We start from the raw sequence: 144,179 nt of genomic DNA on the forward strand, positions 1-144,179 counted from the left end.
TACCTCCCAGGTCTGTACATTCTCCACACTTTGGGTGCTGGGAAACTGACCCACAATTTTCAATAGAATAAAAAAAAATCACTGTCCTAAGAGTGCATCTCTTTGAATGTCATTTTGCCAATAAAAAATAACTACCCTAAGAGTGCATCTCTTTGAATGTCATTTTGCCAGTAAAAAAATCACTGCCCTAAGAGTACATCTCTTTGAAAGTCTTTTTGCTGACACAGGGGTAAAGCATTCTGTCAGATACCTATTGGCAAACATTTTCCATTTACTGAGGACTTAGCACAGTGCTCTCCACATAGTAAGCACTCAATATTTACTCTTGATTGAGAACTAAATGACTTTAAACCTATTTCCAAAACACAACCTTACACATTTCTCAGAAGGATTTCAGATACAATTCCAAGAGAGAGAATACCAAAACAGTCATTTTCTGCCTACCAACTCTGTTGTACTGTCAATCTCCCAAGCACTGGGTATGGTGCTCTGCACACAGTGAGCGCTCAACAAATACCATCAATTGGTTGGTTAATTTTCCAGAGGATTAGTTTTCAAACCTACAGGTTAACACCTGACTGGATCCTTCGGCTATACAGGAAACCGAAATGTAAATCTCAAGGAAATCATCTAACAGTACAAGGCCATAACCACAACGGCCACAGACCTAATGCAGCTCTTTTGAAGGGGTGAGGACTCTATTTCTCCTCAGGCTAGAGGGGTAGGCAAACTTGCTCTTTTTTTTCACCTACCTCTCGAACTGAAGTCACAAGCAGATGAAAAGTGAAGCGGGTGGGCTGCAGGGTCACGGGGTGAAAGCTAGTATCCATTTTAGGGGTGCAGTGATTCTGAAGAAGAGGAAAAGTAGACTCCATATTGCATCCTGCCCCAACCCATCAAACACCCAATCTCAGAAGGCCTCATGGATGATAAAGTGGGGAGTTTGGGCACTGCTTCGTTGTTTGGACTCTTCCCTAGATTGTTTCCTTGGACACATTCTTTGATTACAATAATAATAATGATGGCATTTATTAAGCGCTTACTATGTGCAAAGTACTGTTCTAAGCACTGGGTTATGATTAGAGGTTTTGTGTTTGTTCTCTCTCTTTCACACACACTCTATCCCCCACTCCCTCCTCTCCTTCTCTCTTTCCTTTGACATCTTTTTGCCCTTTATTTTCCATGCTTTTGTATTTCCTCTGGTCAATAAAATAAGCACTCAATAAATACAACTGAACCGAATGAATGAAAGTGACAGACCATATAGCCAATTGGTCATCTTAGATGCCTAGGATGATTCATTTGACCAAGCTGTTCTTGAGATCCATGTTGGCTCCTTCCAGATATTTCCCTCATATTTCCATCCCTGCTGGTATGGATACGGATGAGGTCTGGGGAGGTGTCTTGAAAGTAGCCACCTGCTGAACAGCAACTGCTTGAAGGATTAGACAGATCCCGAACCACTATTATTAGCACCACCACTTTTGGCAAAAATCTGCCTTGTAAAGGAACTGTCAAGGAGGTCCAGGAGGACAGACATTTAAATGACTGCCCGCCTTCAGTGTCATCCCTCATCTCCAACCATGTTTGTAAAGTAGGAAGAAGTCTGGCCTAATGGAAAGAGCACAGGCCTGGAAATCATTGGACCTGGGTTCTAACCCCAGCTTCACCACTAACCTGCTGTGTAAACTTGGGCAAGTCACTTCACTTATCGGTGCCTCAGTTCCCTCATCTGCAAAATGGGGATTCAATAGCTGTTCTCCTTTCTTCATAGAAGGTGAGCCCCCATGCGGAACCTGATTATCTTGTATCTACCCCAGTGCTTAATATAGTACTTGGCACATAGTAAGTGCTGAACAGATTATTACCATAGTTATTATCCTAACGTCCTATCAATATTAAGTTTCAATGTCTCAGAAGTCATATTTAGAAATGACCCAAACTACGCAAGAAGATCATACCAAAGTAAAAGTAACCAACAAAAATCTTGAAACAAATAATCATTTAGACACCAAAGAATGTCACTGAGTATATACATGTGAACAGACTTATTTAGAATCTTCCAACTGGTAAAAAATGGAATTCTATTACCGTATAATGCATGTTTCTTGAAGACATCACTAATTTAAGGTAGAACTGAAGATTCAGTAAGACTGCAAGAAAGCACAGATATTAGTAAATACCCTGCATATTGCTCATTAGAAAAAGCTGCAGATTTCAGTACTGTTAGTTCCTCGTCTACAAGAAACACTAGCACTCCATTTGATTGCAACCTTAATAATCTGCCAATACCTGAGGATCCCTATTCATGCTACTATACACTAGTCTTAGTCTGAATTTCGTTTGAATTTGGAAGTTAAGCAGACTAAAATGTCATTGATTAAATTCATGTGTGTAGATTTATTTTGGTTAATCCTAGGAATCTACCGGTTGACCAAAAATATAATTCTATAACCATAAAATTCATGTTTTCTTGAGATCTATGGAGTCAATAAGACTATAAGGAAGCACAGACCTTAATAAAAAGCTTTAGATATTGTCATGCTTATTAGAAAAGAAACAGATTTCAGTATTGTTAGCTCTACAGGTACAGACTAAAATAAGACTAGCTCTCCATGGTTAATTTACCACCTTATGAAACTGCCAGTACCTGAGGAAACCTGTTACACTTTAAGTACAGTGCCTCAGCACTTAATACAGTGCCTGGCATATTGTAAGCATTTAACAACTACCATGATAATTATTATTATTATTATTCATACAACTAGACACTAACCTCACTGCAGATTTCAAATGAAAAAGAAAAGTTAGAATGTGGATGGAGACCATCTTGGGAACCATTCCCTGAAGTCAGGCAATTGAACAGTATCAAAGTCACTGAAGACCCTCCTAGCATTCATTATGCTACATTTCACAAAATATGTCAGCCAAAACCATGATTAAAAAGGAGGACGCTGCCGTCACCTACCACTGATTTTTGTGGGGACGTTTCTTTCCCATAAAAAAGTAGGGCTTGTGAGTTTGTAGGCCAGACATTGTCCTAGAACATAAATTAAAAGGCTGAGTTTAGACAGGTAAATGTCTTAACTATGAAGACTATTAAAATTCCTTAGATTGTATGCCCCTAATGGAACAGGAATCATGTGTTAATTGATCATCATCTATTTACTCTAATTTAATACAGTGCTTATTGCTACAATGCATTGCTACTGATAAAAATAAGTTTATCAGTAGAGTTTATCAGGGGAGAAGCAGCGTGTCTCAGTGGAAAGAGCTCGGGCTTTGGAGTCAGAGGTCATAAGTTCAAATCCCAGCTTTGCCAATTAGCAGCTGTATGATTTTGGGCAAGTCACTTAACTTCTCTGTGCCTCAGTTACCTCATCTGGAAAATGGGGATTAAGACTGTGAGCCCCTCGTGGGACAACCTGATCACCTTGTAACCTCCCCAGTGCTTAGAACAGTGCTTTGCACATAGTAAGCACTTAATAAATGCCATTAAAAAAAGTTAAAATAAATTATCAAAATTCTCAGATTGTAAGCCCCTGTTTTTGTTTTTAATGGTAGTTGTTAAGTGCATACTATTTGCCAGGCGCTGTACTAGGCACTGGGGTACATACAAGTGATTCAGGTTGGACACAGTCCACATCCCAAATAGGGCTCACCGTTTTAATCCTCATTTTACAGATGAGATAACTGAGGCACAGATAAATTAAGCGACTCACCCAAGGTTACACAGCAGACGAGTGGTGGACCTGGGACTAGAATTCAGACCCTTCTGATTCCCAGAACTGTGTTCTATCCACAAGGCCATGCACCTTCTTAGGATAGGAATCATGCATTGACTGATCATCTTCTATTGACCTTATCACTTAATACAATGCTCTGCATATAGTCATCGCTCCAGTACTAGAAATAAAAAGAAATTAAAAAACCTTTTTTTACTAAGACTGAGTCAGGCAAATCACATGGAATCCTATGGCTGGAAGGGACAACTATAAATTATTCAGTCCATGTATCTACCTCTGTAAAGTGTTGCTCTCATATCACCTTAAGCAGATTGGCTGTGCGGCCTAGTCTTAAAGATCTATCTTAAAGAAGATGAAAATATTCCCCCTAGGAATCTCGATCTTTGACATCAGTTGAACCGAGAGGTACAAACTTGTGTAAAGTTTTTTCAGACTGTTTTTCTGGAATTCAGAGATGAAGGAATGGGAGGATCTAGGAGGCTAATAGTATGAACTGAAGAAGTGAAATGAAAGTATCCGATTTCAAACTATGAATAGCTAGTGAGAAATCAGAGCTACAGTACAGTACAATATCTGGTCCCTTACCCATCTACAAACCACAATTGCCTGGCTCATTCAGACCTAAAACCAACTACTTTTGGTGTAATTACTTAGATGTGAGTTTTTAAAATTATTTCATCCAAATTATCTCAGTCTCCAGTTCACCTGGGGAGTGTATACACACAGATGCCTGCATATTTGTGCTACTCGAGATGAGATGATTTTCACCTCCGTAGGGTGGCTGGAAATAGCAATGCTATAGCCTCATTTCCAACTACTTTGTGTCCACACTAAGACTGTCCTTTCTCATAGAAACATGGCTTGAATTTCTAACTACAAATTTTCATTTACTGGGTAAATGATTAATAATTGGTAGTAAAGTATCATTATTAAGAAAAAATATGGCTAATGCTGCAATTATTAAAAGTCCCTGAGATGTTTCATGGCAGAAAATACCGCACTTAGAAATGAGTAAAGTGTGCATATATAGTTCTGTTAAATTTGGCCTGGTCTAAACTTAGGAAGGTTTACAGTAGTGTTAAGATTAGTTCCTTCATGAAGAATAACAGTGAAGGACAATGCTTCATATTGACTTTTTAAATCAAATGTTTTCTTTCATTCCTTCCCAAATCATTTGAGGTAACTGGGAAAAAATCTCTGCTATTTTCTTCCAGTGATGGATTTCCCTTTTAAAAAAATACAGCAAGAAAGCCTACAGGTAGACTTCTGCAGTGTCAATTCAAAAGGTTTTGAAAACATACTTGTTCTTTGTTTGGGAATTAAGGATGCCACTACCTCTCTACCTCTATTATATTGTTGCTAATTGAGCAGAACAAGCATATATAATAAAGAAAGCTATGATGTTATAGGCAAAATGATGCTGGCCCAATTAAGCTGTACAACCTAAAGGTTTATACACAATAGAAAAAGACCATTATTGTTAAAAGGGAGGCAGAAACAGCCCCCCCACACACACATCTCACAGCATATATGCTAAACTATGGTCAGCTGTGCCTCTTTTTGTGGCTTTTCCTTCTATTAGCTGAGGGGAAAAATGTTTAAGACCTTCACATGAGTTCATCCAAAGCAGCCATTAAGGATTTCATACTGACCCATTGGTTTTGCAGATGGCTTCCATTCAATCACCCTGTAAATAGGGTGAATGCTCCATTAACTGTTTCACTTTGGCTTGGAAGTCCAGGAGAAGAATTCTATTTATAGTTCCCAAGACACATCAGCTATGCAAGGTGCATATAGAGAAGTAGGACACACAATTATAGATTGTGCAATAAATAGTATTTGAGCATTTACTGTATGTAGAATACTTAACACAGCACTTGGGAGAGTATAGCAGAATTAATGGACATGGTACCTGCCCTCAAGGACCTTATAATTTAGCAGGAGAAACAAACACTAAAATAACTTACAGAAAGGAGGAAAGAAAAAGAGCACATGAATTCATGTTTAAGGAATAAGGTATAAAAAAGTGTGCTCTGGGAGGAACTTGAGGAGAGATTAGAATTTACTCAGGGAAAGACTCTAGGAAATGACATGATTGTTGGAAGGCTTTGAAAATGAAGAGATTTGTGGTCTGTTGGATTACAAGTAGGAGGGAGTGCCAGCCAGAAGGAAAGATATGAGTATGGGGGTGAAGGCAGGAGAGACAAAAATGAGGCAAAGTGAGCTTGGGAGGGGAGAAGAATGTAAATTGAGGTGTAGTAGGAGAAATGAGTGGAGAAGCAGGAAGGAGAGCTTTGATCGAGTTCCTTAAAGCCAACGGTTGGCAGTCTGCTTAATGTAGAGAGGAATGGGTGACCATTGGATGATTTGGAGGAGAGGAGAGATATGGGCAGGATAATACTCAGACAAAGGATTAGTGTAGCAGAGTGAGGAGATCAGTGACAAAGTGCCTGTACCAGCATGGGGGTCATTTGGATGGGGAAAAAGGGAAGGATCCCGGAAGTGTGGAGAGTTTAAAGAAAGAGACAAGTTGAGCGTAAAACCAAAGGTGCAGGGTGGATGCTAGTTTTGTCAACTGGATTGGATCAGTTAGGTGGAGAAGAGGATGTGGGACGAAGTAGGAGAGTTCAGTTTTGGACCTATTTTCAGGTGCCGGCAAGAAGTCCAGGTAGAGATGTATTGGAGTTTGGAGGAAATGTGAGATTGCAGTGAAAGAGAGAAGCCCAAGTTAGCGAGATAGATTTGAGAGTCAGTGACGTAGTTGTGGAAGTTGCTACCATGGGAGCAGATGAGCTCCCAAGAGAGCGAGTGTAGAGTGAGAAGAAAAGGGGACCTAAAACAGAGCCTTGAAAGACTTCAACAGCTAGAAGATTGGAGGCCAAAGAAAAGCTGGCCAAAGAGTCCAGGAGAAGGGAATAGTATTCAATGTTAAAGGCGGCTGAGAGGTCGAAGACAATTAGAATATACCAGAGTCTATTCAGCTTAACAAAGATGAGGTAACCGATGACCCTGGAAAGAGGAGTCTCAATGGAGTGAAAAAAACGAAAGCCATAGTGTAGACAGTTTAGAAGAGATTTGGAGAAGAAACAGTGAAGGAAGTGGGTGAATACAACCATTTCTACCGGAATGGGAGAAGGAAGATGGTTGCCATAACTGTAGGGTGCAGATAGTGGGAGCTGTGACCATGTTTGAAAGCAGCAGAGGTTGAAGAAGCCACTTGCAATTATAAAGCAGGGTCCAAGCAGACACAGAGTTCTGACATAGATGTTCTAAATTGAAATAGTCTACGCCTTAGGAGCCACTCACTCTGCCCTGGAAAATATAGGTCAACGTCTCCACGATAGGCCTTATTTTTCCAGGTCTGCAGCTTAGTTATCAAAATGGATTTGATGCCAAAACAAACCAGTCGTAATTTCTTTGGAAAACCTGGAGAGAGAAGATAAGAATTTCCACGTTTCAAGTTATAAAATGAAAAGTCACCATGGATTTTGTTCCTTACATTTACCTGTTTAGTACTGCCAGGAAGACGTGTCATAGCCTTAAAAGCCTTAGAATGTAAGCACTTGCCTAAGCTTGCTTCAGTGCAAGAGATTTCTGGGTGACTGTTCTTGCTTGATGAACTTGATTTGTTTTTTCAATAATTCTATGGTGTCTTCATTTCCCTGCTGCTTGCTTTATGATCATGTGCCTCCACTATCAAAACAGAAGTGGCAGAAAAAGGATAAAATGACTCGTCTATTGTCTTAGGCCAGTGAAGAGTATTTTCATGACTTCAGGAGGAGACAGAGAAGGAAAAAATAAGTATCTAGGCCCTAAGAGACAGCTGCTTGACAACACAGACTTAGAACTTTCAATGAAGTCAAAAGATGCCTCCATCTTATTTCCCTTTCAATTGTGGGTGACCATTTGAAGAGGTTGGGCAAGACCAATTCTAATAGTGAATAACCTGTAGTCCCACCACCCATCTCTCCCACGACCATCCTACCCTCACACCCCATTGGAAGACTTAATGACAAACCTGTCTCCAGGATATCGGGATGGCTCATTTGTTTTCTGTCACTAACCTGAGTTTGGAAGCATTTCAGTTGTACGTAGGGGTGGAGGCTCTCACTGAAATATTTGGTAGTTCATCTGGTCATCTGGATCAATCAATCAGTTGTACTTATTACACTCTTACTGTGTGCAGAATACTGTACTAAGCACTGGAGTTCAACATCCTGATGGGAAATAAAATGTCAGTCCATAATTAAGTGAATTACTTGGTCATATTCCCATGAGAAAGAGGAAATCCTACAAGAATGCATGAAGCAGAGAACCATCATTCTGAATGTTGACAGGATTTCATTTCCTGCTTCAGAATGGTGAGCAATTCAGAAAGACCCATGGCTGGGGTATTGTGCTCTCAGATTCACTCATTGGAACAGGGTTCTAATTCTGGCTCTGCCACTTGCCTGCTATGTGACCTTGGGTAAGTCACTTAACTTTTTGGTGCCTCAGTTTCCTCATCTGTAAAATGGGTATTTAAATCCTACTCTTCCTACCTAGACTGTGAGCCACATATGGGACAGATACTGTGTCCAACCTGATTATCTTGTATCTACCCCAGTGCTTAGAACAGCGCTTGGAAGATAGTAAGCACTTAAATACCACAATTATTATTACAGGATGACATTAATGCAATATCAACACTGAGATTGATTGTGCCCCAATTTGTAAAGGATCTAGTGGCTCCATTAATAAGAAGATGCCAACTGAGGAGATGCTTTTACCCTTTTGTTCACCCACTGATAGCATTTTCCTGTTTATGGAAAGGAAGTTGCTTCTTTTCCCAAAGAAACCTTTTCACTACAAAGACTTGGCACACAGATTTATGGACAATGAAACAAAGATGTAAATAACCCTGAAAGGAATGGCTTTACAATCTGAACATTATTAATATACACGCATTATGCTGGACATTTGGATCTACTTTAGTCATCAAAATGTTGTTAGGTAGTGTATCTGTGGTACTTTGGAGAATATCTACAAGCTGCTGGGAATGGCAGAGGTCATTTCCTAACACAAACTAGAGCAAGCAGACTGCGAAAGTGCAATGGCTAAATGCAAAGTGGAGAATGCCCTCATTTCAGCCTCCTAAAACAGAATATAAGAGTTGCACACAGCTTTCTTTTGACAACTCCATTAGTGAGGGAGACAAACTCTTTATCTAGTTTCACCTACAGGCAAAAACCTATGTTCTGAGGCAACTGAAGGAAATCAGAGGGGTACCAAATTTGCTTATCACAGTAAGCTAGATGGGAACACCATTTCTCATTTAAGAAATACCAGGATGTGCAGAATTCCACTAAGGGCACATTCATTGGAAGAGTCCATAGGATGTCACCTCGGATATCACTCAGGTCAAAATATCAGCTGAGTAGTTCACTGTGATTTGGCAATGTTATTCCCTTTACCCAAATAGAGACAAAAAAGAAAGATGAACAAGAACCAGAGGCTTTTAGAAAAATAAATTAATTTTTACCTCCTTAAAAAATCCCCTTTCTGATCCACCTTGACATGCCTTTTTCAAAGTCCAATGCTGAATTATCAGGCATGGAAACTCACATGGCCTTTACCAACCTCCCCGAAAAACTGTTTCCAAACTCTTCCCAAAAAAACCTCCTTCAAACTCCAGCATCAAACAGATTACCTCCAAAGAAACATTTTTTTTTTCTTTTAAAAAAATCATTCTTTGGATTTCACACCCTTTGGGATACAAATTTTAAAACCTTAGAGAGACAACTCCTTATTGATCTAACAACAGGCCCAACCACAATTAGTCTTCTAGACTTTGCCTCTGTGTCTTTTCCCAGGGGTTATTTGAGAAGCTACACTACACATGAATAATGAACCCACGCAGGAGAAGTGCTTTAAGAACTGACTTGACAAAAGTAGAGATTCACACCCAAGTTTCTACAAGTGCCCAAGTAAGGAGAAGCAAGTTGCTCCAAAGCACACCACCAAATTTCAGAACTCCATCTTAAGTGCTCGGTAAGTAGGCTGATGGGGGATTTGTCTCCATATTCCACAGAAGTGAAAGCAAGCCACAGAAAGGAGGTCAGAGTTGGTGGACAGAGCAGATCCTGCCTGGGTCTGAGTTCCCTGCTGCACCTCAACAGAATATTTTTGAAAGTTGATCCAACCAACCTTCCAGGACCTGGAGTGCCAACTTGTCAGTTATTGCTGTGTTACACTAATGTTAGCCCCATGATTTGAGAAACAATTAAACATTAAGAAGATATAGCCAATAGTCCAGAAATTTTAGGCATTGCCATTCTTGAAGACAATCCCCTTAGGAAGACAACTTATTTCCAATCACCCTCTTAATTCAGATACCCTTCCCTGTGGGTTGAATGAAATGTGAATTGGAACTACATCTATTTAGCAAGCAGTAGGTCTAATCTTTTCCTCTTTCTCCACCCCATGTTGGCAGTCCTACCTCAGCAAGTCCCCAGAAAACTGGTCCACTAAGGTAACTCCTCTGGATAAGAAGGAGAGCATATGCACACCGGGAAAAACAAACAAACAGATAGGTGGATACTTAATGGAGATTCCCTGTGTGAACGTTCTCCACTCTCTCTAAATAATCCTGGTTGATGAGAGGAGGGAGGGGACGTGTCTAAAGGAAGGCCGTCTGGGATGGAAGGGTTTTTGTAAAAGAGGGTTTTTGGAAGCTGTGCAGAAACTTGCATTCGGATGTGAGTGCTGGGAGACAGGAGCATACACATACCACTCCTTATGAGGTAAGTGTCTCATGCATTTTTGCACGAATCCACAAATGAGGTGGTCATCATTAAATCCACCCTAATTATAAAAATCTTCACTATAATACACCAGGAAAGAGAGTGCCCTTTCAGGGCACTGTCAGGAAGACATTACAAAGTCATTTAAAAATAAATCTATTCAAAAGGTAGGACAAAGAAAACCCTCCCTGCTTTTTAAAAGAAAAGAATTCTGATATTTCAATGGCAGGAGAGGGATTTTCCTTTTATCGGGTACAAATTCCGGGAAAGGAGGAAATGACTTGTCTGTTTTGGACATTGAGGAATCTATCCATTTCACCGACGATATCTCTCATCCCAGGTGAAGCCAAGAGGATGGACTGCAACATTCTATCAGTTCGCATGGCTCTCCCCCAAATTTAGTACTGCAGACAATCACTCACAGAACAGGGATGAGAGTCAGAGAAGCTGTTTCCATAGTTAGATAAGGAGACTCCTAATGGGCCTCCTGAAAGCTGGGAGCATTTTTTTGTGTTTTGGTCCTACCTGAAATTATTAATCTGCTTGGAGCATAGCTAAAGGCATCTTCTAGTAACCTTCTCTAAAGGAAAGTGCAAAATGAACCCAAGGAAGCACACTGCAGACCTTAGATTTGTCTGCCAAGTAAGCAGTTCTGCACCTCGATTCAGAAGCAGGCAGCAAACACGGTGCATTTTCCAGACTGGAGAAGAGCCGTGAGATGGTCTGGGCAGGGAGCAATGTACATTTCTCCAGGGCTAGTGAAAGGGAAGGATTCTCTTTGATAGTACTGCAGCCATTATAGTGACCATCGCTAACATAGTGGCCCAGGTTAATTTCCACAACCATGAATGCAAGAGAAGTGCTAGAATTAGTAGGTATCAGAATATCTTTATGCTAGGAAGCAATAGGCTTAGAGTCCTTGTGATGATCTATTGAACCTTGTCCATCCTTCAATCTGGCTAGTGATTTCTTTCACTCACCCTCTTATCCAGCACCTTCAGCCAAAGGCAGTAAAGCTTTACCATCTAAGTGAATGATAAAACTGTGACTGCGGACTATAGACACAAACGCATATACATATATACACATATTTGAATATATGTGCACATATATAACAGAGTTGGGAAGTCCTTTGGTTTATGTGGCTTCGAATATTACTTCCCAAGTGCATAGATTTTCTTTGACCAATCTGCTCAGAAAACAATTCTGAAAGCAACACAAAAGGTCCTATGGCAATTGTGTTATTTCCTGTGTGGTTTTTTTTAGTATGTGAAAGCCTTTTCTCTTCAATTCTTCTAAGCATTTTTCTCTTTAAAATGCATATGTGTGTGTGTGTATATATATATATATATATATATATATATATATATATTTTTGGCTTTCTAACCTACAGGGTACATCTTTATCAGTTTCCCTCAGAGCCCCAACATCTCCTAAAATCTTGCCCTTTCTGGAGAACAAGGTTCAAAGAAAACTGGCTATTTCACTTTGTGGCCTTCCCCCCCTCCCCCCCCCTCCCTCCCCCCCCGACCCAAAATATGATGGCTCCTGGGCGTGTAATAAATAACCTCCTTCCTCTCTGCCTGCCTCTCTACGCTGCGGCCAACACAAGCCGCTGAGATCTAGGCTCTCCGTTCCCCACATCTCTGTGGAACTCTGGGAAAAATAAGAAGCCGGTCTTCACCATTCAGACCGTGGTTACGTGATCAGTGTTCTCTTGGATCTCGATGCACTCGATCTCTTCGCGTTCCTTCCTTTTGGCCCGTTTCTTTTTCTTGTGATGCTTTTTGGAGGGAGGAAAGAAAGTTAGGAACACGGGTAAGATGACAAAACAGTGCAGCAGGGTGCAGCCACCAGTGAGCAGCAAGCATTTGAACAGTGTGAAGGTCAAGTTTGAAGGCACAAAAAGGAGGGGGACCAACCCAATAAGGAAAGTAGTTATGTTCTGCAAAATGGCTGTCCCGTGCTCTTGCAGGGAGTTTTTAATACACTGAGTCCGGGTGTGCTCGGTCGCTAATACGAATGTGTAAAGCAGGGGTGCACAGTGATCCATGGCAAAATTTAAAGTGTAGATAAGGCACAAGATAGAAATGCAATCCATGTCAACCTTCCACAGCGTCATCAAGCCCAGGACTCCCAGTTCTATGGAGGTGATGCTGAGGATGAGCCAGAAGTTTCCCAGGGGATGGATCACCAGGAAAAAGGTCAACACCAACACCACCAGGACCCCAAAGCCCGAGATGAGGACTGGCATTGTGACCGATAAGCCGTATTGGTCCATGAACACAAAGGAAGGATTGAAGACAATGAACCTGATGCTCTGCAACAGGGAAAGGGGCCTTAGCTTTTCCAGCAGCTCAATGACTTCCTTCTGCTTGTTCTCGCTCGTCCTCGCTACCAGGTAGATCCGCGAGGCGATGATGTCGCTCTCGTCTCCGGCCTTAGAGAAGATGATGTCGTTGCGGAAGTGCTGGAACTCCGGTTTCTTCAAGAAGGTGTTCTGCAGCACGCCGATGAAGTCGCTTCTGTTGCTGGCGCTGATGTTGCCGGCCCTCAGGAACTGATAGAACTGCTCGATCCAGGACACCGTGTGAAACCCGCTGCAGAGTTTCTTCAGATCCTCTTGCACGGTGCCATTCCAGTACTCGAGCGGCTCATAGACGTAGAAGCCGATCACCGGGCTGTAGTTGCTGAAGTACTTTTGCTGGGCGACTGCATAGGAGACGCTTGGGGAATCGCTGGCGAGGAGGTTGATGATGTTGGCCCCGTCGCTGATCTGCAAGCACCCCATGAAGGAGAAGGAGGCATAGATGAGATAGAGGATGACCACAAAGGGCTTCACATAGATGTTGGTGATCCATTCGTTGTAGTGCTCACGGAGGAAATGCTGGATGAAATGGTTCTGGTAGGGGCTGGTCTCGTGATGGGAGGTCTGCTGACGCCCGTCACTCATCATGGCTTGGAACCAAACAGGCTTCTGGTCCAGGTACTCAGGGGAAGGAATCTTGCAGCAGAAGATGCTATGGTAACGGTTCTGCTCCAATTGGCCGGCAAAGACCAGGCAAGACCCAAAGAAGGAGAAGATGTAGAAGTAGTTCAACAGGATAGACACGCACATGTTCTGGCAGAAGACTTTGACGGCCTCGATGTTGGTGAACGGGCTGGCTCCCATGCCAAAGGTGATGAAGTACAGGCAGCTGGTCATTGTGTAAGTGACCATGACATCCGAATAGGCATCTGCCACCCTGTCCTTGAATTGCAGGTTCTCCCTGGTCCTCCGCCATCCAGACAGAAGCTCAAATATCCCTTTAGTTCCGTGACCTAAAAGCATCAATTAAAAAAAAATACAAATACCCCTTTAGTTCCGTGACCTAAAAACTTCAATAAAAACAGATACGTATATGTGAATAGATCTTCCTACTTACCAGCCCCAGAACATTCAAATGAGGTCAATCACTCAAGAGCTCTTGGCTTTTCAGTGCTTGTCGCTTTTAAATACTTAATATACAGCGACAGATTCAAGGCTACTGCAATCAGTTTCCATTCATTCATATGCATTTTTTGGAGTGCTTACTGTATGCAGTTCACTGTACTAAGTACTTGGGAGATGAGGACATCAAGGAAGGCGGTTGGGGAAACCATAGAGGGCCTGGGTTGCTGATCCAGGGCAGCACATAGCCTGGGGTTCAGAAGCTTAATCTCCATTTAACAGATAAGGCTCACAGAAGTTAAGTGACAAGCCCAAGGTCACACAGCAGACAAGTGGCAGAGTCGGGACTAGATCCCTGCTCCATCTGACTCCCAAGCTCATACTCTACCCCCCTAGTCCATGCTGCTTCTCCTCCCATCCACCTCCTTCCCCGGAATGTCTTTTCCATCACTGCGTGTAGGGAGTGGGATGCCCAGGTCACTTCTGGGCTAATCAGTCAATTCACGGTACTTACTGAGAACTTACTATAATAATAATAATAATAATGATGATGGCATTTGTTAAGCGCTTACTATGTGCCAAGCACTGTTCTAAGTGCTGGGGGGGATACAAGGTAATCAGTTTGTCCCACATGGGGCTCACAGTCTTAATCTCCATTTTACAGATGAGGTAACTGAGGCACAGAGAAGTCAAGTGACTTGCCCAAAGTCATACAGCTGACAATTGGCAGAGCTGGGATTTGAACTCATGACCTCTGACTCCAAAGCCCGGGCTCTTTCCACTGAGCCACACTGCTTCTCTATGTGCAGAACACTGTGCTAAACACTTGGGCAGGTATCAGGCAACAGTGTTGGTAGACACGTTCCCTGATGGCAAGGAGTTTACAATCTAATGCAGGGTCCTTTTCAGCAAGAAACACTAGAACTGCCTTTCCCTGAGATTTGACCAGCAGAAGACAGGGCATAAACCAGTTATTGAGGTTGGCCCATCTGATGATGCTGCATTCCTTACTTTCTTCAGAAATCTGGAAATTATAGGAACATTCTAAATGTCTTGCAACTTAATTGTTCATTTTTGAATGACTGGAGACATTGGGCCTGACCACATAGCACACCGGGACAATGAGATTTTCATCAGCAGTAACTCACTGGATTGCCAAACGCAATAAAGTACACCAGCCAACATCTAGACAAGTAGGGGTTTAGGCCTCCAATTGATACCCAAACTGCTTTTGCTATTGAGAAGCAAAGTGGAAGCAATTTTGAGCAGTCAGTTTTTGTTCTTGCTACCTCCTATATCTCTCATGCTTCTCTGAAGGAGAATTTAGAGGAGCAAGGAAAGGGTAAAGGCTGAAGCTGCCAGATCCCTTCATAACAAATAATTCTACAACTCACCTCTTTCCCTTCCATTGGAGCTGAAAGAGATGGCTCGGGAATGGACAACTTTCCAAGAGTTATCATTATCTTCAGTGTGCCTCTACTCTTCACAGCATGGAGTCAGATGGGCCTGGGTTCTAATGGTGGCTCTGCCACCTATCTTCTCTGTGACCTTGGAAAAGTCACTTTGCTACCCTGTGCCTTACTTTCCTCATCTGTAAAATGGGGATATTTGTTTTCCCTCCTCCTTTTGACTGTGAGCCCTGTGTGAGACAGGGACTGTGTCTGACCTGATTATTTTGTATCTTCCCCATTCATTATTACAGTGCTTGGCACATTGTAAGCATTTAAATACTATTATTTTTATTATTACAATTATCGTTGATAATAAAGCTGCTACCTCTTATTCTGCTGCTTCTTGTTGACCTCAAATTCTGCACTGGAATCTTCTCTGCAAATGGATTCCAATTGCTCTTAGGCTACTCTCCAAGAAGACCATTAGGAATCACATCTGACTTGAGAACAAAATGACATCACCCACAATGGAAAATGGAAAATCCACTTCCTACCATTAAGGTAATAGAATGATCTGCTGTACTTTCTGCAAATGAGAAGGGGTGAGGGCAGAACTGCAGCTTTCCATGTTTTTGTTTTCTTAATTTAACATTCATTCACGGGAATTTTCCCCATGAACAATGATCCTCTTAAGGAAAATCCCCAAGAATTACAATTAAACATGCAGAAAAAACAAAAGACAGGAGGCATGGCTAGCCCCAAGTCTGCAGTCATCTGAGGACCTAAAGAAGCATCGTGACATGAAGGCAGAGCACACATATTATTCATTCATTCATTCAATCATAATTATTGAGCGCTTACTGTGTGCAGAGCACTGTACTAAGCACTTGGGAAGTACAAGTGGGCAACATATAGAGACGGTCCCTACCCAACAACGGGCTCCCTGTCTAGAAGGGGGAGATAGACAACAAAACAAAACATGTAGACAGGTGTCAAAATCGTCAAACAGAATTATAACTATACGCACATCATTAACAAAATAACTAGAATAGCAAATATGTACAAGTAAAATAGAGTAATAATATATCTGTACAAATATATACAAGTGCTGTGGGGAGGGAAAGAGAAAAAGGGGGCTCAGTCTGGGAAGGCCTCCTGGAGGAGGTGAGCTCATCACTCGTCTCTGCCTACACCTTCCATTCAAGCTGCTGGTTTTCATCTTTAAATTTCAAAGTGATTTGGGGGACATTTTAGAGGCTCTCTCCCTCTCCTGGGTCACCACTACTGATGCTGAGAACTCCTGAAAAGTTCTCTCACTTTGTATTTCTTGAGCCAAGGGCAGAGAGCTTGCTGTCCTTAAAGGGCCAACTCCCCTGGAGCTCAAAACTCCAGTGCTTGAATGCACAGTGCATCTGGTCATGGTGCCAGCCCCATCTGTTCCATTAAGCAAATGCCTGAACAATGTGGTGAATCAACATGGTTGAGAAGTCGCAAATGAATTTAATTATTGGGTCTCTGAGGTGAATGGTGCCCAGAGAGTCAACTCACTCATTCAATCAACCTTCCCGAGGAGTTGTTTGAAATGACAGTGGATTGTGAAATAATTAGGCTGCAAAATACTTGAGGGCAGGGATTTTTTTTTATAACTCCTCCAAGCGCTGGGTCCAGAATTAGCTTTAATTCTTTTGTTCTGACGACTTGACACCTGTCCACATGTTTTGTTTTGTTGCCTGTCTCCCTTTCACATCTGACAGACCACTACACTACCTCTTCAAAGCCCTATTAAATTGCCATCTCCTCCAGGAAGCTTTTCCAAACTTATCTCTCCTCTCACCACTCGAGTACCACCAAGCCCTTGGGTGTCACAGGGTAACTCCTGGGAGAAGCAGTGTGGCCTAGTTAATTGAGCACAGGGAAGGGGGTCAGAAGGACCTCGGTTCTAATTCCAGCTCCTCCACCTCTCTTCCATGTGACCTTGGGCAAGTTGCCTTAAGTCTCTTTACCTCAGTTACCTCATCTGTAAAATGGGAATTAAGACTGTGAGCTCCAAGTGGGACAAGGACTGTGTCCAATTAGTTTGTATCTGCTCCAGTGCTTAGGACACTGCCTGGCATAGAGTAAGTGCTTAACAAATTACATTAAAAAAAAACCCCACTCTCACCCCCACACCAGTGAACATATCTTTATACTACCTAAAATGCGTCTTTCTACATTCGCTAGAAGAAAAGTGACTGCCTGTTTCTCTTACCAAGACCAGCCAACAGTAACTTTTTATCTTAATAACACACAGAAGGCATGGCTAACAGAAGCCCAAAAGTGCAATCTGTAATTGCACTTGCTTCAGAAACTTCCCTCTCTGATCTCTGCCTTGTCACATTGCCTGGTGGCACTGTTTAAAGTTGTTATTCTTTTCAGAAACAGTCTACTTGCACCAATTTGTGGAAATCATTCCTTTCTCGGCTGGTGTTGAATAGTTTGGGTTACTGCCAGCAGATTATTTGCATGAAGTCATTGATTAAATCTCAGTTCCACTCTTGTTTTTTTAATGGTATTTGTTAAGCACTTCCTATGCATCATTCATTCAGTCAGTCATATTTATTGAGCGCTTTCTGTGTGCAGAGCACTGTACTAAGTGCTTGGGAAGTACAAGTTGGCAACATATAGAGATGGTCCTACCCAACAATGGGCTCACAGTCTAGAAGGGGGAGACAGACAACAAAACAAAACATGTAGACAGGTGTCCAAATCTTCAGAATAAATAGAATTATAGCTATATGCACATCAACAAAATAAATAGAATAGTAAATATGTACAAGTAAAATAGAGTAATAAATCTGTACATATATACAAGTGCTGTGGGGAGGGGAAGGAGGTAGGGTTGGGGGGTGGGGAGGAGGAGAGGAAAAAGGGGGCTCAGTCTGGGAAGGCCTGCTGGAGGAGGGGAGCTCTCAGTAGAGTTTTGAACACCGTTCCAAGTGCTGGGTTAGGTGTAGGTCAACTAGGTTAGATACAGTCCCTGTCCCTGTGGGGCTTGTAGTCTAAGAAGGAGGGAGATTAGCTATTGAATCCCCACTCTATAATTGAGGAAACAGGCACAGAGAAATCAAGTGACTGTGTCCAACCCAATTACCTTGTAACTGCCCCAGCATTTACTACGGTGCCTGGTACAAAGTAAGAGCTTAACAAATATTATTATTGTTATTAATAATAATTATAAATCCAGAGAACAACTGGCTAATATGGATGAAAAAGACCTCAATGGCTACTATGGCAGCTACACTGGTAAACCCCTTATGGGGCCATGATGCTATGGCACTGTGCCAGTTCTAGTCTGAAGCCACTTTGGCCATGAATGGGTTTTGTCTTTTGTACACAGAATTCCTGTCTGCCCTTTACAATATGCTGCCCACCTGCCCCTTTTGGTGTCAGTTGCCCTAGTGGAAAGAGTAGTGTGACCCAAGGGAAGAAGTGTGGCCTAGTGGAATTGCATGGGCCTGGGCATCAGAAAACCTGGCTTCTATTCCCAGCCCTGCCAACTGTTTGCTGTGTGACTTTGGGCAACTTTCTTAACTTCTCTGTGCCTCAGTTTCCTCAACAGTACAATGGGGATTCAATACTTGTTCTCTGTCCTACTTAGAGGAGAACAGAGAAGCAGAATGGACTTAGGTTCTATCCTGGTTCTGCTGATAGTTTGCCATTTGACCACGGGGAAATCACTTAGCTTCTCTGTGCCTCAGTTTCCTCAATGGTAAAATGGGGATTCAATACCCATTCCCCCTCCCACTTAAATTGTAGCCCCAAGTGGGACATGGATTATGTCCTACCTGATTGATTATCTACCCCAGGTATTTAGAAAAGTGCTTGGCACATAGTAAGAGCTCAACAAATAACATTAACAACAAACAAAAACATGAGAGTCCAGGGCCGAGAGAACGAGAGTGGCACTGGGCAAATCACCAGCACTAGAATCATTCCTCTGTACAGGTTCCAGTTCCCAAATTCTTGGTGACTGGATTAAGGATCATGGAGCAATCTCAACTAATACACCCAATCCAATTATATTTTGTACTCCCTGAGGATGGGGAACATTTGTCTGACTCTTTGTGATCTTCCAAGGGAGTAATACAATGCTTCATATCAGGTAAGGTGCTCAAAAATTTGATTTAATGATGCTGTCCATTAGACTGATTGTTATCATTCTGTGAACTTGAGGCCAGCCTCCCTCAGCACAGCTTGAGAAAGCTCCCGACTGGCGATTAGCTCCTGGAAGGTCCTTGGGTCTCAGTTTACCCTTTTTAGTTTGAAGAAAGTCAACGTTTTCTTCTCCCTCAACTGATTGCATCTAGATCACACATTGGAGAGCTGCCTAAAACCTACTTAAGTGCCTCCCCATCAGAAGCTTGCTATGTTTTTACAAGCTATGGTGCTTTTTGTGACCCCAATATTAGAACAGGGATAGCTACATAGCAATCAGGCAATCAATCATATTTATTGCATGCTTATAATATGCAGAGCACTGTACTAAGCTCTTGGGAGAGAACAATATAACAATACAACAGAGTTGGTAGACCCAGTCTCTGTCTGCAAACAGCTTACAGTCTAGAGGGGATAGCAGATAAATTCCAGGGGTCAGAATCCTTCTTGATTAAAGATTCCTGGGCCAAAGAGATATTTAACTTGTAGTCTGAGGGATTTTGCCCAAGTCGGCAGGTGGGAAGTAGGAGGCCGTTGGAACTGGAAGAGACTGTATGGAAGAGAGCATGGAAGAGAGTGGGAGCAGGAACATATGGGACCAAAGGAGAACAGTTTGGCTAGAGCAAAGGGAATGAGCAGAGAACAAAGGGAGAAGATGGAGAGTTGCATTTTGGGGAGGGTGGACTGGCGGAGAGCCCGGTGGCCAATAGGAGCAAAGAGCTCCTACCACGTGACTGAGCATATGGGCGAGGGGAGATGTGTCACTGTCACATGAATAGCATGTACGAGCCATGTGCCTGGGAGGGAAGAAGTGCTGAAGTTTGGTGAATAAACTTGAACTGCAGGAGAAAAAGACAAACAAGATTTTTGGCATCAGAAGCTCCGGCCCGGCTGATTTGAAGCCCACATCGCATCTGCGGGTCTGAATTCAGCTTATGAGTTCTTAACAGCTCACAGTCCTCCCTTTCCCTACCTGAAAAGCCTGGGAAGCAGGGAGCAACTACCACTGCTCATTTAACATTCCTGCACCCCTTTAGAAATGTAAAATGCCTAATAATCAATCAGTGATAGTTATTGAGTCCTTACTATGTGCACAGCACTAAACTTAGCACTTGGGAGAGTACAAATTCAGAGCTGGTAGACATGTTCCCCGCCCACAGTGACCTTACATTCTAGACAGGGAGACAGAAACTAATCAAAATAAAATGTAGATATGTACGGCAGTGCTATGGGGCTGAGGGAAAGGGGGAGTACCAAGGGTCCCAAAGGTATTAATTTCAGTTCTACAAAAATAGCTGGTTTTGTTATTAGAAAACATAGTTGAGCATGAAAGAGGCAACACTTAGATGTAAAACCCTCATTTCTCCACCCTATTCACCTTCCTCTCTGCATCTCCTAGGGACTTGGGACTGTATTCCTTAAGCACTTTGATGCCCTACAGCAATGATGTAGAGATCGTTATCTTTGATGCTTCCTCTATTGGTAATTTATTTTAATGTTTGTCTCCCTGACTAGATTGTACGCTCCTCGGTGGCGGGGATCAGGTCGACTACCTCTGTTGTATTGTACTCTTCCAAGTGCTCAGTATCCATCGATGGTATTGACTGAGTGTTTACATGTGCAGAGGACTGTACTAAGCACTTGGGAGAGTACAGTACCATGGAGTTGGTGGATCTGTTCCCTGACCACAGTGAAAAGATCCGTTATTGTTTCCAGATACCACAATTTCCAGGTATTACTGTCCAACTACAAACTAATTGAGTCTGGTTCACTGCCTCTGTATTATCAGGGTAAACTTTTATTTCTGGTATAGACAGCTGGTACACAGTGGAGAACAAGCATGTTTCCAAAAGTCATCTATAAGACAATATGCGGGGTGGGGTCATAGAGGGACAGAGAGAAAAGGAACATAGAAATAGAAGAGAGGTTTTTTTTTAGCTTTTCTTCATGTTCCACATGAACAAAACCAAAATAACTGCTTGTACCTTTCTTGAGTCACACATATACTTTTATGGACTGATATAAAACCACCTTTACCTCCAAAAGGTCAAAATAAACCTGCTCAAAATGGGCTTTGTAAAAATAAATCTTGTCTCATCAGTTTTAAGTTTCCCTAGACTAGGGAGTACAAGAAAGTTAATGCTTGATTTTTGGAAACCTTCCAAGTGCTCAGTACAGTGCTCTGCATGCAAAAGCAGTCAATAAAGACCACTGATTGATTAATGGATAAAACATTTACACCTGGTTCTGGTGAGGGCCAGCCTGAACAGCTGCAATCCCAGAGCTCTGGAGTCTCACAGACTTGGTTGGATCCAATCCTGGAATCCTCCTGATCATGCAATGGAGTCTGCTTTTCTCCAACAAAAGGCAAAAATCCCAGTGGTATGTTGTACTCACCCAAACATTCAGTATAGTGCTTTGCACATAATAAGCGCTCAATAAATATGATTGATTGGTGAATACGGACCTCTCAGACCTCCTTCCCTAGGCAGAAGGGCAGGCAGTTAATCTGGCAGGAGGAAGGGACATTTGCCTCCAAAGTGAAAAGCGGTGAGGAGAGAGAGAAGGTTTACGAGGCAGGAAACTTCTGCCGATCTGAGCAAATCCTCAGTCCTCTGGGGGTGTTGTCAGCATTCCCATAGCATTACACCCTGGGACTTAGGGAATGGGGATCCTCAGTTGTACCAGAATCAGCTTCAGAGCTGGCCATGAGCCCCATCGGGTGAAGGTGCAGTGGCCGGAGTGATTGGGCTAGACCTCCACATCTGACTGACAGGCCACATTTCACCTGACCTTTTCTCTCACCCCTCAGAGTCAAAGCAGGCTAGAAGAGGGCTGGCAGTGATTCTGCCCCATGGGACACTCCCCCAATTCCAGACTAGACCATTGCTGGGTTGGCTGCCTCCATAAAAAAGCCATCGTGGGGCAGGAGGCCAGGGCAGGGGAAGAGGAATGAGAGGTGAGGTTTAACAGGCAGAAGTGACTGTCCTCTATCCCAGATGACTTCTAACTCTGGGCCTTCCCCAGGCAACAAGTGAAGCAGTTTGTGGGTCTAATCAGGACCATGGGTCTTGTTATTCCTTCCCCAATGTAAACACAATTTCTGTCTCCTCCTCATCTTCCTCTACCTCTTCCTCCTCCTTCTCCCCTACCTCTTCCTCATTTTCTCCTATCTCTCCTTCATTCTCCTCCTCATCTTCCAGAGTTGGTAGATATGTTCCTAGTCCACAAGAAATGAATGCTGCCTTAGATCATTGCTTGTAACCACTGTGATTCTGTTTTGGTGCCAAAACCTTAGCAGGGGATAAAGACATTCAGGCCCCCACTGATGGAGAGATACGAAATTAAACTGGGCATTTGTTTCTACTAAAGAACAGAGTAGAGGTGTCATTCATTCATTCATTCATTCAATTGTATTTATTGAGTGCTTACTGCGTGCAGAGCACTGTACTAAGTGCTTGGAAAGTACAATTCACAAGCTAGTCCCAGGAGGAGCATTCTATGTGATGGGGTAGTTTAGATCCTGACAATAATGAGAAGCAGAATGTTCCAGGACAACTGGGACAGGTTTTAGGATGAGACAAATAGGTTACTATTATTATTAATAATAATATTTGTTAAGCACTATGTGTCAAGAACGGTTCTTAGCTCTAGGGTAGATACAAGCTAACCAGATTGGACACCATCCCTGTCTCACATGGGCTTTACAGTCTTCAACTCCATTTTACAAATGAGATAACTGAGGCAGAGAGAAGTGAAGTGACTTGAACAAGGTCATACAGGAGACAAGTGGCAGAGCCAGAATTAGAACCCAGGTCCTTCTGACTCCCGGGCCCATGCTCTATCCATCAGTCCAGGCTTTGGGCTATTGGCTCAAAGATGATTTTATCTGGACTCGGTTGTGAAATCATAGCCAGGCAGGTGAGCTAAGACTGAAAAGGAAATGGAGGCAGATGTACAGGTGACTGTTGAGGACGATGATGCAATCTGTCTCATCTAATAAAAACAGGCATTTCCATGATATCAATTAGCCCCATAAGAGGAGCATCAGAATGAAACCTCTTTCCATAGAGTTCCACCAGGGAAAGAAGAAAATCACTCAGGACTAGCTCAACTTTCAGGTAGCTGTGCTGAAAGCGGCAAGGCTAGCCTGTAAAGTTGCCAAGGCAATATTAGATACTTATGACTATCATCATCGTCTTTGTTATCCACTTCATTTTAGAGAACACATCCATTCTCATTCAGCATCAGGTCTAGGCAGAGAAAGCGGGAAATAGGGAGCAGTTTGATTAAAATAAGACAACTGAAAAATAGAGGGATTAGATTCACTATACTAATAAAAGCAATGAAGTAAAACCAACATAAATGTCCTTTGATGTTTTCCTTTCTAAGGACTTTGCAAAGGTAGGGTAGCTCAGATGAATCTGGAATCCACGGTAGCCGGTTAATCTTTCTACCTCTGCTATCCTCGTGGAAAACTACTAATCATAATGAATTGTGATATTTGTTTAGCATTTATTCTGTGCCAACCACTGTACTTTAGTTTACTCTGGGATTAGATATAAATTCATCAGGTCAGACACATCCCCTCTTCTACATAGAGCTCAGAGCCTAGAGGAGCAGGATAACAGAAATTTAATCCCCTTCTTGCAGATGAAGAAACAGGCATAGAGAGGTTTTTTTATGGTATTTTTAAAGTACTTACTATGTGCCAGGGACTGTACCTAAAAGCTGGGGTAGATACAAGTTAATCAGTTTGGAAGCTGTCCATGTCCCACACAGAGTTCACTCTCTTAGTCACCATTTTACAGATGAGGTAACTGAGGCACTGGGACATTAAATGACTGCCCAAGGTCACACAGTAGACAAGTGGCAGAGCCAGAATTAGAACGCAGGTTCTCCTGACGCTCAGGCCCATGCTCTATCTACTAGGCCATGCTGCTTTCCAGTATTGTGGTCTCACTGTATTGGCATCTCATAGAAAGAAAGGACCTGGAGTATGTTTCTGCCCTGTTTAGATCCAGAAATAGCCCTGGTTCTTTGTGATATGAATCGATCTAGAAACAACACATTTAAATCACTTACGTCGACTAGTGGCAGCTACATCCAGTTTCTCTTTCTCCTCTCCTTCTTCTAGTAGCAATAATAATACTTATGGTATTTGTCAAGTACTTACTATATGACAGGCACTGTACTAAACGCTGGGATAGATACCAGATAATTGGGTTGGACACAGTCCCTGTCCCACACAGAGCTCACATGGTGCCCCCACATGTCTGCTGTGTGACCTTGGGCAAGTCACTTAACTTCTCTGAGCCTCAGTTATCTCATCTGTAGAATGGGGATTAAGACTGTGAGCCCCACGTGGGACAACATGAGCACCTTGTATCCCCCCAGCACTCAGAACAGTGCTTTGCACATAGTAAGCGCTTAACAAATGCCATTATTATTATTAAGCCCCCATTTTACAGATAAGGTAACTGAGGCCCAGGGAAGGTCACCCAGCAAGCAAGTGGCAGAGCCAGAGCTAGAACCCAGGTCCTTTTGATTCCCAGGCCCGGACTCTATCCACTAGACCACACTGTTACTCCTGTAATATTAGCATTTATTAAGTTCTTCCTGTGAGCAAAGCGCTGTACTAAAAGCTGTATTATTTTGTGCCAGCAATTTACAGCAGAATGAATCCTGTGGATTCGCATTTTCTTTCTCCCTCAGCAATGCGGCCCCACCCTCACACAGGCTTCTCTCCAACATCTCTCTCTTTTGGTTCATTTACCGCAGCCCACACAATTCTTCTCCTGCTCTCCTAGAAGTCAGAATATTTTTTAACAACTCCTCATGTCTCCTGTCCTCCCCAGGGAGCATGTCAGTGGTAGAACCTCTGTTCCCAAAGTATCCCCCGCTCCCTAAAATCTTAAATAAACTCCCTCGCATTTAGCCAGTTTTCAAGTCTCATTAATAGCTCGTTAATATGCATGAACCTAATCAGAAGCAGTAAGCCCAACAGGAAATAATTAGGCCCGTGGCACACACTACCTTGCTCTAATCGCACATGGAAAATACCTCCCTCCAAGGCATCAATTTCCGACCTGGTTAATTGTCCAATACTTGGGTATTTGACTTGCAATATTTATTCATCTCAGTATGCTCAAGGCTGGCAAAGCGGCTAGATATTGTTTACTTCCTCAGTCTCCACCTCAAACGTCTGATGGCATCTGTAGCAGATGAGAAAGCCCTCCCCGGAATAGAAAGTGCACCAGTCTGACATTCCCTTCCCCCAGCCCTCTGCAATCCTTGGGTGAAAGAGGGTGAATATATTACATGGATAGAGGAGCCCAAGTCTGGGAATTTTTTTGTGCATGTCTATGAGTGGGTGGCTGCTAAGGGGAGGTCTTTTTCATTTGCAAAAAGCTTGCATTTGCTGTAGAAACTCTTCCTACCTGCCTAATACTTCAGCTTTCTGAATCTTAGATTTCAGAGGTGACAGAGAGTATGTGTTTCTGTGCGCGTGTACCTTATGAGATCCTAAGCCATGTTGATGAAATGTATTTATTTATGTTACTACTACTAATAACAATTATGGCATTTAAGTGTTTACTATGTGTCAGCCGCTGCACTAAGTGCTAGTGTGGATAGAAGCAAATCAGGTTGGACACAGTCCTTGTCCTATATGGAACTCACAGTTTTACAGATGAGGTAACTGAGGCACAGAGAAGCAACTTGTCCAGGGTCACACGGCACACATATGGCAGAGCTAGATTTAGAACTCAGGTCCTGCGACTCCTAGGCCTGTGCTCTTTCCTTTAGGCTACTCTGCAACTTGCTGTCTCTATATGTTGCCGCCGTACTTCCCAAGCGCTTAGTACAGTGCTCTGCACACAGTAAGCGCTCAATAAATACGATTGAATGAATGAATGAGTAGGGAGATCCTACTCCCTCTCTCTTCTCCATCACCCTTGTACCCAATGCTTAGAACAGTGCTTTGCACATAGTAAGTGCTTAATACCATTATTATTATTATTATTATTGGATTTTATTCTTTATTCAACCCACCCTCAGCCCCATGGCACTTCCATACATATCTGTAATTTATTTTGATGACTGTCCCCCCCTCTAGACTGTAAGCTCCTTGTGGGCAGGGAACATGTCTACCACATGTTATGTTGTACTTTCCCAAGCACTGGTACAGTGCTCTGCACAAAGTAAGTGTTCAATAAATGTGATTATTTAATTGATTGGTTAAGATTGCCATGATGCTGCTTAGGGAGAGTAAATGATCTCTGATTACTACCACTATTCAGCACAACACTTGGCACAAGGTATGCACTTAAATACTACTATTACAATTATTATTATTATTATTATTTCCTGATTGAACAGCCAAAGACCCCACCATCCAAGCCAGTCAGTCACCCAACAGACCTAAGTTCACCTGGGCTACTGAACTTCTAATTCACCTTGCTCATCACTAAACCATGCTCCCCCTGGGCAGGGAATGTGTCTGCCAACCTTTCCTCACTATCCAAACTGCAACCTCATTAATTACTGATCATATCCTGCCTTATCAGTCTCACCATCAACCCCTTGCCCATGTCCTGCATCTGGCCTGGAATGCCCTCCCTCCTCAAATCCAACAGACATTATTCTCCCCACCTTCAAAGCCTTATTGAAGGCACATCTCCTCCAAGATGCCATCCCTGACATGCCCTCCTTTCCTCTTCTCCAACTGTCTTCTGTGTCACCCTGACTTGCTCCCTTTATTTATCCCCACTCCCAGCCCAACAGCACTCATGTACATATCTGTGATTAATTCATTAATATTCATGCCAGTCTCCCCCTCTAGACTGTAAGCATGTTGTGGGCAGAGAATGTGTCTGTTTATTGTTATATTGTACTCTTCCAAGTATTTAGTACAGTGCTCTGCACATTGTAAGTGCTCAATAAATGCAATTGATGATGCTGAGAAGTAGCATGACTTAGTGGATAGAGCACGGGTTTGGGAGTCAGGTCATGCATTCTAATCCCAGCCCGGCCACTTGTCTTCTGCATGAGCTCGGGCAAGTCATTTAACTGTTCCATGCCTCAGTTACTTCATCTGTAAAATGGGGATTAAGTCTGTGAGTCCCATGTGGGACATGGACTGTGTCCAACCTAATTAGCTTGTATCTACTCAGCACTTAGTACAGTACCTGGTACACAGAAGGAGATTAACAAATAACATAAAAAAAGAAAAAAACCAATGCTGATACTCTTTACCCTCTCTCCGATGCAGTCTGTAATTCTGTGGCAATACAGTGTGTTGAGGGCCATATATGAATTTGCTGAAATATTTCTCTTCTTCGGAGCTTAATGTTATTTAGTGGATATTGGTTAAGGAGGCCAAATACCTCTTTCATGCTAACTAGAAGCTGGGAGCATAAGTTGTCATTACTTGGTATGCCTCTGTGCTGCAGTCCTCAGTCAAAATGAAATTTCTGCGGGATGAATCCAGATAGTATTGCTTAGCAGGGAGTAAATTTCCCTGCCTCAGCACATCAGCCCAGCAATCTGGCTTCTGTGGGTGTGTGATGATTCATTAACGTCCCTTGTCTGTTTGGAACAACCGCATGGGATGTGTTATTTTCCACGGAGTTCCCTGCTGCTTCAGGGCACACAGAGAGCATACGTGGGACTTCTCAAAGAGGTGCTGAAAAGACTCTCTAACAAGGCCAACGATCTTTCTGGCTGGACAACCTGACTTCACTCCAGGCACTGAGCCGAGGCCAATATCATCCCTTTCATCTCAAGGATGGGAGTGGGTGGATTGTCTTGGGTGTTCCTTTTTGTTTTTCTTCCCCAGGTGAGGCGGGGGAGAGTAGGAAAGAAAAGAAATGATCAGTGCTGGAGAAACAGTAAATTTTTAACTTCAAAAGAGTTAGTGAGGGAGACCGGGCTGTCCTCTGGAGGCTGTATTTTTAGAAACAGCTCTCATTTTGCTGAAAAGGGAGAGATGCCCTTCTAACCTACAGTTCTATGAGGTATTCGAGTGAGGAGTAGGAATTGTTCATAAACCATAGATTTTACTTCTTTATTTTCCTCTTCTGACTACCACATGCCTCCTTAACCTGTGAAATCAGAAGTTGATGGATTTGGCTAGAAGCTATATCTCTAGTTGTTTTCAGACCTCAAAGGACAGTTTATAATTTTAATCCATGGCAAAATGTGGGGACTTACATAAAGTGGAGAGTCAGAGCACTCTACTGTTTGGGAGAGTACGATGCAACAGAGTTGGCAGATACATGTTTCCTGTCCATGAAAAGCTTACAATCTAGAGGAAACTGTCAGAAGCGTGTGGTTAATTCCCTATGGGATGGGGACCGTAGTCTGATCTGATTATCTCATATCTACCCCAGGGCTTAGAATGGTGCTTGGCACACAGTAGGTTCTTAAATACCAATTTTGTTTTTCAGCAGAACTGCCTCTGTACAGTGTTAGGCACTCATTGACTTGACTGGGAGTCTCTCCAACTAGATGGATGTGCCTCAGTCCAGTAACAAATGACTGGGGGCCAATAATCTGCAGGAAGGAATTGATTGTAGTGCTAGCGATTTGTGCTAAGCCACTTGCACTCTCACTGCATTTCATATTCGTATAGGGACAGTGGGGACACCAAGTGAATAGGAAAGCAGGGGTTCAGCACACTGCAGAATTCAGATGAACGGTGGGGTATGAGCCAATGGGATCAGCTGAACTACTAGCAAAAAGCAAAAGAAAACATCTTAGGAGGAGTCATACTGACATATTAAAAATCACAACAATATTTTCAGATAACTATCAGTTGCAGAGACCTATATGAGCCCATTGTTGTATAGGGACCGTCTCTATATGCTGCTGATTTACACTTCCCAAGCGCTTAGTACAGTGCTTTGCACACAGTAAGCACTCAAATACGATTGAATGAATGAATGAATCAACACTTTAAACCAAATTTATTTTAAAGTAATTCCTTGCACAGGGTCTGAGGAGTTTTGACAGTATAATACCCTTTCTAATCGATTCTCAGAGGTGGAGAGGAAGATGAGTCTCAAGAGGCAGAAGTGAAGGATGGAGTCAGACATGGAGCTGGATGGAGAAGGACTCAGAGATAGTACCAGTACTACTGGGAATTCTGTATTATTTGTTAAGTGTTTACTACGTGACAAGTACTACACTAAATCCTGGGGTACATTCAAGATAATCAGGTCAGATTCAGTCCCTCTCTTCCATGGGGATCTAAGTCTAAGTAGGAGGGAAAACAGGTATTGAGTCCCAATTTTACAGATGAGGAAACTGAAGCACAGAAGTGAAGTGACCTACTCAAAGTCACACAGCAGGCAACTGGCAGGGGCAGGATTAGAATCCAGGTCGTTTTTTATGGTAATGTTAAGCTTTCACCTTGTGCCAGGCACTGTTCTAAGTGCTGGGGTAGATACAAGCTAATGGGATTGGACACAGTCCAATGGAGCTCATAGTCTTAATCCCCATTTTATAGATGAAGAGAACTGAGGCACAGAGAAGTTAAGTGACTTGTCCAAACTCACACAGCAGTCAAGTGGCAGAGATGGGATTAGAACCCAGGTCCTTCTGATTCCCAGGCCCAGTTCTTCCCATTTGGCCACACTGCTTTTCAAGATGAGAAGACAGAGACTGCTGTTATGCAGCACTAAGAACATGGGCCAAAAAGCCACCTGTCTGTCAGTAAAGCATATTTATTAGCGCTTACTGTGTGCAGAGCACTGTACTAAGTGGTTGGGAGAGTGTAATATAACAGACCCATTCCCTGCCCACAGTGAGCCTGCAGTCAAGAGGGGGAGACAGACATTAATATAAATGAATACATTACAGGTATGTACATAAGTACTGTGGGATGGGGATAGGAGATGAATAAAGAGAGCAAGTCAAGGTGATGCAGAAGGGAGTGGGAGAAAGGGAAAGGAGGCCTTAATCAGGGAAGGCCTCTTGGAGGAGATATGCCTTCAGTAAGACTTTGAAGGGGGGGAGATTAATTTCTCAATGGATATGGAAAGGGAGGGCGTTCCAGGCCAGAGGCAGGACATGGGAAAATGGTCCGTGGCAAGATAGACAAGATCAAGGTACAGATCCTAAGGGAAGGCAGAACTGAGGGCTGAAACCAGTCTCCAGGGTTTACATGTTGTCTGTTCAGGATATGTTACCATTTCTGGGCTTGTTAGGTGATTGCTGAACATATTGTCTTCTATGAATGAGCATTTTGACCTGTTAGATATTTAGTTTAATAGAGGCCGTGGGGTTCCGCCACAAAGAACTCCTATTCGATTTGTGGTTCAACAATTGGAGAGTTTGGCTCGTGGTCTAAGACCTGATCCCTCTAATGCTCAGGCACTCAACCAAACTTGTGGGTCATCTCCAAGAATGCTCCTTGCCTCAAGACAGGATGGAAACTAAAGTTTGGATTACATTGTTTCTATAAAGAGCACATCCTGTAAACCACTCTTTGGAACCTGAGAAAACTGGGCTGACAGTGCAGTGAATATATTATGTAGGTCAACTACATGGCATTTTTGGTTTTCATTTGATATTTGGCTAGCAGCTTGGCTCAGTGGAAAGAGTGGGGGCTTTGGAATCAGAGGTCATGGGTTCAAATCCCGACTCCGCCAACTGTCAGCTGTGTGACTTTGGGCAAGTCACTTAACTTCTCTGTGCCTCAATTACCTCATCTGTAAAATGGGGATTAAGACTGTGAGCCCCCTGTGGGACAACCTGATCACCTTGCAACCCCCTCAGCACTTAGAACAGTGCTTTGCACACAGTAGGTGCTTAATAAATGCCATAAAAAACAACAAATGGGGCTTGTCTTTCTAAAAATGGGCAGATGACTTAAGAGCCACTGTTCTCTTCCTCTCCTTGGCTGTGTTAATTTTTCCTTTATCAATCAATCATATTTGTTGAGCACTTATTATTTGAAGAGCACTGTACTAAGCGCTTGGGAGAGTACACTATAACAGAATCAGTAGGCATGTTCCCTGCTCTTGGTCTACAATACTTGTTAATTCAAATATCTATTTATCAATAGTTTTAACAGGCTTTGGCTCAGCTCCTGTTTGTTTTGGGAAAGGAAATCTTTTAGGGGGAGACCAAAGAAAGCTGGGAACAAAGAATGAGCGGAATTCATTCCCAGGTCTAAGAAGTGCATTAAAACAATCAATTATTTTTCACGTAGCTGTTTCTTCTTACCAATTTGCAGCAATTACCCATTTTTTTTTCCTGGGGCCTCACTGCAATTCAGCATTAACCTTATCCAATAAAGACTGGTCTGCTTGAGGCGATAACTAACTTTCTTTAGCAAAAAGTCCACTTTGGTAATTTGGTGGTTAAACCTAAATGAAATGCCAAATGTATTTTATTTCCCATGTGCTCAGGTAGGAATGCATTTTGAAAGCAGCCTGAGGCTTTAGAAGGTAGGTTTTTTTTTAAAGTTGGCTTAAAACTCTTAGTTTTGCAGGGCAATTCCATTTGCAGTTGGTATTATTTCTAGAACCTTAGAATGTTAGTTCTGTTTTGGTGTGTGAATTCTACATGACGAATGAGCATTTCTCAGGATTATTGGGGAACCAAATCTGGGCCAGAGGTAAAGAAAATTATTTATGGGCTAATTGCAGGCTCCACTGTGGTAGCCTGAAATTAATAAGCTTTTTCAGACACCTGCATACTCACAGGTAGATTTCAGATCATAATTTCATAATAATGATAACTGTGGTATTTGTTAAGCACTTCCTATGAGCCAAGCTGGGCATTAAGGCCTTTTAGACTGTGAGCCCACTGTTGGGTAGGGACTGTCTCTATATGTTGCCAACTTGTACTTCCCAAGCGCTTAGTACAGTGCTCTGCACACAGTAAGCGCTCAATAAATACGATTGATTGATTGATTGATAATCAGGTCTCACGTGGGGTTCACAGTCTAAGTATGAGGGAGAGCAAGTATTTTATCCCCAGTTCTCAGATGAGGGAAAGGAAATCTTACCTGCTGCGTGACCTTGGGAAAGGAAAGTAGCAGAGCCAGGATTAGAACCCAAGTCCTCTGACTCCCAGGCCTGTGCTCTTCCCGCTAGGCCAGGCTGGTTTATTTTCCAAGAAATTGAAAATAGTTGCTTTCAAAGTTAGGTATTCAAAAATTAAGATATATCCCTGTGGTTCTGATAGTCAGAAAATCATTCCAAATACCCCAGCTCTCTTACAAATCCTGTGTCAGTAGCACTCCTTAGCATTTACAAGAGGCTACTGTATTTTCAACATGCCTTTTTATCTAAATGAAAAGGCAATCTGCCACCCCCCTGCCGCTCTGCAGAGGGATTCAATAATCTTCTCGTGGTCACATCTCACCAAGTAATGGACCAAATTCTAACTCTTACCGGTCCACAGGTCTATAATCAGTACAGAAAATTATTTTGATAAGAGAATGCAGCGAAAGTGGAATCAACTGGAACAGAGCTCTTTTGACAATCTTGCACATCTCTTCAGGTTATGAGTTTTACAGGATACCTTTTGAAATAATGCACATTTAATGTCCCAGTCTTATTGCTGGAATTTACAGAAAGATGGGCCTCTGGGGGACTGAAGTAGGGAAAGACCAACTTTTCCATCTTTCATCCCCTAATTGTAATAGATTCCTAGGGCTCTGTTCTACGTGTTCTACTCTCTTCACTTACACATTCCCTCGGAGAATCCAGATACTCACTTGGCTTTCACTCTTTCACCAGAGAATCCCGAACTTTCACCTGATCTGCAATCTCTCCTTTCCTCGTGCCTTCAGATCAACTCCACAATGGTGCCCATCCTCCAAAAACTCAACATTTCTAAAGTTGAACTTCCCATTTTCCCTCCCATACTCATTCCTCATTCATCCCCTCTCTCCTCGGCCCTATAGCACTTATGTACAAATCTGTTATTTATTTGTATTAATGTTTGTCTCCCTTTCTGGACTGTAAACTCACTATGGGCAGGGAATGAGTCTAACAACTGTTATACTGTACTCTCTTGAGAAGCAGAACAGGGCATAGTGGATAGAGCAAGGGCCTCTGAATCAGAAGACAATGGGTTCTAATCCCAGCTCCACCACTTGTCTGCTGTGTGAACTTGGGCAAGTCACTTCACTTCTCTGGGCCTCAGTTACCTCATCTCTAAAATGGGGTTTTAGATCATGAGCCCCAAGTGGGACAGGGACTATGTGCAACCCGATTTGCTAGTATCCACGCCAGCGCTTAGTACAGTGCCTGGCACATAGTGAGGGCTTTACAAACACCACGATTATTATTATTAGCACAGTACAGTGCTCTGCACACAGTAAGCACTCAAATACGATGGGTTGATTGACTAGGTGGACATGTAGGAATGAATTTAGGGGAGAGATGAAAAGTCAGACAGGGCGGCTCACTAAATAAATCATTGGCATTTATCAAGTGCATCATGTTTGCAAACGACTGTACTGAGCATTTGGGAGAGTACAATAAAGCAAATAAATATGATCCCTACCCTCACTGAGCTTACATTCTTGGGGGACAGTTAGCAACTGGAGGGTAAACCCTTGGATTATGGAAAGATGTTTCTGAATTTCTGTTCAGAGTTCCCCAGGCTCTGTTTTTTTCAAGTGAGCAGTATGGAGAATTCTCTGATCTTAACTGTAGGCAGGCTTGGATCTGGAAATCAAAGATAATGAAGAATGTTATGGACAGGGAACTGTCTGCTAATTCTGTTATATTGTACTCTCCCAAGTGCTTAGTGCAGTGCTCTGCATATAGTAAATGTTCAATAAATACAATTGATTGATGATGGAGAAGGAGAAGAGGAGGAAAAGAAGGAGGGAAAAACACCAAACTGAGATAGGTGCCTGGAGGAAGGAGTCTAGCATTTGTCTCAGAGGTCAATTAGGGCTTGACTCTAAGTGAGGTTCACATTTGTGGCCTAAACACTCAGTCTAATGCCCCACAGCCCAGCCTGAAAATATATATGGTGGCAGCTTTATTAGATGCCAGCCTCAGGGACTGAGAGGTGCTAGTTAGGCAAAAATGTTGATTACCTCAGTGCTTTCCAGAAGGGGATTTTAAATAATCCCACAAGCCATTTTAGAAAAGGCTCTCTTGGAAGGCCCAATGGTACCACCCTGCTCTGGAAGAGAGGAGAGAATTGTTTGCTAATCACACTAACAGAAGTGCAAATCCCGCTAGAAGTGAAGGTTTATGCTCAAGAACAGACATTAATGAGACGGAATGGAAGCTTTGGCTAATAACATTAGCAGAAAGTTTCAACCAATAACCTGAGGGAACTGTATACCCATGGGGAAAGCCATGGAACTGTAAGCTTCAAGAGAAATCCCTGGGTCGGCAATGCCCTTCTGTGAGAGTATCTTACAAGCCACTCAATAGATCTTTCCAGTTTGTAAAGTGCAAGATAGCAAAGATTTTACTCGATATATGATATATAAGTGAGTGTTGCGTACACCCTATGTGGCCTAGTTGAAAAAGCACGGGCCTGACAGCCAGAAGGTCATGGCCCTGTCACTTGTCTGCTTTGTGACCTTGGCAAGTCACTTCACTTCTCTGGGACTCAGATACCTCATCTGTAAAATGGGAATTAAGACTGTGAGCCCCATGTAGGACAGGGACCGTGTCCAACCTCATTAGCTCGTATCTACCACAGTAAGTGCCTAACATGCAACAGTTATTATTTATTAATAGTAAAATGATTAATTTCTCATCTTCCCAACTGCTACTCTGACTTCCAAGCACTTAGTACAGTACTCTGCACAGAGTAACGCTCAATAAGTAGCACTGATTGACAGACCCTATCTGTAATCATAGCTTCAGTCTCTGCCCTGGTTACAGCTGCCGGTGACCAAGAGCCAGAGAGCCTGGGGCTCTCTGGGGCTGAGCGATCGCTTTTACTTGGCGGGGCTGGGGGTGGGGGAGACGTTCCATTCCCTGCTGGCCTAAAGGGCCGCTACTGTTGTTGCAGAAAAAGCGTTCTTACTGAAATGACCATATTTTGACTTTTCCTTATACTGCAGCTGAGTTCTACTCCATTCTCCTTCCAAATCTACCTCTAGAGCATTGAAGTACAATTCTGCATTTCCTTTGGCCTCCAGGACATCTCCACTAGCACCTCCAAAACTGAACTATTTGCCTTCCCTTCTAAACTGTCGTCCTCCTGACTTTCCCATCACCATCCTCTGTAGCCCTGAAGCCTTAATCACCTTACTCCTTCCTACCTCACCTTGTGACTCCTAATGATAGCATTTATTAAGCACTTACTATGTGCAAAGCACTGTTCTAAGTGGGGAGGTTACAAGGTGATCAGGTTGTCCCAGAGGGGGCTCACAGTCCTAATCTCCATTTTACAGATGAGGTAACTGAGGCACAGAGAAGTGAAGTGACTTGCCCAAAGTCACACAGCTGACAATTGGAGGAGATGGGATTTGAACCCATGACCTCTGACTTCAAAGCCTGTGCTCTTTCCACTGAGCCACGCTTATCTTCCCACTGCAGGTGTCCAAACAATTCACACTGTTTGAGACTCGTGTTTAACAGATTTTTCTGCCCTTCAGGACAGTGTGTGCCCAACTTTTAAGCTTTCAACTTGGCATGGAACTGGATGCCCTGGCACAGTTGTGGCAAGAACAATCCCCCAAGCTCTATTTGGAAATCAACCAGAAGATTGGTTCTTAAGATGCCTTATTTGTTTTAAGGGCACAAAATATACATAACCATTCTTTGGGAATCGAAGGTGTTATACTGCCAATGTTGAAATACTACCCAAGTTATATTGTACTCTCCTAAGTGCTTAGTTCAGTGCACTGCACACAGGAAGTGCTCAATAAATATGAATAATTGATGCATGCATGTCTCCAAAGAAACCAATGCAAAACTGGTGATCCAAGGATCCTTCCTTCCTGGACACATGTAAACTACTGCCTTTTTACAGCACCAGGTCCTGTTTACAATTCTGCTATTCTCTCCCTATTTAGACTTGAAGGCTCATAGGAGAACTAGAGGACATTTATGAAAAGGTTTGGGGCAGGTCCATCAGTGACTGAACCAATGATACTTAGAGTACTCTGGGGTTTTAAAAAAATAAAGCTTATGTAATGAAGACTTCACTGTTCTGTTGGAAATTCAGCATCTCAGCAGCTCCAGGAAACTTAAACACATTGTCACTTTTGATAAGCTATCAAGGAATTCTCTGGGCCTTACTTTAGAGGAAACCTGAAGTAAAATATGCTCAAAAGATGCTGAAACCCATTTTCAAATTTACATTCGAATGCATATTTTCAAAGCTCTGCTGGGATAGAATGAGTTAGCATTCTCGCGTACCACAGGCTGGATATAGGAAATATTTCTGCTTTCAGTTTATCTTGAGTTGTATAATAATGATGGTGGCACATTACTATGTCCCAAACACTGTGCTAAGCACTGAGGTAGATACAATATAATCAGAGAGGATCAAAGACTGTTTCTGACATGATCCTTGTGGTTTAAGAGGAAAGGAGAGTACGTATTTTACATCCTTTTTACATTTAAGGAAATTGAGACACAGAGAATTGACTTACCCAAGGTCAATTCTCCAGTAGGGCATGCTGGCACACTTGTCCAGGATTATTTTTTTCCTGCTCTGCCTTTCAGATTTGGGGACTGAGAATGAACTCATTTGGAGCAGGGAATGCATTTGTTTACTGTGGTACTGAACTCTCCCAAGCGCTTAGTACAGCACTTTGCACACAGTAAGCACTAAATATGATTGAATGAATACCAACCCAATAAAAAAAGCTATGGAAATCCACCTAGGCGTCTCATTTTCTCACAGACACTACAAAAATATCACTGTCTATAGACACCTGCCTGCCATCTCTCAGTTTTTTCTGGAATTTAAGAGATTGAGGCTAAACCACATTTGTTCGTTTTGCCTGAATTTCCAGAATTACATGAATCTTTCCTCCTTCCCACCCTCCCTCAGCTTGGTTTGGTTGCTCCAGTCTGGATACACCAGACTTAAATGTTCTCCAGGATCAGTAGAAATAGAAAGTGACTCACATAGATAGGAAACTGAAGAGTTGAGTGGTCTATCTTTTTTATTATGGTATTTGTTAAGTGCTTACTATGTGCCAGGCACTGTACTAAGCACTGAGGTAGATGCAAGTTACTCAGGTCCATGTTCCACATGGGGCTCACAGTCTTAATTCTCATTTTGCAGTTAAGGTAACTGAAGCAGAGAGAAGTGAAGTGACTTGCCCAGGGTCATACAGCAGACACGTAGCAGAGTCGGAATTAGAACCCAAGTCCCTCTGACTCCTAGGCCTGTGCTCTGTCCACTAGGCCATGCTGCTTCTGCCATGATCTGTTTGTTCATTCAATTGTATTTATTGAGTGCTTACTATGTGCAGAGCACTGTATTAAGCACTTGGGACAGAACAATGTAACAATAAACAACCATGTTCCCTACCCACAATGAGCTCTATTCTGACTATTCCCTTAAGCATAGCCTTAGGAGAGTTATTAAAATACTCTTTGCCTCAGTCTCCCCCTTAAATGGAGTTAAATTACCCCAAGGAGCTACCATGAAAAGCGAGGGAAAGACTTTGAAAAGTCTTTGAAAGGGGATCATATCAATGCTTAGTTTGAGTTCGATCTCTTACCAACCAATCTTCCTCTTTAGAGAGTGCTGCACTTTCTGGAAGAACATTTGTAGGTTGGATGCTAAAACAAAATATTTCAACTAGGAGATGAAAGGCTTGGAATGAAATGCATAAACAAAAAGAGTAAACTGATATGGCTGCTTCAATGGGAAAAAACCCAGGTAATTGTATAATCATTAATTTTTGATTGCAGAACAATGAAATGCCCATATAATTCAGTGCTAAAGTGCCATTTGCTTCTATGCATATTCAGTATGTACAATGGGAAGAAGAAAAATATTTTCATTTCCATTTGCTTTGCTTTCTTTTGGGAATAAGTAGGCTTTTTCCCCCAGCTTGCAAGCTGATTAAGAGATTATTCATATTCTAATATTGAAAATAGTTGGGATGATGAGGAGGGTGATGATGACAAAGATACATTATCTATCATTAAGGAGGGTTTTTATGGTATTTTTTAAGGGCTTACTATGTGCCAGGGACTGTACTAAGCGCTGGGGCAGATCCAACATTATTGGGTTGGACACAGTCCCAACCCACATAGGGTTCTCAGTCTTAATCCTCATGTTAAAGAAGATGTAACTGAGGCACAGAGAAGTTAAGTGATTTGCACAAGGTCATACAGCAGACAAGTGGCAGAGCCAGAATTAGAACCCAGGTCCTCTGATTCCTAGGCCTGTTCTCTTTCCACTATGCCCTGCTGCCTCTATGGAATTCAAATGGTATCCAAGGAATGGAGTCACTCTTTCTTCCACTGTTGTCAGAGGAAGACAGAGGGCAGGAGATATTCTCTCCTTTTTGATAAAGAGATTAAGATCCAGGGAGGTAGAATGACAAAGAGGCTAAATGAAGGGATCAGGAATAGAATCCATTTCTACCTCCACTGCCCAAACTCTAAGCCATATGTTGGCCTTCATCAGCAGGATTAAAATAATGGTCTCCTCCCTATTATTATTATTATTATGGTATTTGTTAAGCGCTTATTATGTGGCAGGCACTGTATTAAGTGCTGGGGTGGATATAAGCAAATCAGGTTGGACACAGTCCCTGTCTCATGTGGGGCTCATAGTATCAATCCCCATTTTACTGATGAGGTAAATGAGGCTCAGAGATGTGAAGCAACTTGCCCAGGGTCACAAAGCAGACAAGCAGCAGAGACAGGATTAGAACCCATGACCTTCTGACACCCAGGCCCGTGCTCTATCCACAATACCATGCTGCTTCCCTAGTCTCCCATACCCAGCTCTGCACCCTTACAATCAATTCAACGCCTATCTCTCCAACATCCACTCATTGCTTGGTGTTCTCTTAGGCTTGGTGTTCTCTAAACAGGACAATGCTGTTTTCTGAGGGTAATAACCAGAACTTGCCACGCCTTGTCTCTTGGTCAACAATTTATCCATCTATGGTGTTTGAGGGCTTACTGGGTGCAGATCACTGTACCCGAGCACACTACAATACAGTTGATAGACATGATCACTCTCTTGAGGAGTTTAGTCCAGTGGTGGTAATTGTTAAGCACTTCATATATGCCAAATCCAGTACTAAACGCTGGGGTAGATATAAAATCATCAGGTTGGACTCAGTCGCTGTTTCACAAGGGAGGGAGAAAAGGTAATGACTTCCCACTTTACAGATAAGGAAACTGAGGGACATAGACTTTGTTCAAGGTCACCACAGCAGGCAAGTGGCAGTCAGAATTAGAACCAAGGCCCTTTGATGCCCAGGCCCAGGCTCTTCCTGCCTCCTAAGGAACCTGAGGAATCAATCAAGCAATTGCATTTACTAAGCACTTACTGTGTGCAGAGCACTGTATTAAGCACTTGGGAAAGTACAATATAACAGAGTTGGTAGACATGTTCCCTGTCCACAGTGAGCTTACAGTCTAAGGGGATTTGGGAGCCACATTCTAGTCAAGGCTAATCTTTTTTCCTGAATGATCTCCATCATCTAGGAGAAAGGCAGAGAATTCCCTGGGCTTTTTTTTTTTAATGGTATTTGTTAAGCACTTACAGTGTACCGGGCACTGTAATAACAATGATGGCATTTATTAAGCGCTTACTATGTGCAAAGCACTGTTCTTGGCACTGGGGTAGATACAAAGTAATCAAGTTGTCCCATGTGGGGCTCACAGACTTAATCCCCATTTTACAGATGAGGTAACTGAGGCACAGAGAAGTTAAGTGATTTACCAAAAGTCACACAGAAGACAAGTGGAAGAGCCGGAATTAGAACCTAGGTCTTTTGACTCCAAGGCCCATGCTCTTTCCACCAAGCCACACTGCTCTGTACTAAGTCCTGGAGTAGTTACAAGTTTGTCAGCTTGGACATTATCTGTGTCCCACACTGGGGCTCGCAGTCTTAATCCCCACTTTATAGATGAGGAGACTGAGGCACAGAGAAGTTAGGTGTTTTACCAAAAGTCACACAGCAGATAAGTGGGCGACCCGGAAATAGAACCTAGGTCTTCTGATTCCCAGACCCGTGATCTTTCCACCAAGCCACACTGCTCTCACTCTGAGTCTATACAGTCTAAATCCACTGGTACCATTCTGAAGGTAGAAGTGGGTTTGAGGACTGTCCTAACTTTATTAAGCACTAATCCATCGATGGTATTAATTAGGGGATTTACTATACATAGAAAACTGTACTAAGCGCTTGGGAGAGCACAATTCAACAGAATTAGCAGACATATTTCCATTAATCCATTTCTCCTTCCCCTTCTCTCTCCCTGCTGCCACTTTAATGGCCGGCTCTAGTCGGAGAGAAAGAAAGCAAAACTATTCGAATAAATTTAAATGGGGGTGGAAGTTCTTCATTTGGGCCATGCAGAAGTTCTGGTCTTCCAACTGTCTGTGCCACACCAGCAAAAAGGGAACAAACTGTTTCCCTCCAGCAGAGGGAGATAAATCTCCAGGTAACTAAGACAGCTTCTGCTTTACCGAGCCAAATTCTAAGTGTTGTTTATTCATCTTAATAACCTATTTATTAACCGTTTTCTGTATGCCAAGCCATGGCCTCATCCTCTTCTGGATACTGCAAGCTTTAGCCCTGAAACTCTCCGGGAAGGCATAAATCAGAAGGTAAACCTTCGATCGGCTGCTAACTTCATCTGGCATAAGAGTTGCTGCCGAATATGTCTTGTCCTTAGTGTTTCAGCAATGACAGTTGAGGACTTCATGTGCCATGAACATGCTCTCTGTTTCTGCAGAGAGGTGGGACTTGTGCTAGTCAAATATTTGCCAACTGTGAGTCTCCATCTGATGGATATGTCCAGGTAAATGGGACCAGGCAGGGAAGTTAGATACAATTCCTCCCATCTGGAGACTAATAATAATAGTAAACAGTAATAATAAAAATAAAATAATTGTGGAATTTGATAGGCACTTACTACGTGCCAAGCTCTGTGCAAAGTGCTTGGATGGATACAAGATGATCAAACAGGGCACAATCCCTTTCCCACTTGGAGTTCACAGTCTAAGGGGGACTGAGAATGGAAAATTCCCATTTTCAGATGAGGAAATCAAGGCACAAGGAAGTGACTTTCCCAGGTTTATCCACTAGGGAAGTGGCATAGTCAGGATAAGAACCCAGGTCCCCTGACACCCAGGATTTTTCCACTAGACCATTCTACTTCAGGGAGCTTCCAGTTCTACTCATCTATTTCAGTTTGTCCTCAGAGATTTTCACCTCAGCCTCACCTCCCATCAATCTTTCCTGAATTTCCCAGAGAACCACCCTCTGATTGTGATTGGGATTTTTACCTCAGCCTAACAGTCTTGAAAGTCAGGACACTGGCTTACAAACTTGCACCCATTATAGGATTCAGCAACAGTTAGTTGCCCAATGGGCCTTCCGCTGGCCACATCAACCTGGAGTGGGTGCCAACTGGATACCGCTTGTGGCCTTCAATGACAGATTCTAGTGCCACTTCCATACCCCACCCCCACATCTGACCTCATCTCAGCCCACCCCTGTTCCTGCTGGGGTCGGGGGGAGCACACAGAGAAGCAGCGTGGCTCAGTGGAAAGAGAACGGGCTTTGGAGTCAGAGGTCATGGGTTCAAGTCCCAGCTCTGCCAACTGTCAGCTATGTGACTTTGGGCAAGTCACTTCACTTCTCTGTGCCTCAGTTACTTCATCTGTAAAATGGGGATGAAGACTGTGAGCCTCCCGGGGACAACTTCCCCAGCGCTTAGAACAGTGTTTTGCACATAGTAAGTGCTTAATAAATGCCATCATTATTATTATTGTTACCCATTTTGATTGAGGTCCATCCCCAGGGCAACCCCCACCCCCACCCCCACCAGCAAACCCAGTCCTCCCACCTGGATATATTCTGAATCCAAATCTCTGTTCAGAATCCACCACTGTAACTCCCATTAAGATGCAATTTATGCTCACCTGCCAACCTACCTCTTAATAGCCTCTCTGGTTGTTTACAGTCCCCAGGCTAATTCACAGGCTAGTTCTAAATTTTTATTTCCTTCCTCAGGTTAACTGAATCAGTCACACTCAGGAATCCAATGGAAAACCAATTCCCCTGCCCCCTCCTCTCAGTGTACTTTCAAATTGCACTGGGAAAGGTTTTAATGGCAGGTCTAAGTCAGAAGACAACCTACAAGAACGGACTTTTCCAAATGAAGGAAGGAACGAGAATCAGCTTTTGGGTAACTTGTATTATTTATATATCTGTAACAAATGGGATCAGGCAACATCACCTGAAACCCTCTGTGGCTTCTGTCTTCCTGCCACTTTTAATGTATGGCAGCTAAAATGCTGACTTACTACCCTCTCTGTCACAATAAGTAGATAATGTAGACATAAGTCAACATAAGTAGATACTGTGCCTTAGAACTTCTCAAACTGGGAGAAAAGTAAGGGAGAAAATTAAGCCATTAAAGTCATGACCTTTCCCATTGTTTGGTGTGAACATTACCCCGTTTCTAATTCTCATCTCTGTACTCTTTCCCAGTAGTAATAATAATAATAATAATAATGATGGTATTTGTTAAGCACTTACTATGTGCAAAGCATTGTTCTAAGCGCTGGGGTGTATACAAGGTGAGCAGGTTGTCCCACATGGGGCTCACAGTCTTAATCCCCATTTTACAGATGAGGGAACTGAGGCCCAGAGAAGTTAAGTGATTTGCCCAAAGTCACACAGCTGACAATTGGCAGAGCCGGAATTTGAACCCATGACCTCTGACTCCAAAGCCCATGCTCTTTCCACTGAGCCACGCTGCTTCTGAGTACAGTGCCCTACATACTGTAAGTGTTCAATAAATTTCACTGATTGGCTGATACTGCTCCCACTTTGAGCTGGTTTAGTTAGGAATCAGTCACCATTAGCATTTATGAATTGCTAAACGGGTGCAAACTGGATTTCATCTCAGTCTCATTAGCTTCCTACAATTTGTGGATCCTTTCACTTGCTGAACATCTGTCCCTTGTTCCTTCCTGTCTGTGAATCAAATGGAATGCTTACTGTGTGCACAGCATTGTACTGAGCACTTGGGAGAATACAATAGAGTCGGTAGACACAGTCCCCACCCACAACGAGCTTACAGTGTAGAGGAGAATCACAGTTTTTTATTGAAAATGCGACTAGAGAAATGTGGGGCAATCTTGGTTCTACAACTTGTCTCCTGTGTAACTTTGGGCAAGTCACTTCACTTCGTTGTGTCTCAGTTACTTCTTGTTTAAACTGGGGGCTGTTCTCCAGAGAGGGAGAAATGGCTTCACTGAATCTGTACTTTTGGTTCAATTTCCTCCTCTCTTTCATGGGGTGGAGTGGGGAGGGAAATTAATTGATTATGGAGGCTGCTTAATTTGGCCTGAACGTAGATAATTTTTTTATGGTTTTTGTTAAGCATTTATTATGTGCCAAGCATTGTATACTATGCACCATGGTAGGTACAAGATAATCAGGTTGGGCATAGTCCCTGCCCCACATTGGGCTCACAGTCTTAATCTCCATTTTACAGATGAGGGAACAGAGGCACAGAGAAGTTAAGTGACTTGTCCGAGGTCACACAGCAGAGAAGTGGTGGAGTCAGGATTAGAACCCAAGTCCCTCTGACTCCCAGACACATGCTCTATTTGCTAGGCCACATTGCTTGCCCAAGGTCACACAGCAGACAAGGGCAGGAGCTGGGATAAGAACCCTAGCCCTCTGTCATCATCATCATCAATTGTATTTATTGAGCGCTTACTATGTGCAGAGCACTGTACTAAGTGCTTGGGAAGTACAAATTGACTGTCCCAGGCCTATGCTCTTTCCACTAGGCCATACTGCTTCTCTCCCCTCTGAACTGGAATCTCCTCATGGTCAGGGAGCATGTCTATCAACTCTACTGTCTTATATTCTCCCGAGCGCTTAGTACTTTATTCATTCAATTGTATTTATTGAGCACTTATCCCATGCAAAGCACTGTACTGAGTGCTTGGGAGAGTACAGTATAACAATAAGCAAGCACACTCCCTGCCCACAGTGAGTTCATAGTCTAGAGGGGGGAGGCAGACATTAATATAAATAACAGATCTATAATTTACAAATAGGAATTTAGTACATTGCTCTCCACACAGAAAGCATTCAAATAATATCACTGATTGATTAGTTGATTCCTGTATATATATGTATATATGTTTGTACATATTTATTACTCTATTTATTTATTTTATTTGTGCATATCTATTCTATTTATTTTATTTTGTTAGTATGTTTGGTTTTGTTCTCTGTCTCCCCCTTTTAGACTGTGAGCCCACTGTTGGGTAGGGACTGTCCCTATATGTTGCCAACTTGTACTTCCCAAGCGCTTAGGACAGTGCTCTGCACACAGTAAGCGCTCAATAAATATGATTGATTGATGGATTGATTCTCCAAGATAACCTGACCCTCCTAAGTTGCTCCAGAGCCTGTGGTAACACAGCCCTGCGGTGGGAGGGGAAGGAGTGGAAAAAAGCCTGACCAATGAAATGAGGCATGAGGGAGAAAGCCGGGTGCTGAGAGTAACAGAAACTGACTAAAGACCATCAGGTGCCTTATCAGAACCAGATAGGGCACAGGATAACTGAAAATTGGAAGGTCTGGCCCACCCTAATCTCTATTTGTGTCAAACCCTGATTGTGCAGACCTGGTCAGATGAATCAATCAATCATCATTGTTATTTCTAAAGCCCTGACTGCACTTAAGGCATTGGGAGAGTACAATGGAGTAATTCACGCTATCCCTGCCTTGAAAAAGGCAAGCACTAAAATAAATTACAGGTAGGGAAGGAAAGTGAGTATAAAGACATGTGCATAATGGCAGTGGGAGCTGGGAAAAGGTTGAATACCTAGTTGTTTAAGGGTTACAGACAAGCGCAGGGAGGTGGAATAGGGAGGGTAAATAGGAAGGGGTGAAGAGAGATTAGTCAGGGAAGGTTTCTTGGAGAACCAGTTTTAGTAGGGCTTAGTGGATAAATTAGGTGTTGACTTTTCCTACCTCTGCATTAACAGCAGGAGAGAAGTAGCATGGCCTAGTGGATAGAGCACTGGCCTGGGATTCGAAAGGACCTGGATTCCAATCCCAGCTCCACCTCTGGTCTCCTGTATGACCTTGGGTAAGTCATTTCACTTCTCTGTGCCTCAGTTAACTCATCTGCAAAATGAAGATTAAAACTGTGAGCCCCATGTGGGATAATGGACTGCAACCAACCTGATTAGTTTGTATCTACCCTGGCACTTAGTACAGTGCCTGGCACATAGTAAGTGTTTAATACAAAAAAAAAAAGAAAAAAAATAACAGCCCTGTTCTTACAATCTTCCCACAGCAGTCATTAGATGTGGATGATTCATTTGATAAGCCCAAGACACTTTGGTCTCTTGCTGTATTCACTGTGGAAGAAAGTCACAAGTCTTTCACCAGTGGGGTCCCCCAAACTTTCCTGTTGCATCTTTCATACTAGTTTAAGACCAATACCTATCCTTTTATACTAATCCCCCTCCAGTGACATTCCACTTAACATACAGAGGACAAGAACGAAGCCAAGCTAGGAAAAGATTCAGCAACACTATGATTCTGGGATTTCCAGCCTATTTCTTCCCAGTGCCTACATTTCCAAATTAAACTTCATAAAATAGAATAGAATAAAATAAAATAGAAAAGAGAGATTGAATGAGTGCCATATATTTACTCCTCTGATAGGAATTCCCTGATGACACCCGGTTGAATATTTCTGAAAGTGCAGAACATAAGTCATTGGCCTTTCTAGGTCAATTTCTTACATTCCAGCCTAAAATTAAAGCCATCAATACTTTCCGCTCCAACTTTCAATTGGCTTTAATGGGTAGATGAGGAAATAAAACCTCCTTTTCCTAACCTCCTCCCTCTGCAGGAATGGTCATATTAGAAACAAAGCTCAGAGAAAATGAATAAAGCTTTGGCAGAGCAGCAAATTCAAGACCTATTTCTTTCACTGCTATGCATGGAACGGGTAAACAACTAGGAAATTTCCCATTTCATAGTCCTTCTTATTGATTAAAATGAGATTGATTGAGCATCTTCCCAGCCAGGGAGCTCTGATCATTCCAGCCTGAATCCATGAAGCATAGCAAGAGGTCGTTTTAGCAAGGAGGAGGACATCACGACATCTCTATTTGGATGTCCTGCTGACACCTCAGGAAATCTTTCCATGATTCTCCAACTTGCCTGCTTTGTGACTTTGGGCAAGTCCATTTCTTCTCAGTGCCTTTGTTTCCTCATCTGTAAAATGGGGATAAAATACCCGTTCTCCCTCTATCTTAGACTGTAAGCTCTTTTGTGGACCACGGAGTATAACTAACTGGATTGGGCAAAGGAAAGTCACCAAAGTATCTCTCTCTCCAGCACTCCTCTTTCTCCTTCTCATTTTATTTTTCTTCTCTCTGCTCAACTTCGTTTTCCCCCTCTGTTTTCCTTCCTCGGTAGGTCAATCACACTCAGTTCTAATCCCAGCTCTGCCATTTGCCTGCTGTATGACCTTGGACAAGTCACTTAGATTTTCTGTGCCTTAGTTTTCACATCTTAGTTAAGCGCTTAGTACAGTGCTCTGCACACAGTAAGCGCTCAATAAATACGATTGATTGATTGATCTTAAAATGTGGATTGACTATCTACTTTCCCTTCTAAACAGGCTGTGAGCCCATGTAGGACAAGGAACTATGTCCAATCTAATCAATTTATATCCCAGCACTGCATACAGTGTTTGGCACATAGAAAGTGCTTAACAAATACTGTAATAATAGTAATAATAATAATAATGATTAGTATTATTAATCACTGGCACATAGAAAGTGCTTAACAAATATAATAATAATAATAATTATTATTATTATTCTCTGGCCGTGATTTCAAGCTCCATTTGACTGAGTACATTTCTCTCTGTTTGGGATTCTCTGGTTGTCTAGTTCCTAAAAATCCTTTTGAAAAGTCCAACTTCTTGTCCCATGATTTTGCCCACTTCTTGAGAGGGCCCCCAAATGAAAAGTGGTCTTTTCACTACTACAGATATGAACCCCAATTCACCCATCCCTAAAACTCTGTTCCAAGACAGCCCAAGCACGTAAAGCCCCACCTTCTCTAACCCCAAATTCAGCCCTAGAATCTGCTGGCATCCTGAGACTCTTCCCAGCCTGTTTGGCACTGCAGCCTTGCCACTCCTGCTCACACCAGGAAATCTGTTTTGGGGTGGACTTCCTGGAAGCAGATCACTCTCTTCCCTGGAACGGCTGAAACCCACACCATAGACCAAAAGCTGCTAATTCCAAAAGCAAGCTTTACTATTCTCGGAGCCATTCATCTTTAGACTTTCCAGACTCTTCACTCTCTCTCCACATTTTATCTTTACAAAATGAAAAACTGGTTTTTTTTTTCCTGCCCAAGGGAAAATCAGGAACTTTTCTTTTTTACCTTTACTGTTTTGGCTTGAGGGCTTAGTACAGTGCCTGGCACATAGTAAGTGCTTAACAAATACCATTATTATTAATCTTAAAACTTTTCACATGGTCTCCTCAGAGTTTCAGCCACAAATCCAGTGCAAAAGTCCCTGGTAATATGGAAAAAGTTTACTCCAAGGTTGCTCTATCTGCATGGAATGCTAACAGCCTGTGATTGCCCTCAAAGCTAACAGAGTGACTTGAAAATCTAACTATAACGTTTACCATTTTCAGTGAATATTCATTCCACTGTGCATATATACCACCCATGGCTCTTTTATATATATTGGTTTATTCATTCACTCTCTTTATCCATTTTTTCATTCTGCAATTACCTGATATATCTACACCTTTACTCTCACAGTATAGCTTTATCAATCTACACACTCCTATTATTTATTCATTTTTCCACTATGCTAAGTCTTGGTCAATATCCATGATTTTCCTCCATCTCCACTGTATGTATGCAATGTGTGTCTAGTGGCCTCCTCTCATCAGTTTGTAAACTCCTTGTAAAATGGGGATTGAGACTGTGAGCCCCAAGTGGGACAGGGACTGTGCCCAACCTGATTTGCTTATACCCACCCCAGGGCTTAGTACAGTGCGTGGCACATAGTAAGCACTTTAGAAATACCACAATTATTATTATCATCACCATTATTAAGGATTGTGTCATTTTCTGCTGTTGTAAACATCTAAGCACCAGGAATCACATCTATTAACTATCGTACTGTACTTCCCAGCGCATTCACTTTGTTCCTTTAATGCCAACACATTAACTGTACCTCGATTTTATCAATCTTTCCACTACCTACGCCCTATCTCTGGCCTGGAACTCCCTTCCCTCTTCATACATGACAGAGCGTCACTCTCCCCACCTTCAAAGCCTTATTAATCAATCCATCAATGGTATTTATTGAGTGCTTATTATGGGCACTACACTGAAGTAAATGCTTGGGAGACTACAACACAACAGAATTAGCAGACGTGTTCCCTGCCCATAATAAGCTTGCAGTTACATCACCTCCAAGAAGCCTTCTCCAACTAAGCCCTCTTTTCCCCTACTCCCTCTCCCTTCTGTATCTCCCTTGCAATTATATTTGTACCCTTTATTCACCCCACCTTCAGGCCCCTGGCACTAATGTACATATCCATAATTTATTTTATTGTCTGACTCCCCATCTAGACTGCACGTTCTCTGTGGGCAGGGAGAGTGTCGACCAACTCTGTTATATTGTCCTCTCCCAGGTGCTTACTACCATGCCCTGCACACAGAGAGCACTCAGTAAATACCACGGATTAAGCACCTAGGTGTTGCTCCATAAACGCTGATGAATGGAAAATCATTCTCCTTGAATAAGCCCAGTCGAAATCAGAGGTCAGTGAGTGATCTGGAGTTTGCTCTACTTTCCAATCAAACGATTGGATTTTTTTTAATGGTATTTGTTAAGCACTTATTCTGTCCCAGGCTCTGTTCTAAGTGCTGGGGTAGATACAAAGTAGTCAGGTTGGACACAGTCCTTCTCCTCCACGGGGCTCACAGTCTTAATCTCCATTTTACACATGAGGTAACTGAGGCACAGAGAAGTGAAATGATTTGCTTAAGGTCATACAAACGGCAAGTGGTGGAGATGGAATTTGAACCCAGGTCCTTCTGATTCTCAGGCCCGTGCTCTATGCATTAGGCCATGCTGCTATTTATTCACTCATTCAATCATGTTTATTGAATGCTTACTGTGTGCTTATTGTGTGCAGAGCCTGGTACTAATAGCTTGAGAAAGTAAGCTCCTTATGGGCAGGGAATGTATCTGTTATATTTGTACTCTCCCAAGCACTTAGTAGAGTGCTCTGCACACACTAAGTGCTCAATAAATACAATTGACTGATAAAGGTGGTGCACATATTCCCTGCCCACCTGACTTATTTGTGCTTAGTGGCATCTCATTGTAGGGATAGCATAAATTCTATACGTGTGTTGAGATGCTACCTAACAGAGACTCAAAAATACCAATTATTTTGAAATTTGAACCCTACTCTGAAAGCATTATGCAAGGCAGAGCAAAGAAAATGTAGGCTCAGCAATTTGGCTGGCTTTTAAAGAGTACATCTCTTATGTGAATTGCAAATCTCCTCCCTATTTGACTGACTGCCTGCTCTGGGGATAATCCAGTCTCTTGGGCTGCCCAAGAAACATCAAAGAAAGTCAAAGGTTGCCTTCCTGACTCCCACTGCAGATTTGGGAAAATCACAACCCAGGGACCAAAAAATGCTTCAACAACCCAACTTGCCTTTCCATTTCCATCAGTCACAGTTGATCTAGAGGCACATCAAGATGTAAACAGATGGCTCAGTGCCAAAGCCAAGATCAATTATCTAAGGACAAGAGATGGGATGTAGACAGTATCCTGATACCGGCAGCCAGAGTTAAAATTAGATGAAAATGCTGAAACAGGAGAAAAGAACAAAGCCCTGGGGTTTAAAGACAGAAAGAGGGCAATAAAGCCAAACCCTTAATGAGTCACTATCAAGCTTCCAAATTCATTTCTTATATAAAAATTCACCATCAGTTCACAAAGATTAGAGCAAAAGAAGCCATGGATAACTTGGCCATATTTTCAATCTTTTGAAGCTTTGTGACTTAGGTATGAGAATTTGAGGCTCAAATGGACACCACAGAGAATAGGCTCTTCTTCGTTGCCCTTGAAAAGTGATGATGATAATAATAGTAACAATAATAATTATCGTCTTTGTTAAGTGCTTCATATGTGCTAGGCACTGTTCTAAGTGCTGGGATAGGTACAAGATAACGAGGTAGGACTCAGTCCCTGTCCCACATAAGGATCACAATCTAAGGTGGGAGGGAGAACACAAATTTAAACTCTATTGTAATAATAATAATAATAATGATGGTTTTTGTTAAGTGTTTACTATGTGCCAAGCACTGTTCTAAGCACTGGGTTAGATACAGGGTTATCAGATTGTCCTACGTGGGGCTCAAAGTCTTAATCCCCAGTTTACAGACAAGGGAACTGAGGCACAGAGATGTGAAGTGACTTGCCAAAAGTCACACAGCTGACAAGTGGCGGAGCCGGGATTAGAACCCACAACCACTGACTCCCAAGCCCGTGTTCTTTCCACTGGGGAATTGAGGCACAGAGAAGTGGAGTGACTTGCCTAAGATCACAAAGCAGGCAAATGGAAAAATCTGCATTAGAACCCAGATCCTCTGTCTCCCAGGCCCATTCTCTTTCCACTGTCACACTACTTCTCAAATACAAAATACAAAATAAAACGCTTCAGGGTAAATGGCAGAAATGTTTCCTCTTCCATAAATCTTCTGGGTTACCCAAAGTTCATTGTTGTTGCCTTTGCCTTGTGGGTGTGGCACCACAATTGACTGTAAGCTCCTGGTGGGCAGGGAATGTGTCTCTTTATTGTTATATTGTACGCTCCCAAGCGTTTACTACAGTGTTCTGCACACTGTAAGCACTCAATAAATACAAATGAATGAATTGGCTTCCGTGGGTGGGTGGAACCAGCAAGCAAGTGGAGCCTAGTGTATAGAGCAAGACCTGGGAGTTATAAGGACCTGAGTTCTAATCCTGGCTCCACCATTTGTCTTCTGCGTGACCCTTGGCAAGTCACTTCAGTTCAGCTGTAAAATGGGGATTAAGACCATAAGCCCCACACAGGACACAGTATGTGTCCCACCTGATTAGCTTGCATTTGCCTAGCACTTAGCACAGTGCCTGGCACATAGTAAGCATTTAACAGATACCATAAAATAATGTGATATTGGTTCATGGGACAGTTTGGTGCAGGTGAGAAACTCAAGTGCGTGACTCAGTGGAAAGAGCCCGGGCTTGGGAGTCAGAGGTCCTGGGTTCTAATCCAGGCTCCGCCACTTGTCAGCTGTGTGACTTTGGGCAAGTCACTTCACTTCTCTGGGCCTCAGTTCCCTTACCTGTAAAATGGGGATTAAGACTGTGAGCCCCACATGGGACAACATAATTACCTTGTATCCCTCCCAGCACTTAGGACAGGGCTTGGCACATATTAAGCACTTAACAAATACCATCATTTTATTGAGTGTCCTTGGTGATCTTTAATGAACAAGGGAAAAAGCAAAAGTGAAAAATCAACAAGGTGAGTCACGCCAGGACTGAATGAGAACCTGCTTGGAAAACAAGGAAACAATTCCAACTGTAAACCCATGGTAGGCAGGGAATGTGTTTACTATATTGTTATATTATACTCTTCCAAGCACTTTGTACAGAGCTCTGCACATAGTAAGCACTCAGAAAATACAAAGGATTGATTGATAACTCCTTTCTCCTCTGCATCAGTCTTCCCTAACCCCAACACTAAAACATCACCATCTCTACAACCTTCCTTCCCCCATCTCCAAAGTACTCCTATTCTCCTCTTGTTTCCTCACCCTCACCACTCCACCATCAATATCATCATCATCATCATGAGTATTTAGGGACATCTACTGTACTGAACACTGGGGTTGATACAAGCTAATCAGGTTAGATAGCATCCCTGTCCCACATGGAGCTCACAGTCTTGATCCACATTTTCCAGATGACATAAATGAGGCCTAGACAATTTTAGGGACTTATCCAAGGTCATGCAGCAGACAAGTGGCAAAGCTGGGATTTGAACCCAAGTCTTCCTGACTCCCAGGCCTGTAATCTATCCATTAGGCCACACTGCTTCTTTTCTCTAACCATTGGCCCTCTGACTAGCTCCAGGCGACTCCTTCCTTATTTCAAGATTATGAACCTGAGACAACACAGAGCAGCTACTGAGGAACCTGCAAGCCTGCTTCCCTCAGTATCTTGGTGGATCATTCATTCATTCAATCGTATTTATTGAGCGCTTACTGTGTGCAGAGCACTGTACTAAGCACTTGGGAAGTACAAGTTGGCAACATATAGAGACGGTCCCTACCCAATAGTGGGCTCACAGTCTGGCCCTGATCATCTGATCATGATCTAATGGAGCATCCTAAGATGTAGCTGTAGATCTGTCTTTCCACTGGTCACATCTCAATCTCTCCAGGCTCAATTTTCTTATTTGAAAAATGAGGATTTTAACACATGGCGAAGATTTAGGGGTTTAATGAAATATGTCAAGTGCTCTGAGTTTCGTGAAAACAACAGACCATATGAATCCAATATACAATTATCATCAGAGTTATGAGAAACATGTGCAATTTCTGAGAGAGGATTTCAGACCAGATTTCACATCCACACATGCCAAGGTACTATTTGTGATGGAGACGTACCATAAGACACGTAACCATAAAACGTGCAGTAAGACGTGTACAATCAGATGACAATGGGGGAAAGATGAAAACCTGTATCTGATCCAAAGTACTTTGCCATGAGAAATCTCTCCACTGGGAAAAGATGTGAGAACCACAGTAATCACTTCAAGGAAAAGCATTCTCCATTTAAATGACTGAGTTAAACAAGACATCATCTAAGGTATTTTGGCACCTTCTTAGCCTTAGCTTCATTGCAAGCTTTTATGAACTTCCAGTGGACACTATTAACCTCACTTGAAAGCCTAATATTTCTCCGTGTCACATTTTAGAGAACATATCACATCGCAATACTTGGGAACCTTTCCTCCTGGCTAACCCATGAAATGTTGCTCAAATTCATATTTGCTCTTCTGTTACTGAAAAACGAAGAGACTCGCCCAATGTTCGGGTTCCCTCATAGAGCTCATGGTCTTAATTCTCATTTTACAGATGACGTGACTGAGGCAGAGAGAAGTGAAAGGACTTGCCCAAGCTCACGCAGCAGACAACTGGCAGAGGTGGGATTAGAACCCAGGTCCTCTGACTCCCAGACCTTAGCTTTTTCCACTAGGCCATGCTGCTTCTGAGTATTAAACCCAGACCCATTTTGGATAGGGAAGTTTCTGTACAACAAAGGAAGACTCTTATTGGAAAATGTAGTTTCTGGGTATTGAAACCAGAGCCTCATTGGAGTTACACTGGAATACAGTACTAAAGATTTTCACGGCTCACTTCTATAGCATCAACTGGGAGCAGGCAGGAGACAAGAGGGTGATTTTTGCTGCTGTTGGCTGCAAGTAGTGTTTAATCAATTCAGATTTCCAATTTTTTTCAAAGCAACATTCCTGTTGGAACAAGAAATCCTTACACAACCTCCAATGCAACCGTCCAATGGGATGCATTTGCAGGATTGTGAGACATTGAGCATGATCAGGAAAGATAGCAAGATTGGGTCAATGAAGATGATCCCAGGATAAAGACAATTTGAGGGACTTTTTCCCCTTTACAACCCTAACTTTCTCTTCAGGAGCCTCCTCACTTACCTCCCTGTCTCCAGAATCTCCCTTCCCCAGTCCCCACTTCACTCTGCTGTCTAGATCATTTTTCTAAAAATCATTCTAGGCACATCTTCCCTTACCTCAGATGCTTCTGAATGTTGCTCACCCAATTCCACATGAATCAGAAACTCCTCACCACTGGTTTTAGGGCATTCAATCGGCTCTCTCCCACTGCAACCCAGACCACACAGTTCACTTCTCCAACAACCTACTTACTCTATCATCTCCTTCTCCATCAAATTCTTGATCACCCTGTCCTTCCTTCTTGAAACTCTCTTCCCCTTCATATCCGCCAGACCACCACTCTCCCCATCTTCAAAGCCCTACAAAAAGTATTTCTCCTCCAGAAAGCCTTCTCTGACTAACCTCTTGTCCCTGCACCCTGCTCTCCCACCCTTCTGCATCATCGATGAGAAGCATCATGGTGTAGTAGATAGAGTATGGGCCTGGGAATCATAAGATCACAGGTTCTAATCCCAACTCTGCCATTTGTCTGCTGTGTGATCTTGGGCAAGTCACTTCACTGTGCCTCAGTTACCTCATCTGTATAATGGGGATTGAGACTGTGAGCCCCAGCTGGGACGGGGACTGTGTCCAACCCGATTTGCTTGTATCCACCTCAGCCTTTACTACAGTTACTGATACATAGTAAGTGCTTAACACTACAATTATTATTATTACTTGGATCCATATGCCCTACTTGGAATACTCACCCCAGCTTTTATGGACACATCCTTATACTCAATTGCTTCCCGTATAGGTGATTTATTTTTAACATCTGTCTTCCCCATTAGATTGCAAACACTTTGAGAGTAAGGGTCATGCCTATCAACTTTATTATACCTTCCCAAGCACTTAGTACAGGGCTCTGCATCCAACAGGCATGCAAGGAATATCAGTGATTGTATTCCTCTTAGGAGAGTACAATATAATAAAGTGAAGTGACTTGCCAAAGGTCACAGAGCAAGCAATTGGCAGAGCCAGGATTAGAACCCAGGTCCTTCTGCATCCCAGGCCTGTGTTTCTATCCACTAGGCCACCCTGGAAGATTTGTTTGCTGTGTACACTCAAAGTGCCTCCAAAGAAACGGACAAATGATCCAATTTCTAATAGTTCCTGGATCTGCATTTGTTGGGGGTGTTTTATATAGAGCAAACTACTCCAAATTTTAGATCCAAATTCCATATTAACAGGCTTTTCTCACTTTTTCATCCCTACAGTTTCTATAATATGTTCACATTTCTCCATGAAAGGGAAATTGTTTTCAGTTGTTCCAGGAATGAGTGTTTTGGGGCGGAATTATCTTCTGAAGTGCTGGGCATTTTGCCATTTCTATTGGGTTCTGGATTTTTTTGGTGGTTTTCGAGCCAAGATCCAGGCAGTCACTTGAGTTTTGAAAGCTAGAATTGAATTAAGAGTTATTACTCCAACTTATTTTGCTGTTGCTGGGGCACAGGAAACTGAGATGGCAATTGAGAAATTTGATGGGTTTGATGGAGAGTGTAAGTTTGGAGAAAGGCTTTGGTCAATTTTGCTTCCTGCTTCAACAAAACATTGCTTCTTCAATTAGTGGTATTTGTTGAACACTTACATTGTGCCTGGCATTGTTCTAAGTGCTGGGGTAGATACAAAGTATTTAGAATAGACAGGTTAGTCCATTTACCACATGTGGTTCACAGTCTTAAACCCTGTTTTACATATGAGGTAACTGAGGCACAATAAGTGACTTGCCCAAGATCACACAGCTGACAAGTGATGGAGCTGGGATTAAAACCCAGTTCCTTCTGACTCCCAGCCCCGTGCTCTATCCATTAGGCCATACTGCTTTATTGAGTGCTTTCTTTATGCAGAGCACTGGGCTAAGGGCTTGGGAGAGTACTATATAACTTGTAGAAACAATCCCTGTTCTCAAGGAGCTTACATGTGTGGGACAACACAAATGTTTCACAAATTAAGATCTTACTGCCATTCTCTCTGTCAGAATGTTTTACCTCTCTCCCTCCAACATGGACTGTGAGCCCCTTATGGATCAGGGACTGTGTCCAATCTGATTACCTTACATCTACCCCAGTAGTTAGAACTGTGCCTGACACATAGCAATCAATCAACGGCATTTATTGAGTGCATACTGTGTGCAGAACACCCTGTTTTGAAAAGTACAATGGAGTTGGTAGATATGATCCCTGCCCACAAAGAGCTTACATTCTTCAGCAGGAGGCAGACATTAAAATAAATGAAGAATAGGGGGAAAAAGTGCAATATAACGATATTATCGTAAGTCCCGTGAGAATGGCTTGAGTATTAGAGTACTTAAAGGGTACACAGAGGTGTGGGTGGGTTTGGGGGAGGGCAGGGTTTGGGTGGGAAGATGAGGAGTTCTGTTTTGGACATTTTAAGTATGAGGAGTCAGAAGGACATCCAAATGCAGATGTCCCAAAGGCAGGAGGAAATGTGAGACAGCAGAGAAGGAGGGAGGTCAGGGGGAGAGGAAGATTTGAGAATCACCCATGTAAAGTTGAAGCCATAGAGGTAAATGAGTTCTCCAAGGCTGTGGGTGTTGATGGAGAATAGAAAGGGTCCCAGAACTGAGCTTTGAGGGACCCCCACAATTAGAGAGTGGGAGGGAGAGGAGGAGCATGACAAAGAGATTAAGAAGCACTTGTCAGTGAGATAAGAGGAGGATCAAGAGAGAACAGTGTCAGTGAAATCAAAGCCCACCAGGTTGAAGGCAACAGAAAGATCCAGGAAGATTAGGATGGAGAAGAGACCATTGGATTTTGAAAGAAGGGGGTCCCTGGCCTCAGAACGAGTTATTTCTATTGAGTGAATCAATCAATGGTATTTTTTGAGCATTTACTATGTGCAGAGCACTGTACTAAGCACTTGGGAGAGTACAACAGAATTAGCAGACATGTTCCCCACCCATAATGAGCTTACAGTCTAAAGGGGAGTAAAGAGAGTGGAAATCAGATTGCAGAGGTTTGAGGAGAGAGAGTTGGAGAAGAAGAAGTGGATAAAGCAAACATATAAAAGGAGTTTGGAGAGGAATGGTATTAGGGAGATACAGTGATAGGTAGAGAGAAGGGGTTTTTTTCAGGATAGGGGATAAAGGGACATGTTTGAAAGCTGTGGGGAAGAAGCCATTGGAAAATGAATGGCTGAAATGGCAGTCAGGGAGGGAAGAAGGGGGAGCCAATGATTTTGAAAGGTGAGAAAGGATGGCGTCAGAAGCATGGGTGGAGTGGGTAGAATTTGAGAGGAGATGGGAGCTCTCTACTTGAGATACTGCTGGGAAAAATTATAGTGCCGAAGAGCAGCGCAGGAGGAGGGAGAGATTGAAGAAGAGCGGGGGACATTTCAGAACTAGCATGCCTGATGGTTTCAATTTTATTAAAGTAAGTGGCCAAGTTATTAAGAGCAAGAGATAGGGGTGTGGAGGGAAAAGGGAAAGGAGAAGAGAGTTAGAAGTCTGAAACAGCTGGCAATCATTCATTCATTCATTCAATCATATTTACTGAGCGCTTACTGTGTGCAGAGCACTGTACTAAGTGCTTGGGAAGTACAAGTTGGCAACATATAAAGATGGTCCCTACCCAACAATGGGCTCACAGTCTAGAAGGTGATAATTTTGGTATTTGTTAAGCACTTATTATGTGCAAAGCACTGTTCTATGCGCTGGGGAGGATACAAGGTGATTAGGTTGTCCCATGTGAGGTTCACAATCTTAATCCCCATTTTAAAGATGAGGTAACTGAGGCACAGAGAAGTTAAGTGACTTGCCTAAAGTCACACAGCTGACAAGCAGTGGAGCCAGGATTTGAACCCATGCCCTCTGACTCCCAAGTTCGTGCTCTTTCCATGGAGCCAGTGGGCATGAGAATCTATAAGGATGGAAAAGTATTGTTGCTGGGAGGAGGAGAGGGCAGAATCAGAGGAGGTGAAGATGAATTTATGAAGGATGAGGTAAGACTGGTGTCTGAATTTCCCCCAGAAGTGCTCCGCAGTTCTTATGAAGGAATGTTATGTATGTAGGATGCTAATCATGAAGATAGATGTTAGGGGAGCCACCAACCTCTGCAGTTCTTATGAAGGAATGTTATGTATGTAGGATGCTAATCATGAAGATAGATGTTAGGGGAGCCACCAACCTCTATACCCACAAGAATACTCCATTGTCCCTGCTGTGGACAGAATACTGGGCCAGATGGATCATTAGTCTGACTCAGTGTGGCCTTGCTTCCATCCTTATGCTCTATGTCCTAGCACATGGTGGACTCCCAAGTATTCTCACAACAATTCTCCTTTTAAGCTCCCAGTCCAAGAGGACAAATCCAGGTAGAAATGATAATTAGGAGTCCACTGGTGTAGAACAGGGAATAGAAAGAAAGGAAAATAATTTTTTCCAAGGATGATGACACTTAAGAGGTTGGCAGGGAGCAGTCCTTTACACAAGCCTGTCGCCAATCCAGTCCTACAATTCCTACCCGTGATGACCACCAACAATGAAGAAATAGCTGACATGAGGAGGCAGCTGAACAGAATGACAGTTTTTTTCAGTGCTGGGGGAACACTGCTAGAGTCTCATCGTACTTGGGTGTATTAAGCTTGATGTTCCTCTATGAGTAAACAAATTTTCCCATTTCTTTTCTTGAAAGCCCTATTGATTTTCAGACTATCATCCCAGCCAATAATAATACTAAGAAATTATGACAAAAAAGTTTTCAGAAGTTATATAAACTTTGGTGGATGGAGTCTGTAAACATCACTCTTTTATGGATTAAAACATAGAGGAAGGGAAAGTCCATAAAATACAAATGAAAAATGATGGTTGGAATTCAGTAATTCTCCAGGGAACCTTCTGAGGATCTATGAATGCAAACAGGAAAATAAAGAGCCCCGTAATTCATGGACAAAATGTCAGCAGTAAAGGCATAAAATCATTTGAAAAAGCCCACAGAAAATAGTCTTTAAAGTGAGACAATTAGAAGACACTTTAAGGTCTAACGAAATCAGAGAATTGTGTAATGCCAACAGATTCTTTGACTGCCTTGCATCCGTACCTGTAGATGTCCTCAAAAGTCTGTTCTAGGTCCCCTTCTCTACTTTCTCTCTACTGGCTTATCAATCTCTAGCTCGTTGCTAGGTAAGCTTATCCGATCCCAGGTCTTCATCTATAGCATCTCAAATTCCCAAATCTGCTTCCCTAGGCAGGATCTCTTTCCTTCTCTGTGATCTCACACATTCTCTAGGCTCCACAACATCCCTACCTGGATGTCCCACTTCAAGTTTAATCTGTCCAAAACTGAACTCATCGTCCTCCAATTCTTCTCCCTCTCTAAATTTCCCACCACAACTGACAATGCCACTACCCTCTTTATCCATGAAGCTACAACTCTGGCATTATCCTTCAGTCGTCCCTCTGTTTCAACCCCCAGGCTGAGTCTGTAGCCAAATACTTTTAGTTTTGCATCCACAAAAGTACAAGGTTCTGCCCTTGCCCTCTCCATCCAAATGCCTATGATACATTGGTCTACTGCATCAGCTGCTTCCAGTCCGTAACTTCCACTTTGCTATTTGGACCATGTTTTTAAAATACTGGTATGCATACAGCACCCCAGTCCTAATAAGCTTCTAATGCTTTCTCCTTGCTCTCTATATTTCTTCGGACAAACCCCTAGCTACTGGTTTCAAGACACTCAACAAGCTATCTCTCTTCCCTTTAACCACTCTTCAATTCCACTTATACCTCAGCATGTACTTTGTTCCTCTCAATGAACCTACTCACTATTCATTCAATCATATTAATTGGGTGTTTACTGTGTGCAAAGCACTATACTAAGCACTATGCCTCATTACCTACCAGTCTCTTACCCAAACTCTTTGTCTTGCCTGGAACTCTCCCCACCCTTTCACATGCAGCAAATGAGTGCTCTCCCCAACTTCAAAACCATCCTGGAGGGTTCCCAAATTAATTTCTACTTTCCCTAGATTATTTTTCATGGCACTTGTTAAATAATAATAATAATAATGGCATTTATTAAGCACCTACTATGTGCAAAGCACTGTTCTAAGTGCTGGGGAGGTTACAAGGTGATCAGGTTGTCCCACGGGGGCTCACAGTCTTAATCTCCATTTTACAGATGAGGTAACTGAGGCACAGTGAAGTGAAGTGACTTGCTCAATGTCACACAACAGACAAGTGGCAGAGCAAGGATTATAACAGTAAGTGCTCAATAAATGATTGAATTAATAAGTGACTGAAGTGGGGAGAGACTGAGGTTGGGAGGTCAGCAAGGAGGCTGATTCAGTAGTCAAGGTGGGATAGCGTGTCAATCACTGTTCTAAGCACTTGAGTAGGTACAGGATAACCAGGTGGGGTACAGTCTCTGTCCCACATAGTGCTTAGTACAGTGCTCTGCATACAGTAAGTGTTCAATAAATACAATTGAATGAAAATGGGGCTCACGGTCTAAGCAACTGTACTCTCCAATGCACTTAGTACAGTGCTCTGCTTTAGTAAGCACACAATAGGATTGATTGATGGAAATAATATTTTGTAATTCTAATTTTAGATCCAGGAAGATCATGGGACAAAGGCAGCATTAGAAAAGGTAATACCGTTTAAATATTTAGTCAATGAGAACAACTTGTGCAGCAAAATCACAAGGCTCTAAGTATGCTGAACACATTTAATCCCATTTCTTGACCCAAATACAATATAAGACATTGACTGGAATGCAGCAGGTGTGATATTTAAGCAAAGAGTGTTGCTTCCTTCTTCCCATTTGAAGTGTCTCATGCTAAGATAGAAATGAGAGGCTTTCTAAAAATACAGTGTTCTGTAAGTTCAGGTAGGTGGGTTAGTGTAACAGTTGGGGAACTACAATGTAGCTTTCCCAGAGAACAAAGTTTTTCAAGAACACAACTCCCACATTACAGAATTCCCTGTACTATATATATAAAAGTATACAGTTTAGCTATATATGTCCCTGCCTCTATAGCTTCTTTCCCTCCCTCTCTCTCTTCATATATATACACAAACACACACACACACATATATATTCATCCCCATATATATATATATATACACATATATATATATATATCATCAAGCCATATATATATGGCATGTATATATGTATACATATGGCATACACACACACATATATATGGCATACATATGGCAAATGCATATATGTATATATCTGAGCCTCAGCTATATATATTATATATATATATATATATATATATATATATATATATATATATAATTCATTGTCCCTCAGTTCATAGGCAGAAATCAGACCACTGAACCAAACTTTTTGGTGCTCTCATTACATTTTCATTTTTCAAAAACGAATCAAAAGACCATCCAATAGAAAATTAATATCATGCATACTTGCCAACATGAATTTTCTTGCGGAATCAAGGCTGGCTGGAGAAGCGTATGCAAATGACAACCAATTTAGTAAAAGGTGGAGATGGAAAAGGGTGGAGCTCAATCTAATTTGATTTTCCAGTTTTATTGATAATTTAGAAGAAGTAGAGCCCACCACCTACATGCGCAGATGTTTCCAGAAGAACTGGCGCCGAGAGTGGCTCAGTGGAAAGAGCCCGGGCTTGGGAGTCAGAGGTTGTGGGTTCTAATCCCGGCTCCACCACATATCTGCTGTGTGACCTTGGGCAAGTCACTTGACTTCTCTGAGCCTCAGTTACCTCATCTATAAAATGGGGATGAAGACTGTGAGCCCCACTTGGGACAACCTGATCACCTTGTATCCCCCCCCCCCCCCAAGCACTTAGAACAGTGCTTCACACATAGTAAGCGCTTAACAAATGCCATCATCATCATCATCCTGAGTAGAAAGGGGGAAAAAAAAAACAGGCTGAGGGGATGTGTGTCAACCATGAAAACTGGAGGAAAGTAAGGAAATTCTGAAACCCAGATAGTCAGTGAGAGGGAAATACTTGGACAGCAGCTGTGCTGTAGAAGACCAAGGGGGAGAGTGGATGGAAAATTAGATCTGAGCTTGCAGCAGGAGGGGCCAGGAAGGAGAACCAGTTTATTTTGGACTGCTAAGCGGGAGGCATCCTAGAGAGCACAGACTAGGAAGGGAAGGAGGTTCCTTTCTCCTGAGCACTGCGAAGAGCACCCGGAGATCTGGATAGGCTGACACCTCCATAAAGCCCCACTGGCCCCATGGAGGGGGTAGTTCAACCTAAAGATTTTTTTTTGGTATTTGTTAAGTGCTTACTATGTGTTAGCACTCTACTAAGTCCTGGCGTAGACAGAGAAGCAGTGTGGCCAAGTAGATAGAACACATACCTGGGAGTCAGAAGGACCTATCCTGGCTCTGCCCTTTGGCTGCTTTTTGACTTTGGGCAGCTCTCTGCACTTCTCTGTCTCAGTTATTTCATCTATAAAATGGAGATTGGGACTGTGAGCTCCACATGAGACAGGGACTGTATCCAACCCGATTTGCTTGCATCCACCTCAGCGTGTAGTACAGTGCCTGGCATAGTAAGTGCTTAACATATACCATTATTGTTGTTATTATTATCCACCCCAATGCTTCGTAAAGTGCTCAGCACATAGTAGGCACTTAACAAATACCACTCAAAAAGGCTAATCAGGTTGGATACAGTCCCTGTCCCACAGGGGCTCACATTCTTAATTCCCATTTTACAGATGAGGTACCTGAGGCCCAGAGAAATGAAGTGACTTGCCCAAGGTCACATAGCAGACAAGTGGTGGAACCAGAGTTAGAACCCAGGTCCTCTGACTCCCAGGCCTGTGCGGAATCCACTAGGCCATGCTACTTTTCAGCTAAAGGGGGATTACTGGGGACAGCATAAGATATGTCAGCTCCAGGTGATTGACATGTCCTTTCCTCTATAGACTGTAAGCTCCTTGTGGATTGGGATCATGTGTCTGGTTGTTGGTATATTGTACTCTCCCAAGCGCTTAGTCCAGTGCTTTGCACACAGTAAGAGCTCAATATGATTGAATGAATGAATGCTTACCAATTACATTTTCTTATAATAACAACAACAACTGCGGTATTTGTTAAGTGCTTACTATGTGCCAGGCACTGAACTAATTGCCAGGGTGGATACAAGCAAATTGGTTTGGACACAATCCCTGTCCCACGTGGGGCTCACAGTCTCAATCTCCACTGTACAGATGAGGTAGCTGAGGCACAGAGAAGTGAAGTAACTTACTCAAGACCACAAGAAGACAATTGGCTGAGCCTGGATTAGAACCCATGACCTTCCAACTCCAAGGCCCATGTTCTTATCCACTATGCCATGCTTTTACTCCCCAAAAAACCCAGTGCGGTGCTCTGCACACAATAAATACTCAATAAATATGACTGGTTGATTGATTCACAGGTATCTTGGTTCCTGGGGAAGACTAATCTCCCACATGTAGCCAAAAACTCAGGTTAGGGATTCAGGGAAAAGCTGAGTGGTGAGAGTGAGAGAGAACAATACTGACTAAAGCCTAGATCGCAGTAAGCCAAAGGGGGAAAGCCCCAGAGAAGATGAGCTCTCCTCTGGGCGGAAGCCAGGAGGAGAAATCTCTAATGAGCTGAAGGGGTAATGAGCCAATTACGGGAATAGTCAAGAATGGGAGAGGAGACAACATGAATACATAGGTCAGCTCATCTTCTGGGGACTCCTTTAAATGGGAGAAATGGAAGCTACTTCTCAGATATCATTTAATAAAAATAATAACAGTAATAATTATTGTACTTGTTAAGCACTTACTATGTGCCAAGCACTGCTCTAAGCGCTGGGGTAGGGGGTAGATACAAGTTAATAAGTTTGGACCCAGTCCCTATCCCCCATGGGGGTCACACTCAATCCCCATTTTAGAGATGAAGTAACTGAGGCCCAGAGAAGTAAAGTGAGTTGACCAAAGTCACACAGATACGTGGAGGAGCTGGTATTAGAACCCAGGTCCTTCTGTCTCATGGGCCCATGCTCTAGAACAAATGAGTGCTACATTGAGGGTTACGAAAAACTAGGCAGCAAACAATTCTGCACACAATGATTCCTCCAACTTTAAGAATCTGCAAGTCCTTTCTGTTCTTTTCAGGATTCCTCTTAACAGCATTAACACAGTCATTTAAGTCTCTCTTCCCCCTACACCCCAGTTTTCATGTTCTTTTTACTCTCAAGCCAAACTACTCACTGTACCTTGTTCTGGTCTTTCGCCACTGACCCCTTCTCATCCTCTACTCCACCTGTCTGGAACTCCATCCCCTTGATTTCCAGCAAAACACTATCCTCCTTGTCTTCAAAGCTCCCCTGAAATCACCACTTCCAGGAAGCCTTCCCTGACTAGTTTTTATCTTTGCATATTCCCCCATGGTTGTGACCAACACTTCTGTGTTACCTCTATATTCATTCAATGGTATTTATTGAGCACTTACTGTGGGCAGAGCACTGTACTAAGCGCTTGGGAACCACAAGACTATACCCCCTCTAGCACTCACAAGCATATCTCTGCTGCTTTGCTCTACCAGTAATTTATTTCATTGTCCATCTCCCCTGATGTACTGTGAGCGCCTCGAGGGCTGGGATTGTATCTACTATGTCTACCGTACTCTCACAAACACTTAGTTTAGTTCTCTGCACATATGAGGTGGGCAATAAATACTTCCGATTGAGTCAACATTCCTTCTATCCAATTAACGCTCTTGACCATCTTCCCCTTTAAAATCGTGATCATCAGGACTGAACAGACTCTCATTAACTCTCCCACGTTCACACCTCATCTCCCCTCTCCAAAACAAACAGATTTTTCAGTTTTCCCTTTCAATCCCTGTCTTGACAATTCACCAGGGGAAGGAGAAGGAGGATGAAGCCACGGATACAGTCCATTATTTCAGAAATGAAAGATAATGCAGATAAAACCTCTGCTGAAAATGAATGAAATGAATCAATATCCTTAGTGAATGTATTTATCAAGCCTGATTATCCCAGTGCCTAGTTCATTCTGGGATCATTTAGTCAAATATATTTTGTCCAGTGGGTGAGCAGCACTAAAGTTGATGTAAACAGGCATTAGTAAGGGAGTAAAATGGGAGTCAGGAGGACCTGGGTTCTAATCTGGCTCCACCACTTGTCTGCTGTATGACCTTGGGCAAGTCACTTAATTTCTCTGTTCCTGAGTTAGGTAATCTGTAAAATGAGGATTAAAGCTGTGGGCCCCATGTGGGGACATGGACCGTGTCCAGGCTGACTAGTTTGTTTCTACCCTGACATTTAAAAAAAGTGCCTAGCACATAGTAAGCATTTAACAAATATCATAAAAAAGTCCTTTCCCTTAGAGATATGCAGTCTACCACAAGTTGGAGTAAGTTACATCCATGGGCAGGGAGTACTGGAGTTGGGCTTATTGAATGTCCCTGAGGAAAGGCTTAAAAAATTATTCCATTTTTCTTTCCCATAAATATGGGTTGCAGATATATGACAGAATAAGAAACCTCCAATACATTAACTTTACATTGAAATGGACTTGAAAAACCCAATGCTGAAGCCAAAAGCTCCTCTGAGTGTGTTCAGAACTTCACAATTATTTACTGTTTAGTCACGGGGTTTCTGCCTCAGCCATACTGAATACATCCCTTGAGCTGGGGGTGAATGCCTGGGATGTAGATGGTTCTATAGAGTATGATTAAGTTGCCATCTTCACAGGGATTTCTTTTTTCTGGTTAGGTTTTTTGTCTACAGCCTGCCCAGTCAGACGTACTTTTTGACCATTTACTTGATGCAGAGTTCTGTACTAAGCACTTGGGAGAATGCAGTACAATAAACAGACACATTCCCTGCTCACAAATAATTTACAATCTGGTGGAGGGGAGACAAGACATTATCTGTAGCCAACTACCACAGCCAAACACCTTTTTTTTTTTTGAAATGATATTTGTTAAGCATTTCTATGTTCCAGACACTGTAGTAAGTACTGGGGTAGATACAAGCTAATCAAGTTGGACACAGTCTGTGTCCCACACGGGGCTCATAGTCTTAATCCCCATTTTCCAGGTGCGGTAACTGAGGCTCAGAGAAGTGAAGGGATTTGCCCAAGGTCATATAGCAGAAAGTGGTGGAGTTGGAATTAAATCCCAGGTCCTTCTGACTCCCAGCCCCAGGCCCTAACCACTAGGCATGTTGTTTCTCCCCTCCCAAGGTAGTCTTTAAGAGTCAGTCTGTCAGTCAATCATATTTATTGGGCACTTATGGTGTGCAGACCACTGGACTAAGCCCTTGGGAGAGTACGATATAACAATGCAATAGTCACATTCCCTGCCCACAGTGAGCTAACAGGGGGAAACAGACATTAACGTAAATCAGTAAATTGCAGAGATGTACATAAGTGCTGTGGGGCTGGGGCAGGGAATGAATAAACAGAGCAACTCAGGGTGAGTCACCACCTGAACTCCAAAGTTTAGCCTGACTTCATTTCAGTCACCACCGTACCACCACTTCAAATTTTCTCCCGCAACAGGCAAGAGGAAACAAGATGGGGACACCGAGGAACACCCCCATTCTTAGAAAACCCGTTACTGAAATGCTCTGGACAGTTTTCTCTCTCTAAGGTATCTTGTTCCTACCATAAACCTGGGTCTTTGTCCTTCTTAATCTCAAAACAGCCTGATTAGAAAATCGCCACCTTTAATATTAATGTATATAGTACATATAAGTAACTAAGTCCTCCTGGATTCTCTCTGCTCTCTTTGTACTCTATCATCAGATCACACTTCATTTCACAAGCTTTACTCTTCACTCATGCCAAGCTGACTTTCTTATTCTACTTCACTCTTGACATTCCAGGCTCTGGCTGAGTACCTGCTCAAGGTTTTCCTCATCCCTCTTCCCTACTCGAATCTGCTTCCAAGCAGCTGTAGGAGTAACGCTATGTGTTGAGCACCTATTAGATGAAATGCATGGTATTAAGAATTTGGGAAAGTACAAAGCAGCAGCAGTGTGGCTCAGTGGAAAGAGCACGGGCTTTGGAGTCAGAGGTCATGGGTTCAAGTCCCTGCTCTGCCAACTGTCAGCTGTGCGACTTGGAGCAAGTCACTTAACTTCTCTGTGCCTCACTTACCTCATCTGTAAAATGGGGATTAAAATTGTGAGAGCCTCCCGTGGGACAACCTGATCACCTCGTAACCTCCCCAGCGCTTAGAACAGTGCTTGGCACATAGCAAGCGCTTGACAAATACCAACATTATTATTATTATTACAAAAAAAATACAAGACACATTCCTTTCCCACTAGGTTGCTGACTCACTAATGTGGTGGGGAGACCCAGATAGAAGAATCTTTACTAATAGTAGGCTCAGAACAAATAACTGAATGTACAATTAAATCTTCATATGCAAATAAATGCTAGGGATGGGTCTAAATGAATACGCAAGGGGGTTAAAGAGGACTTTTGGACTGATTCGACAATCAGGAAAGACTTGTGGGAGGACTGGGATTTTTGGATGGCTTTTGGGGGAGGGGGAAATTGTGGTGGTGTTTGATTTGGGGAAGGGGGAGAATTCCAAGATGTAGGAACAACACAAATCAGGGGCCAAGGCAGAAGAGTGGAGTGCAACTCCTGAAAACCCACCTCTTTAAGAGTCATTTCTATCCAAACACACCACTGTCAGGAATTATTCCTCATCCAAACCCACTTCCTTCAGAAGTTATTTTCACCTAAATTCACCTTTTCCAGGTGTTAAGTCCAACCTCTCCTGATCAATTTGTGTTCCAATACCACCCCCACCACCAGCACTTAGGTATATATCAATGTTTGTAGTACATTCCTGAATTTTTCCATTACCCTTGATTTTGCCAACTATATCCATATTCTTCCACCTGTTCTGATTGATATCGGTCTCCCCACTACATTGTAAGCTTCTCCAGGGAAGGGAAGCAGTATGAACTAGTGAAAAGCTGGGTGACCTTGGGAAAATCACTTAACTTCTCTGTATTTCATTTTTCCTCATCTGTAAAATAAGGATTCAATACCTGTTATCCCTCCTATTTAGACTATGAGGCCTATGTCAGACAGGAACTGTGTCTGACACGGTAATGTTGTCAGTCAGTGAGTCAATTGTATTTATTGAGCACTTACTATGTGCAGAACACTGTACTTAGCACTTGGAATAGTACAACCATAGACATTCCCTGCCCACAAGATAACAGTTTCACTTTGTACAGTGCTTGGATTCCACAAGTATAGTTTTTTTTATTATCGTTTCATCATTTATTGTAATCTCCCAGATATCTAGTACATTGCTGCACAAATAATTACGTGCTCAATAAAACTATTGGAGCAAGGATTACCCCACAGGAAATGTTTTCAACAAAGTAACTGCCTTAGGTTCTTCTCAAATTGTTTTTCAGATTGCTTTTTGGCATCAAGGCTAAATATACATGCTTGAAAAACAAATGTAATTAAAATAGTAAATGTGGTACCTGTGAAGCACTTATTTGGGGCCAAGCACTGTACTAAGCACTGAGGTAGATTCAAGATAATCAGACTGGACACTGTCCCAGTCCCACATGGTACTCAAAGTCAAATAGGGAGGAAGAGCAGGTATTCAGTCCTCTTTTTACAGATGAAGAAATGGAGGCACTGAGAAGTAGATTGATTTATCCAAAGTTACACATCAGACAAGAGGTGGGGCTGGAATTAAAATCCAGGTGCCCTGACTCCCCAATCCATCCTCTTTCCACTGACATCCCTCATCCCATTTGTATCAAGCTTATCGGAACATTCCCAACACAACTTCTAATGAAGCCCTACCTTTAAAATATGTGAAGCTGAAGTTAAACCCTTATGGAAGTTTTTTTTATCACATTGTGGCACTCATTCTCTTCCTCGCCCAGTGCTGTCGTCCATAGGCTATTTTTTAAGTAGTCCTGTGACAGGAATATATTGTTCTATTACCCAAGAACACAAACACTCTCCTGTTAATCAACACATTTAAGGGTGATTATGACATATTGCTTTTGCAGATGGCTCACGCATCAAAGCTATGAATCTGGAGGGGCTTCCACTCCTCAAGAAATGGAAGCTACTGCCACTTCTTTACAGTGCTCGTATCATTATCATCAGTGGTATTTACTGAGAGCTTACTAATAGCATTTATAATAATAATAATTGTGGTATTTGTTCATTTGCTTACTATGTGCCAGGCTCTTTTCTAAAGGCAGGAGGAGATACAAGGTAATCAGGTTGGACACATGCCCTGTCTCACAGTCTTAATCTTAGTCAGGATTATAAGTGAGGCACAGAGAAGTGATTTGCCCAAGGTCACATAGCAGACAAGTGGAAGAACATGGACTAGAACCCAGGACCTTCTGTCCCAGGCCCATGCTCTATCCACTAGGCTATGCTACTTCTCTATTGTTGTCCAACCCAATTGCCTTGTATCTACCGCAATGGTTAGTGCAGTGCTTGGCACATAGTAAGCACTTAAATACCACAATTATTACATTATTATGTGCAGACTACTGTACTAAATGCTTTGAAGAGTATACAGTATAACAGAGTTGGTACACGCATTCCCTGACCACAACAAGGTCACAGTCTCTCCCACCCATTTGGGTGGTGTATTCTCCCCAGCTCTTAGTATAGTGCTCTGCACACAGTAAGCACTCAGTAAATACCAGTGATTGAAAGGCGATAGCCATCATAGCATTTTACCCAGCAGGAAGCCTTAGAAAATAATTGGGGACCCCATTGTTTTTTAAGTTGTCCTGACAACATGATGTATGATTCAGAAGATGCTTTGTGAGGGATTCTCCCTAATTCCACCATGCACAGTATTTGGTATGGAAAGGACACTCATCGGAGCATTAGCAATGCTCCACAATTCTGGGTAGGCTCAAAGGCTTATGAAAATTCTTCATGGACCTTAAGTAGACACAGTGCAATCTTGCTTGGTTTGAAATACAACAGAAACTGTACTAAATAAAGCAACCTGGAAGTGGATGAATTGGATTTAAACAAAACCATTAAAATGTCCACTAGGTGCAGCTATTTCATTATATAATGGCATTGATGTGGAAAAATAAAAATATACATGGTTATGTGGTAGAGAGGACCCAAATTTGGATCAAAACTAAAGAGAAAAAGAAGAAAGGGCAATACAGCTTGAATACAAGCAGTATTACACTGTAAAAAGTGTGGATAGACAACTAGCCATGGCAAAGAAGCCCTTATTGGGGAAAAATATGTTAATCTTGTGAGAGAGAGAATCACTTAGTACTGCTTTGTTTTATCTAAAAGAATAAAAAGAAGCAAAAAGAATTAGCTTGCAAAAATCAATGGAAGAAAGCAGTAGCACACAACAACTTAAAGCGGACAAGAAGGCAACATTAGAGTTTACATAGGCATCTATCTTGGGAATATACGTATATTCAATTGTACACCCAATTATTTATTCTGATCACTATCACTCAATGGTATTTACTGACCACTTATTGTGCACAGAACACTGCACTAAGTACTTGGGAGAGTACGCTACAATTCACCCATTCAATCGTATTTATTGAGCATTTACTGTGTGCAGACCACTGTACTAGTTGCTTGGAAGAGTACAAAATAACAGTAAACACACATTCCCTGCTCTCAACAAGCTTGCAGTCTAGAGGGGTGTTGGTAGACATGATCCCTGCTCACAAGGACTTTACAGTCTAGAAGCGGAAAAAGGGGAGACAGACATTAAAATAAATTACAGATATATACATATCATGTTCAGATCCAAGTGCAGAGGCAACACAGAAGGGGGTGTTATAATTTTTATATCCATCTCCCCTGTTGGAAAACAAGCTCCTTAAGGCCATGGGGCACATTTCTCCCACTGATTATTAGTACATTCATTCAATCATATTTATTGAGCACTTACTAGGTGCTGAGCACCATACTATGTGCTTGGAAAGTACAATTCTTCAACAAATAGAGACAACCCCTACCCAACAACAGGCTCACAGTCTAGAAGCGGGGAGACAGGCAACAAAACAAGTAGACAGGCATCAATATAGAGTTATAGATGTATACACATCATTAATAAAATAAATAGAATTATAAATATGTACATATATACACAAATACTGTGGGGTGGGGAGGGGGAGCTTAATAAATACAGCTACTACTGCTTTTACTACTGATAATTCTACTGCTACTAGTTAACGCTGCTTCTCCTACCGCTCCTAGTTAATGCTACAACTATTAATGTTACTACTACGGATGCTACAATTCCTAGTGCTACTGCTACCAGTTAATACTGAGTACTACAGCTATTAGCAATGCCTCTACTACTGATGTTACTACTCCTGGTGCTCCTGCTACTATTAATAATGCTACTATTATTACTAATGCCACTATTACTATTCATTCATTCAATTTTGTTTATTGAGCACATACCATGCGCAGAGCACTGTAATAATAATTATGGAATTTGTTAAGTGCTTACTATGTGCCAAGCACTGGGGTAGATACAGGGTAATCAAATTGTCCCACGTGGGGCTCACACTTTTAACCCCCCATTTTACAGATGAGGTAACTGAGGCACAGAGAAGTTATGTGACTTGCCCAAGGTCACACAGCAGACAAGTGGCAGAGCCAGGATTAGAACCCACGTTCTCTGACTCCCAAGCCCGTGCTCTTTCCACTAAGCCATGCTTCTTCTGTACTAGGCGCTTGGGAGAATACAGCAATGAACAGCTACATTCCATGCCCACAGTGAGGTTACAGTCTAGAGGGGAATTCTGCTACTACTAGTCATGCTGCTATTAGTACTATTACTACAACGCCAAATACCAAATGAATGGAAACAGTCCAGAGGTAGCATAAAATGAGATCAAGGTTCAGGAAATAGCCTTTTCTTGGCCAGATTCACTTAGGAGCCACCACTTCGGCAAACAGAGTTCATCAGCAGTCATTATTTGGGTGAAAAGGTGAAAATAGGCTTTTGACAAATTTGGAAATCAAACCAATAAGAAGAGAGATATTTCGTGGAGACAGGATGCTGTGAAAAACAAAAGCTACAGTATGATAGATGTTTTCATGATTTGTTCAAAAGAAGGATGAGCTAGTCTGATTGTCAGATTTTGAGAGGAAATGGGGAGGCACTGAGGTTGTGTGAGGCTACACAAAAAGGCAAAGATCCATTGCAAGATCCCTGAGGATAGGGATCATGTCTGCCTACTCTACTGAACTCCCCCAAGACCCTAATACAGTGCTCTGCACACAGTGAGCACTCAACACTGCTGACTGATCGACTGAAGAATCACAAACCTGAAAGAGTTTGCCCCCGTCCCCCGCCACCTGCACACAGTATTGCTATGCGCATAGTAAGCCATGAGCAAAATTAATAATAAATAAATCACTCGTAGGGGAAACAACGAGAAGGGGCAAGCGGAAGAGTTTGGTCCCTATCAGACACACACCTGCTGCATTGCCTGACATATTGTAAGTGATGAACAAATAGCATTAAAATAAATAATAAATAAATCTCTTGCAGGGGAAAGAACAAGAAGGAGCAAGTGCAGGAGTTTGCCACCCACCCCACCCTCCCACACACATGCACCCCCATGTCGAACCAAGGGCCAGGAAAGGCCTTATTTACCCATTGCGAAGAAGGGGACTCCCAGCAGGGTGGAGTTGTACTTGCCATCGGTGATGAAGAATATACCTGCAGCCGTGACGCTGGCGATGCAGACGGTGAGCACGCCCAGGATGCCCAGGAAGGGCTTGCTGCGCAGACAGTCCTTCATGGAGCTGGACAAGGTGGCCGTGGCCAGGATCAGCACCAGGCTGACCAGGATGGGGCTGCGGGCCAGGAGGCTGGTCTTGTGGAAGTCCCTCCAGAGGCTGAAGGAGGCCAGAGAGTAGAGCTGCAAGGCTCTCTGCTCCTGCCCCAGCCTCGCCATGAGCTTGCAGAACTCGCCCTCCCACTTCTCGCTGATGCGGTCCTGGGAGGCCGAGCCGTGCGTCTGGAGGTAGTACGTGATCTGCACGGCTCGGGCCGACTTGACCCGCTGGTCCTTGCTGTTAGGCGCTTCGAGGACGCCGCCGAGCTGGTGGCCGATAAAGCTGCTCCTCCCGTCCTGGGGGGAGAGACAAGGAGGAGGGCATCAGGATGGGGTGAGCGGCCCACAAGGGAGAGCCAAGTCTGCTTGGGCTAATAGGTGGGAGGCCACGGCAAAGATGACAAAGATGGTCAACTAGGAGGCCACTTGGAATGACTTTGGTCTCACGGAAGCGCTATGCAACGTGGTCAGTGCCACGCCAGGTACGGGGAGGTGGAAAATTTTCCCTCACACATGCAGGTTGCTTATTACAGTGCTCTGCACACAGTAAGCACTCAATAAATATGACTGACTGACTGAATGATGCCCCTAGCCCCAGTGAGATCATCCTGTCCTGGCAGCCGGCTGGTAAGCTCTTGGAGCTATGCTCCTTGCATTCTCCCTCTTGTCTGGTATCATCATCAACAATAATAAAAAATAATAATAATTATGGTATTTGCTACATGCCTACTATGTGCCCAGGTACTGTACTAAGCACTGGAGCAAATAGATTAATTCATTCATTCAATAGTATTTATTGAGTGCTTACTGTGTGCAGAGCACTGTACTAAGCGCTTGGGAAGTACAAGTCGGCAACATCTAGAGACGGTCCCTACCCACCAATGGGCTCACAGTCTAGAAGGGGGAGACAGACAATAAAGCAAAACATGTACATGATGATGGGGTTGGACAAAGTCCCTGTCCCACAAAGGGCTCAGGGTCTTAATCCTCATTTTACAGATGAGAGAATGGAGGCACAGAAACGGGCAAGTCAGGAAGCTGGGATTAGAATCCATGACTTTCTGACTCCCGGGCCCCTGCTCTATCCACTAGGCCATGCTGCTTCTACAATGGTATGTACTAAGCACTTGAGAGAGTACAATGCCACAGCATGGGTAGGGCACATTCCCTGCCCACAGTCTGATATTAGCCTAATAGGAAAGATTATGAGATCCAATAGAGAAGCAGCATGGCCTAGTGGAAAGAGCACAGGCTTGGGAGTCAAAGGACATGGGTTCTGATCCTGGCTCTGCCACAGCTCTGCTGTGTGACCTTGGGCAAGTCATTTCACTTTTCTAGGCCTCAGTTACCTCATCTGTAAAATGGAGATTAAGACTGGGAGCCCCTTGTGGGACAGGGACTGTATCCAACCTGATTGCCTTGTATTCAATCGCATTTATTGAGGGCTTATAGTGTGCAGAGCATCTGCCTCAGTGCTTAGAACAATGCTTGGCACATAGTAAACTCTTAACAAATACCACTATTATTATTATTACTAACATTCCCCAAACCATACTGGAATTATTTCCTGAATTGTCCAAGGGCTGGGCACACAAGCATAGTAAATACATAAGGGCCCTTCCCTTAACACAGTCAAGCTGTTACTGCAGAGATAGAAACAGAGGAGTGGAGACAGTAGAAAGCCACCATTCTTGAAGATAAATTACATGGCCATAAAAGAGACCTTAGGAGGGCTGTTAAATGGTCCCATTCCCTGGGATTGCCTCTTCATATAACAATGAGAATCTGGCTCAAATCATTACCTGCCCCTGAAATCTGAGCATGCTGCTTTATCATCAGAGAGAAACTTGAAGAGCCCCCAAAGCTCTTGCCCATCTTTCCCAACAGGATTAGAATAAACCATGTCAGGACTCAGAGAGTCCTTCCGGAAACCAGAAGTCTAGGTCGGAGTCTGACTTCAGACGCTAACCTGCTGTGTGCCCAAAATTAAGTCATGTAATGAGAAGCAGCTTGACCTAATGGTCGGGCCTGAGAGACAGAGAAACCGGTATGAATCCTGGCTCTGCTACTTGCCATTGAGTGAGTGACCTTGGGCAGGTCACTTCACTTCCCTGTGCCTCAGTTACCTCATCCGTAAATTAGGGATTAAGACTTTGAGCCCCGTGTCAGACAGGGACTGTGTCTAATTTGATTAGTTTGCATCTACCCCAGTGCTTAGCACAGTGCCTGGCACATAGTAAGCACTTAAATACCATTAAAAAAATGTACTGGACCTGATATCCTGAGGGAGCTGCCTAAAAGAAATCCCATGGGAGGAAAAATAATCCACAGACTACAATCAGGAGAGAGATTAGGAGGGCACTGGGACATATTATTGTATCCGGAGTTGATTCGTTCATTTCATTCAATCACATTTATTTAGAACTTACTGTGTGCAGTGCACTATACTAAGTGCTTGGGAGAGTACAATATAACAGATATGTATCCTGTCCACAGTGAGTTTATAGTCTAGAGTGAGAGACCGGTTAACCATTTTCCAGATGCTGTTCATTCATTTAGGTTATTAATATTGCTATTTTGAAAGTGGCTCTTTAATGCTGATTTAAACCTTTGGGCACCAAGGGAAAAAGATCCTAAAAGACTGAACTCCTTTATTTAGCAATGCTTCCATCACCAGCATTCATTTTAGTCAAAGATTTCTGAGGGACTTTTAGCGGATGAATAATCTGAAGATTAATGAGTCCCTTAGGAGTCATCTGGCAGATCATAATGGATCAAAGGGAATATTGAGGTTATACCTGGCCAAAAAGCATACTTTTTCAAAGTAGCCTAAATATAGCTTTTTAAATAACACATCCTCAGTGGATTTTATTAATTCCCCTTTCTTGAGGTTGCCAGATTTTATTTAGAAAATCACAAATTTAAAAAAATGTTTCATTGTCTCCCTTCACTATGTTTAAATGAAGAGAACAGACAGGATGAAATGGATTAAAAGTCTCTGGGAACCTCGGATGGCAGTCAGAAAGTACTAAAAGACTGAAATATTTTTTGGTAATTAATCCCCAAACATGACTTCTAGGAATGGAGAGAGGCAGTGTGGTTTAGTGGATAGAACCAAGATAGGATTGGGAATCAATGTACCTTCATTCTTGTCTCAGCTGAACCACAGACCTGCTTCCTGGGTAAGTTGCTTGACCTCTTTGAGTCTGTTTCCTCATCTGTAAAATTAACCCTAACTCTACAGAGAAATGAATCTTAATCCTTGCCCTGACTCTAATTCAAAGGACTGCATTCAATCTGATATCTTTGCAACTAATCTGGTGCTTAGCACATAGTAAACACAAACTTAAAATAAAAGAAGAGGTTTAGAGGCCAACGTTTTGGAAAGAATACTGCCTCAGTGGGGCAAATCCCCTGGAGGACTTCCTCAGACCTGGAAATTGCTGGCCGTTCATGTAAATTGGGAATAGTTTATCTCCTTCATTCTTGATCCCAAAGAAATTGGACCACCAGAAACCCACTCAGTTGAATCCAGGTCAGAATCACTGCCCCTTACTCAGTTCATCCACTTGTCTAATATTCTACAGTCAGGTTTTCAACAACTAATAAAATAATAACTGTGGTATTTGCTAAGCGCCTAGTTTGCACCAGACACTGTTTCAAGTGCTGGGGTGGTTACAAACAGGGCTTTACACAGTCCCTGTCCCACATGGGGCTCCCAGTCTTAAATCTTCATATAAGGGAGCTGAAGCCTAGATAAGTGAAGTGATTTATCCAAGGTCACACAGCAGACAAGTGGCAGAGCCAGGATTAGAACCCAGGTCCTTCTGGCTCCCAGGACTATGTTCTACCCACTGAGCCATGCTGCTTCTCTTACAGAGATGGATTTATAAAAATAAGTGGTCCCCGAAATGCCCAATTACCTGCAAAAATGTGCCTGCCTGGGAAATCCTCAGCTTATAGCACACTTGAATTTCTTAGACCTTCTGCCCTCTCCCTAACACATCTTTTGAAAGCCTCCATAGCCCATTGGACCTCTAGAGAAGGTCATGAACATATTTGTCATTTTTTTTAACCTGACCCTTTCTGCATGCAAAATCTTCACTTGTACCCACCAACAGGGCTGAGTTAAGTCTTCTTTGGCCCCCTCCTCTGCTGCTATAGCTCCCCTGAATCATGGCAAATTAATCAATCAGTGGTATTTATTGAGTGCTTACCATATACAGACCAGAGTCTGCAACAGGTCACTGTTAGATGGGGCTGTTGATCGATGATAGCATCCCTTGAAGAGTATGGATGGCTCCTCTAGGATGGCAACATGCCCTGAACCCTTTCTCCATCCCTATCTTTATTTTTTCATGGTATTTGTTAAGCACTTAGTTATGCACCAGACACTGTTCTAAGTGCTGGGGTGGGTATAAGCAAATCAGGTTATACTCGGTCCCTGCCCCATATGAGGCTCACAGTCTTAATCTCCATTTTACAGATGAGGGAACTGAGGCACAGAGAAGTGAAGTGACTTGCCCGAGGTCACACAGCAGACAAGTGGCAGAGCCAGAATTAGAACCCATGCCTTCTGACTCCCAGGCTTGCGGTCTATCAACTAAGCCACACTGCTTCTCACTGTCTTCCATTTGTAGTAATGCCACATTCATCTACTCCTAACCACAATCTCCTGTTACCATTCCTTTACATGTGACTGGGATAAAATAAATTATTTGCATCCATGAGACCACATTCAGAGCTCATCCTCAAGTACCAATTCACTCCTACCCCCAAAGCAACATGGCTTAATGGCAAGAGACCAGGCTTGGGAGTCAGAGGACAGGGGTTCTAATCCTGGCTCCCCCACTTGTATGCTGTGTGGCCTTGGGCAAGCCACTTAACTTCTCCGTGCCTCAGTTACCTCATCTGTAAAATGAGGACTAAGACTGTGAGCCCCAAGTGGGACAACCTGATTACCTTGTAACTACCCTTGCACTTAGAATAGTGCTTGGCACATAGTAAGTGCTTAACAAATACCATAAAAAAATGGAAAGAAACTGATCTTAGTAAACCTCTTCTAAAGTCACCTCCTAATATCCTTTAGGTTCACAGAGTAGTTTTAGGTGTTAGAACAGATTTGACCTTAAGATTTTTTTCATCACCTTGAGAAGCCAAAGTCCTAGGACTCACAGAAATCCTAACTGATCCCCAGTCAGGCCCAGATTACTCCAGGGGCTTAAAGGCCTGAATAATAATAGTTATAATAACAACAATGATAACTGTGGTATTTGTTCTAAGGCACTCTTCTAAGCACTGGGGTAGATACAAGATAATCGGGTTGGACACAGTCCCTGTCCCACATAAGGCTCACAATCTTAATCTCCGATTTACAGATAACAGACACAGGGAATTGAAGTGATTTGACCAAGGTCACACAGCAGACAAGTGGCAAAGCTGGGATCAGAACCCAGGTCCTTCTGACTTCCAGGCCTGTGCTCCTAATCCCTAGGCCACACTGTTTCTCAAGAGGAAATTTGATATTCAGTGGTAAAAATCAAAGGACAGAGGGGAACCAGAGTGCTGAGTGGTGTGGGCTTCCTATTCACGTCAGAGGGAATTGTGCAGTGAAAGGTCCCCAGGTACTGTTTTGAAATAATAGGGCAAGTGTCATATTTACTCCGTATATTTGCCGTGTTGACATTCAAGTGTTTTCTATCACTGCAGGATGGTTCAGCAGCACAGATCCCGCCTAAGACAATGGATTGTTATTCACATTCCATCGATTTCCCCTGAAGCATACACTGCAAGGTTATTGGAAATTCTGAGACTCTTAGCTGCCTTTTTAGCAGAAAAGCAGCAGTGTGGCTCAATGGAAAGAGCATGGGCTTTGGAGTCAGAGGTCATGGGTTCGAATCCCGGCTCCACCACATGTCTGCTGTGTGACCTTGGGCAAGTCACTTAACTTCTCGGAGCCTCAGTTACCTCATCTGTAAAATGGAATGAAGACTGTGAGCCCCACTTGGGGCAACCTGATCACTTTGTATCCCCCCCAGCGCTTAGAACAATGCTTTGCACATAGTAAGCGCTTAGCAAATGCCATCATTATTCAGCACTTAGAGCAGTGCTTCACACATAGTAAGCGCTTAATAAATGCCATTATTATTATTATTATTAAAAGAAATCTGTCCAAAGAAACATACAAGCAGGAGGATTTTAAAGAGGAATACAAGTAGAACAATCCAATCAATCAATCATATTTATTGAGTGCTGTGTGCCGAGCACTGCATTGGTTGTGGGTGGGGAACCTGTCTACCAACTGTTATAGCGTACTCTCCCAAGTGCCTGGTACGGTGCTCTGCACACAGTAAGTGCTCAATAAATATGATTGACTGATTGATAAGTGCTCGGGAGAGTACATTATAACAGAGTTGGTAGACACATTCCCTGCCCACAACAAGCTTATAGTCTAGAAGGAACAATGATAGAAATTTCTCGATTCAGCACATTTTTATCTCTTCTTCTTATGGTATCCATTAAGTGACTACTATGTGCCAGGCACTGTACTAAGCGTTGGGGTAGATATAAGCTAACATGTCCCACAAGGGGTTCACAGTCTAAATCCACATTTTCCAGATGAGGAAAAGGAGGCATAGAAAAGTGAAGTGATTGCCCAAGGACAAACAACAGGCAAGTGGCGGACCCAGGAGTAAAATCCAAGTCCTCAGACTCTTAAGCCTGTGTTTTTTCCACTAGACTGGGCTGCTTCTCAACCACTGACAACCCTCCGGCCCAAAGAGTCCATCAAGATTAGTTTCCAAATAAGAGCTCTCCTTTCTCTCCTAACTCTGTTCCAGGATCAAATCCCGGACCAGAACATTCTGCATGGTCTTCTCGAATGTGAGTCCTGAAAGAAGGCTCAGGCAGATGCAAACTCCACCTTCTCACCTCAAGTGAATTCATTTCATTTAGATCTGCACGTTGAAATGTCATCTTAACACAATGCATAACGGCAGCATTGGATTTTCAGCATTTTCTTGCCTTTTTCCCTCGTGTCGCCTCTCGATCGAGTTTCTCAAGTACATATTTTATATTGAATGGAAAATTTAGCTTCTTTGCTGCACCTCTCATCCAGATGTCTTTCTACATAGATTCCGTACTGGACCACATTTAGGACCATATAAGAGCATCAATCAGATGTTGATTATGAAGGGTTCACTATTGATAATGATGGTGCTATTAGGCTCCTAAATTTAATCTTACAGAATATTCTAAATGGAAATCTTCCAGGTACATCTGGAGAGAAGATCAATATGAGTCTGGTAGAAGAGGGACAATGAACATGAAGAGGGATGTACTACAAAGTAAAGAGATTTCAATCTCAGCAATTGTTTCAGTACCACATCAACTCAATAAATTCCTTAAAGAAAATATGATTCACTGTCAGGCAGTGTGGTGTAGTAGAAGAGCACTGCACCCGAAGTCGAGAGACCTGGGTTCGAGTCCAAACTCTGACACCAGACTGCTGTACAACCAGGGGCAAGTCACTCTCCTTCTCTGTACCTCAGTTTGCTCATCGGCAAAATGGGGATAAAATACTTTCCTTTCTGCCTCCCTCACAGGGCAAAAATGAAATAAGAACTGTGAGACCTCTTTGGAAATAAGAGCGCGATACAAAAACTAAGGTATTATTTGTAATCTGTCATAGAAGCAGAGTTTGTAATCAGCAAAATGGATACATAAAACAAGAGAGAACAGAATGGGCAGAGAAGGATAGATTCCTATCCAGGGTGCATGTGTAAAATGAAAAGACGGTACAGGTCCATCTGTCCTTTCCAAACCGCAGGTGTGAAGAACTGGACTTTTTGGATGTGCTCATTCCTTCCCACAGGTGACGATATTTGTGGTTTTTCCTCATAGTCAAGTTCCTTCTGAATCTTTTGCTCATATACCAGCATCCTATTAGGACTAACATCCCATTGGACAGAGTAAGTTTGAAGTGTCAGTGGGACATCTAAGTAGAAATGTCCTGAAGGCAGGAGGAAATGGAAGACTAAAGAGGTAGAGAGAGATCAGGGCTGGAGATGTAGATCTGGGAATCATCCAAATAAAGATGGTAGTTGAAGCCATGGGAGCAAATGAGTTCTCTAAGGGACAACAGAAGTCCTCATCTTCCCACCTAAATCATTTCTTCCCCTGAACTTCCCAACAATGACTTTCATCCCACTGAAGGCAGCTGAGAGGTTACGGAGAATCAGGATGGAGTAGAGGCCACTGGATTTGGCAAGAAGGAGATCATTTGTGATCTTTGAGAGGGCAGTTTCTGTGGAATGAAGGGAATGAAATGGAAGCAATATTTCTCAGAACTATCTAACCTTGGCTTCACTCTCACTGTGAACCTCTCCTGTTTCTCCTCCTGTCTCTCTCACCACACCTTCTCTATCTCTTTTGCTGGCTCCACTTCCACCTCCCACCCTCTATCTCTGGGAGTCCCTCGAGGTTCCATTCTGGAATCTCTTCTATTCCCCATCTACACCCACTCTCTTGGAGAACTCATTTACTTTATGCAGATGACTCCCAAATCTACCTCTCCAGCCCAGATCTCTATCCTTATCAATCAAGCAATCATATTTATTGAGCACGTACTATGTGCAGAGCACTGTACTAACACATTCCCTGCCCACAACGAGTTTACAATATTCAGGGTGAACTTACAGTTTAGAGGATGTCCCAACACCTCAAATTTAACATGTCCAAAACCGAACTTCTATCTTCCCACCCAAACCCTGTCCTCTGTCTTCCCCATCACTGTAGGTGGCATCACCAACCCTCCCTGTCTCACAAATCTGTAACCTTGGTATGATCTTAGATTCATCTCTTTCATTTATCCCACATATTCAGTGTCACCAAGTCTTGTTCATTTTACCTAAAGACATCTTTAAAATCCGCCCTTTCACTTCCATACAAACTGCTACTATGCTGAGCAAAGCACTTATATCTCAACTCGACAGATGCTTCGGCCTCCTCTCTGACCTCCCAGCCTCTTGTCTCTCCTGACTTCAGTCCTTACTTCACTCTGCCACCCAAATCATTTTTTAAAAAGGTTCAGTTCTCCCCACTCCCCGAAGACTCTTCAATGGTTGCCCATCTATTTCCACATCGAACGGAAACTCCTTATCGTCAGTTTTAAGGCACTCAGTCAGCTTTCCCCCTACCTTATCTCGTGGATCTCTTCCTACAAGGTAGCCCACAGATTTCACTCCCTTAATGGCAACCTACTCACTGTAACTCCATCTCATCAATGTCATCATGGCCTTCTTGCCCATGACCTCTCTCTGATATGGAACTCCTTCTCCTGCATCTGAGAGACCAAGGCTCTTGCCACCTTCAAAGCCATCCTAAAATCACATCTTCTCCACAAGGCCTTCCCTGACAAAGTCCTCATTTTCCTTACTACTTCTCCTTTCAGTATCACCAGTATACTCCATGCTGCTTCTCTATGGTATTGTGCTGTTCCAAATGCTTGGTTCAGTGTGCTCTGCACACAGTAAGAGCTCAGTTAATACCATTGACTGACTGAGTTCCTTGTTAGCTTCCACAGTTGGATAAGCATGGGAAAATCTCCTTCCTGACAAAAAGGACAACGGCATAGGATGAACCTCAAGTAGCTGTAGCAGTGACATTTCCAAAAGAATTATAAAATGGGGGCTATTGGAGACCAGTCTGGAGTTCTAAAAAGAAACTTTGAAATAAAGAAATCTTAAAGAAGTAGCAATGTCGGGACCAGTGAGAAAGATTAACTGCAAAGGAAACCAAAGGCAACATTTAGAAATCTAGAAATGTTAAATTTGAGTGGGAAATAAAAGGATGTGACCATCCATAAAAAACTAAGAGTGAAGGGCAGGAGAAGTACTGAAAGATCCTGTCCAGTAAAAGATTGTAGGATTTAAAAAAATTCAAAAACATCCGATATTGGATTACCAAATAGCCTAGGATATTTTGAAGTTATGGGTCAGGGAGCCGGCTGACTCATAGATGGGTTTTTTTTAACATGATGAGAAATAAATCCTGGTACTTTGAACACCAAGTACCATGAGCATCAGTTCAAGCTTGGTATGGGCATTAACACTGTAGGGGAAAGCAGGAAGGTGTAATTGTTAAGTGGGTCATCAAAGGATAGGTATAAAGAAATTACAAGGGCAATGGGAATGTGGCAGAGAATTCACTGAAAATGAGGAAATATTTTATATTTTAAAACATATAAAATCAAAGTTTTGTTTAAAACAATGTTAGATGATTCTTGGAAAAACAAAATAAAGAACTTCAATTCACTGAGAGGGCAAACCATTTCCTTTTGATCTTGTTTCAGATCACTGCAATTTCAACAACTCAATCCTTTCCTGCAACATCAATCAATAGTATTTATTGAGCACTTACTGTATGCAGAGCACTGAACTAAGCATTTGGGAGAGTACAATACAGAGTCAGTAGACACATTCCTTGCCCACAATAAGCTTACAATCTAGAGGGGGAGACACATAATCAAAGTAAATTTTGGATATCCTAAAAAGAGTGTTGCTCACGTTTATTCATGCATTTTTAGAGCAGTGCCCAGGGAAGTCTGGGCTTTTGGGGGCTAGAAGGGACAGGGAGAAGTTATAGTGGACAGCTCCATGCATCTTTGGTTTATTCCCTAATGATGTTAATTCGGAGCCTATTTACTCCGGTATGCCATTCCCAGTCACTCTCTATGAAATTAGCCAATTTTACTGTTGAGGGATTGGGATTTCGAGATGACAAAACTTGGTCTACTTAAAAAGCATTATGGAGGAAACTATCATTAGAATGCTGGGCTCCTGAACTTTGAGTTCTGCCAGGCTTAAAGGAACAAGCACAGTTAAACTGGTGGAGAGGATAAGCTGTGTCTGAGAGGTTATGGAAACTGTTTCGAAGTCTCAGCAGTGGCTACAGAAGAAGGCTTCTGATAGATGCTTTCTAGGAATGAATTATTAGCTTAATGTATTTACAATGCCCTAAAAATCAATCATTTAGAACAAGAGATGGTGGTTGCTTTTAGCCTATCTGAGCAGTTGGCAATTGAGGGATTGTGTGAGACTCTAGCCAAGAAACATCAGGGTTGGGAACGAGGGAGAAACCTCAGTTATTTGGAATGGTTTTACTACCTTCTACTCCACTCCATCAATGGCACAGAATAATGGGTTTTTTTGCTACTTCCTGAGGAAAGCAGCATGGCTTAGTGGAAAGAGCATGGGCCTAGGAGCCAGAGAACCTCAGTTTCAATCCTGGCTTGAAACTTCTAACCTGCTGTTTAGTTCTGGACAAGAAGCTTAATCTTCCCCATCTGTAAAATGGGGTCTCAATACCTATTCTGCCTGTGACTGTGAGCCCAAAGAGGGACAGAGACTGTGTCTGACCTCATTATCTTGTATCTACCCCAGTGTTTAGTACAGTACTTGGCACATAGTAAGCATCTAAATATCACAGTAATTATTATGATTATTACTAATCAGCATGTAGAAGCAGCGTGGCTCAGTGGAAGGAGCATGGGCTTGGGAGTCAGAGGTCGTGGGTTCTAATCCCAGTTCCACCACTTATCAGCTATGTGACTTTGGGCAAGTCATTTAACTTCTCTGTGCCTCAGTTACCTCATCTGGAAAATGGGGATTAAGACTGTGAACCCCATATTGGACAACATGATTGCCTTATATCTATCCAGCACTTAGAACAGTGCTTGGCACATAATAAGCGCTTAAATACCAAAATTATTATTATTATTATTTCCTGCTGTGCTACTGTTTGAGCCCTATTTACTGCATGTCTCTGTCTGCCTTTCCACCCAATGAGGATCCTATTTCATTTGCGCTACTGGCCACATTTCTTATCACACCTGAAAAGGTCATGGAATGAGGAAGGGATGGAAGAGTTGGGTGTCCCATAGGGCAGGAGTAGACATTTAACAGCCATGGGGTAAGAGGTAGACGATCAAACCAGCCTTTTCATCAGGTAAGGCAGAGCAGAAAATGGGGGACCCTGAGGAAACTGGGAGACTGGCATCGGAGGAAAAATGCCAAATGGGTAGAGAATGGCCTGAATTACTCTCCCCCTCAAACTCCTTTCAAAGCTTTATTGAAGGAACATCTCCTCTAAAAGGCCCTTTCTGATTAAGCCCTCCTTTCTTCTTCTCCCACTCCCTTCTGCACTGCCCTGACTTGCTCCCTTTACTCATCCCCCCTCTCAGCCCCACAGCACTTATGTACATATCTGTAATTTATTTATTTATATTAATGCCATCTCCCCACCCAAGACTGTGGTAAGCTCACTGTAGGCAGGGAATATGTCTGTTCACTGTTATAGTGTACTCTCCCAAGTGCTTAGTACAGTGGTCTACACACAGTAAGCACTCAATAAATATGATTGAATGAATGAAAGAAGAGCCAAGGAAGCAGAGAAAGACCACAAAGAGGCACAAATGGTTAATGAAATCAGCAGTTCCTGCACAATTTCTGAGAATTAGCACCAAACCATTTCTGTTCAGCTGTAATGGACCAGAACTAGGTCCCTGAAGCTAAGGATGTAATTCAGTGTGGTGCTAGTATGTATTAGTAAACTCAGCCTGCTTAGCAACACTGATTTGAATAACTCAGAAAAAATCCTGAAAAGTGAAGGTTGAAGGGAAATACACATTTTTCTGATTTAAAAATCAAATGACTAGGTCATGGGCCCAGATAATATTATTACATGCAACCAGCTCAGCAATCCAAATCTGACCATCAAACTAACCATTTGAATAAACCCTTTGGAATGAAGTTTGCCTTTGAATGGGAAAGCTAAGTTTCATCACAAAATTAGAACACAATGGCTGTGGATTAGTCATTCCTAATCAAAGCAGGTTCCTTTTTCAACAATACTCTTAAAGCACAGGAAAGACATGGATTAAATAGACGCTTTGAATGAGTGATTGGAGGGTGAAGTGAGGAGAAGCAGCAGCCTATTGGAGAGAATATGGTCCCAGGAGCCAGAGAACCTGGGTTCTAATCCAAGCCCTGCCACCTGCCTGTCTTGGGCAAGGCACTTAACTTCTCAGTGCCTCAGTTACCTCATCTGTAAAATGTGGATTAAGATTGCGAGCCCCATGTGGGACAAAGACTGTGTCCAACCCGACTTGTCCACCCCAGCACTTAGTTCAGTTCCTAGCACATAAGCGCTTAACAAATACAACAATTACAATCATCATAGAAAGGGTGGGGCACAACTAGCAAATCCCCTAATGTGGAGAACCAAACTCCAGCCACTTCCACAAGCCATCATTTCTGCCTGACTGACACAGAATCCATTGAAGGGAAGTATTCAGGAGGGGAGTGGAAGTTGCGAATCTCAGTGGAATGGCATCTGAGAGGCAGGTGGTTGGGGTGGGGGGAAAGGGGGAAATCAGCGTGGCTCAGTGGAAAGAGCCTAAGCTTTGGAGTCAGAGGTCATGGGTTCAAATTCCGGCTCTACCAAGTGTCAGCTGTGTGACTTTGGGCAAGTCACTTAACTTCTCTGTGCCTCAGTTACCTCATCTGTAAAATGGGGATGAAGACTGTGAGCACTCCATGGGACAACCTGATCACCTTGTAACCTCCCCAGCGCTTAGAACAATGCTTTGCACATAGTAAGTGCTTAATAAATGCCATAAAAAATCCCCTAAACAACAGTATTTAAAGACCACTTACTTCAAGCAGAACACTGTATTAAGCACTTGGGCGAGTATGATAAACTTAATAGACCAGATCCCTGCATTCAAGGATCTTACAACTTCTCTTGATAAAACTGTAAGATCCTTGAAAGCAGGGAACATGTCTATTAACTCTATCAAGGGAGTCAGACACTGAAATAGATTCAACGTAGAGGAAACAAGTGGGTATTAAGAGATGTACAGGAATGCTGTGGGGGAAAGGCATGGTGTGTGAATACCTAGGTGCTTAGTGAGAACTCCAGGGCACACATGACCCTATAGAGAGGGAAACAGGGAGGGGATGTGGGTGATTACTCAGAAGAGAGTTATATTGATGGCAATAATAGTAATAATGATGGCATTTATGGCTTACTGTGTGCAAAGCACTGTTCTAAGCACTGGGAAGTTTACAAGGTGATCAGGTTGTTCCATGGGGGGCTCACAGTCTTAATCCCCATTTTACAGATGAGGTCACTGAGGCCCAGAGAAGTTACACAGCTGACAACTGGCAAAGCCGGAATTTGAATCCATGACCTATGACTCCAAAGCCCATGCTCTTTCCACTGAGCCACGCTGCTTCTTAATAAATGGTATTTATTAAGCACTTACTATGTACCAAGCAATGTTCAATGTTTGGGTTGAGGATAGGTTATTTTGAGCACTTGAAACATAGGTGATAGGAAATTGTTGACAATTTACCAGTGCCAAATTTAGTCACACTTCTGATCCATGGAATCACTATCCTCCCCTGGACATTAAGGATGGACAGATCACAAGGTAGGAGGAATTTCCATTTTTTCAATTTCACAAGCGAGACGGCAGAGGCACAGAGGGATGAAATGACAGATGGGTATTGTGAGAAATTAAAATTTAGGATTACAGAGTCCAATTATTTCCTGGGCCAAGACAGCCATACTGCTCCTCAAGTTGTGGATGCTATAAAGGTGGTTTGCTCTTGACAAAAGTCATCTCCTTGTCCCTTGTCATATATTTTACGTGCTGATGTGGCTCTCGATAATAATAATAATAATGGCATTTGTTAAGCGCTTACTAATTGCCAGGGACTATATTAAGCGCTGGGTTGGATACAAACAAATCAGGTTGGACACAGTCCTGCCCCACGTGGGCCTCACAGCCTTTATCCCCATTTTATAGATGAAGAAGCTGAGGCACAGAGAAGTGAAGTGACTCGCCCAAGGTCACACAGCAAACAAGTGACAGAGGCAGGATGAGAATCCAAAACCTCTGACTCCCAGGCCTGGGGCCTTTCCACTAGATCATGCTGCTTCTCAAGCATAATACTTCTGAAACAACATACTGTACACTTCTCAGATCTGTCCGTAGAATCTGTTCAAGACATGATTGCTACTGACAACAAGCTTTCCAAAACAAACACATGGGAAGTCAATGAAAATCCCTCCTTCACCTTCTAAGCACTTCTCTGTCCAGCAGATAAAGCATCTTTCTGAAGCAAAATGATCTTTATGTTCTAGTTACAATTATTCAAGATACTGCAAAAGGTTTGGTAAAATTAATGGTGGCAACATCAAGATTCACTCGCAAAGCATCCCGTCTTGCCTTTCAAGGTGATCTTTTCTGTCGCAAAGTGTTGTGTGATAGTACTGGATACTGTTAATCAGGTCTTCATTCTTCCCCAAAGAGAGTACGTTTCCAAAAGCAGTGAGATGACTTAGAAACTGTGTATCATTACACTTCAGAATTTGCCCTGTTCTTGGGCAAAGCTGTTCCTTTGGTTATTTCTTAGTAATACCTGGTGTATGGTCAGTTAATAATGTTCTTCACTTGGAAAACTCGTTGTGGGCAGGAAATGTGTCCATTATATTGTTATACTGGACTCTTCTAAGCACTTAGTACAGTGCTCTACACACAGGAAACACTCAATAAAAATGACTGACTGAAAAGGAAAACAGAAAAACCCCAAGGCTACTTCTCATCTGGAAGTGATATTATTTTTGAATTTTTCAATACTTCCTCACTTTGGGCCTCTCTCTCACTTGCTGTTCTTGGACTGCTAAGGGAGGTAGCAGTGTAGACTGCAAGCTCGTTGTGGGCAGGGAATATAACTAAGGATATATTGTAGTCTCTGAAGCACTTAGCACAGTGCTCTGCACACGGTAAAGCACTCAAATATCAGTGATGATGAGTCATGCCTTTTGTCTCATCTCGGAACACCCAACACAACCACATCATCTTGAGTGATGGAGAACATCTCTGCATCTTCCTTTTCCCTATCCTGCCTATGTCCTCCTCTGCCATGCTGGGCAACCTCAGTCTAGAATCTAGACTCCTGGTTGGTCAGCGGTGAGAGACCAGGACATCTGAGGCATAAACTGACACTTATGAAGACTTGTGGACCAACAAGAAGACATGTAAAGAAGGCATACGCCAAGGGCATACTGTCTTCATTCACCAAGCTTAATCTGTCACGCCAAATTGTGACAAAGAATTAAAAAAACAAGACTTGGAACGCAAGGCCATGAAGTGCCAGGTGGCATCTGCTAGACTTCTTTTAACTTTTTTCTTGAAATTCAGATGAAATTTGCCCCTTTGCAAATTTGATCTGTTACTGAGCACCACGTCATAGGAAGGCTTGATGATTATTTGGTTCATTTAATCAAAGGTGCCTGACAAAATGAATTGTTCAGATCCTGAGGGTATTTTTTCAGTTTCACGCAGACACAAAGAGCCAATCTACATGACTTTTTCATAACCACACGGCGAAAGAGATGGCAAGTTTTAAAGAAATACAGAGTTGCTGAGTTAACAGCCCATCCTTCTCAAAACATCTTAGAATGTTGCCCAGCTGCAGGACTAAGCAGCATCATAAAAAAAGATACATTTTGGTATTATACTTGATTAATTTATCTCATATAATGTCCAGAAGGTCACGCCAGAAACATGATAAAGATATTTCACTGTGAGAACAATCCAACAAGAGCAAATAAACATAATTTGCCAGAATGCGTGATTTCCCTACATGTTTTGGCTAGGATGTGGCTAAATAGGGTCCATTTGTTCATGAACATGAGCCTGTTTGGATATAGAACACCACGACAGTGTTGGAAGAGATAGCTTGTCCCTGTATGTTTGTGGAGAGGTAGCAGTGCTACAGAGGGAGTTTTCTCTATGTTGTAATCTCACAAGCCATTATACAGTGCTCTGCACTCCGTAAGTGTTCAATAAATACCACTAATCCAGAGTTATGCAAGAACCAAAGCCCAGTGTTTTAGGAGAACTGGGTGTACTATTAGCTAAGCATCACTGCCCTCCATGGCAGGACAGCGTCCAATGATGTAGATCTACAATGTTGGTTGGGGCCAATCACCAAATTAATTCAGAAGCTCCGCCTGATTTACCCACTGCTCCTTTGGTTTAAAATGCAAGTTGAATGCCCCTCCTCACACATCTCCATCTAATAATAATAGTAATAATGATGGTATTTATTAAGCACTTACTATGTGCCAGGCACTGTACTAAGCACTGGGGCGATACAAGATAATCAGGTTGAACATGGTCCCTGTCCCATGTGGGGCTCACAGTCTCAGCCCCCATATTCCAGATGAGGGAACTGAGGCCCAGAGAAGTCAAGCGATTTGCCCAAGGTCACACAGTAGACAAGTGGCAGAGCTGGGATTAGAACCCATGTCCTTCTGACTCCCACGCCCATGGCCTAGCTACTGCACCATGCATCTGGAATAACTCATTTCCCTCCAATCATGAAAACAGATTTGTTGTCTCAGGGTACTACTCAAAAATGTGGGGCACCCCTCACTCTTCAGCTGAGAGGGTAAACTCGAGATTGCAAGCTACTTGTAGGCAGGTGTCATGTTAACCAACTCTTTGGTAATGTACTCTCCCAAGTGCTTAGCAGAGTGCTCTGCACATGGTAAGCATTCAATAAATACTATTGGAGGGTTGACTGACACCTTTGCTAATCACCACCTCCATGCACACACAAAATGTGGATAGATCAGTGAAAATCAGCTGCCTGGTGGGTGTAAAACCAGACCGCTGGCCACTTAGTGATTTCTGGGCTAGTCTGGAGCAAGATGTGCAGGATCAGAGTACTTGGGAAACTGAAATGTAATTTAGTCTCTTCCATATGTTGAACTCATTCATATTTCATCTAAATAGGTCTGCCACCCCTCTTGTCTATGTTTAAGTTATGGCCACCACCCTTTCTCACACAGAAATAAGGCTGGAAATGCTATCAAAGGAGAAAATTGCTCTTTTTCTTTTTCACTTCCCCCTTCTGTCTTTCCTCATTATGTTCCAACCAGTCTTTCTTCCTTGCCACAGTCCTCCTCCCTCAGCTACTCTGTCTCTTTCAGCCAGCAACATTCTAGTCCCTGAAATAAAGTTAAATTCCATTCAACAATATTTACTGAATGCAGAAGAATATACTAGGCACTTTGGATAGTATAACGGAAGTAAGAGACAGGCTTTTGCCCTCAAAGTGCTTTCAATTTAATGGGAGAAGACAAGCACCCAGTGGGAACACTAGGGAAAATATAAATGATGGATAGCAGGAATATGGATAAAAGAATACATGAATAAATGTATAAACAAGTAAGGACATAGACATTTATGTAAGTGCTGAGGTCAGGGATAGGGTCTAGCATTTCTATGGTACTCTCCTAAGCACTTAGCTTAATGCTCAGCCCATAGTAGGTATTCAATATTTACTACTGACCTAGAAAAGCCTCCTGAAAGAGATTGCTTTTCAGGTGGTCACTGAAGGAGGGAAGTATATGGTCTTGCAGATTTCAGGGAACAGGGAGTTTCTAGGTGGAGGCGGTATTTGGGAGAGGAGAGGCAGGAGGAATGGATGAGAGAGGGGAAAGTTGAGGGCAAGATACGGTATGTAGGTTTATTTTGATGGTGTTACAAATATTCCTTGGCTTTCCCCCTCCATTAGAGTGTAAGCTCCCTATGGGCAGTGAATAGATCACTTTGCTATTCTGAACTTCCAAAGGACTTAATCCTGTACCCTACTGCACCAAATGGGTGCTCAATAAATGCAACTGCACCTTATAATGCCACTGATATTTCATGGCCTAGCAGCATGGCCTGGTGAAGAGAGAATGGGCCTGCGAGTCAGAAGGACATGGGTTCTAATCCCACCTCTGCCACTTGTCTGCTGTGTGACCTTGGATAAGTCACTTAACTTCCCTCTGCCTCAGTTACCTCATTTGTAAAATAGGGATTAAGGCTGTGAGCACCATGTGGGGCAGGGACTGTGTCCAATCTGATTTGCTTGTATCCACCCCCACACTTAGTGCAGTGCCTGGCACATAGTAAGTGCTTAATACCACAATTATTATTATTATTATCATTATTATTCTTTTGGGAGAGGACACATTAGGAAATAGGGATTGGGAAAGAGGTGGAAGGCCCACTGTACTAACTGGATTATAAGTGGCACCACTCAGATCAAATGGGCCAGCCACCAGATGGTGGCAACAATTGGCGTGGGCATCCTGGGATACACTGCTAGAGGTATTTCCAGATGGGCTGGCAGAGATGAAGCAGTGTGGGTGTTTGCAAATTTGGACAATTCGGGTTGGAGATACTTGGCTATGCCGTTGGAAGCCCTCTAGCTCAGAGATGGTTACAGTCCAGCAGGGTTTGGGTTGAAGCATCAGGTTCTGAACATTACCATATCCCAGGAGCCTCTGTGCCATGAACTGTCCTTGCTTAAGACCTTTAGCTTGGGTTGGGAAGGGGTCTGTTATATTGTTATATCATACTCTCCCAAGTGCTTAATACAGTGCTGTGCACCCAGTAAGTGCTCAATAAATGCAACCGACTGACTGACCAGTATTAAGCCTGGAAACGTGGCCAAAGAACTTAACGTAGGTTTCCTAAGTAATGCCCATGTTACAGGACAACTTTGGCTATTACTCAACTGCAGGAAATAGAAGAGTCTGGGAAGAAGGAAATAGAATCAGCCGTTTCCTTTCTCAAGTCCCCAGAATGCAATCTGCAACCACCAAGAGAGATGATTAACAGAGAAGCAGCATGGCCCAGTGGAAAGAGCTGGGTTCCAATCTAAACTCATTTGTTAGCTGTGTGACTTAAGGCAAATCACTTAACTACTCTATGCTTTGGTTTCCATCTTTGTATAATGGGAATTTGATACGTTTGTGTCTGTTTATTGTTATAGTGTACTCTCCCAAGAGCTTGGTATGGTGCTTTGCATACAGTAAACACTCAATAAATACAATTGAATGAATGAATGAAGTGCTTTCCCTCTTACTTATACTGTGAGATGCTTTTGGGTCAAGGGTGATGTGGAATCTGCTTATCTAGCACTTATTACAGGGCTTGGCAAATAATAAGCTCATTAGAAGCACTATTATTTTATTATGATCATTATTCTGATGCCCGGAGTGTTGATGACACTTAAGCATCTCCCTAAAGGAGGCAACCTAACCTTCAAGAAGGTTCTACCAGTAAACTGTTGTGAGAGTGCTCATATAGAGCACTTGGTGAGCAGGGATCAGTCAATCAATGATATTGAGCTAGCACCCATTGAGCAGAGAACACTATATTCACCACTTGGGAGAGTACAAAAGAATTGGAAGACACAAGAAGCTTGTAGTGCAGAGGGACAGAACTTTTAGTGTAGAGGGGATGTTTATATATGTGCTGAAGGTGGGTGAAAATCAAATGCTTTGGAAGAGATGTCGCTCTCCTAGGTTGGAGCTTTGTAGAAGACATCAGAGGGTTTTCTCAGAAATGGAGACAGCCTCGGAAGGTAACAGACACAGTGAACCAGACCTGGGTCCTAAAATGTAGTGGTTTTATCTCAAATCCCCACATTATGGGAAACTCATGCTGAAACAATGGTGCTAATGTTGGGTAAATAGAAGCAGTGGTCTAGTAGAAAGAGCATGACATTGGGAGTTAGAGGACCCTGGTTCTGATCCTAGTTCTGCCAAATGTCCTCCCTCCAACTTAGACTTAGCCCCATGCAGGGCAGGGACTGTCTCTGACCTAATTTGTTTGGATCTACCCCAGTGCCTAGAACAGTGTTTCATACATAGTAAGCACTTAAATACCATTTTAAAAAAGTCATTTTTCCTACTCCCATGATGCTCTGTACTCAATAATAATGATAATCTAACCTTATAGTCCTGTACCCCAGTGCTCAGTACAGTGCCGGGCATGTAGAACATTCTTAATCATTACTACTGTAAAATAAACTGCTTCACAGGCTTCCTGAGTTTTCATCACTGCCCACAGAGTGCAAGAGATTTCAACATCGGTAGTGTCCTCTTCAGAAGCAAATCTATTGTAATGATTGAGTGCTTTCTATGTGTTGAGCAGTGTATACTAAGTCCTTGAGAGAGTACAATATAGCAGAGTTGGTAGACACATTCCCGGTCCACAGGGAGCTTTCAGTACAGAGGAGGAGCAAAGAGGAATTAGATATTTGTACACACCTCCTTCAGACAACTCTGCCACTGCCGAATTCAATCAAATCACTTCTCTCCTTCCACCCTCCCCTACCCTCCCAGGTTGCCGGGCATGGGATTCCTAGGGACCCTTGCCCACTGACCATTGCTCAATACCTATCTAAGCCAATAGAGAAATCAATCCAGAACAAGTCCCAAAGCAGCCCATTTCTGAGCATGTTAGTTGTCTTGGGCAGTGGGGAAGAACTGAGACTGCTTTGTCCTCCACCCTGTGTCTCTGTCCCAGATGCTTATGTGTATGTATGTGTTCTTCCGATTGGAATGGATTTCCAAATCACCATCAACTAAATCAGCAACAGTACAGCTCTCGCCTTCATTACCATTTTCTGATTCTAATTATCCTGCATCTCCCACAGTGCTAGACACTCCAGGCATTAGAGCTGATAGGCAGCATTTTCCAGTTTTCAAAATTCAGAATGGAGATGAGATTTCTAGGTGTTATTTCCCACTATTTTTTTTCTTCCCTTTGCCTCAATATTGGGTCTCAAAAAAGCCACTTAACCTCTCTGAACTTTGGTTCCCTCCTTTGTAAAATGATTGGAAGGCTGCCTTACCCATTTGGGAGCTGCAAGAGTGGAATTACCCTGGGAAAGCACTGAATTAGATTTTTTGACTATTATTGTTGTTTCTTAAATTTAAATATATGTCTTCTTTTCACTGTAGGTGAAAAATAACACCACAATCAGGGTGCAAACTTCACTCTAGACCTTAAAAAAGACTCACCGGATACATCACATTGGAATTCCTGGCATGTCTGGCTCCAAAGGGGATGCTATTAGAAGCTCATCACATGGAACATCACAACCTCTATTCATAACTCTCTAGTTTCATCTGATCAAAAAAAGGTGTATTGTTTAATCCAAATGCAGAAGAGATGGTTTGCCTTCACCAAACCCTTGATCGAAAACTCAGACTGAACCTGAAAATGATGCTCGAGTCTCTAAATGGCTTTAAGGAATATGGAAGGGGGAAAAACAGTTGCTGAAAATGGATTTCCACCTTCTGAAATTCTTTTCCTCTCCTGATCTAACACCTTTCCAGGGCTCAAACCAAAAACTTTCTTGGCTTCCTCCTCAGAAGGGTTTAATGGTGAAGTTCTAGCTGTCATCTTTTCCATCTTAATTTTAATTTTTGTATTTATGGTCTGAGGTGATGTGAAGAAGGAAGCAATTGAAAATACCAGAAAAGACAGGCCCGGCCAAAATGCCACGAGGAAAGTTCCATGAGATTTCCAATTAAAAAAGGCGACAATTATCTATCTTCCCTCAGTGGGACAACTTTGAGTGAGTCTTTTTCTAAATGTTAAGATATACATTTGACCTATTTCTTTTGCCCATCAGATCCCCCTTGACAGTGTGAAAGAGCAAACCAAAGACATACAACCTTTTCCTCTTGGAGAATCATTATTCAGATGCTCTTTGTTCCCTGGGCCAAAACAGAAGAATCTTTTCCCTCAAAACATATCTGCCTCTTGATGCAACAATTTTTGGTTAGAAACAGTCAGAAATAGGATTCTGCTTTCCCCTTTAATGAGGAAGTAGAAAACATTCTCATCCATATTAATGGGTAAAGTTTGACATGCTGAAGATGCAGGTTTTAGGAATTATGAGGGCTAAATCATCAATCTCATTTGTGTGCTTTCCAAATGACAAAAGTCTTCAAAATTCTGTTAGGACCTTATTGATTGCAATAGGTGCTGGGTTTTGCTATAATGGATCATAAGACACAGTGTCTGCAATTTTAAGTAAGCTTTGCTAACAAAGTGTGCACTCTAATGAATTCACATCTTCCCTTAAAAATATTCTACAAATCCTCAATTATTCACAGTGCATACTGATCAAACACAAGTGTACCTGTTTCATATTTCCAATGCATTACATTACTTCTGCTCATGTCCTTAAGTAGTTTATTCTACCCTTCCTGTTTGCATGTACCCACTTCAGTTCACAATACTGCAACTGCTTGGGTATCCTACAATCAACCATTTTTTTCTCACATGCTTCACCTAATTTAAAGAGCCAGTGAGGCAGAGCCTTAAAATATTCAGACAGCCAGAACTGTTGGGAGACCACTGAAGCAGACAGACCAGCCAGGTGGCCAGAAATTGAGAAAGAGGCTGCTCTCTTTGAGCAAAGATTTCATAAAGATCAAGATGCCAAAAACAAAACTCGAATACAGAGATAGGTCCTATATGGGACAAACCCATTAATGCATCAAAGTACTATCTTGAACATACAAACACTATGGAAAGGAAGGAGTGTGAGATATGCATGAATTTCTCACATTTGCAGGGATATGATGTTACCATCAGTAACATCTTTGAAAACTGAAATATATATATATATACACACACACACACGTGTGCACACAGTCATCAGAAGACATACAATAATAATAATAATGATTGTGATTTTTTTTTTAGCACTTACTAGACACCAAGTACTGAACTAAATGCTGGAAGAAACAGAAGATAATCAGGTCAGACAAGGTCTTTGTCACACAGGGTACTCATAGACAGGAAGGAGAGCAGGTATTTTATCCCCATTTTACAGATGAGGACACCAAGGCACCGAGAATGTAAGTGAGTTTCCCAAGGTCACATAGCAAGCAAGTGGTAGAGCTGGGCCCAGACCTTGAGTCCTCTGACTCCCAGTGCATGGTACTTTCTGTCCCCTTGGACCAGTCTTCTTAAAATAATTTGTGTGTATCTATGTGTATGTGTGCTTATACCACACTGCTTCCTACCTCTACTCTTCCCTTTACCATCTCTACTACTGAGATGGTGTTGAGTCATCACCACCAAATGAGTTTAGGAAGTTATCATTCATCTCTACCTCGGGCCAGACTGTATCTAAATAATCCATGACATATGGGCCACATACCCCATTCAAAAAAAAAATCTCTACAGAAGGAGACTCTGTACAATGCTGTTCATGTTATTAACTTTATGATCAGATCGTTTCTCCCTAAAATCTAACCTAAATCTCATTCCTTCTACCTCCTTTATCTATATTCAGTGGACTGGACTATAGATAGCAGCAAGGGACACCTGAGTACTAATACAAAAAGTGAAGAGAAGGAAGTTGCAGCTGTTGTGAAATAGAAGTTCATCCGTACCAAGAAATTCTTTCCTTTTGGTCATACAGCGAGCACAGAATATGGAGAAAATAATTACACAAATGGGAGAAATCAGTGATTTTTTTGAGCACTTACTGTGAGCAGAGCACCATACACTTGAGAAAGCTGTTTATGCTCACTTGTGACAGTTTTTTTTTCTTTAAGATTTCAGCTTTATTTCTAAAGTCCTAAATCCACAACTGGCTAAATTCTTTAGAGAATTCCTCTCTGTACACCTGCATGCCCTCTGCAATTTCTCCTATGTAAATCACTAAATTAGAGCTGGCATCTTGGACAACATTAACAGATATTATTGAGCTCTTGGGTGTTCCCCTTATCTTTAAATCTTTCAATCAATAGTATTTATCAAATACTTTGTGTAGAGCACTATACTAAGTTCTTGGGAGAATACAATGCATTATCCTTGTCATCAAGGAGCTCACAATCCAATGGGGAGAGCCGTAATAAAACAAATTACAGACAAGGGAAGGAACCCAGTATAATGATATGACCATATGTGTTGTGAAGGTTGAGATGTGGAGTTGTGGTTTTTTGTTTTTTTTTTAATAAGGTATTTGTTAAGTGCTTTCTATGTACCAGGCACTGTTCTAAGCCATGGGGTAGATACTAGGTAATTTGGTTGGATACAGTCCCTGACCCACATGGGGCTCACAATCTTAATCCCCATTTTACAGATGAGGTTATTGAAGCCCAGAGAAGTGAATTAACTTGCCCAAGGTCACAGACCCAACAAGCAGTGGAAGCAGGTAAGAATCCAGATCCTTCCGACTCCCACCTAATTGCTCCCCAAATTGTTTGGAGGAAAAGCATAAAGACCTAGGAAACACCCCATGAACAATGCAGCGAAGACAGTCATGCCATCGTATTTTTTTAAATTCACTCAATCATATTTATTGAGCACTTACTGTGTGCAGAGCACTCTACTAAGCACTTAGTCTCTGAAGAGGCTAGCTGATTTAGCTTTCCCTGCAGACTCCCTGGTAACCATGTTCCTCTGGGCTAGCAAAATGGGAAGAAATCAAGCAGGCAAATGACAAATTGCCTTTGCAGCTTCTCCTGCAGGGGCCTAAGCCCAGTGATTTTATAGGTTGTTCGTGGCGTTAACATCAGTGACTAGGTTTGGCAACATTACCTTGTGATTTACTGCATTTAGCCTCAGAGGCCTCAGGTCCTTCATCTCCCCCCAACCAAAATAAAAATAAAAAATAATTTAACATACTGAAAGCACCAGTGGTGTCCTGTCCCAGACAAAGATCCTACTCTGCCCAAGCAGCCTTACAATTTAAAAGGGTTTAGCATCTAAAAGGCAGAATTCGCAAGCCATGAGGGAAATCAATGCAGTTTTCTCTCCCTTGATGCTGAAGAAGGGACAGTGAACATTGATTGGACAACCTGAAGGTCTCTGGGTGATCTCAGGGAGGTGTCCAGTATGGGCTGTCCCCGACCTGATTATCCTGTATCTACTCTGGTGCGCAGTACTCTGGTTGGCACATTGTAAGGGCTTAACAAATAGCAGAGTTATTAAATAGACTTAAAAGAGAAAGCATTTGCCATCTTTTTTGAGCAAATCATGGCTAGTGGCTGGAGCACAGACCTGGGAATCAGAGGACCAGGTTTCTAAATCCAGCTCCAGCTTCACCATTTTGCCTGTTTTGTGACTTTGGGCAAGTCACCTAATTGCTCTCTGCCTCAGTTTCCCCTCATCTGTAAAATGAGCATTCAATATCTGCTCTCCCTCCTAATTAGACCATGAGCACTATTTAGAACAGGGACTGTGAATGGCCTGATGATCTTGTATTTACCCCAGGACTTAGTACAGTGCTTGGCACATAGTAGGTGACTAACAAACACCACATAATAGTTAAAGAACGGTTTTGATTAGGTAGGAAGAAATAGTTACTGAGAGCAAGAGCTAATTCCCACTGGAATGGATTCCAGAGGGTGGGAATGAACTACCCCAAGGCTTATCAACCTGGGATCAATCATACTTACTGAATGCTTACTATGTGCAGAGCACTGTACTAAGTACCTGGAAGAGTACCCTATAATAGAGTTGGTAGACACATTACCTGCCCAATCATTCGTACTTATTCATTCAATTGTATTTATTGAGTGCTTACTGTGTGCAGAGCACTGTACTAAGCACTTGGGAGAGTAGCATTACCTGGTGGATAGAGCACAGGCCTGGGAGTCAGGTGGTCATGAGTTCTAATTCTGGCTCCACCACTTGTCTGCCGTGTGAGCTTGGGCAACTCACTTCATTTCTCTCTGCCTCAGTTACCTCATCTGTAAAATTAGGATCGAGACTGTGGGACAGAAACTGAGTCCAACTTGATGATCTTGTAACTACCCCAGCGCTTATTACTGCGCCTGGCACATAGTAAGTGTTTAACAAATTCCATAATCATTATTATTATTACAATGCAACAGAGTAGGTAGACATGTTCCCTGCCCACAGTGAGCTTACATTCTAGGGCAGAAAAGATGGTAGGGTTTTTTTCTCAAAAAAATGACCAGATGGCCCATCGAGATTCCCTTTAGCCCTATGATTTTATGTACTACAAAATGTCACATGGGGCAAATTATTCCAGAAATAGGGCATTGAAGAGCTTCCAGCTGTATATGGTGGGAGAGACCACTGGAACCCAGGAACCCAAGATGAGTGAAAAGAGCAGATTCTCTCTGCTAAGTAAACTTGGGCAAGTCACTCAACTTCTTTGTGCTTGAGTTACCTCATCTGTAAAATGTGGCTAAAGAGTGTAAGCCCCACGTGGGACAGGGACTGTGTCCAATCGGATTGCTTCATATCTACCCCAGTGCTTGAAACAGTGCCTGGAACATAGTAAGCACTTAACAAATACCCTTAAGAAAACAGATTTGGCAAGAGCTCCAAGCACCAAGAATACTATCAACAAAGATAGTGAAAATCTTCCGCAAGAGAACTTGCTTAAAAGCATTTTTAAGTCATGTACCTAGGGCTAATGGGATTAAAGAGTTTCGACAAGAAGTTTGAAGTTTAGAAAATATTTCCCAGGAAGATTCAATAGGCTAAGAGGATGGTCTTCAGAAAGAGAGATGGATGTTCATAGCCTGCATGTAACTGTGACTGAAAAGTGCTCGAGAACATTCCTCCATGAGTTCTTGGATGGGAATGGATTTGATGCTACGGTAAGTGTTCTTCCATTTTCAGTCTCAAGTTTTCCGAAAGATCCATTATGGAATTGGTCCTTATGCAGCAAAATTTAAGAACAAAGCATCATGGGTTTTGGACAGATGTCCTATTTCTTTGGAGAACTGCAGTGACAACAGGCTGGTACTCATCATCTAGGGCCACCTAAGGAAGTCTACTTGGGGACTTTCATGAAGACCATCCATTAGGGACTCAAACACTGGGATCTGCCCCTTGTCTTTCTTCCCCGAGGACAACTTGGGGAAACATGGAAGAAGGTAGCATATCCACAGAGGCAAGAGGATCTCTGCACTCTGAGAGGCCTAGAATAGCCCATGGTAACCTGAGGTACCCACCCGAGCCTACATACAGCTCAGGGGGCAGAAGAGGATAGCAATGAGCACGAATGATCAGAACGCTTGCACCTTCATTTAGCCACACTGTTGAGTGAGAGTCTTTGTAGTAGCTCAGGGCTTTTCCAGAGCAGTCTGAAGTCTGATACAATAAAGCAGGGAAGAGAATCTCTCAGAGGAAATGAGACGTTAACTTCAATAGTGAGACTACAGCATCAAGATCCTGCAGGACAGGGTTGATTCCAGAGATAGTGGGGTCTTTCTCTCTCCCCCACTCTACCTCTCCATCCCCACTCTCTCTCTCACACTCACTCTTGAAAAGCATCCTGGCATAGTGAATAGATCATGAGCCTGGGAGTTAAAAGGTCATGGCTTCTAATCCCAGATTCACCACTTGCCTGCTGTGTGGCCTTGGGCAAGTCACTTCACTTCTTTTTGCCTCAGTGACCTCATCTGTAAAATGGGGATTAAGACTGTGAGCTCCACGTGGGACATGGACTGTGTTCAACCTGACTCTTTGTAAAAATAATAATGGGATTTGTTAAGCCCTTACTATCTGCCAGGCACTGTACTATCAACCCCCAGTGCTTAGTACAGTGTTTGGCACAGAGTAAGCATTTAATAAATACCATTAAAAAGACATCAATGTTAGGTAGATAAACCTAAGTTCTAAGGACAGTTTTGGGATGGTTGTGACCTGTGTAAGTAAGCTTAATCTGACCTGTGTAAGTAAGCTTAATCAGAATTTCCTGGAGGAGGTGCATTTAAAGGTGAGCTGTGAGGATGGTGAGAGCTATGGCTTGGCAGATTTGAAGAGGATGGGAATCCAGAAAGAAAAAAAGGTACAAGTGATGGGTCAGAGGTGGGAAAGTCAAGAATGAGACACGGTAAGAAAGTGTACTTGGGGAAGGGGAGAGAGAGAGGAGAGAGAGGAGAGAGAGGAGAGAGGGAGAGAGGGAGAGAGGGGGAGAGAGAGAGAGAGGGGGGGAGAGAGAGAGAGAGAGGGGGAGAGAGAGAGAGAGAGAGAGAGAGAGAGCGAGAGAGAGAGAGAGAGAGAGAGAGAGAGAGAGAAAAGAGTCCCTGTCCCACCCGCGGCTCACAGTCTCAATCCCTATTTTACAGAGAAGTGAACTGAGGCCCAGAGAAGTGAAGTGACTTGTCCAAAGTCACACAGCAGACAAGTGGCATAGCTGGGATCAGAACTCATGACCTTCTGACTCCCAAGCCCATGCTCTACCCACTTGTACTTCCCAAGCGCTTAGTACAGTGCTCTGCACACAGTAAGCGCTCAATAAATATGATTGATTGAATGAATGAATGAATAGGTGACACTGGTTCACCCTGAAGGTGAGAAGCAAAGCAAGATTGCAGAGGGGTAGAAAAGTCAAGGCTAGAGAGAAAGATTTGGGACACAGAGGTGGTACCTCAAGTTGTGGAGGTGGAAGTGTTCAATTAATGGTATTTATTGAGCAGTTATATGTGATCAGTGAGGGACTTGGCACAAAGTTAGAAGACCTAGAAGGGATGCTTCGAGGATAAGAGCTTTTAGGGGCAGGAGTGAGGAGAGAAGCCAGAAAAAGAGACTGAGAAACAGTGACTGGAGAGGTCAGAGAAAAATCCAGAACACAGTGCCAGTAAAACCAAGATCAGATAGTGTTTCCAGGAAGAAGAAGTGGTTCCCAAATTCAAAGATTCTTCAATTTGGAAAAGGTGAGATCATTGCTGACCTGGCAGAGTGTGATACTAATACAGTAAAAGGGGTGGAAACCAGATTATAAGTGGGTGAAGAAGGGAGTAAGAGGCAACTAAAGACCCCAGCCAATTTGAGGGGTTTAGACCAGAATAAGAGCAGAGAATTAGGGGAATAGTTGAAGAATGCAGGCATAATAATTTTTAATAGGTAGGAGAAGTGTTCCAATAGGCTAGCATACACAATTTTAAGTCCAAAGGGCAAAAAAAGTAGAATATATAAAAGTATTGAGGTAGTAGTGAGGGCATGAGCTGGGGAGAACAACATTTAATTGGGGAAAGTTTCCTGAAGGAGGTGGGATTTCAGAAGCACTTTAAAACTGTGTTGGTGGGTGTGAGGTGGGGTGATGCAGGAGATCTGCAAAGTTGAGAAGTGAGAGGAAGTGGGCGGCTGGATGGTCACGAACAGACCCCAAGCATCCTGAAGTCCATCAGGATCGGTGTAGAAGAGAATGCGAGAAAGAAGGAGAGTGTCCAAGTTTCTGAGAAAAGTCCAAGAGGAGCTTGAGGGGTGGGGGCGGCTGCGGAGGGCTGACAGAACTAGTTGTGGGAGAGACAGATGGTGTGGGCTTTAATCCCAGGGGTATGGGGTAAAACATGTTTAGAAACTATATAAGGAAAAGGCTGCCCTCCAAATTGTTTTCTTCAGTGAGGTTCACTAAAGGCCACGAGAGTCTATAGAGAAGTGTAGGCTGCTTGTCAATTTCTGACAGCAGCAGTGGAAATTCCCTCTCTTAGATAATAATAATAATGGCATTTATTAAGAGCTTACTATGTGCAAAGCACTGTTCTAAGTGCTGGGGAGGTTATAAGGTGATCAGGTTGTCCAACGGGGGGCTCACAGTCTTAATCCCCATTTTACAGATGAGGTAACTGAAGCCCAGAGAAGTTAAGTGACTTGCTCAAAGTCACACAGCTGACTGGCGGAGCGGGATTTGAACCCATGACCTCTGACTCCAAAGCCTGTGCTCTTTCCACTGAGCCACGCTGCTTCTCTTATCTCCTGACCCTTGGTTTTGTATTTTAGTGTCTATGTCCCCACTAGATTATAAACTCCTCAAAAGCAGGAATCATTTCTACTTATTCTACTGTGCTCTTCCAAGCACTTGCTGATTGATATCAAGCCCTCCAAAGGGATTGTGGATCTCACATTGACCTTTTCAGCCACTGGATCACAGGTGAACTTCACCCCTAATATGCTTCTCTTCTCTCTGGGAAGTGAAATGTAATGATTATGAGATGTTTGGCACATTGACCGAGCAGAAGTTGAATATTGCTATTTAGCTTTTCAGCACAGTCAGTTAATTTTTGTATTGTATTCTTACAAGTGTTCAGTATAGTGTTATGCAACAGTGAATGCTCAATAAATATGACTGAATGAATGACAGTAGGGGTCTGGTCCACAAGGTTAATCTAAGCTTCTACCTTCATTGATCAAACCCCAAACCCCAGATTAATGATGAAGGTCCGATCCCCCCAGAGGCAGATCCTGAGTGCACTGAAGCAGTTATCTACAGAGTGGATGATCTATGGGGAAAATGACCATATTTTCTAGAACTCAGATTGGGATGAGGAGACAGTAGGTGGGGATACATCCAGAGAGAGAGAGGGTTCAATACTCCAAGGATATAAGGGAAAAGAGATGTCATAAAGAAAATACAAGTCAGATGCCCACCAAGAAATATTCTATAAATCTGTGGCAGGAGAAAGTAAGAGAAACTAAGGCTTACTGAAGCTACTATAACCACTGGTGGCTTCCCCAAATTTCCACTATGGCTGTCCATCAAAAAGCCAGTAGTGTCTGGCGGAGACCGCTGTACCTCAATGAGAAGCTGTGTGGCCAGTGGGCAGAGCTTGGGCTTCAGAAGGATTTGGGTTCTGCTGTGTGACCTTGGTCAGGTCACTTAGCTTCTCTGTGCCTCAGTTCCCTCATCCGTAAAATGGGGATTGAGACCGTGAGCCCCATGTGGGACAGGGTCTGTGTCCAGCACAAGTGGCTGGTATCTAACCCAGCACTTAGTACAGTGCTTAGCACAGAGTAAGCGCTTAACAAATAGCACAATTATTATTATTAGTGTCCGGTGTGGTTTACAGATGGAACAAGGAGCTCACCATGAAGGATTGGCAAATACTGAGATGATCACGGGCAGCACTGGCTGCTGAGATGCTTGGGGTGTGGCCACCTTGGGGTGTGGCCAACCTCTCACAACTGTATCCCCAACATTTCCTTGTTAGTTCCTGATGGACAGCACGAAATCTGAGAAAAGTCAAGGAAAGCTAGAACTGGAAGACCTATGGTGGACTGAGCTCAATACGTTAGGCTTTTGCTTTTCATTTTATTTTCACGGCCTTATTAGGTGCTTGCTAGGTGCCAGGCACTGAACAGTGCTTGGCACACAGAAAGCGCTTAACAAATACCATCATTATTATTACTAAACACCGGGATAGATGCATGGTAATCAGGTTGGGCACAGTCCCTGTCCCACATGAGGCTCATAGTCTTACTCCCATTTTACAGATGAGGTAACTGAGGCACAGAGAAGTGCTCTATCCACTAGGCCACGTTCATCCTTGGCCTCGATCTGATATGTGGCTGGAAAGAAAATCAGGCTAGAGTAAGCATAAATTTTTATGGTCTTCATTAGGTGGTTACTATGTGCTTGATACTATACTAAACACTGGGATAGATAGGAAATAATTGGTTTGGAAATTGTCCCTGTCCCACAGATGAAGTAACAAGCACATAGTAGTCAAGAGACTTGCCCAAGGACACATAGCAGACAAATGGCACATTTCCATATCCTCCGTATCCCAGGACAGTACTCTTTCCACTAGGCAATACTACTTCTCTACTTTATGGTCCCCTTCCAATGGAGTTGGAAGATTATCAGGATATCTAAAAATGCTATAGAGAAAAATGAGAGAGGGCTTTTTGTGAGTTGATTTTCCAGATATACTTTCTAAATTGATCAAATTCATCAAGTAATTGCTCGTTTCCCCATTATGATGCCAATAGAGATGCATCTTTGAAGACTAAGCAAATTTGCTTTGTTCTCCCCCTACACCATAATGCTGCAATTTCTCTATTTCTGCGGGTGGGCTCTTTCTAGGTCACTTGTTTAAAAACAACATAGAGGTGGATTAATATATCAAATCTGTAATCAAACAGTGGTATTTATCTGGTGCTTACTCTATGCTGAGCACTGTACTATTTGGGAGAGTACAATACAATAGAGTAAGGGGCCTCTGAGGAGCTTATAATACAGTAACGTTTCCCTTAAAAGAAAATCAGAGCTCATCATTCTGTTCTTTTAGTGGTTGATGATCCCATTGCCTTCAAATATTTTCATTTCCTCATCATCAATCGTATTTATTGAGCGCTTACTGTGTGCAGAGCACTGTACTAAGCGCTTGGGAAGTACAAGGTGGCAACATATAGAGACAGTCCCAATTTGACTTGGTTTTATCAGTCTTCTCATTTCCAGAAAATTATGGAGAATTTTGAAAGTGTGTTGAGAATAAGGGTAGGACCTCCATATTGATCAATATTGGGGAGATAGATTGATATGTTTGCTTTATGGTACTTCTTGAGTGCTTACTATGTGCTAAACATGGTTCTAAGCACTGGGGTAGCTACAAGTCAATTAGGTTGGATTCAGTCCCTGCTCTGCATGGGGCTCACAATCATAAGTAGGAGGGATAACAGGTATTGAATCCCCATTTTCATAGTTGAGGAAACTGAGGCACAGAGAATTTACATGATTTGACCACGGTCACAAAGCAAGCAACTGGCCGAGCCAGGATTAGAACCCAGGTTCTCTGCTTCCCAGGCCCGTGCTCCTTCCACTAGGCCACTTTCTAATTGCTTGAGGACACCCAACCTATAAATGACTCCAGTTCGCTGAAGCTGAATGTTTGAACCCAGACCCTTAGACTATTTCCAAGGTCCACATTTTTCATTATTAGGTTTTTTTTCCCCAAAAGCCTTAGATCAGCCTACTCTGAATTAATTTTTAACTAAGGATCATCGCTGGGCTTTTATGGTGACTCTAAACTTCCAAGTTAAGTGATCATGGCAAAATCTTGCCCTGATTATATCTCAGCGAGTTTGAACAGGCTTTGGATGACTTCAATTTGAATGGCAACAATTGATGGAAAATCTTTCGATACTAGCCTCAAAAAACACCTTGGAAGGACAAGTCCCACCAATATAATGGACTTTCTTACAGTAGCTCAAGATTTTCAGCAACTGATTATCCCGTCTGTGGCCTATTTAGGATTTTTGCTTTGGCTTCTTCCTTCTGCTTTCTCCTGAGGATAATTACCCCAATAGACTATAAACTCACTGTGGGCAGGGACTGTGTCTGGGATTATTGTTATGCTGTACTCTTCCAAGCACTTAGTAGAGAACTCTGCATACAGTAAGAGCTCAGTAAATACCATTTTTTGATTGATTAACTCAAGTGGCTGCTCATCTCCGAAGGAGGGTTCGGTAAATACAAGCAAAGGAGAGACTCAGCTATTCAGGTAGAATTCAAAGGAAATAAAGGGGCTGAATTGTTGGATATCATGGGTTAGAATGTGGATTATCCGTGATTGCATTATACTCTCCCAAGCACTAGTGTACCCTGTCAAATGTTTAGCACAGTTCTCTGCACACAGTAAGTGCTAGGGGGAAGGAGCATGGCAGTGGCTAAAGCTTGGGCCTGGGAATCAGAAGGTCATGGGTTCTAATCCTGCCCCACCACTTGTCTGCTGTGTGGCCTTGGGACAGTGACTTGACTTCTCTGGGCTTCAATTACCTTACCTGTAAAATGGAGATTAAGAATAAGCCCCATGCAGGACAGGAACCATGTCCAGCCCAATTTGCTTGTATCCTCCCCAGCACTTAGTTCAGTGCCTGGCACATAGTAAGTGCTTAAAAACAACAATTATTATTATTAATAAATACCACTGATTGATTCATGGCATTTAGCCACATTAGCCTGACCCCATTCTCAGGGAGATTTAAGTGCAGGCTGGTTCAGTTGCTGATGACTCCAGCAGAGAACAGGAGAGTGGTAGAGAGGATTGTGAGATGCTGTTTTCCATCTCCACAGAGGAAGTGTCATGAGAAAAAATGTGTTTTGATCGTAGAAAAGTTATAAGGAAGGATTTGTAGAATAAGCTACGAACAGAAGCTACATGGTCTTATCTGGAAGTTCCTAAAAATAGGCCAATTTCCAGCTGAACAGAATGGTTTCGAGTTATCCTACTTAAAAGGCAGAGGGTCACTCAGAGCTCTCAAAATCTCTTCCAATTTTGGGATTCTTTAATGACCAAGTACACCTATGGAAGTACTATTCAAGATGGACCAACTCACTGGAATAGCTCAGAATGATCAGTCCCACTTTTTTGATGAGCAAACTGATGCCGCAAGTAGGAACCAATTCCTTCTTGTATAGAGAGAAATAGTATAGAGAGAAATAGTATAACATTAATATAATACTATGCTATAGTAAAGTACTGTGAAGTGCCTAAAGAAAAATAAGCACATGACTAGGTGTGGGTAACTCAACGTTTGGTCCCAAAGCTCCCAAATGCTTAGTACAATGCTCTGCACACAGTAAGCGCTCAATAAGTATGATTGAATGAACTCTGCCACTTGCTTGGGGCGTGGAACAAGCCATTTAGCTTATCCGTATCTCACTTTTCTCACCTGTAAATATCTGTCCTCCCTCCCTTATCAACAGTGAGCCCCAAGGGACAAGGACTGAGTCCAATCTGATTATCTCATATCTACCCCAGTGATTAGCACAGTGCTTTGATTATACATAAGGGCTAAATCAATACCATCATTGGCAAACATAAAGGAATTTAGGGAATTCCAGATGCAATTGTTTCCCCTCTCAGGAAAGGCTACCACTATAAATGGTCTATGAGGCTCAAAATGTTTCACACAGGTTGGGGAATATTACTAAATTACAATGTCTCAAGAGATTTATAATTGCTACTTAACAATAAGAAGAGGCAAGAAATGATTTGTGAATCTACTCAACCACTAATGGGAGAGATTTCTACTGACCCGAGCAGAATAGATAGCTTTGCTGTGAGTATTGGATATCGGAAATCCCCGTAACTGTGTAGGCATTTTGAATGACCAACATTTTTCTTCTACTATGCCAACAGCTTTGTAATATGGGTCACTTTAGGGAAGTTGAGGCAGCTCCAAGAATGAATTATAGTGGTCTTAAAGTTTGACAGTTATTAATTAATCCTCATGACTTGCATCACATGTGAGATAGAGCAATCCTTTTCACAGTTGGAGAAATTAAAAATGAGAAATTAGCAGATAGAGAAGAAGGTTCCCCTAGAAATCTATGCTAAAGCAGGATCGAAATTAAGAATTTCTGGGGTTTTTTTATGGTATTTGTTAAGCATTTACTATATGCCAGGGACTGTTCTAAGCACAGGAGTAGATACAAGGTAATCAGGTTTAACACAGTCCCTGTCCTACATGGGGCTCACAGTCTGAATCCCCATTTTGCAGATGAGGTAACTGAGGGACAGGTAAGTGAAGTGACTTGCCCAAGGTCACATTCATTCAATCGCATTTATTGAGCACTTACTGTGTGCAGAGCACTGTACTAAGCACTTAGTCACATGACAGACAAGTGGCAGAGCTGGGATTAGAACCCAGGTCCTTCTTTCTCCAAGCCAGTGCTGTTTCCACTAGGCCATGCTGCTTCCCAGCACCAAACTTCTAACATCTAAAATAATGATGCTGGAGCCAAGTTATGAAGATTTCTTCATCCATTAATAGCCTGCTCATTTAACAGTGATATCACTTTCCTGGTGTTCTTTATCTCATGGCTTAGTTTTGCTTAACCATCGTAAGCAATATTCATCAATTCTATCTGCGGGCTTCCTCTGTCATTACATCAGATCTTTACACATTTTACTTTTCACCTATACTAAATTGTTCTATGATATTCTTGTCTGAAATCTCCTTAAATCTACTGTAAAGCATTTCTGCCTCATTCAATGGTTTCTTCTGTTGCTTTTGTTATTATTTGTCCAACTGTTTTTGAGATTTGCATTTTGCTTTCTGTATTAAGTTCATTAGATGAATAATAAGACTCAGATCATTTATTAAACTCTATGTGCTAAATGTTGGGGTAGAGGCAAGGTCATAGAAATAAGTCCCCAACATGGGACTCAGTGTTTTGTGGTTTTCATCCGTTTAGTTCAGTGAATTGAACCAAGTGGGTGCTCACTGAATATTATTACTATTACTAGTCAGCCAGTCCGTCGTATTTATTGAGCGCTTACTATGTGTGGAGTACTGTGCTAAGCCCTTGGGAGAGTACAATGTAACAATACTACTACTGATATTGGCCACAAAAATACTTTGGATGAATATGACTGGTTCAGAAAATTGATGCTTTCAGGCCCTCATATGATAAAGATTAGGAACATTTCAGTCTTCTGGGGCACAGGACAGTCTTTCAGGCTAATGCTATATCAGTGGCTCTAAGGATTTTCTCCAGCTGATATGCGAGCAGTGAAAACCCGGAGAGGTGAAGTGATTTGCTCAAGGTTAACCAGTAGACCCAGAGCAGAGAGACCAAAGGCATTTTTCTTCCTTTTCTATTACAAAAGTCGGCTATTTACAACCAGCTCATAATGAAATATTTATATTGATAAAAGCAATTTTTAGAACTCGGCCCTGAACAGTCACTCCTATTTGTGATCCCCCAACATCCCTCTTTCGGTCCATTAATACATTGGGCAAAAGGAGAAAGAATTGATGAATTCAATCCCTTAATCCCATCCTCATGTTAAGTGATGGGACATTATGAATTTGTTCTTGTCATTTCTATGGAATAACCCCGGAGCCAGGAAGGACACTGCCATCCAGGAAGGCCTCAGAGACTGGAAGTACACTTAGCTGAGTTTTTGATTCTGGGGATTCAATGTTGTTCCCATCAGTCACAAAATCATGACCCCGGGGATGGCTGTCTGTTGGGAGTTGGGAGGGTAGTTTGGGTAGAAAGCAGGTATCTCTGTGGGAAAACCTTTCAGGGGAGAGGGATGCAAGGAACTGGATTCATCTCTCTCCTGAAGGGATGAACCCCCCGGCAAGAAAGGAGACAGGAAAGTGGAGGAGCTCCCCACCCCCCAACACACACACTCACAGCATTGTATCCAGGCTTCCCTGCTGCTTTCGGGTCCCCTCATCAGAGCTTGTTGTCCTAATGCCAAGACCTAAAAGGCCAAAGGAGCCATTTTCCCCTAAGAGTATGCTAATGTTTATCAGCTCCAGAGATCAAGACATATCATTGTCCCCCTAGGGTCCCCCAGGTAGGGGAGGCCGATGAGAAGGGGTCATTTGCTGCAAGCAAGAGGAGACCATCAGTTTCAAGTATTGTTCATCAGTGCCTTTCACAAACTCTTGGTTTGCTTGAATGGAAGAAAATGAGCCTTGATTTGTGAAAGACTGTGGAGCAGGCAAATGATTCTCTCAGAAAAGCACAGACTGAGGGACCCCTTCAAAACATCCTCCCACTATAACTATTTCTCTTTCCCCACAAACACACTTTCCCACAAAAAGCTACAATACCTCAGGTTCTTACATAATATTTACATAATTGGCTATAACTAGAGTGTAATGCTGCTATTGTATAATAACTGTAAAGATGTCTGGAGAATAACAGCTGATTTTTTTTCCTTAAAGGAGCGGTTTTATTTAATTTCAGAGTTTTCAGAAAATATTGAAATACAGTAATTAGCACTGTGCCTAGCCAGGTAACGGTCTCAATTTTGATCTGGATTTTACAGTATTCTGAAGAGTGGGAAAAGTACCTGCTAAAATTCTCTAGACGCTGCTCTGAAATCTCCCACCCGCCTACATAAGACTCTTGAGCCCTATCACACCATTTGAGATCAGATGCTCTGTTCTCTCACTGAATTTGCTTGAACCCCTGAAGGGGACTGCTGCGAAACTACTTGGAAACCCAGCTACCTGCCACCACCAACTATGACTTTAACAACAACTTGAAATTAAACCCTCTGGTTTCTGAAGCAACTTGGCCATCAAAACTGGACTCAATAGATACTTTGACTAGCCTCTGCTAAGGGGTTTTAAGAACAGATTTAATAGGAACCCGACTTTTGCCAGGACAGAAGGGAAGGAACTGGGATTATTAAAGCTAAAGAAAACAGGCCCGGGCAACAATAACCTGGTATATATGAAAAGTTGTAAACCAGAGGTTGCTAACCAAAAGTTGCTCTGTTTTGTTTTAAACCCCTGAAGGGGGTACAAAAGGAAATGGCTATAAATAATAACAGGCCATAAATAGTGGCAGCCAAGAAATAAACTTTTCGACTACAGTCAGTCACAAGAATAGAATTAAATAACTTCTTTCTTGAATGCCTTTAAAATAGGATGCTTAGGAGATAGGGGACTGGCTAAATGACCCTAAGATAATCTTTCCAGATCTTTAACTTCCACAGTCTATGCTCTGTGAAAATCTTCTGGGAAATTCCATCTAAGCAATTATTCTTGTATGCAGTCCTGATTGCCCTCAAAAAGACACCGGCTTGAGAACGTGGATTAGAGTATTAACAAAGTTTGACAGAGGGTTGGTTGCAGCAAAAGAAAATCCACCTTAACATTCAGGGGCATTGCAGTGAAGACACGTAGCTGCGGTAAAATCCATTACGAAAGGCATAGGGCTTCAGCTCCTGGAAGAGGCCGTCTCTCTCACCTAACCCTACTACTGGGTTCAGGACATAGAAGCTTTTTTTGTATCCCTGGTAGCAATGTAAATGTCACTTTCTTGGCCTGAAATAGTTGATGGATATTCCTGTGACTTTACCCCTCAGAAGCCTGTCCTTCCCTTCCCTCAGAGACTGTCCATTTTTTTAAAAAGCAAAGGAAGAGACATATTGTTCCTGTTCAGTGTGCCCAAAGGTTCTGTTCCAGGGACCAGAAAAGAAGAAAGTTTCATGAGATTGCAGGTGCTTGGCTTTCAAACATCATAGTGCCTCCAGACTGTGAGCTCGCCATGGAACAGGGATGTGTCTGTTGTATTGTTGCGTTGTACTCTCCCGAGCACCTAGTACACTGCTCTGCACACAGTAAGCACCCAATAAATACAATTGATCCATTGATTCTGTATGTCCCCTCTCCCAGGAGGGCTGATTTTGGACATTCTTATCCATTTTTTGTTAGTTTCCAGTGAAAACATATCCAGCAGCTGATTATTCTCCACTGAGGTGTTCAGATATTTCAGCCAGAGAGAAACTGTCTTTTATTCAAACCACAAACTTCTGGCCCTGTGTGTCTGCAGATATGAGGTTTGTTTTACACTAAGATGCAACCCATTTTGGATGACACATGAAGGACAATACTGTGGCTCTGATAATGACAATTACGGTATCTGTTGAGCACTTACTATGTGCCAAGCACTGATCTAAGCACTGGAAGCAATTTTTTAATGGTATTGGTTAAGCGCTTACTTGTCAGACACTGTTCTAAACGCTGGGGTACATACAAGTTAATCAGTCCCTGTCCCACATGGGGATCACAGTCCAAGAGGGAGAACAGGATCAGAGAAGTTAAGTGACTTGCCCAAGGTCACAGAGCAGGAAAGTGGTGGAGCTGGGTTTAGAACCCAGGTCCTCTGGCTCATTCAATCGTATTTATTGAGCACTTACTATGTGCAGAGCACCATACTAAGCACTTACAGTCCCGTATTTTATCCACTATGCGCTGCTGCCCTTGATGGTCATTTAGGGAGATTAAAAAACACAGAGAGAAAACAATTGGGTTCTCAGAGTGGGATGGGAAGAGACTAATTTAGTTTAGAGAAATTATTAAATTAAATTTGGGTTCTAGCCCTAAAGATACCATTAGAATATTTGCCTCCTTTTCCACAAGACATCTTAAATCCATACTTCAGCACTTTGTGTTGCCTGCTTTTTTCCTGACAGTTTAACTCAGTTTACAGGCTGGATTTCCTTCTCAATGCAGTGTTACCCTCTCTGTTTCTACTTTTTGGTTGTAATCAAGTTAGTGCATTCCAAAGTTTTCTAAAAAGTTCTCTTAAGCAGCTGGTCTTCTGCTTTTGTAGCTAAATTTCCCCTCCCCACAGCATTTGTCTTCTCCATACTGCCAAATACCCTTAATTCCTTCATTCCCCACAACAACTGTTTCCCTTTTTCCTTCCCAAAATCTCGCTGGCTTCTGCTTATCTACCTCTTGCATCCATCCTCAATCTGTCACACACACACACACACACACACACACACACACACACACACACACACACACACACACCACGCAAGCTCCCACTCAAAGAACACTGAGGTAAACTCAATCTGAAACAAGATGTAAATATTCAGACCATAAGACCAAGGGGCATGTGCAATTCTTAACAGTCAGTCTCTGATACCTGTCATTCACTGTATTGCTCACCATGAACCAAATAATTCATATTATATAATCACTGGGTTATATACCCAGTGGACTTAATATACCTTGGATGTACAAAATATTCATTTGGGCACTCTAGGGACTCAGGAGAAAGAAAGTAGGGTAAATTTTCGAGACAAGAAGGTGGATTTAAGGTTAAAGCATTTTAGAGTTTTCTTTCCATCACATTTCCTCCCATATGGAACTAAATAGGGTTGGTCAAGGCTAAGGAGCTTCCTTCTATCTCTCACTTATTTCCATTGTAAGTGATTAAGCTTAAACTTCAAGATTTTAGAGGTCTGGTCTTGATAAGTTTAGGAAATTAAAAAACTGCACACACTAATGTGCATTCAGGTGCACAACCACGTGAGTTCACATACTGGCCCCCCCCCGCCTCCCCCAACCATACAGACACACACCCCAGCCTCTTCTCTTTCTTCCTTTAATCACTGGAGAGCTGGGGGAACCCGTATCCAGCTTTAAAATAGTTGATTCATCAGTCCAGCTATGCTTAAATCACAAGGGATGCCAAAACCCTTGTCGGCTTCTAGATCTTTTTTAAGTGAGTATAATAGATGGTTCTCACAATTGCCAGGCAGTTAGGAGCTTTCCTAAAGAATCCTAAGGTAGGCAAACTTCAAAATCCTTCCTGTCCATTCAGTGCTAAAATAAACTCAATGAAGGCTTTGGGCTTTCCCTCCCATGACTCTTGAAAAATTATTTATGAATTGGGGACACGAGAGAAAGGTCTGCCGATGCACGCAGGTTGAAAACGCACCGATAATACATTTGGTTTCCCAGCTGTCCTTGAGTCCAGGGATGTGGAGGTCACTCGGGGGAAGTGCTGGACTCCCCATCTCTGTGCCACAGAAATCACTACAGTCCGCTAGACTGTAAGCTCGCAATGGGCGGGCTATGCATCTACCAACTCGGTTGTGGTGTACTCTCCCCAGCGTTTAGCACAGGGCTGTGTACATAGTAAGCACTCGATATATAGCACTGACTGATTCAGACTGAGCTCTAATTGACCAGCTCTTTCAAAGTCACGTCCAGCTCTGGCCCTCTGAAAAGCTTACCTGAGTTGTCAGATCACACTTTAGAAAGAAATCACAGCTCCAGGCCAATCTGAGAATAAACACAAGGCAGATGGCCAAAACTTACATTCACCTTGGACCCCCTGTCAGCCTCCCATTTCAATCAATCGCATTTATTGAGTGCTGTGTGCACAGCACTGTACTAAATACTTGCACAATATAACAATAAGCAGGCACATCTTCTGCCCACAATGAGCTTACAGTCTAGAAGGAGATCCAGACATAGAAATAAGTCAATTACAGATATAATTCTCCCCGCACCTAGTGAGGGCTTCCTGAGGAGGGAAAAGCAAAAAGCAGGCAAAAAAGATGAGGCGAGAGGGATCCAGGGAGAATACACATTGAAATAAGGGGACAGGCCATAAGTGAAAGGCGAAAGATACAAGAGCACAATAGGGAAAGTAGAAACAGGGCATTTCAACCATGAAAAATGAGGAAGGGAGGGAAACTGTTTCCATACTGAAAAGTACATGAACACCAATAAGAATGAGGGCAGAATAGAGAGGAGCACAGAAAGAGGCGAAGGTTGGGTGAAACCAAAGTGGAGACTGTAAGCTTGTTGCGATCAGGGAATGTGTCCTCCAACTCTGCTATAGCGTCATCTCCCAAGCACTTAGTACAGGGCTCTGCACTCTCTGAGTTTCAATAATTATGATTAACACTTTTTCTTCCATTTTTCCCAGTCCTAATTAAAAATGAATTTGCTCAAGTCAACCCAGAATCACCCTGAAAGTTACAAAATAACTTTACATTTTGTCTTTGCAGGAGGAGATCCCTATTAGCTTTCTGAGTGAAGATTAATCTATTTTTAAAACTTCTGGGAATTTCAGAGAACCTCCACGCTTTAAAGAGGGTCAGCTTCTAGCCCCAAAGTGACACGGTCACCACAGTAAAGGAGCTGGGCAGCCTGAGTCTAGAGAAAGCCCTGGAACTGAATTAGAGGCACAAAACCTTCAAATAGCCGGACCCCTTGACTCCCAAAATGATTTCTCCAGACTGCCCTTTAATAAGAATTTACTGGCGTTTGACTCACTGGGACTCTTATCATGAGGGAATCTTGTTTGGGATTGGAATTTTGTGGAAGACAGTGATTCCAGCGCCCCTGACGATACTCAGCCCACCACTCTATCAAAGGCAGATCTGGATCTCTTCCACCAGAGCAGCGTGGCTCAGTGGAAAGAGCCCAGGCTTGGGAGTTGGAGGTCATGGGTTCTAATCCTGCTCTGCCACATGTCTGCTGTGTGACCTTGGGCAAGTCACTTAACTTCTCTGAGTCTCAGTTACCTCATCTGTAAAATGGGGATTAAGACTGTGAGTCCTAGGTGGGACAACCTGATCACCTTGTATCCCTCCCCACCCTCAGTGTTTAGAACGGTGTTTTGCACAGAGTAAGCGCTTAACAAATGCCATCATCATAATAATGCAAGATGTGCCTCCAACCTGATTAGCTTCTCTCCCCCACAGGGTCTGGTACATTACGCGGCACATAGTAAGCACTTAGCAAATGCCACAATTATTACCACCCTGAATGCCATCCCCTCACACCCCCACACAGATTTCCTGGAATCCCCTACTACACCAGTAACATTGCCAGCAGTCACATTCTTGGGGACCCAAGCTCACCTCAGCGCGGCAGCCAACTCAAGGGAAATAAGTAACACCGGTTCAAATAAATGTCACCAACGGGACGGGTCGGCCGTCATAGTAAAACCCCCAAAAGAGAAAAAATTGCATTGCCCCCAAATCTTACTTAAGGAAATCAGTCCCCAGCCTCGGCTCCATCCAAGGATTCATGAACCCTTACGAAAGATGCAATTGCAGGGTCTTAAAACCGGACCCCCGCCCCCAACGTTGGGGCTTTTGGGGGGGCGTTCATTCATTCATTCATTCAATCGTATTTATTGAGCGCTTACTGTGTGCAGAGCACTGTACTAAGCGCTTGGGAAGTACAAGTCGGCAACATATAGAGACGGTCCCTTCGTTCACTCAATCGCATTTATCGAGCGCTTACCGTGTGCAGAGCACTGTACTAAGCGCTTGGGAAGTACAAATCGGTTGGGGGAGGGATGGGAGTTTCCAACTAACGGTAACCCCTCTCCCACGGCCACTTCCCCGGGTTCAACGTCCCCCGCCACCCTCCCCGGGATGGAGGCTGAGATCCCTGCATTTTTCTCTCCTGCTTTCAGGGAAAGGCACGGAGCGCTGCCTCTTGAATTGTGGAAAGCATGCAGCGGGGGAGCCTACCTTCAATTTAGTGTTGGGATAATTCACTTGGCCCCTGGCTGAAGTCTTATTGGAGCCGGCCGCCTGCCTGAGGTCCTCTAGCACTGAAATAATATCATCCAGCACGCAACGCTTATCCTGATTTCTCAACACACACAGATGGGAAAAACTATAATTATAGCCTCTGTAGTTCACCTTCATTTCCAGCACGGCTCGGTGGGTCTGCAGGATCCCCTCCGCCTGGAGCAAAATATTGTCTCCGGGCGGGGAGAGGAGGATGAGCCTGCCGAACCGGCCCGGGGCGTGTAAGTCCGAATAGAGCTGGCTTTTGGACAGGTCGAGGGGGAAGAGGCTGCCGGCGAGGCTCCTCTCGATCTTGGCCAGGCTGTGGCTGGGAGCCACCAGCCGCTCCAGGTCGCCCTCGGGCTGGAAGCGGTGGACGGCGCCGAAGCCCGACGCGATGGTCAGGATGGCGGGGACGGTGAGGAAGAAGACCGGGTGCCGGCCAACGCACAGGCCCAGCCTGTAGCAGAACCCCCGCACCGCTCTGCGAAGCACCTGCCGCAGCATCCTCCCTCCACCCGATCCGGCGCCCGGACGCCTTCCAGAGCACATGTCACATGTGTGAGCGCCCGCCGGACCCCTCTCCCCTCCCTCCCCCACCGCCACCCCACCTCCCCCCCCCCCCCCAGAAAAAATTTAGGAGAAAAAAAAAAAAAACCCAAAAAAGAAACTCCACACCCACCGGGCCCCCGCCGAGCCCGGGGCTCCGCTTTCAAGCGCTGCAGCAAGTTGCAGCAACGAGGGCAGGTGTTAGGAGGGGGAGGGGAGAGGGGCAGGGGGAGGGAGGGGGGGCAAGAAGAAGGGGAGGGAGAGGAAGGAGGGAAGGGGAGGGGGAGGAAGGAGGGAAGGGGAGGGGAGGGGGAGAAAGGGGAGGGGGAGAAAGGGGAGGGGGAGAAGGGGGGCACGAAGAAGAGGAAGAGAAAGAAGGGACAGGAGGGGGAGGAGGAGGAAGGAGGGAAGAGGAGAGGGAGAAAGAGGAGGGGGAGAAAGGGGAGGAAGGGGAGGGGGAGAAAGGGGAGGGGGAGAAAGGGCAGGGGGAGAAAGGGGAGGGGGGAGAAAGGAGGGGGAGAAAGGAGGGGGAGAAAGAGGAGGAGGGGAAAGGGAAGGCGGGAGAAAGAGGAGGGGGGAGAAAGGGGAGTGAGGAGAAAAGAGAGGGGAGAAAGGGGAGGGGGAGAAAGGAGAGGGGAGAAAGGGGAAGGGGAGAAGGGGAGGGGAAGGAGAGGGAAGAGGAGGGGAAGGAAGGGGGAAGAAGAGGGAAGAGGAGGGAGAAGAGAGAAGTGGGGGAAGACAGAGGAGACGAGAGAGGGGAAGAGGGGGAGAAGAGGGAGGGAGGACAGAGGAGGGAGAGGAAGGGGGAAGAGGAGGAAGCAGAAGAGGAGGGGGCCACGTGTGAGTTGGGTCTGGGGGGTGGCTCCGGCTGGAAGCAGCATTGGCAGGGTCCCCGTCCCTCTGCCCCTGATCTCTCCCAGCCCCTCTCACTGCTGAGGGTCAGGCATGAGATGCTGTCTGTCTGTCTGTCTCTCTCTCTCTGCGGCAGCCCCCTCCTTCCCTCCCCACTCGCCTCGAGCCTCCCTGGCTGAAGCCGGTTCAGGATAGAGCTGTCCGGCCCTGGGGCACCCGAGTCATTCTGCTGGGAAAGGAGAGGGGAGGGAGGGAAGCTTGGCCGGGGCCATGTGCCCGCCGCGGGCTTGGAAGAGGCAGGCATGTGCCCCGCGATGCAGGGAGAAGAGGAGCATCATCTGCCTTTTTGGAAGCTGGTGGGGGCTTTGGGGGAGATACAGGGGTCCCCCCTTGCAGGTGGAATGGGGGGGGGAGGGCTCATGAGGAGAGGGGGAGAGAAGGATCCTGGAACCAAAATACCCTCTTCCCTCAATTGCCCTCTGCCTTGGGAATTTCGTTTTCCCACCTAGGAAAGGGGGCGGGGAGAGGAGGAGGGAGAGAGGATGATGCTGCATTTTAACACCCCAAAGCATGTGCGCTGGCTTTCCCCGCTAAGCCTCTCCCCTGCTTCCCCAAAGTGGGGACTTCCCTAGCCGGCTCTGTGAGCCTAGGGCTCTCCCAGGATCCTCGCCACCCCCACCCGCTCTGGAGCCGAGCATCTGCCAAGAAGAGTTCAGATCGTGTGGTCAAAGTGAGAATACAGAGCACCGAATGTGCCTTCCTGGCTTGACAGCTACGGGTTAAAGCGCTCTCCTTCTTCCCCAAGCACCGTGGAGAAATGCAAGTAAGCAGAGCTGGGCAGCCTCGGAGCGCTTAGTGCAGTGTTCTGCACCGAGTAAACGCTCAGCAAATACCACTGACTGATTGATTGACTGATCATCGTAATAATAATTATGGTATTTGTTAAGCTCTATGTGCCAGGCACTGTACAAAGCTCTGGGTTGATAATAGTAATAAAAATTATGGTATTTGTTAAGCCCTTACTATGTGCCAGGCACAGTACTAAGTGCTGGAGGGATAGATAGCAAGGAAATTGGGTTGGACACAGTCCCTGGCCCACACTGAGCTCACCGTCTTTATATGCAGGCTCGTCCTCCCCGCCGGTTGAAATTTTGGGGTGGCCATCCCATAACACTTTAGGAATTGTAGGAGAAGGGAAGGCAGGGACATCCCCACATCCCCACAAAGTCAGCTGTGTGACTTTGGGCAAGTCACTTCACTTCTCTGTGCCTCAGTTACCTCATCTGTAAAATGGGGATTGACTGTGAGCCCCCTGTGGGACAACCTGATCACCTTGTACCTCCCCAGCGCTTAGAACAGTGCTTTGCACATAGTAAGTGCTTAACAAATGCTATCATCATCATCATCATCCCCCAGCTGCAATCACCTGATGGGGAAGAGGTGGGAGGCAATGTCTAGCAAAAGATGGCACAAAACCCACTTCTTCTCGTCTCTCTCCCCGACACCACAATTCCGACCCATCCCCTGTACATTGGACCAGAGAGCTGGCTACTTCCAGAACCAGAAGAGCTTCGGGAGTTGAACAAACAAAAACAAAAAATACACCTCTGCAAAAACAGTTCATCAATTCCCTTGGCAATAGATCAAGTGCGTGCTCTGTGCCAGAAACCTGGGAGAATCTAGGGACAGAGACTAATGAACACATGGCACCTAGCCTCCTCCGTATGGGCTTGGAGGGTAGCTTCCTTCGATGGCCATAATTTAGGATCTGAGGGTCAAGCCTCCCTCCCCCGGGGAGACTGCCACAACAGGTTCAAGGAGCACCTTCAAAACAGTGCTTTCCTACGTTGGCATTACAATAGCGGCAGGTTTACTAATCTATAGACAGAAGCCAAAAGATTAATGATTTTTTTAAATGGCATTTATTGAACGCTTACTATGTTCAAAGCACTGTTCTAAGTGCTGATTTAACAACTCGAGATTTAACTTGAGATTTCACAACTCAAGAGGCAGCAGCACTTTACAACAGAGGCAGACCATCTGGTCTTCTCTAGGTAAGAAACCAATGGTACTCAGCCTTCAGGGCAGAGTGAAACACCTTAAGAATGAGGAATCAAAGTCTCATTAAAATCTCATCTCCTCCAAAAGGCCTTCCCCTACTAAGCTCTCATTTCCCTTTCCCTCTCCCTTCTGCTTTTGCACTTGGATTTTCATTCTTTATTCACCCTTCCCTCAACCCCACAGCACTTTTTTATGGTATTTGTTGAGCACCTACTCTGTACCAGGCACTGTACTAAGCACTTGGTGGCTACAGCAAATTAGGTTGGAAACAATCTCTGTCTCACATGGGGCTCACAGTTCCAATCCCCATTTTTCAGACAGGCACAGAGAAGTGAAGTGACTTTCCCAATGTCACACAGCAGACATATGCCAGAGCTGGGATTAGAACACAGGTCCTTCTGACTCCCAGGATATGTACATATCCTTAATTTAATTTATTTACGTTGATGTTTGTCTCCCCTTCTAGACTGTAAGCTCATTGTGGACAGAGAATACATCTATCAACTCTGTTGTATTGTACTTTCCCAAGTGTTTAGTACAGTGCTTTGCAAACAGTAAACAATAAATAGGATTGATTGAATCAGAATTGCGGTGCAAAGTATATGGAAGGACAATCAAACCCTTCATTTCATTGATCTGGTAATTCTGCATATTTGTAGGAGAAAAGTGTGTGCCTATTAACTCCACTCAGCAATCGTTTGAAAGCTCTAGTGCCCTGAAAACCTAGCACATTGCTTTAGACTATAGATGCAAAAGAGAAAAAATCAAGCAAGAGAAGCAGCGTGGCTCAGTAGGAAAGAGTACGGGCTTGGAGTCAGAGGTCATGTGTTCAAATCCCGGTTCCACCAATTGTCAGCTGTGTGACTTTGGGCAAGTCACAACTTCTCTGTGCCCCAGTTACCTCATCTGGAAAATGGGGATTAAGACTATGAGCCCCACGAGGGACAACCTGATCACCTTGTAACCTTCTCAGTGCTTAGAACAATGCCTTGCACATAGTAAGTGTTTAATAAATGCCATTATTATTATTATTATTAATAAAAGGTAAGGCATGTGTCCATTAGACTTACAATAGCCTCCTCCAATTTGGACTAAGCCACTCTTACAAGACCTTTGTCGAATGCCCACTGTGGTAAGAGCACTGTACAAGGTGCTTGGGAGTATTCCGCACAAGTAAAAGACAGGATCCCTGTCCTCAAGCAGTTGACCGTCTAAGGGGGAGGAGATCATTCAAAAATTCCACAACTATATTATGCTGCAGTTTGAGAGGCAAGATATAAAAGATGAGTGAATGGACAAAAAAACCCAAATCAAGTAAATATAAAAGGTGTGATGGTTGATGGGATGGCTTGAGCAGAAAGGTGAGGGACGAATTAGGGAAAGCTTCCTGGATGGCGAATTGTTCTTTTCAAGCACTTAGTATAGTGCTCTGGACACAGTAAGCCCTCAATAAATACGACTGAATGAACGATTCAGAACTAACAAGGGAGGTTTTCAAGGCGGGGGAATCTGTGTCCAAAGACAGTTTCCCTCCCATCACATAGCTTCCACTATTCTTTCTCCCCAAAGTGTCAGTGTAATCAGTAAATCATGAAGAGACCAGTTCTGAATAGTGGTACTGGCCCAGTGAGGGGGAAATTCTAACAGAAATCAGAACTGGATAGTACTAGGGAGCCTCAATGCCCATGATCCCTTAGCACAGTAAATATTTATCACTATTTATCTACAATTTTTTGTGGTATTGGTTAAGCGTTTTCTATGTGCCAGACACTGCACTAATTGCTGGGGTAGATACAAAGTCATCAGGTTGGACACAATCCATGTACCACAGTGGATTCACAATCATAATACCCATTTTACAGATGAGGTAACAGACCCAGAGACGTGAAGTGATTTGCCCAACATCACATAACAGACTACTGGTGGAGCAGGAATTAGAACCCAGGTCCTTCCGACTCCCAGACCCGCTAGACCCCGCTGCTTCTATATGAATTAGATAGTGGCAAAGAGGATGGAAGGCTAAGAGGGAAGGAAACCCTTAAGATTGCGTATAAAGCTCTTTCCCAATCTTCCTGTATTTATGGTTGGTCCCCCTGTGATTGTCTTGTCTGTTGTCTTTATCCTTGACTGTGAGGACCCAGAGATGGGTATCACATTTCTCTTGAGTCCTAGTACTGAAACCCTTGCACAAACACGGTAAATAATATTCTCAGCCTGGAGCTCATTTCATGATCTTCTCTAAGAAGAAAAACAAAGATTGCTAAACCAGCTCTGGTTCTTTGCCTCCTTCTCTCTCACCTGGGCTGCCTTATTTGATTTCTGGGGCTGGTCAGGAAGGAAAAGCTCTAGAACAAAGGACCCCCTGGTGCTTGCTTGGTAAACACTATTCCATCTTACTGAAAAGCTAACCACCAAGGCTTTGTATAAAAGGTGTGATGGTTGATGGGATGGCTTGAGCAGGAAAGTGAGGGACGAATTAGGGAAAGCTTCCTGAATCAATCAATCAATCAATCGTATTTATTGAGCGCTTACTATGTGCAGAGCACTGTACTATGCGCTTGGGAAGTACAAATTGGCAACACATAGAGACAGTCCCTACCCAACAGTGGGCTCACAGTCTAAAAGGGGGAGACAGAGAACAGAACCAAACATACCAACAAAATAAAATAGGACAGAAATGTACAAGTAAAATAAATAAATAAATAAATAGAGTAATAAATATGTAGAACCATATATACATATATACAGGTGCTGTGGGGAAGGGAAGGAGGTAAGATGGGGGGATGGAGAGGGGGACGAGGGGGAGAGGAAGGAAGGGGCTCAGTCTGGGAAGGCCTCCTGGAGGAGGTGAGCTCTCAGCAGGGCCTTGAAGGGAGGAAGAGAGCTAGCTTGGCGGAGGGGCAGAGGGAGGGCATTCCAGGCCCGGGGGATGACGTGGGCCGGGGGTCGATGGCGGGACAGGCAAGAACGAGGTACAGTGAGGAGATTAGCGGTGGAGGAGCCAAGGTTGCGGGCTGGGCAGTAGAAGGAGAGAAGGGAGGTGAGGTAGGAGGGGGCGAGGTGATGGAGAGCCTTGAAGCCCAGGGTGAGGAGTTTCTGCCTGATGCGCAGATTGATTGGTAGCCACTGGAGATTTTTGAGGAGGGGAGTAATATGCCCAGAGCGTTTCTGGACAAAGATAATCCGGGCAGCAGCATGAAGTATGGATTGAAGTGGAGAGAGACACGAGGATGGGAGATCAGAGAGAAGGCTGGTGCAGTAGTCCAGACGGGATAGGATGAGAGCTTGAATGAGCAGGGTGGCAGTTTGGATGGAGAGGAAAGGGCGGATCTTGGCAATGTTGTGGATCTGAGACCGGCAGGTTTTGGCGAATCGTACTTTCCACGCACTTTCCATGCACTTAGAGCATGCACGCACATGCTCAGAGAAAGAGGTTTCCGTGACACAAGCTCAGAGAGAAGGGTTTCCACGGCAAGATATAGACATAGAATATTTCATTTCCTGCTTGTCCTGCAGTATTGAATAGAGTATCACCCGGAAGATGTTCAGTAAAATCTGAACACAACAACTCCAACAGCCCAACCATTGGCAATCCCAAACAGGAAATCCAAAAATTAACAACATCTTTCTATTACCAGCCCAAAGATGCTCCCTGTCAGCATCTTTGTCTTCATCTGGTGCTTCAGTATATATTCTGGTGCATATACCTAGGTGGATATCTAAGATTAAAAAAGTAAAATCTCAAAGGCTTTGGCATTACAGTGGGTAGGTGAGAGGCAACGGCCCAAGACAACTCAGCCTGGTAGAGAGCAAAAATTATACTGGGGGTGAGTCTCTGGAAGCCAAGACCTCCAGAAAGGCATGACAAATAGGGAGAAGGTAAAAAGGTGTCAGACACTGATATTAGCAAATGTGCAGTGGGGAGCAAACTTCATTCAGTCAGTCATATTTATTGAGTGCTTACTGTATGCAGAGCACTGTACTAAACACTTGGGAGAGTTCAATATAACAATAAACAGACATGTATCTGCCCACAACGAGCTTATATCATATGTACACAAAGAGATCATTGGTTGCACAAATTGGTAATGTCAGTCTCTGTTACATGCACACATACACAAAAAATAAAATCTCCCTGTCAGCATCTTTGTCTTGAAACCTGAAGGATAGATAACAGAACTGACTTGGATGATAAAATGTTTCACTGCCCATTTTGGGTAGAACACCATTATGGAATCAGAAAATGTTCTCCCAACCATGAGTGTCTGTCCAGATACAATGAGCTGTGATGTTGGAACTGTGCATGCAGATGAATGTTGGACAAGGCACGTGCATTGGAACAGGAGTTTTTATTCAGTTATATTTTTCGATAGCTTACTGTGTGCAAAGCACTGCACTAAACGCTTGGGGAGAGTACAACATAACAATGAACCGACACATCGAATTGTACTTTCCAAGCTCCTAGTACAGTGCTCCGCACACAGTAAGCACTCAATATAGTTGAGCTACAAGGGGCTGTTAAGGAGCAAGACTCTCCTCACCCTGAGATCAGAGACCTGACTGCAAGTGCAGATCCAACCAATCAACATCCATCTGGCATTACTATAGTATCAGAAATTAAAATTTCTAGCCAACCATGCAGGACAGGGAAAGACTGGGGGAACTTTTCAGGAGGAAAAGACGGGAGGTGGGACTCTCAACTTCTCTTCAGAAGGGGAGATGTGAAGCATTGGTCAGAAGATTAGAAAAGTTGGCAAGGCTGATGTGGCTCTCCTGGTGCACGCCGGGAGGGGAAGGCTGAACCACGTAGCAGGCAACCCCATGTAGCCTCCAGAGCTCAGGGACATGGGGGCAACAAGTCAGTTGATTTAGATTTTCTGCATTTTAGGGATTTTAACACAGACCTTTCCTCTTCTGAGAAGGAAATGTTTTTCCTTGAATCATATTTATTGAGCACTTACTGTGTGCAGAGCACTGTACTAAGTGTTTGACCACATTAATGTTAGGACCCTTTGGTTTCTTCTCTCTTGCCTATACCCTTCCTCCAAGCTCCTTTGTAGAGAAAGTCTCTGAGAGATCAACCTTTCAAAATATGAGTATTTTGAATACTCATATGATGATGAGTACAAGCGCTTAGTACAGTGCTCTGCACATAGTAAGCGCTCAATAAATACGATTGATGATGATGATGAGAAAGTTGGAACAAAACCTTAATGGGAAAAATGGGTGTTTCAGCAGAGAACCTACCCAATGGGAATCCACTCTGGGACCCAAAACTCCATGACAAACTAGTCTATTTCACTTTTTTGTTACCTTTACTTAGCTTACACAGTTGATAGAAGAACTGATAGAGACCAGAAAACAATTTTTGGGCGGGGGGGGGGGGGGGGGGGAATCAATGATATTTATTGAGTGCTTATTGTATGCATAGAACTATACTAAATATTTGAGAGTTAGGAAAGATCTCTGCCCTCAAAGATCTTATGATCTAATGTAGGACACAGGCATTAAATTAAATTACAGATAGAGAAAGGGGAAGAGTAGTGGGATACGGAAACTAAACTCTCACTTATCTCTCTAGTCTATTTTAGTTTTCTCTCTTCCTCTCTGAGTAAAGTGATCATATTTTGTCATGCTTAAAATGGGCCGGCTGAAAGAGTAGGCGGGAAAGGGGAGAGAAGTAGATTGCATTGAAAAGGGACACTTCAAAGACTGAGAGGTGCTGAAACCAAACTTCCACAGCTGGTGAGATAAAAATAGGCACAGAAGAAGATTATCAAAAGGGAAGGGGCAATGTTTAAAGCCGAGGGGAGATCCAGATAAATAAAAAGGATGGGGGGATTATCGTTTCAAAGGGAGGAGCGAAGATACAGGGGGAAAGGCAGGGGTAAAAAGCAAAGTATATGCAAGAGGGATGACTTGGTGGGTTGAAAGAGACAGCAGAAAGTGAAAAAGACCCTGCCAAGAGGATAGCAGAAGGGCCTGGGTTCTACTTCTCACTCAGTCACTTGTCTGCTGTGTGACCTTGGGCAAGTCACTTCACTTCTCTGTGCCTCAATTCCCTCACCTGTTAAGTGGGGATTAAGACTTTGAGCCCCAAGTGTGTTTTGTTGTCTGTCTCCCCCTTCTAGACTGTGAGCCCATTGTTGGGTAGGGACCGTCTCTATATGCTGCCAACTTGTACTTCCCAAGCGCTTATTACAGTGCTCTGCACACAGTAAGTGCTCAAGAAATACAATTGAATGAATGAATGACTCCCAATCTGATTACTTTGTATCCACCCCAGTGCTCAGTACAGCACCTGGCACCTAGTAATCGCTCAACAAACACCACAATTATTATTAGGATGAAGGTGAAGAGCAGAAGCAAGCAGAAAGGGGCAGATGAAACATGGCCATCTGGACATTGTTCCCCTGGTGCCATTGCTCAACCAGCCAGTTGAGGACATGGGTAAAAGTCTTCCTCTGGACTCTAATGGCAGGCAGAGCAAGGCTTCTAAGGGGTTACTACGGGTAGAGCCAGGGGAGAGGAGAGTTAGGGAAGCAGCAGCACTTGGCTTGAATTGAAATAAAAGTGGAACAGTGCTCCAGATACATAAAGCAAAATGGTAGGCCTAGCAATGCTGGGGATTGACCATCCCCCAAAAGCACAGGAGCTACCATCTGGCAAGCCCCAGTCTGTTTTCCCCTCTAGACTGTAAGCTTGTTGTGGGGAGGTAGCGTGTCTACCAACTCTATTATGTTATGCTCTCCCAAGCACTTAGTACAGTGCTCTGCACTTGGTAAGCACTCAATAAATGTGTTTGATTGAAAGCACAGCCCGTTTCCCTTTTTTCCCCAGTTGCAGAAAAGAGCTTCTTACTGCCTCCATGCCCTGAAGCAACTTTAGAAAGTCAATAGGGGCCCTTTTGTGGGCTCACCTGCTACTGGTTCTTTGTCTCTTACCAATCAATTGCATTTATCGAATGCTTACTGTTTGCAGAGCATTGTACTATGCACATGGGAGAGTACAATAACACAACATAACAGAGTTAGTAGACACATTCCTTGCCCACAAAGAGCTTACCTCCATCTGCTTCTGCTTTGCTATGTTCCAATAATGTCTTTCTTCGGGGTGGGGGAGAATGGGGGAGTAAGAGAGGTTTCTGTGTGTATTTGAAGCTGGTGCGTGTGCCTTTTCTTTCTCTCTATTCTTTAATTCATTCATTCAGTTGAATTTATTAAGCGCTTACTGTGTGCAGAGCACTGTACTCAGCATTTGGGAGAGTACAATGTAACAATAGTCATATTCCCTTCCCACAACAAGATTACAGTCTCTTCGCACCCCAACGTGATTGGAACCCTTGGGCCAGCTCCTAAGAAGCCTACGTACATCAAAATCCCTCCTGGCTTCCTGCCCTCCATTCTCCCCCTTCTCTCTGGTCTCCATTTTTTGGTTGGCTCCATGGCCTCAGACTGCTCCTTCCCCGCCAAAGTTTTCCTTCACCTGCTACACCTCACAATCCACTTAGTTGCAACTCTAATCCTCCTTCTTTTTGACGTGCTCCTTTTTCTGCAATTTCATTCTCCCTCCATCCCCACCCCCCTCAACACACACCCAGTGCTACTCTCTCTCTCAAATAGCCCTTCTTCTCAAACCTCTTCAAGCAACCCGATGTTCTCCCTCAGAGTCTTTGCCCAAGTGGCTAACTCCCCTCCACATGACAGCAGCAATGAGTCTGGATGGACTTCCTCTCAGGGCTGGACAGCAGATTACTTGGACATGATGAAAGTGAATGTTGAAGATGTAGCAATGGGTCAATCTAAACAGATCCATTGCTCTAGACTGTAAAACCCTTTTGGACATGGAACTTGTCTACTAACTCCATGGTACGGTATTTTCCAGACCACTTAGTTCAGTGCTCTGCCCCAGTAAGTTCTCAATAAATACCATTGTTTGATCGATCTTGCTTTGAGAATGGCTAATTCTCTTTTTTTAAGCCACATGTTCATTTTTGATCAATCAATCAATCAATCAATCAATCGTATTTATTGAGCGCTTACTATGTGCAGAGCACTGTACTAAGCGCTTGGGAAGTACAAATTGGCATCACATTTTGATCTTTTTGATCTTCAGGTAAAGCTTAGATCTTCAATTCACCACCCCCAGAGCCTGAAATTATTATTTTTCTGAGCAGGGCTCAGGAGAAACCTGAAAATGAAACATAGTACTTAGGTTTGGTTTAGTTCCTGGTTTTTCTTTCATGGAGAAAAAATATTGATTCAACTGGAGAGAGTGAAAATGGATGAGGAAAGAGATCTTATTTGAGTGAAAAAAAAATTTTTCCCTATGTTCTACATTTTTGGTCACTTCTAATAAAATCTAATTTTTGCTTGGCCTGGGCTGGTGTGGTACTTCTAATCTTTATGTTCAATACTTGAGCTCTTTCCTGATGACTTACATAGAGTAAACCTTACCCCGACCCCAGGTAAGGCCTTACCCATCCCACATCCCCAGAGCTGCTTGCTTTCTTGATTTTTGTGGCCCTCTGTTCTCACTATTAATCAAGCCCCACCTCTAAATCATCTCCTATAAATTCCATTTTTCCCTCTACCACTCCACTCTGACCCTGTCCCTTACCCTGCAAATGAGGAACACAAAGGTGGAGCTGGGAGCCGACTCAGATGGGAAAGCGGTCCAGGAGGGACAGCAAGCAGCAGTGATGCAGGAAGATGAGGATAGGGAGATTTAGGGGAGCAGCATGGCCTGATGGATAGAGTATGGGCCTGGGAATCAGAAGGACCTGGGTTCTAATTCCAGCTTCACGACTTGTCTGCTGTTTGACCTTGGGCTACTCACTTCACTTCTCTGTGCCTCAGATACCTCATCTGTAAAATGGAGATAAAGCCTGGGAGCCCCATGTAGGAAAGGGATTGTATCCACCCCAGTGCTTTCTACAGTGTCTGGCACATAAAGTAACAGATACCATTATTATCATTATCATTAAGTTCCAAGGATATCCCCTATCCCAGTATCCCCATTGGCTATGGCAAAGAAGGCGTAAGGTGGCAGGGAGGGAATGTGGAGAAGTGTATTCAATATCGTCACTATTCTCCCTTCCTTCTCCTCCGGCCCAGCTGGGAGTGGAGAAGGCTGAATTTAGGTGGGGAAATGAGGGAAGGTCAGTTGCAATAATGAGTCCCCACTCCTCTTCTTAAGCCTTCCCTCCTCCTCTTGACTGTTTTCCCACATATCATGCCTGACAGTGGTATCCCCCAACTTTGAGGTCAGGAGGGAAGAGGGGGAATTCATTCAATTGCATTTACTGAGCACTTACTGTGTGCAGAGCACTGTACTAAGCCCTTGGGAGAGTACAATACAACAATAAACAGACACATTCCCTGCCCACAACGAGCTTACAGTTTAGAGGAATCATGTAAAGGGCAGGATGAGGCAGCAGCAGTGAGGCTGCTTAAGCGCTTAGTACAGTGCTCTGCACACAGTAAGTGCTCAATAAATACGATTGATGATGATGAGGCTCATAAATGCTTTAAATCTATCAGGACGTTCTGTCTCCAGCCAAGTGATGGAGCATGGGATTGCTGGGAGAATCCTGCAGCAGACGGACCAGCCTGGACTGAAGCGACCAGGAGAGTGGCTTCTCTTCTTGAATGGAGACCCTGTTACATTCAGGGCACCTGAAGACTGGATCCAAAAGAGAGACAAAGCCGGGGCCTGAATGGGCCCCATTCCCAGGGCAGCAAGGTATTTTTCTCACAGACACACAGTGTACAATGGTTTCCCCAGCTGTTAAGTGAACACAACTTGATCTTTCACAGGAGTCATGCAAGGTCCCAGAAACATTAGCTTCAGAGCCAGATGCGAAATACGATTTTCAGTACCGAAGGAGGACTAGAATCATCACAGACTTTGAGTAGCAGAATTGCAGCTTCAGAGTCAAACAACCCCATTCCACTGCTGCTTTACAATACAAAAGTTGTCTAGCTCCAAATAATGGTACCATAATAAACCCAAGAATGTTATTTTTGCTCCTAAATTTAAAAAAAAAATTGAGGGTAGGAGTGTTAAGTAACAAGACTGATTGTTATATGAGGAATCTCAGTCTCAGGGATTCCTTTCTGTAGGCTGAGAAAAAGTGTTTCTGGGTTGTGTATATGAGAGAAGAAAAATAGCTCCTTTCTACTGGTGGCCAGTGTGAAATGAAATCAATCCACAGATCATTTCAAAAGCCCACTTATTAACTTGAATAGCTTCACTCATTACATCCTCCTTCACTATTCCAGCAAAGTGGTTTGGACTTATCTGTTTCCCTTCCTATACTTTGATGGAAGTGGGAATTGGCAAGGAGTACAGTTGAAATGCAGGGACTGAAAGGGCAGAGGTAGGAAAGCAAATAGTCTGGATAATCCACAGAGCAGGATAATTGGTGTCTCCATAAAGAGGAGTTCACTTTTCCTAGGCTTTATCTCTGGTATTTCTCCAAGAGGCTTAGAGCACCGCTGGTGCCATAGCACCCCTATAAGGAAGGTACTGCTCTCTCCTGATTGTGCAGAAGGGGGAACTGAGGTCCAAGGAGAAGATACACAGCCTCCTGGTGATGAGACTAAAGAAGAGCTGACTCAATTAGCTCTCCATTTTAGAACTGGATTTGAAGATCCCTGAGAGAGGAATCCCCTCTCTACCCTATTCTAAGAAAATATTCCAGCATAGCAGGACAAACTCCAGGCCCAGCCAACTTCTGGTGTGCTTCATTTAGTAAATGGAGTTTGGGGAGGCAGCATAAAACCTCCCATCCTCCAGTCTCAAGTTACTTTACAACCATTAATTCTCGAAACACCACTGTGGGGTCTGATCTCTGCTTGACAGGTGAGCCTTAAAATAATTTATGTGAATCATCCGTGATCATGTGATGAAAATCTGAGCTCAGTGGAGCTCTGAAGTCTCTGCCTCAGACTCCAACCTCAGAAAAATGCATCTCCTAGAGGAGAGAGTGAATATGTGTGTGTGTGTGTGCGCGCACGCGGGGGGGGGGGGTGCATATGTATTTTGAGTAGGGGGAGGATGTGAATGAGGGCCGGTGGGCTTTGCACCACCAGAGAACTGAAATAGGTGCAGCCTGGAAACATCACCCCAAGAAAACTCTCGTTTTTGTTGGTTTTTTTTGTTTTTTTTTTTAATTTTCTTTTGAGTAGACAGTTGCCTCAGAGGAAATATGGTCTGGAATTTAGAAGACACCCTCTATTTCTCAGGGTCGGGTTAACAATGAACACATTGTTCTTTGAACACCCATCCAGAAGAACACCACTCTCTGTGGGATGACCTACCTGAAGTAAATTAATTCCTCAAGACACTGAAATGGACATTTGAAAGGAAATTACCCTATGGAGAACACTATGCCACCTCCTAAGGAGAACACCAAGATGGTAGAATATTGAAAGGGCACCCTCCAATGTACTGGGAGGGAAAGATGGGGAAAGAGGTGTCCATGACAGTAGATGCCAATCATGATCCTGTTCTAATCAATCCACCCACCTACTTCCTAGCTAAAAGCCGAGTGTGCTATCCCAGCTCCCAGGGAGAAGATAGATTGGGAAGCAACACCAGGACCAAAATGGATACCATTTAGGAAGATATAAGCTCTTATCCATCTGCTTACTTGGAAGATCCTGAGTAGGTTGTTGTTTAATCACTTGTAAATTAGTAAATGATTTGGATACTAATAGGGCCAGTCAGAAAGTCTTGAAACTCTGTTCTCATGCCTTGCTTTATTGGTTCACGTTTACATTCTACCTTGCTTTGTTGAGACATTTTTAGAATCAATTCCTTCACAGAGTTGACAGTTCTTGTTTCCAGGAGCCCTGATACAGAAAAAAGATTAAACCTCATTTTCCTTTACTGTGATAAAAGAGAGCTCTACTACTATAGCAATAGAAAGCATTGAATAAGTGACCCCCAAATCTTGAAAACTCTGATTTCTTCTCCAATTTCCCTGGTATCATTCTACGTCCTCCATCCTCAGTCAAGACTCTGATTAATGCCATTTTTTGAGTGCTTACTGTGTACAGAGTACTGTACTAAGCACTTGGGAGAGTGCCCTACAACAGAGTTGGTAGACAAGTTATCTGTCCACAAAGAACTCACAGTCCAGAGACTCTGATGAAGCCGGGAAGGAAAGAATCAAGTTTCCATTACCTCTAGGGAAGGGAATTAAATGATTTTTTTTTTCCCCAAACCCAGAACTGTCCAATGCTCAGTGCTGGCCCAACTGAAAAATCCGCAACCTGGGAGACCACACGGGTATCTGGTTTGCCCCAACAAGGATACCAGTGCACACGTGAGCTTCGTAGTATTTCTGGAACCATGCAGTCTGGCCTCAGGAAGACTTCAAAAGATGTGCAGCCACCTTGGGAGAGACGGCTCCCAGACTGCAGAAGGGAAGTGTTTTACAGCTACAGTTCCGAAGTTGTTTCGGACAGAAACTGAGAGGGAACTGAACAGTGGAGGTCTGTAAAGAGCAAGTTCAAAAGAAGGAAGTATCAGACAAAAGGAAACAGAGAATATATTGAATGTTGGACTGGTACTTCAGGTTTTAGGCATGATCCATCACATTCCAGCAGGCAGATACCAGGATTTTGCACAGTGAAGGCTGTTTTGCTTCCATCTTGAACTGCTACCGGCATCAGTCACCCTAAAAGCTGGTACTAAATCTGTCTCCACAACCCGTAATGCCAGGCATTTCGATAAGCCAACAACCAGCACCGAGGGAATCGGACGAGATCTATCAATGGTATTTACTAAGCGCTTACTGTATTCAGACCACCTGTACTAAGCGCTTGGGAGAATGCGGTAGAGATGGTCAGTACAGTAAAGGTTGCAGATCAATGCCGGAGGAAACTGTGGGAAGGAAGATATAAAGGACACAGAAGCAGGGGATATTCGGGTCTTCCCCAAAGCACTGAAATCGTTGCCAACTTGAAGGGCTACAGCAATGACAATGGGAGCCTCCAAACTATGAAATTAGCATTTCCTTTATCCAAGTGAGAGACAAGTTGGGAATTGGGAATTTTTTTAATGGTATTTGTTAAATGCTTATTATGTACCAGACACTGTACTAAGCACTGGGGTAGAAGCAAGCTAATCAGTCTGGACACAGTTCATATCCCCATTTTACAGATGAGGTTGCTGAGGCACAAAGAAGTGAAGTGACTTGTCCAAGGTCACAAAGCAGACAAGTGGTGGAGGAGGGATTAGAACCCAGGTCCTTCTGACTCTCAGACCCGATGCTCTATCCACTAGGTCATGCTGCATTCATTCATTCATTCGTATTTATTGAATGCTTACTGTGTGCACAGCACTGTACTAAGTGCTTGGGAAGAACAAGTCGGCATCTCAATTTTCACCTGGGCCTGAGAAATGATAGAACTGAAAAGAAACCAGGCCTTAGTTCTGCTAACTTAAAAGTTGAGCGAATCCTGTTGCAACAGCCGAAGGGAATGAACAAGAATAAGATGTCAGAAATAGGAAATGTTATAGATTATAAGGCACTCCTGCAGGTAGGGAGCTGAACTCACTCCAGTAATGAGGGAACAACTTCAAGACTTTAGAGCGCAAACATTAACTCAGACATTAATTCATTTCGAACACTACTGAATTCCTTAGTCCCTTGTGCAAGTTTTCTAGAAGTCAATACATCTTTAGAGTTATCTGACTCCTATTAACTGACATTTCCAGCTATTTCTGCGCTCAAGTGTCAAGACAAAAGGTTCGTTTATTCTCTTTCATTAAAGAGTCCATTTCCTTCCTGGCAGCCATGGTGTTGGCATGAACAGTTACTTCCATGATCCAGACTTTTAATGAACTATGAGAAAGGGCTCTTCAATGAACAGGGCCAGTCAGTCAATGGTATTTACTGAGTGCTGCTTATGTAAAGAGCACTGTAGTAAGCACTTGGGAGAGTATAATAAAATAGACCTCAGATAATTTATTCCCCAACTTTGCCATCCCAGAATGTATTCCTATGGACTTCTAAGTGGGAGGATGAGCACCCTGAAAACCAGCCTTCCTTGCCATCTTGCCACTGTTTGCTGTTGAATCATGATGGAAATTAGGGACATTGCTTGACATTCATATAATCAAGAAAGTCCCAGGGATTTGGGGGGCAGGCCTGGTGGTAATAATAGTTAAATAATTATGATACTTGTTATGCACTTATTATGTGCCAAACACTGTTCTAAGTGCTGGGACAGACACAAGTTAATCAGGTTGGACAGTCCCTGTTAGAGAAGCAGTGTGGCTTACTGGAAAGAGTTCGGGGTTAGGAGTCCAAGGTCGTGGGTTCTAATCCCACCTCCGCCACTTGTCAGCTGTGTGGCTTTGGGCAAGTCACTTAACGTCTCAGTGCTTCAGTTACCTTTTTCATTCAATTGTATTTATTGAGTGCTTACTGCGTGCAGAGCACTGTACTAAGTGCTTGGGAAGTACAAGTTGGCAACATATAGAGATGGTCCCTACCCAACAACGGGCTCACATCTGTAAAATGGGGATTCAGACTGTGAGCCCCATGTGGGACAACCTGATTACCCTGTATCTACCCCAGCACTTAGAACAGTGCTCGGCACATAGTAAGCGCTTAACAAATACCAACATTATTATTATTACTGTTATTATTACATGGGGCTTTTAATCCCCACTTTTCAGATGAGGTGATTGTGGCCCAGAGTAGTGAAGCAACTTGACCAAGGTCACATGGCAGACAAGTGGCAGAGCCTAATAATGATGATAATAATAATAATGATGATGATGATAATGGCATTTAAACTCTTACTATATGCCAGGCACTGTACTAAGCACTGGGGTAGACACAAGTTCATCACGTCAGATGCAGTCCTTGTCCCACCCAGGGCTCCAAGTCTTAATCTCCATTTTACAAATGAAGTAACTGGCGGACAGAGAAGTTAAGTGGCTTGCTCAAGGTCACACAGCAAGTGGCGGAGTCAGGACTTGAACCCAGGTCAGAGATCTATCCACTAGGCCATGCTGGGTGAAATAATATGAATAATATGAAAGTTTGAGATACCTGAGTTCATAAAGCATCACACAAACATCTATTGAGGTAATGACATTTAAATGCTCACTTTTGGGTGTAGCATTTACATTTATGCTTTTACTCCTTTTGTATATTTTATATTTCACAAATTATGCTCGCATGCCTTCCCCGTTAGACTGTAAGCTCAGACGTCACGGACAAGTAGCTCTCCACACACAAAATGTCTTCAATAATGCCACTGATGTTCAGAATGAAACTAACTTGCTGAACGTAGACCGTGAGCCTCATGCGAGATAGGGACTGTGTCTGGTCTAATTGACCGGTACTTACCCAGCACTTTGAACAGTGTTTGATACATAGTAAATATTTAACAAATACTATTTAAAAAATGTCAACCACTATCAAGTTTCATTTCTAGACATTTCTACTGGCTCCAAGTAGCTATAGAATATTATTTGAGATAATGAAACTCACTACGTATTTGACATTTACTGAATTAGTATTGGGTTTAAAAAAAAACCCAAAAAGTGTTCTTTTCCCTCTCCCTAATCTGCTTTAACATCTGTTTCCTACTTTAGACTGTAAGCTCCTTGTGGGCAGGGTTCCTGTCTACCAACTCTGTGTATTGTACTTTCCCAAGCACTTAGTATAGGACTCTGCACACAGTAAGTGCTCACTAAATACCATGGGTTGATTGATCAATCTGACATCATCAGAAGAATGGATTGCATATATGGAATACTTAGTGAATTAATCAACAAAAAGTGCCTGATAAGAGAAAGCAGCTATTATGGAAAATCATTGTTTTTCTATGTCATAAATCACTTTACTGGACAGCAAAATGCACTGAAAATGAAAAGCAGCTAGGCATGTGATTCATTACAGTAGCTACAAAACATTACATTTCCCTTCTCCAGTTGTGGATCCAGTAATTATATATTATGTAGCACCAGTAAAGGAATCAAAAGTTTTTGAGTCAAAGGAAATTAGTGAATAACCTTCTTAACATGTAGAATTGATTTTGGAAAATGTGTTTTCCTTCCTTTCACTCTACCACTTCCCCCTCCCCAAAATTAATCTACATAGATTGTTCAAACAGGATTCATGTACATTTGACACAAATGAAATGCCAATCTATCCAGCTAGAAGAAAAACCATTTTAAAAAACTAGAAATTCTTAGTTATTGTAGTTTTGCCTACAGTGAGTTTGGCTTACAGATTGAAGCGACAGGCTAGAATAGGTTCTGGAATTCAGAGGACCTGGATTCAAATCTCATTTCGGGCAACTGCCTGCTGGTGTGACCTTGGGGAAGTTGCAACTTCTCTGAAATTCAGTTTCCACAGCAGTAAAATAGAGATTAAATGTGCATTCTCTCTTCTATTTAGACTGTGAGAACCATATGAGACAGGGATTATGTCATACCTAATTAACTTTTGCTTGCTGTGGGCAGAAAACTTGTCTGGTACATAGCCAGTGCTTTAACAAATGCCATAAAAAAAGAGTATTCCCTTCCCTTACATTTCTAAATTGGTATTTTTTATGTACTTAATATGGGACAGGCATTGTACTAAGTGCTGGGGAGATACAAGCTAGTCAGGTTGGACACAGTCCATATCCCACATGGGCTCACAGTTTTAATCCCCATTTTACAGATGAGGTAACAGTTACAGAGAAGCGAAGTGAATTACCCAAGGTCACACAGCAGACAAATGGTGGAGCTAAGATTAGAACCCAGGTCCTCTGATTCCCAGGCCCATACTCTTTCTACTAGGTCATGCTGCTTCTCTGCATATTTTACACACACTAGCTAAAAAGGTAAGAAGTGTACTATTCTATTCATTCCTCTTGGGTGCCAAAGCCAAACTTTTTGTTATTGCACTTGATACTGCAATAAGAAACTGAAGAAAAAAGATGAATCTCAAACACAGAAGATTACTTTGTCCAATAGAAGTCACATTAAGATACTCAAAGGTCAAAGAAATTTATACATTTCACATTTTATAGAAGATGAAAAGTCTTCTCTCCTTTTCCTGTTAAGGAGCACGTAGCTTTAAATGGTGCCATTACAGTCAACTAAGAGTGGGAACCTTTCCTCTGACAGTGAAAGAACCCGGAGGTGAGATATAGGGTAGGGAAAACTTTGAGAGTTAAAGGTTGTCTCAGGGAACCACTTTTAATAGCCACACAAGGCTATCAGCATTATCATGTGAGGAAAACTTAGTTCTAATTTTGACGTCATCTATAAGAAAGCAAGGTTCTTGACAGATCATCCTAAAGATACTCTTTCTATATAACCAGAAGCAATATCTGCTGAATTACACACCCATAACATGATCTTTTTAATGGTATTTGTTAAGTGCTTATCACATTCATTCAATCATATTTATTGAGCACTTACTATGTGCAAAGCACTGTACTAAGTGCTGAGGTAGATACAAGTTGATCAGCTTGGACACAGTCCCTGTCACATATAGGCCTCACAGTCTTAATCCCCATTTTACAGATGAGATAAATGAGGCACAGAGAAGTTAAGTGACTTGTCCAAGGTCACACAGCAGACAGATGCCAGAGGCGGGATTAGAACCCAAGTCCTTCTGACTCCCAGGTCCGAGCTGTATGCATCTTAATTTTAAATATCTCCAAGAAAAGTGTCTTCTTTGATATTGGCTTCCAGGGATCAATCTCATGATCTACATTACCAAAGATGGTGAGAAGTTGCATTTTTATTAACTAGACTTCGGTGGGAAGAGAAGCAGAGTGGCCTAGAGGATAAAAAATGGCCTGGGTGTCTGAAGGACCTGGGTTCTAATCCTAGTTCCATCATTTGACTGCTGAGTAATCTTTGGCAAGTCACTTAACTTCTCTGTGCCTCAGTTCCTTCATCTGTAAGATGGGGATTTACCCTGTAAGCACCCTGTGGGACATGGATTGTGTCCAACCTGATTAGCCTGGCACATAGTAAGTGCTTAACGAATACCATTAAAATAATTTTAAAAAGGTACTGTGGGGCTGGGTGTGGGCTTCATTTATTCAATCATATTTATTGAGCACTTGGGATGAATAACAAGTGCTTAAAAGTACAGATCCAAATGCAAAGGTGACACAGGAGGGAAGGTGAGAGTCTAGTTTGGGAAAGTCTCTCATAGAGGAGAGAATGGGGGGAGAGGGAGAAGAAGAGAGGGGAATAGGGATGGGGAGAATGGGGTCAGAATAAGAAATAACACTTTCCCTGCCCAGAAGAAGCTTACACTAACAAAGGAGACAAACTTGAAAATATTTATTAGCAGAAAACTAGAATGAGAAAAAAGGGTACAAATAGTCGATAGTAGAAGACCAGATTTTTACGTTCTCAGCCAGGGTCCTTCCTAAGATCAGCCAGTCCATATTATGTTTTGGACATCACAGAAAATAGGCATATGACTGAGGTAATACTTTGTACTTCACATTCATCCAAATGTAATCAGGATTTTGCTTCCAATAGCTTTTATGCTACTACGAGATTTCTTGAAGGATATTTCCTCACTCTAAGATTTGGACACTACTAGCCCAGTTTGCATGATGAAAACATACTGAAAATATTCTACCCAGCCATGTTTGAAAATGTAACAGGGGGAGTCTGAAATCTGGTGTGAAAATGTTCTCCCATCCCTCCAGAAACTTTCAAATCAACAGGCCTGGATCAGTGCCTCTGTAACACTCCGAAAGGTGATGGATAACTGCTCCTGCAACTGACACAGTTTCTATCTGGGTCGGAAAACCACCAGATTGTAGATGGGGGGAAGGGGTAGGAAGAACAGGTAACTGGAGAAGATCTCTTTCTAGTTCTGGGACTACAGCTCCTTTCTACCTGAAGTAAAACTTAGTTGAGAGAAACTCCTCATGATTTTTTTACGATATTTGTTATGCATTTACTATGTGCCAGGCACTATACTAAATGCTGGGGTAGGCACAAGCTAATAATTCATTCATTCAATCATATTTATTGAGCACTTACTGTGTGCAGAGCACTATACTAAGCACTTGGGAGTACAAGTTGGCAACATATAGAGACGGTCCCTACCCAACAACAGGCTCACAGTCTAGAAGGGGGAGACAGACAACAAAACAACACATGTGGACAGGTGTCAAGTCATCAGAATAAATAGAAATAAGGCTAGATGCACATCAGTAACAAAATAAATAGAATAATAAATATGTACAAGTAAAATAGAGTAATGAATCTGTACAAACATTTATACAGGTGCTGTGGGGAGGGGAAGGAGGTAGGGCAGGGGGGATGGGGAGGAGGAGAGAAAAAAGGGGGCTCAGTCTGGGAAGGCCTCCAATCAAGTAGGACACAGTCCCTGACCCACATGGGACTCACAATCTTAATCCCCATTTTTCAGATGAGGTGAGACAGACCCAAAGAAGTGACTTGCCTAAGATCACCGGACAAGTGGTCGAGATGAGATTAGAATTTATGACCTTCTGACTCTCAGGACTGTGCTCTATCAAGTAGGCCATGCTGCTTCTCTTGGCTTTCCTTTTTGGGGTGCATTTGCACCTTAGAGAGCCTGATGCTGGGCCCCAAGTCCCCCATGCCCCTTTCAGAAGGGCAAGACAAAGCTACCCCCTTGAGGAATCCTCAGCTTTACTCCCCACATCCCAAACTCAGCCTATCACCCCAGTCTCCCCCGGATCCTGATACACACACTCTCTCTCTCTCTCCAAACAGTAATGAGAACACCTGGAATCAAGGCTACCAGCACAGAGAAAATGCTCAACCCTGTAGAACAACTTGGCAGGACACGTGAGGAGAAAAGAGAACAGGCCGGAGGTGGGGGGATAGAAGCAAAGCAGCTGATGCTTGTTGAGCTGAAATTGGGTGATCATCAGCAGAGAGGACAGGATGAATGCTTGCAAGGCACAAGGAAGGATCACTTCAGATGAAGTGGTACAGTGAAGAAATAAATCATCAGAAGAGGGCTGGGCTTCCTAGAGCAGCCTTTGGCTCAAGCCCAGTACTAAAAGGAAGAAAAGAAAAGAGGAGCAGGTGCTACACGTAGCAAATGCAACAGTCCAGTGCACTTGGGAAATCTCCTCTAGGCTGTAAACTCGTATGGGCAGAGAATGTGTCTGCTAACGTTGTTGTATTGTACTCTCCTAAAATGAGGAGCAGCGTAGCCTATTGGATAGAGCATGGGCCTGGGAATCAGGAGGACCTGGGTTCTAATCCCAGCTTTGTCACTTGTCTGCTGAATGACCTTGGACAAGTCATTTCTCTTCTCTGGGCCTCGGCTGCAAACTGGGGATTAAGATTGTGAGCCCCATGTGGGACAAGGACTGTGTCCAGCCTGAATAGCTTGTATCTACCCCAGGGCTTAAAACACTGCCTGGCACATTGCAAGTGCTTAACAGTTACCATTAAAAAATGAATAAAATAGAAAGGCACTTAGTACAGTGCTCTGCACATAGTAAGTATTCAAGAAATACCACATTGATTGATAGGTGCTGGCCTTTTCAACTACAATACTCATGGATGAGGCTCACCATTCACCAAGCATGACTACTAGATACGGACACAGGCCTGAGAGTCAATTAAATATGGGTTCTGGGATTAAGACCGTGAGCCCCATGTGGGACAACCTGATTACCTTGTATTTCCCCCAGCACTTAGAACAGTGCTTGGCATATAGTAAGCGCTTAACAAATACCAAACTTATTATTATTATTCTAATCCTGTGTCTGCCACTTGTCAGCTGTGAGCCCCATGGGGGACATGGTCTGTGTCCAACCTGAGTAGCATATATCTACCCCAGTACTTACTATAGTGCCTAGCACATAGTAAGCAATTAATAAGTACCATTATTTTTTAAAATCAATATTCTCTTGAGAGAGTCAAGGTCACACAGCAGACAAGAGTCAGAGCCAGGATTGTATCTACACCAGCACTTAGTACAATGACTGGCACATAGTAAGTGCTTAACAAATACCATAAAAAAGGAACAGATTATCAATATTTTATGCAGATGCCATACCAATCTAAGAAAATTACTAATGTCCTAGGAATATTTGTCTTCAGTTAATATTTGCAATATTTGTCTTCTGTCATCCTTTATCGGATTGAAATGCAGCTTTGAATCTGGCGTTCAATTATCAACAGATGGGTCAACAAATGGATCACCAACTGCTGCAAACCAAACCTTATCACTTTGTGGTGACAGATTTTTATTTTTCAGATATTACACTTAAATGCAATGAAAGTGAACCGTTCATTTAAAATTTTAACTTGAGCGATGGCTGCCCAAAACAAAGGTGGCCATGGTCTCATGAGGTTAGAAGAGGAGGGGAAAGGATTGAGGAAAATTCCAACCTTAAAATGGAAAGGAACTAGGCACATTAAGTTGAATCCCAAAAAGGATGTTTAGCAGAAAGGATTTAGTAGTCCTTGTTCTAATGTATGCTCTCTAGTTTGTCCAGTGGGATAGAATCCAAACCATCCTATCTTATTGAGCAACACATCAATAGTATTTATTGAATGCTAATTGGGTGTAAAGTACTGCTCCAAGAACTTAGAAGCAGCATAGCCTGGGAGTCAGAGGACCAGAGTTCCAATCCCAGCTCTGCCAAGGCTTGCTGTGTGACCTTGGGCTCATCACAACTTCTCTGTGCCTCAGTTCTCTGGTTTGCTATCCTACTGTGATCTCCTTCTGGGACAGCGGCTGTATCCAATCTAATTCACGTGTATTTACTCTGTAATTATCCCAGCATTTAGAACTGTGCTTGACACATAGTAAGTGCTTAATTAATACCATTAAAAAAAAAATCACCTTAGGAGCATACAATTGAACTAGTAGATACAATTTCAGTCTTCTAGGAGCTCACAGTCTAATAAGGGAGACAGCTACTAACCTAAATTACAGATGAGAAATTATCTGAAAAATTTGTTCTTTAAGGCAAAAAAAAAAGATAACCACCAAATCAATGGTATATATTATAAATTACTTATTTACTCACATTAATGTCTGTCCCCACACCTCTACATTGGAAACTCATTGTGGGCAGGGAGCGTGTCTGCTAATTCTGTTGTATTGTGCTCTCTCAAGTGCTTAGTACAGTGCTCAGCACCTAGTAAGTGCTCAATAAATATGATCAATTTTTATTTATTGAGCACTTACTATGCGTAGAGCACTGTACTATTTGTTCTGTATTACTATCTCCAACTAGTTGTTCCCCAGTTTCTTTGCATGATTGAGATAATTGCTGAGTAAATGGTTTTGGCCCATATCTGTTTAAACATATACATTTTGATAAACCCATTTTCACAGAACCTGGGTCACAGAGAACCTCCTCTGATTGCTGCTGCCAGGCTGGTCTGTCTATGGTCTTGGGGACTCCCTGCAGTTCACTGTGACTTTGATGGGAGCTATAGAAAATTCCTAACACACTCATCTGGAATCCAACTTCACCCCAGCCAGCCATCTGTCTCCTCAGACTGCACCTTTCAACCGGTTTTCATTCTTTCTGACTATGCTTCTCCCTCAAGCAACTTCAATTACCTCTGTAAGTCAAATTTTGTACGATATGGTGTCAGATGCTTTAGGAAGAAGATAAAGTACAGTTATTAGAGGGATTTCATTCCCTCCAGCTATTGAGTTGCTGACTACTAAAAAAAGCAATCAAATCGGTCTGGCCTAATTTGACCTCTAGATTACCATCATAAACTTGTTGTTTGCTCTTGTAATCCCATTTTTTTCTTCACATGTGGCTATTTCAGAATTCTTTCTTTCCACTGGATGTGTTTGCATGAATGCATTAAACTAAAAAAAAAAAACACAAACAAAAAACAAAAAACC

General features: G+C 43.1%; 1 protein-coding gene across 1 annotated transcript; it reads right to left on the reverse strand.

The window, feature by feature from the left end:
- Positions 1-12,215: 12,215 nt before the first annotated feature.
- PTCHD4 (patched domain containing 4) lies at positions 12,216-118,387 on the reverse strand. Its single transcript, XM_038751779.1, has 3 exons — positions 117,968-118,387; positions 73,186-73,666; positions 12,216-13,849 (listed from the first exon to the last, which is right to left on the reverse strand). The coding sequence occupies exons 1-3, from the start codon at positions 118,385-118,387 to the stop codon at positions 12,216-12,218; spliced, it is 2,535 nt and encodes an 844-aa protein (XP_038607707.1).
- Between the last annotated feature and the right edge of the window lie 25,792 nt (positions 118,388-144,179).

The sequence above is a fragment of the Tachyglossus aculeatus genome, chromosome 9 (assembly GCF_015852505.1).
Source record: "Tachyglossus aculeatus isolate mTacAcu1 chromosome 9, mTacAcu1.pri, whole genome shotgun sequence".
Classification (NCBI taxonomy): Eukaryota; Metazoa; Chordata; class Mammalia; order Monotremata; family Tachyglossidae; genus Tachyglossus; species Tachyglossus aculeatus.

Coding starts and splice junctions, on each gene's coding strand:
- PTCHD4 (XM_038751779.1), bottom strand. CDS start 118,387: ATGTGCTCTGGAAGGCGTCCGGGCGCCGGATCGGGTGGAGGGAGGATG. Junction 73,667..117,967: donor GAGCCGTGCTGGAAATGAAG/GTGAACTACAGA, acceptor CTCTCCCCCCAG/GACGGGAGGAGCAGCTTTAT. Junction 13,850..73,185: donor AGTCCCCTTCTTCGCAATGG/GTAAATAAGGCC, acceptor TGATGCTTTTAG/GTCACGGAACTAAAGGGATA.